We start from the raw sequence: 143,688 nt of genomic DNA, 5'->3' as shown, positions 1-143,688 counted from the left end.
ATCAAGTCAGCACCCTCCTATAGAGTAGTAATATACTCTGTAGTTGTCTTTTCTCTTCCACACTTCTTTGTTAACTGACTTTCATTACTTAAGTCTATCTTCCCAACTCTAAGTTCATTGTAGGCAGAAGCATTATTGTCTTTAGTATTTTATAGTGTTTGGCCCTGTATGTGCCGGGTGTTTAATGAATACTTACTTTGCTACTCTTTTGAAAACCTTTTCTTTTTATGCCTTTTCTTTTAGAAACTCTAAAGAATTCACATTGGATTTTTCTGTCAAGACTAGATGATTGAGCAGCTAATAAGCTACTGACATCCAGGTAAGCCCTGTCTTCTGTGAGGACTCCTTCATAATCTACTAGGAGCCAAACATTTCATTGGGCTTGAAATGCTGACTCAAAAGAACCATACGCTTAACCCTCAAGTACGCAGGAATATTATTAATTTCTTTTCAATATGTGTTAATCTTGTCTTCCCTACGAGAGTATCAAACACTCAGGGGAGTGATTATAGGGTTGGTTTTGTTGTGTTTTGGATCTTGGCACCCTTCCAGACAATTCATCTCAGGAGCTGCTTATTGCATCTTCCTTCCAAGCCTTGGCTCTCCCAGCAAAGGATGAAACTCCGTTTTACAGATTAATAAACCAAAGATCCCAGAGGTTAAAGTACTTATTTAGAGTCACATGACTAAGGAAAGGTAGAGTCAGGATTTGAACCAGGCTATCTGATTCAAGACATTTCAGACAAAAAAATATGGAGTTTACCACCAACAGAAAATATTCTCTGATACAAGAAGGAACAATGAGCAAAGAAATTGGTAAATAGGTGGTTAAAACTAAAAGTAATAAAGTACTAATACATAATTTGTTGGTTAATAAAATAATGCAAGAAAGAACTAATATCTTGGATTTTTAAAAAATCATAATTTGGAGTGGGAAGGATGGAGTGATGACTGGAGTTAAATTTTCCAACATTCTTATATTATTTGGAAGAGGGTAAAAATATAGATTAAGCTTTATTATTTTAAGTATCCGAGTTAAAATATCTCAAGTAACTACTAAGAGATCTTTAATTTCTAAGTTCATAGGAGAAAATAAAATAAAATTACAAAAAAATCAACATATGGAATAGAAAAAAGACAAGGCAATAGTGAAACAAATAGAAATTACAAATAATATGGTAGGGATCCCTGGGTGGCACAGCGGTTTGGCGCCTGCCTTTGGCCCAGGGCGTGATCCTGGAGACCCAGGATCAAATCCCACGTTGGGCTCCCGGTGCATGGAGCCTGCTTCTCCCTCTGCCTATGTCTCTGCCTCTCTCTCTCTGTGTGTGTGACTATCATAAAAAAAATAAATAAATAAAAATTTAAAAAAAACAAATAATATGGTAAAAAATAAATGCAAATATTTCAGTAACTATAGTAAGTGTAAATTAAAGTCTCCAGTTTTAAAAAAAAATGTAAGATAGACAAGGAAACAAAATCCAACCATATACTATTTTTGAGACATTCTTAAAACCAAGAACATAAAAAAATGTAAAAGGATAGAAAAACATGTCAGGCTAATATATCAGTAGAAAGCTGGTAACATCAGAAGGTTACTAAATAATGGTAAGTTCAGATCCCTAGGACTTCAGAATTCTAAACATGTATGCACATAATCACATGTCCTTAAAATACAGAAAACAAAATAAAATTTGACAGAACTATAAGAAAAATGTATAAATTTCCCACTATAGTGGAAATTTTAACACACCTCAAAATAACGGATAGATCTTATATACAAGAATCAGAAGATATGAACAACATAATTTAAAAGATTGAATTAATAGACATATATAGGGATGCCTGGGTGGCTCAGTGGTTGAGCGTCTACCTTCAGCCCAGGGCATGATCCTGGAGTCCTGGGATCGAGTCTCAAGTTGGGCTTCCTGCATGGAGCCTGCTTCTCTCTCTGCCTGTGTCTCTGCCTCTCTCTGTCTCTAATGAATAAATAAATAAAATCTTTTAAAAAAAATAGACATATATAAAGTGTTGCACTCAACACAGCACTCATAGCCTTCTAATGTGCATTTGTGGAATATTTATGAAAATGGACCATATGTATGTGCATGTGGTAATTTTCTTTCTTTTTTTTTTGCATGTAGTAATTTCAACAAATTTCAGATGATTTGATGATGCATAAGTCATGCTCTCTGACAAATATGCAAAACATTTATTTTTTTTACAAATATGCAATTAAGTTAGAAATTGCTAAGGGGGGAAACATTTTATTTATTTATTAAAGATTTTATTTATTCATGAGAAACACAGAGAGAGAGAGGCAGAGACACAGGCAGAGGGAGAAGCAGGCTCCATGCAGGGAGCCTGACATGGGACTCGATCCCAGGTCTCCAGGATCAGGCCCTGGACTGAATGCAGTGCTAAACTGCTGAGCCACCCAGGCTGCCAGGGGGTGGGGGGTGGGGGGGTGGGCAACATTTTAATATTCAAAAGCACGCTTCTAAATAACTCCTTGGTCAGAAAAAAAAATAATGTCAGTCTCAAAATAATTGGAACTAAAGAACAATGAAATGTAAATGCTAGATTCTCATGACTAGGAAAAAATTTTTTCCTTTTTTGTATCTATATGAGAAGATGAATGTTAGCAGAACCTACTGTGGTAATCACAATATATGTAAATGAAACCATCATGCTGTATGCCTTAAACTCGTACAGTGATTTATATCAATTATTTCTTAATAAAACTGGAGAAAAATAGTGAAATAACTACCAAAATTGTAGAATATAGCTAAAGCAGTAAGTAGAGGGAAGTTAGGAATTTTTTTTTTTAATTTTACCTATTTATTCATGAGAGACACAGAGAGAGAGAGGCAGAGACATAGGCAGAGTGAGAAACAGGCTCCCCCTGGGGAGCCTGTTGCAGGACTCTGATCCCAGGACCCTAGGATCACAACCTGAGCCAAAGGCATACACTCAACCACTGAGCCTAACCAGGTGCCCCAGAAATTAGGAATTTAAGCATGTATGCACATAATTATGTTACAGGGGGAAAAAAGACAAAATTAACAGATGATATGTCAAACTTAAAAACTAAAGTAGAGATAAATAAAAAGACCAGAATATAATATTAATGAAAGAGAAAGCATGCAATGGAGAAGATATACAAAGCCAACAATTATTTTATTTAAAAAAATCTATTGACCAACTTAAGACAAACTGGGGAAAAAATAGAAGATACAAATGAATAATGTAAAGAAAATACAAATAAGGAAAAGAGGGACAGAATTATGGATCATGGAAACTACAAAGATTATAAAATTAACCTAAAAAGAACAGTTTGATACCAACAAATTTGAAAATTTAGATCAACTTGGACAACTTTCTAAGACAATAAAAATTAGCAAAACTGACTCAATGAGAAATGGAAAACCTGTCTGGTCCTAAAACCATTAAAAAAATGAATCAGTAGTCAATTTTCCCTCAAAAAGAAAGGAAGGATGAACAGATGGACAGACAGACCCAGACAATCAAGGGTAAGCTAAGAAAGGAAAAGTTACAAGCTGTTCTCCTTCTTGAACAAAGATGGAATAATCCTCAACAAAAAAATCCAGCAATTTGCTAAAAAGATAAAAATCAGGGTCAAGTTGAATTTATTTCAGAAATGAAAGTTAAAGTTCAATATTGCAAACTTTTTAAAGTAACTCACTGTATTAAATTATGATGGTGTGGTAAGCAGAATAGCTCCCCAAAGATGTCCACTTCCTAATCCCTGGAACCTGCGAATGTTTCTTTTGGCAAAGACCTTGGGAGGGAGAGGTTATCTTGGATTATCTGGGCCCAGTCTAATCACAAATCCTTAAAAAAATGGAAGAGGAAGGCAAAAGACTTGGTCAGAGAGATGCTAAAGAAAAAAGACTCAGGGCACTTTGATGGCTCAGTGGTTAAGAGACTGCCTTTGGCTTGGGTCATGATCCCAGGGTTGTGGGATCCCAGGCTCCCTGTGGGAGCCTGCTTCTCCCTTTGCCTATGTCTCTGCCTCTCTCTGTGTGTCTCTCATGAATAAATTAATAAAATCTTAAAAAAAAAAAAAAAAGTCTCTAGCTGCCTGTTGCTGGCTTTGAAAATGGAGGAAAAGGGCCATGAGCCAAGGAACGTGGCTGCCTCTGCAAGATGAGAATGACCCTCTCTCATTTTACAGCCAGCAAGAAAACAGGGACTGTGGTCCTACAACTTCTAGGAACTGAATCCTGCTAGTAACCCAAATGACCAAGAAATAGATTTTCTCCCAGAGCCTCCAGAATGGAATGTGGCCTGCCAACACTGTTTTCAGTTTAATTAGACCCATACTGGACTTCTGATGTGCAGAACTGTAAAAAATAAATGTGCTGTGGGTACATTACTAAGGTTGTAGTAATTTGTTACAGTAGCAATTGAAAGCTAATACAGGGGATCCCTGGGTGGCCGGGTGGTTGTGCATCTGCATTTGGCTCAGGTTGTAATCCCAGGGTCCTGGGATCAAGTCCTGAATTGGGTTCCCCTCAGGGAGCCTGCTTCTGCCTATTCTCTGCCTGTGTCTCTCTCATGAATAAATAAATAAAATCTTAAAAAAATAAATAAATAAAATAAAATAGGGATCCCTGGGTGGCGCAGCGGTTTAGTGCCTGCCTTTGGCCCAGGGCACGATCCTGGAGACCTGGGATCGAATCCCACGTCAGGCTCCCGGTGCATGGAGCCTGCTTCTCCCTCTGCCTGTGTCTCTGCCTCTCCCTCTGCCTGTGTCTCTGCCCCTCTCTCTCTCTGTGTGACTATCATAAATAAATAAAAATTAAAAAAAATAAAAAATAAAATAAATAAAATAAAATAAAATTCAGTAACCAGGGGCACCTGGGTGACTCAGTCAGTTGAGTGTCTACCTTTAGGTCCTGGGATTGTGCCCTGCAGCAGGCTCCCTGCTCAGTGGGGAGTCTGCTTCTTTCTCTCCGTCTGCCCCTCATGCTGGCTCTCTCTCCTTCTCTCTCATAAATAAAAATCTTTTAAAAAATAAAATTCAGGGCAGCCCTGGTGGCTCAGTGCTTTAGCGCCGCCTTCAGTCCAGGGTGTGATCCCAGAGACCTGGGATCGAGTCCCACGTCGGGCTCCCTGCATGGAGCCTGCTTCTCCCGCTGCCTGTGTTTCTGCCTCTCTCTCTCTCTGTCTCTATGAATAAATAAATAAAATGTTTAAAAAAATAAAATAAAAAAAATTTAGTAACCATTCTTAATTTTAAAAAAAGAAAAGAAAGAAGAAAACCTTTAACAAATCAGGAATAGAAGAAAACTTCTTTAATCTGATAAAGACCTAGAGCAAACATTATATATAAGTGTGAAATAAAGCATTTCTTTTGAAATTATAAATAAAACAAAATATTTGCTATCACCATTTCTATTCAACATCGTATTTGAATCCTCGCCAGCAAAATAAAACAATGAAAGAAATAAAACATGTAATGGGCTACTGGGTGGCTCAATCAGTTAAGCCTCCAACTCTTGGTTTGCTCAGGTCATGACCTCAGGTCATAAGATTGAGCCCAGCTCTGTGCTCAGTGTGGAGTCTGCTGGAGATTATCTCCCTCTCCCTCCCCCTCTGCTCCTCCTCTCTTCCTTCTATCAAATAAGTAAATAATAAAATCTTACAAAAAAAAAAAAAAAAGGGCAGCCCTGGTGGCACAACAGTTTAGCGCTGCCTGCAGCCCGGGGTGTGATCCTGGGGACCTGGGATCGAGTCCCGCGTCAGGCTCCCTGCATGGAGCCTGCTTCTCCCTCTGCCTGTGTCTCTGCCTCTCTCTCTCTCTCTCTCTCTCTCTGAATAAATAAATAAGAAGAAGAAGAAGAAGAAGAAGAAGAAGAAGAAGAAGAAGAAGAAGAAGAAGAAGAAGAAGAAGAAGAAGAAGAAGAAGAAGAAGGAGAAGAAGAAATGTAAGGAATGAAAAGGACAGTTGTTATTTACAGGTAATGTGATTGTCTATTTAGAAAACCCAAAATAATTTACAGAATAATACAACTAATGACAATTCTTCAAGTTTTTCAGATAAAAAATCAACTGCATTTCTATAATACAGCAGTTAGAATGCACAAACAAAACATACCATTAGCAGAAACAACATCAACACCAAACTATTATAGGTGGGTTATCTTATCCATCTGGAGAGAAAGTAAAAATGGATCCTTATTTCATATTGAAAAGTCAATTCCAGATGGATTAACGACTTCAATATAAAAGGCAAATCATGAAAAGATTTAGAATAAAATATAGAGGGCAGCCCGGGTGGCTCGGCGGTTTAGCGCCACCTTCAGCCCAGGGCCTGATCCTGGAGATCCAGGATCGAGTCCCATGTCAGGCTCCCTGCATGGAGCCTGCTTCTCCCTCTGCCTGTGTCTCTCATGAATAAATAAATAAAATCTTAAAAAAAAAAAAAAAAAAAAAAAAGAATAAGGACAGCCGAGATGGCTCAGTGGTTTAGCACCGCCTTCAGCCCAGGTGTAATCCTGGAGACCCAGGATCGAGTCCCACGTCGGGCTCCTGCATGAAGCCTGCTTCTCCCTCTGCCTGTGTCTCTGCCTCTCTCTCTGTGAGTGTGTCTCTCATGAATAAATAAATAAAATCTTTTTTAAAGGCTTAAAAAAGAATAAAATATAGAATAATACAATATCTTTGGGACATGCCCATGTGATAGAAAAAAATGTTCTTAAATTCAAAGTGCAGGGCAGCCCTTGTGGCGCAGCAGTTTAGCACTGCCTGCAGCCCAGGTCGTGATCCTGGAGACCCTGAATCGAGTCCCGCATCAGGCTCTCTGCATGGAGCCTGCTTCTCCCTCTGCCTGTGTCTCTGCTACTCTCTCTCTCTCTGCATCTCTATGAATGAATAAATAAATAAAATCTTTAAAAAAATAAAAAAAGAATATTTAAAATAAATAAATTCAAAGTGCAAACCAAAGAAGTCAAAATTCAGCTTCCTTGAAACTTTGTAATCAAAAGACAAAAAGTGAAAGGAAGAATCATAAATTAGAAGGAAAGATGTGCAACACACATAACTAAAAACAATAACAAAAGTATCTAGAGCTATATACCCCAGTACAGTAGGTACTAAACACCTGTGTCTGTTGAGTACTTAAAATGTAACTAGGCCAGGGCAGCCCGGGTGGCTCAAAGGTTTAGCTCCACCTTCAGCCCAGGGCATGATCCTGGTGACCCGGAATCAAGTCCTGTGTCGGACTCCCTGCATGAAGCCTCCTTCTCTCTCTGCATATCAAAATGATTAACTCTTAGGAACATGATGATCGGGTGAAAAGGACATAAAAGAATATATAATTGTGGGGATCCCTGGGTGGTGCAGCGGTTTGGCGCCTGTCTTTGGCCTGGGGCGCGATCCTGGAGACCCGGGATCGAATCCCATGTTGGGCTCCCGGTGCATGGAGCCTGCTTCTCCCTCTGCCTGTGTCTCTGGCTCTGTCTCTCCTTCTCTCTCTCAAGAATAAATAAATAAAATCTTTTAAAAAAAAAAGAATATATAATTGTTTTCCATTTATGTGAAGTTTTATAAGTCTCTCTCAGTGAGTTTCCATTTATGTGAAGTTTTATAAGTCTCTCTCAGCAAATTAACAGATTATGCAGGGAATTAAGCATGACAAAACTCAAAGGGAAAAGTAAAAAAAGTCAGGATTTTTTTTCTAAAGGGGGAAAGGAATCATGTGGAAGCACCGAGGAGGCTTCAGAGGATCACTAAAGCTCTATTTCTTAAACTAGGTGGTAAATCCACAGGTATTTGTTTTATTGTTATTTTGTCTACCCTCTATTTGATTAATAATTATATCTATTTACTATTTAATAAAAACTTGTGTGTATCCTTTGACAAGCAAATTCTATTTCTCAAATTCTAGTTTATAGAAATAAAAGTACTTGTACAGGGACTCCTGCGTGGCTCAGCAATTGAATGTGTGTCTGCCTTTGGCTCGGGGAGTGATCCCAGAGTCCCAGGATAAAGTCCTGCATCGGGCTCCCTGCATGGAGCCTGCTTCTCCCTCTGCCTGTGTCTCTGCCTCTCTCTCTCTCTCTCTCTCCCTCTCCCTCTCCCTCTCCCTGTCTCATGAATAAATAAATAAAATCTTTAAAAAAAAATAAAAGTACATGTACATAGAATAAATATACAAAGATATTAATTGTATCATTACCTTTACCTGTGTGGGGGAAATAATGAGAATTCTGCTCATAAATGAATGGAGGAAGGCATTTTATAATATCCATAGGAATATTACACTGTCATTTAAAAGAATGAATTTTCACTATACTAAAAGTTCTGGAGGACTTCCCATGAAATTTTGGGGTTTGTTGAATGGGAAAAGCAAGACACTTAAACTTGTATGTACATGCATATATTTGTTTGACTTTAGGAATATGGGGCAAGATATGAGTGGGTATACACCATTTAGTTGAGTTATCAACTAAATGATTTGAGAGTGGGGAGAAATGAAGGAAGAAGTGACAGAAAAAAAGAAGGGGAGGGACACCTTGGTGGCTCAGTCCGTTAAGCATCCAACTTTGGCTCAAGTCATGATGTCAGGTCCTGGGATTGAGCCCCTTGTCAGGCTCCGCCCTCATTGGGGAGTCTGCCTCTCACCCTCTACCTCTCCCTCTGCCCTCCTCCCAACTCATGTGTACATATCCACGCTCTCTCTCAAATCTTTTTTTTTTTTTTTTTTTGATGATTCTGGGGACACCTTGGTGGCTCAGCGGTTGAGCATCTGCCTTCAGCTCAGGGCACGATCCTGGTTGGGGGATTGAGTCCCACATCGAGCTCTCTGTGAGGAGCCTGCTTTTCCCTCTGTCTATGTCTCTGCCTCTCTGTGTCTTTTTTTTTTTTTTTTCTCTGTGTCTTTCATGAATAAATAAATAAATCTGGTTTGAACATATTAAGTTAGAGTATGCTGTGGTGCCTGAGTGGCTCAGTTGGTTAAGTGTCTCCCTTTGACTCAGGTCATGCTCTCCAGGTCCTGGGATCAAGCCCCATGTCAGGCTCCCTGTTCCATGGGAAGTTGGCAGGATTAAGCATTTGGGAACATTAGTATTTACAGGTCATAAAGAATGATAAGCCAGCAAAGGGACAAAGGTGAAGTTGAAAACAAACAAGAGAGTGTGGTCTGTGGAAGGCATGAGAAGAAAGCTTTTAAATGAATGGAGAAATTCAGAAGCAGTATGCTTCCCACTCAACTACTTTTCAGATTTATCTTTGTATCAGTTAACAATTGCTGCATAACAAAACAGTGACTTAGAACAGAAATAGTCATTTATTGTGCTCACAAATTTTCAATCTGGTCAGGACTCAGGCAGGAAGGTTCATCTCTGTTCCACATGGAATCAGCTGGGACACCTCTACTGAGAGCCAGCAGATTTGTTTTCAAGGTGGCTCACACATGTTTCTGGCAAGTTGCTATAGACTGTTGGCTGGCAGCTCAGCCAGGGCTGAGGACTAAGGTCCTTAGTTCTTTCTGTTAGACCTCTTCATGTGGCCTGGGCTTTTTCATAGTATAGTGGTTATTTCTATTAGAAATAGCCAGTGAGCCTCCTAAGAAAGAGCCAAGTGAAAATTGCATTGACTTTTATGACCTAGCCTTTGAAGTCACATTGCATTTACTTCCACTGTACTCTATTATTTGAAGCAATCACAAGGCCCACCAAAGCTCAAGGGGAAGGAACATAACTCCACCTCTTAATGGGAGAGTGGCAAGATTTTGGAAGAGCACTTTGGATAGGAAAAACTGTTGTTACCATTTGGGGAAAATATCTACCTAAATTTGGTCAGACTTGATAGCTAAAAAGCAAAGCCTAGAGATGTCTGCACAGATGGGTACCAAATTTATGGACAGAGTATTTTAGAAAGAAATGTTGCAACCAAGTGTATAAGAATCACATTTAATGCAGTACCTCAGGGTTCTGGGCAATATATATTTCATAATTGAGGAAAAGCCTGGATATATGAGGAGACATAGATGGAACTTTGACCAACACCCAGCAATAATGAGCTACAATTACTATTATGTAATTGTCGTACCTAACAAGTCACCCCCACCTTCCCAACGAAGATACTGTCAAGCATAGTAGGAGCCAAGATATCCAACTTTCATACAAAGGAACAAGGCACCAATGTATTGCTTCCCTCTGAAGTGTCAAGAAGGTCAAATGGAAAGTCCAGAATTTCACCCTCATCTGGTAGAAAGGAGGTGAATATCCCATTCCTCTTTGGCATGGTGTCAGAAAGAATGTGCTAAAGTAGAAGACTTATATATAAGACCCAGAGTCTTGTGTCTCTTAAGTGTCTAGGATACAATTTTAACATTTTATTTATTTATTTATTTATTTATTTGTTTGTTTGTTTGTTTATTTAAGAGAGCGAGTGCAAGAGCAAGCAAGGGGAGGGAGAAAGACAAGCAGACTGCACTGAGCATATAGCTTAATGCAGAGCTTTGATCTCAGGACCCTGAAATCATGACCTGAGCTGAAATCAAGAGTCAGACACTAAACCAACTGAGCCACCCAGGCACCCTTGTCCGGGATACAATTAAAAAAGAAAAATCACTCATCATACCAAGAACCAGGAAAATTTCAACTTGAATGACAAAATGCATTTTTAATAATGCTGACGCTGAAATGAATTAGGTATCAGAATTATCTGAGAAGGATTTTAAAACAACCATCATAAAACTGCTTCACCAAGCATTTATGAGCACATTTGAAACATACATAAAGTATCAGCAAAGAAATAGAATATAAAGTAGAACTAAAAAGAAATGTTCTTTTCAGTGGGTGAGTTCAACAACTGAATGGAGAAGACAGAGGAAAGAACCAGTGAACATGAAGATAAGACAAAGTTACCCAATCTGAACCACAAAGAGAAAATAAACTGAAAAAAAGAATGAACTGGTCCTCAGGAACCAGTGGAACTATAACGAAAGATATCCATTTATGTAATCAGAGCCCCAAAAGAAGAGAAAGAGTGAGATGGAAAAAGTATTCAAAGAAATGATGGCTGAAATTTTTCAAATTTGTCAAAATACATAAACCTATAGAGTCAAGAAGCTGGACAAATCACAAATAGGAGAGACCCAAAGAAATCACTCCAAGGTACATCATACTTCTTAAAACTAAAAGAAAAAAATCTTGAAAGCAATGACAGAAATAACACCTATAGGGGAATTTTTTTTAATGACATCAGATTTCTCATGAAAAACCATGGATTTCAAAAGAAAGTGGCATGTTTTCCAAGTACTCAAGGGAAAGAACTATCAATCCCAAATTCTACATCTAGTGAAATTATCCTTCAAAAATGAAGGGAAACTACAGAAAACTTAGAAGAACTAAGAATTTGTCACCACTAGACCTACTCTAAAAATTGCTAAAGAATGTTCTTAAAATATAAAGAAGATGATAAAAGATGAAAACTTAGAATATCAGGAAGAATTAAAACATAACAAATAGTGAAAATGTTGGCAAATTCTTTCTAGTTTTTAAAATTATGTTTGACAGTTGAAGCTCAAAATACAACATTGTCTGATGTTCTCAGTGTATATAGGAGAAACATTTAAGACAATTATAAATAGGGGAGAGTAAAGGAGTTAAAGGGAGGTAAGGTTTTTATACTTGAACTAGCAAAATATTAAAACCAGTAGACTGTAGGGGCACTTGGGTGCCTCAGTGGTTGAGCATCTGCCTTTGGCTCAGGTCCTGGTCCCAAGGTCTGGGATCGAGTCCCATATCAGGCTCTTTTCAGGGAGCCTGGTTCTCCCTCTGCCTATGTTTTTGCCTCTCTCTCTCTCTGTGTCTCTCATGAATAAAAACATTGTTTTAAATGAGGGAATCCCACCACAACTACATATTATATGATCATATTCATGTGAAATCTGTGAATGGACAATCTATGGAGACTATCTAAAAATGTTTTTTATAGAAGAAGCCACAGGGAAAAATGTCAATTGTATTTTTATATGCTAGCAATGAATAATTGGATATTGAAATTTAAAATATAATTTCACTAATAACAAATATGAACTACTTAGGAATAAACTTACAAAGGATATGAAAGATCTGCTGAGAAAAAGAAAACCTTATAAATGGAAAGATATACCTTCTTTATGGTTAAAAGACTCATTATTGTTAAGGTGTCAATTTTTTCCAAACTTATCTATAGAGTCAGTGCAATACCAATCAAAATCCCAGCAAGCTTTTTGGAAAACGTTGACTTACCAATTCTAAAATTCACAGAAATAGAACCATCAAAACAACTCAGAAAAAGAAAAAACAATGTTGGAAGGCTAATAATATGTAAAATCACAACAGTTATTATAAAGGTACAATAAAACAGTTGGTTTTATCATAAAGCTAAGAACACATATATCAAAGGAATAGAGGAATCCTTGCTCTTCAAATGACATTGTTAAGAAAATGAAAAGATAAAGCATGAACTAGGAGAAAATCTTTGCAAGGCATTTGTCTGATAAAGGACTTGAATCCAGAATATGTCAACAACTCTCAAAAATCAACAATAAAAAACAACACAATTTTAATCATTAAAATATTTGAACAGGCACTTCATCAAAGAAGATATCTAGATGGCAAGTGAGAACATGAAAAGATGTTCAACGTCATGCAAATTAATTATTGCAAATTCAAAATGGAACAAAAAACCACCACACAACTATTACAATAACTGAAGTTAAAGAGACTGACCATACTAAATATTGGCAAGGATGTATTCTGCTTTCTTATTGGTGGTAGGAGGTGCAAGATGCAATAATTTGTCTTTCATTCTAGAGGTGATGGCCCAGACTACTAGACTCCTAAAAAAATTACTGAATGTGATGGACCCCTGAATCTTCATAGGATTTATCCCTCAGCCAGTGTAGCACATGAGTCTTACCAAGGACTTTACAATGCTATCCATTTATTGCTTATTTGGTTCAATTAGCATGATGTCATCAACATGGCACCAATGTGATATTCTAGCAGATATCTAGATTGTTTCATCTCTCCATTTTGTAATTCAGCAGAAGTCAGGAGAGTTAAGACAGCTTTGGGCCAAACTATAAATGTATACTGTTGTATACATTTATAGTCCGTTCCAAATCAATGTGAATTATTTTTGAGATTAGAGATTAGTTAATATTTATAAATGCTATCTTTTAACACTATTGTAATATGCACAGCTTTTGTCTGTTTAGTTCACATTATGTAACCCTAGCATATGACTGAACATAATTCAAGTCCCCCACATGGTAGGGACAATTTTGTGTCCTTTTATCCCTCTGATACTCTAATTTCTGCCTCCGTAGACAGAGGCAACTATTTGTATCTCAGAATGAAAAATGATATGTATACTCTAAGGAAGTACAGTAATGTCCCATACTTTTTTTTTAATTGAGAAATTGGTTTCTCTAGAGGAATGGTGCTCAGATCTTACTGAAAGTTTGAGGCTAATTTTCATTGTTACATAAATGTTATCTTTTTTTTTTTTTTTTTTTTTTTTTTACTCTTCTATCTGATGCAGGTTCTTTCATCCTTACCATGAAAACCCCAAGCAAATCCCAAGCTTGGAGCAGTAAATTAGTAGATTTCTGCTTCTCTCAGTGAACATCTTTTATTTTTATTTTTTGGTTTGCCTGTTATAGTACCTGCCAGTAGAACTTTTCCAAAAAATTGTTCTCTCACAGCAATTTATTGAACACTTTATACATGCCAACTCCTGTGGGTAGAAATAGAGGATATGGAGATAAATGAGATCATTTCTGCCTTTGGGAAGCTCTCAAACATTGGGGAAAACACTTTTAAACAGCTAACATTTCCAGGCAGTGAATGTCAGCTCCAGTGAGTTTGTTAGTAACTGGACCATACTTGAAGCCAAGAGGGCTGTTCTCTCCTTTTCTACAGACAACCAAAACAGTAGTCAGTTTTATGTGCTAAGTTACAAGCATCTGATTGTCTTAACATGGACTTTCAACAATGGAGCAGCAGGTAGCCCAGGCAGGGGCCGAGATGCAATATTGCCTAAAATCATTCTTAGACACATGCTTATGTGAGAATGTCTGGCTTACTGGCATGTCAGGTCCCCTAGGGTTTGTACTATGATATAATGTTACAGCCATCAGGAAAGAGCCTCCCATTCCCTTGGAATACAATTTTTTTTTCATATTTTCACTTAATCCTTTACAAACCCACAGAGAATGAGGACTCCAATGGCAATTTAGAGTTGAACTCATTGTTGCAGTGAGGGCTGATTTTTTTTTTCCTCAGAGGACACTTAACAACTCTTGGTCAGAGAGTCACCACAGTTGAATCCTGGCAAAGTATGATTTTCAAAAAATTGAAAATGTGACTTACACAAATATAAAGGAGCTAGTGAGATATTAAAGCTGGTTCAAAGAGCATGTTGAGGAACTGGGTATTCACAGACATTTATAAAGGAATATTGGGAGAAAAAAAAAGGAATGTTAGAATTAAAATGCTGGATAAGATGTAAAACTGGTTTGTGTCAAGCAGAGCAATCAAACTGTAAGTTTTAGGGCTATCTTTTCCACTGGATAATATTTAGCATATAACTTTAGAGTAATTGATAGTAAATAACAAAGGCATATTCCTTTAAGATAGGTAATTAAATAATTATTGGATGAAACCATCATCCTCCTTAATTCCCTAATTCCCAGTATAACACTGAAAGTAAATGCTAACTGCTTTTTGCCTTTTTTGCAAGTAATTTTTCTTTTTTTAAAGATTTTATTTATTTGAGAGAGGTTCTGAGCACAAGTAGGGGAGGGGCAGGGAGAGAGGGAGAAGCAGACTCCCCACTGAGCAGGGAGCCCAACTGGAGGCTCAATCCCAGGACCTCAGCCAGGATCATGACCTGAGTCAAAGGCAGATGCTTAACTAAGCCACCCAGATGCCCCCCCCCCCAAGTAATGTTTCTTAACATCTTCATATTTCTTCAGCCAAGTATCTGAGCCCTCTCTCAGCCATCTATCCATCCCAGCATGCCTTTATAAGTCCAATTTCCCTCTACACTTTTCCCACACTCGCCTATACTGCCCACCTTCCTATGTATCTGAGACCCCATGGTTCATTTCCAGAGGTCAGGCACCACTTAATCTTCAAAGGCAATGCAGCTGGCACACCCCTCCCCCTCAAGCTGAATCAGTGCTATAAGAAATTGAGTCCTCCTTGACACTATTCCAAATTACTTAGTACCGATCTTTCTTGGCTGATATAAAAAATAAAAAAAAAGAAAAGAAAAGAAAAAAGAAAGAAAGAAAGAAAAAAGGGTTCATGGGATTTTACTATCTTATTTGCTTGGAACCTCTCTAGAGCTAGCCTGATGAAAAACTAAGTCTTCAACTATTAGGCATTTGATCCTATTAAATTGGATTTGACAGCTTGGGCACACCTGCACAAAAGCTTTCAAATGAAATGTGCATTTTGTTGCATGAGCCTAATTTAGAACTAATCCAGGGGGATATTTTGTACAGTTGGTGGGAAATTTGTAATATCATGTTGAACTTAACGAGACTAAATTCAGCTTTAACAATTTTGATGAAAAAATAAATCACAATACCTTGGAAACTGGATCACAAAAAGAAGGATATAGACTGTTAACTCTGGCAGTCAGTAATAAGACAATCACATATCCACATGCAAAAGAATGAATCTGGACTACTACTTCACAAAATCAACTCAAAAGAATGAAAACTGGGATCCCTGGGTGGCGCAGCGGTTTGGCGCCTGCCTTTGGCCCAGGGCGCGATCCTGGAGACCCGGGATCGAATCCCACATCGGGCTCCCGATGCATGGAGCCTGCTTCTCCCTCGGCCTGTGTCTCTGCCTCTCTCTCTCTCTCTCTGTGACTATCATAAATAAATAAAAGTTGAAAAAAAATATTAAAAAAAAAAAAAAAAAAAAAAAAAGAATGAAAACTGTAAAACTCTTGGAAGAAAACATAGGGGTAGGGGATTCTTGGGTGGCTCAGTGGTTTAGCGCCTGCCTTTGGCCAGGGGCATGGTCCTGGAGTCCCAAGATCGAGTCCCAGGATCGAGTCCCACATCAAACTCCCTGCATGGAGCCTGCTTCTCCCTCTGCCTGTGTCTCTGCCTCTCTGTGCCTCATGAATAAATAAATAAAAATATTTAAGAAAAAAAAAACACGTAGGGGTAAATCTCCATGAGTATGGATATGGTAATGGTTTCTTAGATATAATACCAAAAGCTCAAGTAACAAAAGAAAAAACAAGTGAATTGGACTTCATCAAAATAAAAACTTTTTGTGGTTTAAAGGACAACATGAAGAAAGTGAGCCCACATATGGGAGAAAATATTTGCAAATTATGTATCTGACAAGGAACATAGAAAGAACTCTTAGGGGATGCCTGGGTGGTTCAGCAGTTGAGCATCTGCCTTTGACTCAGGGCATGATCCCAGGGTCCTGGGATTGAGTCCAGCATCCGGGTTCTGCGGGGAGCCTGCTTCTCCCTCTGCCAATGTCTCTGCCTCTCTCGGAGTCTCTCATGAATAAACAAAACATTAAAAAAAAAAAAACTCTTACAACTCAATAATAAAAAGTTAAATAACCCATTAAAAATGGACAAAGGATGAGATAGATATTTCTCCAAAGAAACATACAAATGGCCAATAAGCAATGAAAAGATGCTCAACATCATTTGTCATCGAGATGCAAATCAAAACCGCATTGAGATAGCACTTCACACACACTGGGATGGCTATAATAAAAAAGATAATAAGTGTTGTTTAACATGTAAAGAAATTGGAAACATTAAACACTGCTTGGGAAAAATAAAATGGTACAGCCACTTTAAAAAAAACTGGCAAATACTCAGAGAGCTACAATATGGGGATCCCTGGGTGGCTCAGCAGTTTAGCGCCTGCCTTCCGCCCAGGGCATGATCTTGGAGTCCCAGTATAGAGGCCCACATCAGGATCCCTGCATGGAGCCTGCTTCTCCCTCTGCCTGTGTCTCTACCTCTCTGTCTCTCATGAATAAATAAATAAATCTTAAAAACAAAACAGAACTACAACATGAACCAGCAGTTCCACTCCTAGGTATATAACCAAAGAAATGAAAACATACGTCCACACAAAAACTTGTACTTGATTCATAACAGCACAATTCATAATACCTCACAAATGTAAACAATCCAGATATCCATCACCTGATGAGTAGATAAGCAATTGTGGTATGTTCATACAATGGACTATAATTCAGTTATAAAAACGAATGAAATACTGACACACGCTATAACATAGATTAACCTTGAAAACATAATGCTAAGTGAAAGAAGCCATCATATATTATGTAATTCCATTTATTTGAAATGTCACAAACAGGCAAATCTATAGGCAGAACATAGATTGAGTGGTTGTCTATGGCTGCAAAGGTGACATGAGAAAATGAGAAGTGATTGTTAATAGATACAAGGTTTTTTAAGATGTGACAAAATGTTCTAAAATTAGATTGTGAGGATGATTGCACAACACTGAATATACTAAAAACGGAGTTGATAGTTGTGACAGTGTACAGTCCACAAAGCCTAACATACTTACTATCTAGCCCTTTACAGAAAAGTTTGCCAATCTCTTCATTTTAGTAAGTTTTGGATTAGGAAATGTGGGTCCTCCAACTTTTCGCAAATTGTTTTGGCTATCCTGGGTGCTTTGCATCTCCATATAAATTTTAGGACTGGCTTGCCAATTTTTGCAAAAAAAAAAAAAAAAAACAAAAAAGAAACAAAAAACAAATGCCACTGGATTTTGATAGTAATTGTGTTATATTTACAAATCAAATTAGGAAACCATTTTTAAAAATTACTCTCAAATTGTCTCAGATTTAACTAGTAAGAGCCTCTTCAACTGTCTTCTAAGTCCTTTTGATCAAACCATATCATTCTTTGAGCATTTCCTTGTTTTCTGGCATAAATTATTCCAACCTCATCTCATAATTTTTCTTGTCACGGCCAAGGAATTCTGGTTCTTTGAGAGGAAGGTGGTATTTAGAAGCCAAGATCTTGGTAATTGGTATTAGATCTGGTACATTGCTATTGAAGGTGTTACTGCTCCAAGGCCTCTCAGTGCCCAGAGCTAAGGAATATTTGCATGTGAATACATACATACATACTATATTAGTCTATATTATGTATATATATGGTAGGATTGGACTTTGCACCACCTCTATGACTAGCAGAGACAGCTTGTCTTCTTTCCTCATGTACTAATTAGGAACTCAAGAGGTCAAGGAGCACTCCCAAGATCACCCTAATAGTGATGGACACAGGCCTGGCTGAACACCAACCTCTCTACCCTCTGATGGGTTTGCTTGTTTCCTGTGACTTTACAACAAGCATAGTCCCAACTCCCAGTAGGTGGATATCTTACATTGGCTTCCCTTTAAACAGAGTCTAAGCTGCAGAGCATTTGTTCAGCAAACTTGTACAGCCAGTTTGTTAGAGAATGTAGTCAGTAGACAACTGTAAGGAGGTGAAGGAGGCAGAACTGGGCAAAGGGAGAAGCTGACCCCCAGTGAGGTTGCAAATAGGGCCTCAGATAATCCAACAAGCAGATAAGAAGCTGGAAAAGTCCCTCAGAGTTGACATTGTGAGATGAGGAGCAGGCTTTTAAATTTTCGACATCCTTGCCTAAGAGCCTGGAAGGGGGCATAGCCTGTACAGGCAGTTCCCTATAGCTGAGGGCAGTTTCTGGTGAGGAGTGTAACAATGAACCATCAGCAACTATTATTTCCAGCAGGGGAGGGGTGGGTGCATCAGTTCTGAAGAGGAAATGGAACAGACCCCCCCACCCCAATCCACTAGAGGGAAAGCGGTCCAGCCTGTAGGCAGAAATGTCAGACAAGCATCCAGCATTGTGGGTAGAGCTCAAAGAGCTGAATTAGAACGGGCCAGAGCTGCTGGCATTTTGGCTCTCAAGATGGACTGGGCATGAAGAGGCCACACAGTGTGAGGAAGCTCTAAGCTAGAACTTTTACCTTTGGCCTGTGTGTTCAGGGGCTGGATGGTCTAAGTTAAAAAAAAAAAAAAAAAAAAAAATCAGTGTAGCCCCGGTGGCTCAGTGGTTTAGCGCCGCCTTCAGCCCAGGCATGATCCTAGGGACCTGGGATCGAGTCCCACGTCGGGCTCCCTGTGTGGGGCCTGCTTCTCCCTCCACCTGTGTCTCTGCCTCTCTCTCTCTCTGTCTCTCATGAATAAATAAATAAAATCTTAAAAAAAAAATCACAGGATCTCTGAATTCCTTCCTTCTAATCCATCAACTTCAAGTGGCAATTGTGATTTAGTGTTCAGTGTTGCCTTCCTCCTTTTGTAATCAAACAGAAGACAATTGATAAATTGAGCTCATAAAACATAAGAATCATCAGAAAAATCCTGATTCTTACAATGGAGTCTTAGTCTGAGATGGGTTATGACCCTTGGATACTCCTACCAGCCACGTAATGATAGCCTAAAATTGTCCTGATGCTGCCCTGTAGTCGGCTCAGCCCACAGGGAAAGCCTGGAAGGAGGTACTTTTTGCTCCAGCCCAGAGACTGGGGTCTGGGACTATGGGATTTGTGCCTGTTCTCCCCCTCCTACTGTTAGCCCCCACCTACAAAGCCCAGTCACCACCACGCTTTCTGCATGCTTACTGAGTGCTGCTCAGGCTTTCTAAATGGCTGCTCCAGAGAACCCAGGATTAACTGCCCACTCTGGGATTTCTTACCCAACCCCAGAACTCTGGGTCCTTAAAACACATTGTCCTCTCAAGTTCAACCCTGAGAAAAGTGTAGAAGAAGAGTTTCACATTGGATTTCTTTTCTTCCTTTTCCTCTCTTCCAAAAACTCATAAGCAAGTAAAAGTCACCCATTACCCCACCCTACAGAAATAGCTACTGATGATATTTGCATTATTTTTATTTGTATATGCATGTGTATTTGAAATGGAACACATAATATCTGTTTTATGATATTTTAATTCAATAGCATATTTGTTTCTCTTATTTTTAATGGCTGCGTACTCTTCCAGAGTATAAATGTATAACTCATTTCATCCATTCCCTTCTTATTTTGGGTGCTCGAACAATTGTTCATTCTTAAACAATGGTACGTATCTTTGCAGATAAATTTCTGTTCATTGCCATGAGGTTTTCCTTAGTAAATTCCTAGAATTAGAATTTCTGAGTCAAGGGATGAACAAAAGGGATGCATCTTCATCATAAAAATCTAGACAACACAGTAGTTTATATTGCTAACAGGTGTGCATCCTTCCAGCCCTTTTTCTCTGCATGTTCATTCACATTTGTGCATATACAGACACAACTTTATAAAAGATAAAGTGGTTTCATACTATACATTTTGTTTAACAGCTTGCTCTTTTATAAAAACTACAGCACATGGGACACCTGGGTGACTCAGTGGTTGAGCATCTGCCTCTGGCTCAGGTTGTGATCCCGGGGTCCTGGGATTGAGTCCTGCATCAGGAGCCTGCTTCTCCCTCTGCCTGTGTCTCTGTCTCTGTCTCTCTCTCTGTGTGTCTCTCATGAATAAATAAATAAAATCTTTAAAAAAAAAAACTACAGCACACCATGAACATCCTCTTATCTTAGTCTGTAATTGTAATTTTACCTCATTTTATGTAAGTTGCAAAGTATTCCAGAATAAAGGTGTACTATATTTCATAAACTTTTCCCCAATGGACAATTATCTATAGCTTTTCTCTCAACCTAATCATGCCGCAGTAAGTATACTTATTTGTATAAATTTGCACAGTTGTATGAGTAATTTGGTAGGATAAGTTTCTAGAAGTGGATTGCTGGGTCAAAGGGTGTTAGGAATGTAATAAAGTTCAGTCTCAGCCTTGGTATCCTACCAAAATCTAATATTTGAGATTGGCTTTACTCAAATAGCAAAGTGCCTACCTCATAATTACTTCTGACTTCCTTGACCTTGTCATCAGTGATCACATGGTAGCCCTGGACATCAGCAAGTCCATCTAGTCAGCCAAGCTCCTTCTTCCCATGATAACTGTGGTAGGTAGAATAATGCCCCTCTCCCTAAAGACATCCATGTCCTAAGTCCTAATACGTGGAACCTGTGAAGATGTTAGATTAATGGCAAAGGTGAATTAAGGTTCCAGATAGAATCAAGTTTGCTAATCAGCTGGTTTTAAATTAAAGAAATTATCCTAGATTACCCAGATGGGGACAATGTAATAACAATGGTCCTTAAAAGTGGAAGGAGAGTCAGGATGAGGGCAGCCCTGGTGGTGCAGCGGTTTAGCACCGCCTGCAGCCCAGGGTGTGATCCTGGCAGACCTGGGATCGAGTCCCATGTCGGGCTCCCTGCATGGAGCCTGCTTCTCCCTCTGCCTGTGTCTCTGCCTCCCTCTCTCTCTCTGCATCTCTATGAATAAATAAATAAAATCTTTAAAAAGGAAAAAAAAAGGAGAGTCAGGGTGAGACATGACTATGAGGAACTGTCAGAGAGATGATTTTGAAGATGAAAGGAAGAGGGGCTGTAAAAATCAGTAAGTGTAAACTTCCTTTACAATGGAGTCAAGAGGCAGGCAGAGGAGCTTTTCATGCTGAGTCGCTCATTGGCCATTGCAGACCAACAGGAAGAGATGCATCTTGCAAGTACATACTACCATAGCTACTACTTTATTACCCCAGAAGAAAGGCTTTCCTCCTCACCTGACAACAGTCCAGCCAATGAGTGAGTGTCACAACTCAGCCAATGAAAAGCCACTTTACTTTGGACTCTTAGTTTAGTCCAGTGGACTTTCTGTTTAAAACATCTTTCCCAGGACACATGGGTGGCTCAGTGGTTGAGGGTCTACTTTCAGCTCAGGGAGGGATCCCTGGTCCAGGGATGGAGTCCTGCATCAGGCTTCCTGTGAGGAGCCTGCTTCTCCCTCTGCCTAGGACTCTGCCTCTCTCTGTCTCTCATGAATAAATAAAATCTTTAAAATAAAATAAGACAGCTTTCCCAAATTCCCTCTTTTCTCTATAAAAGAGAATTCCCCTCCTTTGTTCTGCAGGAATTGCCTAGGGTTTTGCCTACAGCCTGCCTGTGCCAGATTGAAATTCTCTTGTCATTTTTGCCAGCAAAATAACTGGCCATTTTATTTTTTTTAAAGATTTATTTATTTATTCATTCAGAGAGAGAGAGAGAGGCAGAGACACAGGCAGAGGGAGAAGCAGGCTCCACGCAGGAAGCCCGACATGGGACTCAATCCCAGGTCTCCAGGATCCCACCCCAGGCTGCAGGCAACACGAAACCGCTGCGCCACTGGGGCTGCCCTGGCCGTTTTATTTTTTTATTATTATTTTTTATTTTTATTTTTTAATTTATTTATGATAGTCACAGAGAGAGGGAGAGAAAGAGAGACAGGCAGAGGGAGAAGCAGGCTCCATGCACCGGGAGCCCGACGTGGGATTCGATCCCGGGTCTCCAGGATCGCGCCCTGGGCCAAAGGCAGGCGCCAAACCGCTGCGCCACCCAGGGATCCCTGGCCGTTTTATTTTTAAGGTTAATAGGGCCATGAGCCAAGGAAAGTAGGCACCCTGCAGAATCTGGAAAAGGCCCCTACAATCACTTTGGTTTCAGCCCCATGTCAGACTTCAGACTGTAAAATAGTAAATTTGTATTGTTTCAAGCTACTAATAATAGCAACAATAGAAAACTAATACAGTCACAAGGTATTTCCAGGTCTAACAACAGAGTGAATCTGGCTAAGTATTTAGGGGATAGAAAATCATGGTAAAGACCATGAGTGTTTTTGGAATCATACAAAGTTTTGTTCACACCTTTCACATGTTTGTTCAGACAGTCCCTTTGGTGCAGCAGGCTGTAACAGAATTACTGGTCAAAGGCAGAGAGTGGGCTGCTTTCACCATTTTTCTTCAGGCAAAGACATTACCGGACTTGTCAGAGATTTGGGAACTGCCTTGTCAAGTTTATACAAGTTCCTCAAGCAAGATGAAATGGTGGCCATTAGGTGTTAAGTATAAGACTTGTCACTATTTTTTAATAATAATACCAGCATAGGACTTACTAGCAACCAATGGTTGCTTACAACAAAAGTAGTTTGCAGGAACCTGATAAAGAGAACTAAAACCAACTTAGTTTCCTGTCTCTGGGTCAAAAAATACCAGGCATGCTTTCCTGTCTGTATATTAAATAATATTCGGAATAAGCAAAAATGGCTTAGCTATGTTTTCAAAGAAATACTTGATCCCAGAAGACTATGAACTAACAAAAAGAGCTTACTTATTGAAACTAGCATTTTACTCAAGATTTGCTTAAAGATTGTTGCCTCACCAGGTGTTGTATGGAAGTGTAGAATCACTGAACTCTGCACATAAAACTAATATACTGTATGTTAACTGGAATTTAAAAAAAATTGTTGCCTCTCTGTACCTACCAATCCAAAATTGTTGCTTTGCAAGACCCCCCTTAAAAATCACCCAGTTTAGGGATCCCTGGGTGGCGCAGCGGTTTGGCACCTGCCTTTGGCCCAGGGCGCGATCCTGGAGACCCGAAATCGAATCCCACGTCGGGCTTCCGGTACATGGAGCCTGCTTCTCCCTCTGCCTGTGTCTCTGCCTCTCTCTCTCTCTCTCTGTGACTATCATAAATAAATTTAAAAAAATTTTTAAAAATCACCCAGTTTAGGCCCTAAAACCCTATTAATATCCTCCCCTGAATTTCCCCTTCTGAGAAATTATTATGACTTTGTCCAGTTGGCATTCTTAATGCAGCAAGTTTAATAAATTTAGCTCTACTTGATAAATAGCTTTTCAGGCAGTCTTTTGGAGTCTATACTCAATAGAAATAACCTTGAAAGTGCTAGTATATCTCCTGTGAAACCTTCTGTAGAGATTCTCCTATATTCCCACTCCAGAGAAGATGCTAAAATTGGTGTGTATGCACTAGAAGCTGAGTACCACATGGATACTCAAGGACAATTTTCATACCGTGAAAACGTCTTACCCGGCTCCACAGCCACAGTTCGAGGTCCAAGGTCAAAGGATGGTATAATGGGAAACTATTAGAAATAAAAATACGTAAGCGGAAGTAGCAATGTTGCACCTGATATTCAGTATGTGACCTCTCCAAGTAAAGCAAAACTCTGCAGTTTGTGTGTTTGCTTCAAAGAAATTGTATCCTCACCCTAACCTCAAGTCCGGGAATTATAGAGGAAATAAATCTGCCCAAATACTATTAGAGAGGAAGGAAACTTTAGTGCTTTTTTTTTTTAATTTTTTTTATTTATTTATGATAGTCACACAGAGAGAGAGAGAAGAGGCAGAGACACAGGCAGAGGGAGAAGCAGGCTCCATGTACCGGGAGCCCGATGTGGGATTCGATCCCGGGTCTCCAGGATCGCGCCCTGGGCCAAAGGCAGGCGCCAAACCGCTGCGCCACCCAGGGATCCCGAAACTTTAGTACTTTGATGGCATCACTGTTAGCTGAACCCTTTACTGCAGAACGTATGGAAATAAATCTGGCTCCTCCACTCACCTTTGCTGAAAGCTGTGAAAAAACAATATTCGGCTGCATAAATTTGAATATCTCATTGGCTTTATTCATTGATTCATGAATCAGGCAGCAGTACATTTAGTAAGTAGAAAGGCACTCCAAGGAGCTGTGTAAAATGGAAGGCTTTTGTTGACAGAGGGACTGGAAAGGAAGTTTACTAACAAAGAGTGGCTTGTCTCAGACAAGGTTTCTTCAGGGGGTTTTCATGCAGATGACCTCACTGGTGCTGACCAGGTAATCCCAGATGGATTGGTTACAGGTCACATTCTGGCAGTGGCTGAAACTGCAATTCAGTCTTCGTTTGCTCTTGGAGGCAAGTGACTGGGTTTCTGTTGTTCCTTTTTGAACAACGTGAATGGGAGCCCCGGTGGCACAGCGGTTTAGCGCCGCCTGCAGCCCAGGGCATGATCCTGGAGACCCTGGATTGAGTCCCACATCAGGCTCTCTGTATGATGCCTGCTTCTCCCTCTGCCTGTGTCTCTGCCTCTCTCTCTGTCTCTATGAATAAATTTAAAAAAAGAAGATTTTAAAAAAATGAACAACGTGAATGTCTTTTTAGTATCTCGGAAGTACACAGAGGAGTTGAGCAGCCAAAGGTGCTTGGAAATTATAATGCTCATAAGTATTAAAATGTTAAATTTTTAAAACTTGGGAAGAAGTCTTGGTGGCTCAGCGGTTTAGTGCCACCTTCAGCCCAGGGCATGATCCTGGAGTTCCCAGGGTTGAGTCCCACGTTGGGCTCCCTGCATGGAGCCTGCTTCTCCCTCAGCCTGTGTCTCTGCCTCTCTGTTTCTCTCCTGAATAAATCAGGATTTTAAAATAAAATCATTTAAAAAGAATAAATCTTTAATACTTGGTTACTAAAATAAAATAATTATAATTATTATGTAGTATAATTAAACTATACAATTAAATTATATAATATTTAATCACATAATCTATATTATTATATAATATGCTATATGCAAGTATATATAATATACACTTATATATAAGTATATTAAGTTGTGGGCAGCCCGGGTGGCTCAGCGGTTTAGCACTGCCTTCAGCCCAGGGCCTGATCCTGGAGACCTGGGATCAAGTCCCACGTCGGGCTCCCTGCATGAAGCCTGCTTCTCCCTCTGCCTGTGTCTCTGCCTCTCTCTCTCTCTGTGTCTCTCATGAATAAATAAATATTTTTTAAAAAGCACTCTAGGTGATTATAACGTGCAGCCAGGGATAAGAACAGCTGTGTCAGAACTCAAAAAAAGGCACTCCTCTCTCTTTATTGGCTAATTTTTTTTTGTATGTACATAACATGTTTTTTTCTTTTGCAGTTTAGAGTCCAATCTTAAAATACTGTTTGAGGTAATAATTTGCATCTTTTTTTGCCCTTGGATTCTTGGTTTGCTTTATTTATTGTGTGTGTGTAGGACTGACCTAGAATCACAGGCCCCCAGGACCGCAGTATTGCCAACCATCAAGGGAAGGGCTCTTAATCTTAATCCATCTTCTGCCTCTAGAGCTTTTCAAGAAAGTGGCATTGGCAGAAGACCACAAGGCTTGATACAGGAGCTAATTATACATTTTGACTAATATTAGAATATTCAAACAGATGGTAACAAAATTTAGATGAAAAGAATGGAAACACCTAAATACCATTTAGATGTTCCTCTCACTAACATCCAGTCATCCATCCATGCTTCAGGAGATCCTGGTTTCTTGTCAGGCTTGAATAAACTCACAATTCGAGTCCAAAATCTTTCTTAGATTTGGACACCACTGCCACGACAGTGGCATTTTTATAAGATATTTATGGGGCACCTGGGTGGCTTAGTCAGTTGAGCTTCTGCCTCAGCAGCTCAGGTCGTGATCTCGGGGTCCTGGGATTGAGCCCTACATGGAGCTCCCTGCTCAGTGGGGAGTCTGCTTCTCCCTCTCCCTGTGACCCTCCCTGCTTGTGCTTTCTCTCTCTCTCAAATAAATAAAATCTTTAAAAAAAGATATTTATGTAAGGCTTTAGATATTGTGAGGTCTTCATTGACATTTTCTCCTGTGATCCTTTTAGCATCCCTGTGGTAGAGAAGGCAGTGATAGCTGCTGCCTCCACTTTACAGATGCAGAGATTGAGACTCAAAGAAGAGCAGCATCTGGACTTGGGAGTTCTCAGATCCTGTGTTCCTTTCTCATATATACCTGTCCACATATATGGCTGTGTTCTCTGTCCTCTTCCAGGTCCCTCCTTTAGCTTTCCCACCTTCTGCAGAAAGCCAGAGCACAGCCCCACAGCAAATCTCCAAATTTAAGAATAGCAGTTGTCTACTACACACACACACACACACACACACACACACAGCCTCATAATCCATTTTACAGCTTTTCTGGACAGAGTAGATTCTCCTTCAGGGGACTTATAACAGGAAAATCCCACCTGCATTCAGACATCCCTTCCTTTCTTCCTTCCTTCCTTCCTTCCTTCCTTCCTTCCTTCCTTCCTTCCTTCCTTCCTTCCTTCCTTCCTTCCTTCCTTCCTTCCCTCCCTCCTTTCTTTTTATATTTTTAAAGGTTTATTTATGATAGAGAGAGAGAGAGAGAGGCAGAGACACAGGAGGAGGAAGAAGCAGGAGCCCGACGTGGGACTTGATCCCGGGACTCCAGGATCACGCCTTGGGCCAAAGGCAGGGGCTAAACCGCTGAGCCACCCAGGGATCCCCTCTTCCTTTCTTTTTAAAAATGCATTTCTGGGCAGCCCTGGTGGCTCAGTGGTTTAGCGTCACCTTCAGCCCGGGGTGTGATCCTGGAGACCTGGAATTGAGTCCCATGTCAGGTTCCCTGCATGGAGCCTGCTTCTCCCTCTGCCTGTGTCTCTGCCTCTCTCTCTGTATCTCTCAGGAATAAATAAAATCTTTTTTAAAAAATGCATTTCTTAGCAAGGCACTTAGTCATCAGATCACACAATCATGGCCAGCCTCGAAGTAAATCCCTTCCCTACTTGTAAGACCCCTGTTTTCCTTCCAGCCTCTGTGGATACATTTATGCAAACATGAACTAGCAGAAGGATCTTTCACCTGCTCATAGAAAGACTGTTTTTTCTACATTAAAATACTTTCTAAATTTGATATTTTTGTTAATAAAAGCAATTAATATTTAATAAATTAAAAATTCAAAAGGGAAAAAAGTCACCTCTAGTTTTATCCAGAAACTACCGACCTTTTGACATTTTAGTCTTTATTATTCAAATATAAGTATATCTACATATATGGCATGATTTTTTTTTAAAGATCTTATTTATTTAGAGAGTGAGAGCATAAGAGCAGGGGGAGGGAGAGAGGGAGAAACAGCCTCCCCGCTAAGCACAGATTGATGCAGGGCTCAATCCTGGGATTCCAGGGTCATGACCCAAGCCACAGGCAGATGCCCAACTGACTGAGCCATCCAGGCACCCCTGTGGTGTGATTTTCAACTAATATATTAAATAACTTTCCACTGTTACTTTTCTAGAATCACTGAATTTAGATTTAGAAGGAACCTGGGGACTTCGAAGTCCTCACGTCCTAGCTTGAGGATTTCTTTCACAAGAACCTTGACTGGGGCTGCCCAGACACTGCTTGTCTCCTCCAGGGACTAGGGGCCCAGTTTGCACCAAGACCATCCATTCCAGGTTCGAAAAACTCATCTGCCCCCCGCTTGGACTTCACTTCTCACATTAAATGTCTCTAATTTCTGTGGCTATTCCTTGCTTGACAGTCTCTTCAGAGCCTCTCATGATGCTGGTCACTTCCCCCAGGGCAGTCTGTCCAGCTAGAACGCTGCCCCCAGCCCCCAGCATGAAGTTCCAACGGCAGCCTGGCCCTGTGGTATAGTGGGACTACTACTTCCCTGACCCAAGACACTTGACCTCCAGTAACCTGCCCAGGATGACACTGGGGATATTTTTAGCAGCTACTTCTCTGTACTTCAGCTTTTGGATCGGTCTTTAAAAGCCATTGCAGTCAGGATTAACTAGAGAAAGATAATGCCAGTCTGAATGCTGCCTTTTCAAATTCAAAATCCATTCTGGGGAATGGAAAGGGAGTCTAACATTGGGGTGGGTGTGTGTATGTTTACCATCTATCAGACATAATGCTGGGCACTTTATTATTGTTATAGTTATTAATATTGTGGCAGTTTCAGTTGGTTGAGACCCTGCTGTGCACCAGACATACACAGTCCCAGGGTTATTAATCATTGTCTTATACATGAAAAAAGGCTGAGGAAATGGAACAACTTGCCCAAAGTCCCACGCCAGTTAAGATATGGAGTCCGAATTTAAACTGTGTTGGGGCATCTGGGTGGCTCAGTGGTTGAGCGTCTGCCTTTGGCTGGTCGTGGTCCCAGGGTCCTAGGATGGAGTCCCACATCACGCACCCAGCAGGGAGCCTGATCCTCCCTCCGCCTATGTCTCTGCCTCTCTCAAATAAAAAAAGTCTTGGGCAGCCCAGGTGGCTCAGTGGTTTAGCGCCACCTTTAGCCCAGGGCGTGGTCCTGGAGACCCGGGATCGAGTCCCACGTCAGGCTCCCTGCATGGAGCCTGCTTCTCCCCCTGCTTCTCCTTCTGCCTGTCTCTGCCTCTCTCTCTCTCATAAATAAAATCTAAAAAAATAAAAAATAAAAATAAATAAATAAAATCTTAAAAATAAATAAACTCCTGTGTCTTGGCCCAAAGCCTGTGCTCTACCACTACCTCGTATTGCCTCAGGAAAATGTAGCCCACTATCAAGAGTCAAGTCCAGAGGAGACTCTTCGGCCCTAGCTGATAGCAGTGGGGGGGTGGGGAGGGTGGTGGCCCACAGGTGGATTGGAATCTCCATAGGATGCCAGAGGAAATAGTAACGGAGGTGTCTGAACCCTCCAGATTAAAGATCAGGACTACCCAGTTCTTTGTCTTATCTTGAATCTCTGAACTTTAGAAAGAAACCTTGGATGCTATATTGGTCCAATATTATCATTATATTGTTATTATATGATTAAAAATCAGGGATCCCTGGGTGGCGCAGCGGTTTAGCGCCTGCCTTTGGCCCAGGGCGCGATCCTGGAGACCCAGGATTGAATCCCACGTCGGGCTCCCAGTGCATGGAGCCTGCTTCTCCCTCTGCCTGTGTCTCTGCCTCTCTCTCTCTCTCACTGTGTGCCTATCATAAATAAATAAATAAATAAAAAATTATACCATTAACCACTTTAGATATTTTGTGATATTATTTTACTGATAATTTCACTAATTACACCAACCATCTTTTTTTATGTTGGTTCCATTTATCTATGTGTGCATTTGTATTCTTTCGGGGAAGCCCCAGGATACAGTGGACAACATGCCTCAGAGATGTCCCATCCAAGGGAAAGGAGGTTAGGGTACTCAACCACCAACTTATACATTGAGGGTTGCTCCTCAGTGTGTTAACTCCCTGGCATTTGGGCCCCCTTTGCAGCAAATAAGCACCTACCGTTGAGAAAGCCTTTATGTAAAATGTGGCAGATGCTTTTGGTAGGAACCCACTAGCAGGAATGGCAAGTGCAAGGTCTATGATCAAGGCATGACAGTATCTGCTCCAGAAGGTGACATTTAAGCAGACTTGAAGGAAGTCAGAGTGAGCCATGTGGACATCTGAGAGATTTCAGGAAGAAGTAGCCAATATGTCTGAGGAACAGTGAGGAGGCCCACATGGCTGGAGCAGAGTGAGCAAGGGGGCAGAAGAGAGAAAAGAGTAAAGTCACAGGAGGCAAGATCATGTAGGACCTTCCAGCTGTTTTAAAGAATTGGATGGGATTCACTCTTGAGAGAAACAGGAACCGTTTCAGGTTTGAAAAGACGAGTGATGTGGTCGAACTTTCAAAAGGATCGACCAGGCAGCTGTTTTGGAAATGGACTATAGAAGAGCAGAGGAAGGAGAGGACAAAGGAAGTTGCCACAATATCCAGGCAAGACAGGACGGTGTCTTAGATCAGAGTCAGGGTAATAGAAGTAGGGAGGAGTGGTCAGATTTTTAATGCAGTAGGAAGATAAGGTCTATTGAATTTCTTGACAGATCTGATGGGGACTGTGAGAGGAAAAGAGGAGTTTAGTATAAAACTAAGTATTTAGCCTGAGCAATTGAGCTGAGCTAAGGCAGGTTGTGAGTGGGGCATATTTGGGGGACAATTAGGCATTTAGCTTTAAACATGCTGCTTTGTAGACGTCTTAATAGACATTCAAATGGAGATGCCAAATTAGCTGTTGGCTGTAGAGGTTTGGAAGTTCCAGAGAGCAGTCTAGGCTAGATGTATAAGATTGAGAATTAGTATATGAACGATGCCTAAAGCCAGGAGACTGGATGTGCTCACCAAGACAGTAATCATCCTGGGATCTCCTCTGCATCTGTGATTTCATGTATACTGGAGCTTCTCATTCTGTCTACATCTCTTAGCCACACTTTCAGTTTTAATCTTGCCATCCCTCTGTTTCATTCCAAGCAAATTCTTCAGATCCAACATCCAGGTCACTCACTCACTCTTTTGCTGTTTCTAGTCCGCCATTTTAACTTTTAAAACATTTTTTCACTTCTAAAAGTTCTGCTTTTTATTTTTTATTTTAAAGTTCTGCTTTTAAAAAAAAAAAATCTGTGACCTATTTGGAGAGCCTTTATCATATTCCTACTTTTGTCTTTATTTAAAACATACATATATGTTGTATAATCTTTATTCAATAATTTGTTATCTGATCACACTCTCATTTTGCCTCCGCTATGACAGGTTGTTTCTGCATGTGCATGGGCACACATGTGCATGCACATATGTGTGTGTTTAGTCTTTGGAACTCGTGTTTACTAGGGAATGCTGTGTGGCTTGGTAAAGAGCAGGTGTAGATTTTTTTTATTTGATTCTACTAGGTGTTTCAGCCTTGGGCTAATTTTTATGCTAATTTCTCAGCCTAGTGGTTCCTGGACCACACTGTAAATCTGAATCTAAACCTATACATGGTTACAAATTCTCATAGGACCTGTTCCCCCTTATCTCTGGGAACATCTTCCCCAAAAGTGGGGAAACTTTCTAGCTTACCTCTTCATCAAGGATGAAGCCTTCAAGGTGTCAGCTTTATGCAGAGGGTCCCATTTCCAACTTCCTATGGGGCATGGGCCAAAGTCTTATTTCTCATGCTTTTGTGGACATTACATCATGGGCAACAATCCACTCACACATTTCTATCGCCAGCGGCCACATCCAGTTCACATGCTGACCACTCTGAGTTTTCATTTCTCCAGCTCCTAGCAGTTCCCTTTCTTTCCTTCAAATTTAGCTTTGCGTTTAAAAGAATTTCTACTTGAGCCAGAATTTCTGTAGCAGGAGTGTTCTCAGGTTATCTTATCTGTTATATGATGGAATTGGAAGTCCCCTCGGGTGATTTTGTGGTTAGATTAGGTCGGCAGGAACTATTTTCTAGAACAACAGGCCCATTTGAGTGGACATGATGCTCCCTAGCTCCCTATCATGTTGGAAGCATCTGCTCCTGCAAGGAGTTTGTGTGGAGTGATCTACCAAGCACCATCCTGGCTTATTCCTGTGGCCCTGCCCACGTTGATGATTACTTGTTTCACATTGTGCCAGAGAGGCCTCTGTGGTAATGAATTAGCTAAAGACAAATGTGCCCAACTGCCATGACAGAGGCCCAGCTTGCCCTGGCCAGCAGGCCCCAAGACTGGCTGTCCAGGAATCCTGTGGAGCAATGTCCCGCAAGGCCATGCCATTCCAGCCTGTGGCAGGGAATGAAGGGAAGGGGGATTGGTAATGCCACAGTTTCTTCCTGTAGCTCGAACATGATGATAACCTGTTTGCTATGCTCTATTTCCTGAGGTGTCCCAAAGACCTAGGAACCCCAAACAAGTCTTGGTAAGAGCAGGAGCAGCCAAGAAAGGAAAGAATCAGAACTCTCTGCCTAAGGTCTCCACTAACTGGGAGGGTAGACAGAGCTCAGGCAGGCTTGTCTATTTGGCCACAATCACAGGAAACACAAGGACTGACCAACAGGGCTATGTGCACATTGTTAGTGCTGATCAGTGACAGTCCCTGTGTGTGGCAGCCAGGGGGGTGAAGTTGGGGCACTTCAAATCTGCTCTGCAAAGCCTTGGCAAGGTAGGAGTCTCTGAAAGCTGTTTTAGAATCATTGTGTGTCAGTCAGTGAAAGAGAAAGCAGCTGAAAAGGAAGAAGACAGGGACCCCACAGATGCCTTTCTACTTCCTCTTTTCCACAAACCCCCATCCATTTGCTCACTGATGGGCTGAAGGTCAGAATCACTGAAGTCATCCAGTCCAACCTTCTATCCAGTGCATGTTCTGCAGCCTCCTTGCCAGAGAGCCTCCCACTATGGGGCTCTTCTGCTAATTTCATGGCAGGACTGCTCTCATTTTAAGCCTCTTATTTTGAAATAAAAATCTGCCTTTCAGGGGATCCCTGGGTGGCTCAGTGGTTTAGCGCCTGCCTTTGGCCCAGGGCACGATCCTGGAGTCCCGGGATCGAGTCCCACGTCGCGCTCCCGGCATGGAGCCTGCTTCTCCCTCCTCCTGTGTCTCTGCCTCTCTCTTTCTCTATCATAAATACATAAATAAATAAATCTTTAAAAAAAAATCTGCCTTTCAGCCATTTCCACCTAGACTCATTCCTCTTCTGGTTGCTGAGGAAGGAGGGCCTCCAGTGAACTGGCTTAGGAGCACAGGATGCCCTAACAGAACCTAAAGTGTGAAGGAGCTGCGAGAACCAGGGCTCCTCAGACCCAGTTCACCCCCAGGATGTCCATCTGGGGAAGGAAAGGGGCCGACCAGTGGGACAAAGCTGTTCTAGGAGTGTAGCTGAGCTTTCTCACTTTCTCATGGGAGACTCCATTCTGACCCCACCTGAACAAAGGGAAGACATCCTTCTGAACAGGAAATAAAAAGCAAGTTCTTGAGTGAGCATCAAAAGTCCAGACTAGGAAGTTATTTTATCCTGTCTCTGCATATAAGACAATGAGTTGAAACCCAAAGTGTTCTGTGAAGGTGAGCAAGGGTATCCTGTGAAGGATGTTCCTGTTGGGAGGCAGGTCACTGTGAGTTCCCCGGACTGGGCCCCAGCCTTGGAGCAGAGGGCCTGGAACTCTGGGCAGGTGGTGTAGCAGCTCCACTAAAGCAGGTGGGAGTTACTGGGGGTCTTGTCCTTCAAGGCACTGATGATGAAGCCTTATTTTCTGTGTGCCTGCTGGAAGCCCATCATGGTTTTCAAGTAATTGTGCTAGACACAGAAAAGGAGAGAAAACAGGAATTGATTAGGAGGTATGGACTTAAGACTCAGAAGTCTTGCCACTTATATCCACCCCATTAATTCTTCCTGCAAACATCACAGTTTGAGGATAAGAATGCCCTCTGACCAGCCCCAATTCTGTGAGAAATAATGTTCCAACCCCTTTCATTTTTTTGTCCTAAAGAAAGTGTGTAAAACTGTTTTAAAATGGTGTGGCAAGTATGTCTGTTTTTTTTTTTTTTTTAAGATTTTATTTATTAGAGACAGAGAGAGAATGAGGTGAGGGGAAGGACAGAGGGAGAGGGAGAAGTAGACTCCCTGCTGAGCAGAGAGCCCAATGTGGGGCTTGATCCCAGGACCCTGGGATCTGCCCAAAGGTAGATGCTTAACTAACTGACTGAGCCACCCAGAGGCCCCCAAAAATGGTGTTGAAGGCCTGTTTAAAAGGAAGCATGTATGTTTCAAGGGCCCAATTGAAAGTTTTTGGCAAGAATTAGATACAAAAAGTAAAGAGGTTTCTGTCTTCAGAGGGGTGGGCACACATGTACCCTGAAGGGCCCTCCCTCCACAAACCAACTCAGGGTTCATAAATTCTTCCCTTCTAAGGCACTGCTTGGCTCTCAGAAAGCAGGTCGGACTAGAAACACTGGGCAGTAGGCAAGTGAATGCAAAATTCAATCTGAAATGTGGGTATGAATTCAGATCCCCCACAGCATAGGGAACTGAAACTGAAGCTTCCATATTAAACTGGAATTCCTGGGATGCCTGGGTGGCTCAGTGGTTGAGCATCTGCCTTTGGCCCAGGATGTGATCCTGGCATCCAGGATCAAGTCCCACATCAGGCTCCTTGCAGGGAGCCTGCTTCTCCCTCTGCCTGTGTCTCTGCCTCTCTCTCTTGCTGTATCTCTCATGAATAAATAAATACAAATCTTTAAAAAAATAAAAATAAAAAATAAACTGGAATTCTTTTTCTCCCTCCAGTGTTTTTATTCTGGTAAAATAGATATTACATAAAACTTACAAAAAACAAACAACTTACCATCTTAGGGAGCCCCTAGGTGGCTCAGTTGGGTCAGGCTCCCTGCTCAGCAGGAGTCGGCTTTTCCCTCCCCCTGCTCTTATACTCTTGGTCACTTTGTCTCCCTCTCAAATAAACAAAATCTTAAAAACAAAACAAAACAAAACAAAACCCACAACCCTTACTATTTTAAGTGTTTTAAGTGTACAGCCCAGTGGTATTAGATACATTCCCTTTTTTTTTTTTTTAAGATTTTTTTATTCATGAGAGACACAGAGAGAGAGAGAGAGACAGGCAGAAGGAGAAGCAGGCTCCCTGCAGGGAGCTCAATGTAGGACTTGATCCTGGGACTCCAGGATCAAGCAGACGCTCAACCACTGAGCTACCTAGGGATCCCTATTAGATACATTCCTAATGTGCAACCATCACCACCATCCATCCCCCTCTTTTCATTTTGCAACACTGAAACTCTGTACCCATTAAGCACTAACTCCCTACTCCCTCCTTCCCCCAGGCTTGGCAACCACTATTCTCCTTCTGGTCTCTGATTTTGGCTACTCCAAGTACCTCATCTCATGTAAGTGGATCCTATAGTGTTTGCCATTAAGTGACTGGTGTGTTTCACTTAATGGCTGTACCATTTTACATTCCCACCCATAGCACACACATAAGGGCTCCAATGTCTCCACGTCCTCACCAACACTTTTATTCTCTGGTTTTTGGATAGTTGCCATCCTAATGGTATGAAGTGGTATCTTGTGGTTTTGATTTGCCTTTCCCTAATGATTCGTGATGGTGAGCATCTTTTCATGTGCATACCGTCCATCTATATATTTTCTTTTGAAAAATGTCTATTCTTTGCCCATTTTTGAGTTTTAAAAGTTCTCTATATATTCTGGATATTAATCACTTCTCAAGTTGTCATTTTTTTAAGTAAATTGTACACCACACATGGGGCTCAAACTCATGACCCATCTGGGGAAGGAAAGGGGCCTTTCCTTCCCCAGAGTTGCAAGAGTTGCATGCTCTACTGACTGATCCAGCTAGACACCCCTCAAGTTGGAATTTTTTTTTAAGGTTTTATTTATTTATTAATGAGAGACACAGAGAGAGAGATAGAGAGAGAGAGAGAGAGAGAGAGAGATAGGCAGAGACACAGCAGAGGGAGAAGCAGGCTCCATGCAGGGAGCCCGACTCGATCCCGGGTCTCCAGGATCACACCCTGGGCTAAAGGCGGCACTAAACTGCTGAGCCACCTGGGCTGTCCTCAAGTTGGAATTTTTGAAGGAGGATAAAATGGTCCTGTGTTGGCAATGTCCCATGGCTAACTGCAAAAGCAAGGGCAAACACTGTCAGGAGGAGAGAATGTACTTATGCACTCAGGACTCCTACAGCTTCAGTTCAATCAAATATGAGCTTATTATTTAAACACACACACAATGGATAAAAGCCACTGTGACAGAAATTCAGCAAAATGGAAAACATTTTGACCTTAAAAAAATCCAATCCTATGTATTTTAGGTATAAAAATATATGTGAAAGGTTTAAATAAATGTAAGATGGAATGGTTCAAGTGTGACACCTACATATAAAGCGTGTGCATGGGCATGTCGTAAACATGATATATCTAATGCAAAGAGTTCTCCTAGAGATTCCAGGGGAGTGGGAGAATATAACATTGACCTATAGAAATGCAAGATTCCTCTGTTGAATGATTTAGAATTTAAATGTTTATCTGAGACTTTGGAAGTAATTAAAGAAAATACAAGGTTTGTCTGGAATATCAAGAGAGAAATTCATGATGGCAACCATGCAAATCACTTTAGTTCACCTTTTCTATGATCTTGAAATAATTTATGCCAGTCAAAACAAGTTTACAACAATATACAATAATGAATAAAATTTTGTAAGTTCTTTCTCCAAAACCAAAGACCTTTTTTGATCCTCTTATTCAACATACAGGGTGACTTTAACCAACTGATCAAAATTAACTTCATCAGTAATGGAAAAAAGCAACATCTTATGCCTTCTGTTATAGACTGCATGTTTATATTCTCTCAAAATACAGTTGTTGAAGCCTTAATCCCCACTGTAATGGTATTAAGGGATGGGAAATTTGGGGAGGTAATTAAATTTAGGTGAAATCATAAGGGTAGAGGTCCTCATGATGGTTTAGTGTCCTTATAAAAAGAGGAAGAGAGAGGGGCACTTAGGTGGCTCAGTGGTTGAAAATCTGCCTTTGGCTTAGGTTGTGATCCTGGGGTTCTGGGATTGAGTCCCACATCAGGATCCCTGAGGGGGGCCTGCTTTTGTCTCTGCCTCTGTCTCTGCCTCTCTCATGAATAAATAAAATCTTAAAAAAAAAAAAAACTTATACTCTGAAAAGTACAAAATTCCACTGAAAGAAATGAAAGATCTAAATAAATAGAAAGACAGCCTATGTTCATAGATTTGAAAACTTAATATTGTGGGGTTTTTTTTTTTTTTTGAGATGTTATTCATTTATTCATGAGAGACACACAGAGAGAGAGAGAGAGAGAGAGAGGCAGAGACACAGGCAGAGGGAGAAGCAGACTCCATGCAGGGAGCCCGACATGGGACTCGATCCCAGGACTCCAAGATCACACCCTAGGCTGAAGGCAGGTGCTTAAACCGCTGAGCCATCCAGGGATCCCTATTGTGGGGCTTTTAAAAAAGATTTTATTTATTTATCCAGGAGAGACACACAGAGAGAGGCAAAGACACAGGCAGAGGGAGAAGCAGGTTCTTCGCAGGGAGCCCAATGTGGGACTTGATCTCAGGACTCCAGGACCACACCTTGAATCGAAGGCAGATGCTTAACCACTGAGCCACCCAGGTGTCCCGAAAACTTAATATTGTTAAGATGGCAATGTTCCCCAAAGCAATCTCTATATTCAACACAACCCCTGTCCCTGGTGGCTTTTTTGCATGGATATAACAAGGAGCCTAGAATAGTCAAAACAATCTTGAAAAAGAAGAACAAAGATGAGGAATTGTACTTTGTAATTTCAAAACTAACTACAAATCTACAGTAACCAAGACATTATAGGACTAGCATAAAGACAGACATAAAAATCAATGGAATAGAATTGAGAGTCCAAATATTAAACCCTCACATTTATGGCTAATTGAATTTCAATAAGGGTAACAAGATAATTCAATGAAGTATCTTTTTTTTTTTTTTTCAATAATTAGTACTGGGAAAACAGGATATCTATCTGCAAAAGAATAAAGTTGGACCACTACTTTATACCATGTGCTTCCTCCACTGAGCCCAGCAGGTGCAGGCCTCTGTAGGCAGAGAAGGAAGCCCTACATGGCAGTCACAGTCATGATTTCTGAGGCTGGGCTATCTAGTCCTACTTGCACCTACTCCATTCTTTCCCAAATGCTCTGAAAGAGCTCTGTCTTCCCACAGAGGGATTTTCACGTACAACTCTGAGCAAGCTCTTTGGAGTCAGCCAGTAGGGTCCATGGGAGCAGCTTGGCCAGGGTTGCCTTCTTCAGCCAAAGTGATTGGGGTCCAGCAAACCTTTCCAGAGAGACAGGCAGGGCCCTATCCACTGATCTGGTCTCCCTGCAGCCACTAGGTTTAATAAAGCTTGATGCTTGCAGCATAAGGCTAATGGCTGCCTGGTAAAGCCATCCTCTGTCCTGCTGAAGGGCCAGGTAGCTGGGGTGGGCAGGTGCTCTTGCTTTGTGCCACCACATATTGGACCAGGAATGTACACTTAATCCAAGAAGAGTTAACTAGGCTTTCCCTCTGGAGAGACACAAAATAGTCAGATGATAATAGGCATTGGGGCTGGGAAGTCTTGGAAAATAGGAACATGCCAGGGCCAAGACTAGGGCAAAAAATTGAGAAGTGAGGTGAGTAGAACAAATAGGGGAAGGAGCAGACCTCAGGGGGAAGCTAAGTCCATGTCTGGAAAGAAAAAAGCCTGAAGGGAAAAGAACTCTGTGGCCTGCTACTCAAAGTGTGGTCCCAGATGAGCACCATGAGCATCATCTAAGCCTAATTAAAAATGCAGAATTTTGGGGTGTCTGAGTGGCTCGGTAAGTAAAATCCGAATCTTGATTTCAACTCAGATCATGATCTTGGGGTCCTCAGGGCTTGCCCTGAGTCAGGCTCCCTGGTGAGTGTGGAGCCTGCCTAAGAGTCCCTCTCTCCGTTTCCTTCTGTCCCTCTCCTTCCACTCTCATGCAAGTGCGGCATGCACGCACACACCTTCTCTCAAATAAATACATAAATACACACATACGTAGGAAATGAAGAATCTCAGGCTCCCTAGACCTGCTAGACCTGAATCTGCAATCTAACAAGTCATTAAACATGTCAGCTTAACTATACATGTAAGGAAGAATGAATTCAGTCAGGGGAAGGTCTTTCTAATTATGACACACAATCCATAAGCCAAGAGAGAAAAGACTATTACACTTGATTTCAAAAAATCAAAATGGGGCACCAGGGTGGCTCAAGTCAGTAAAGCATCTGCCTTCCACTAGGTCGTGATCCCAGAGTCCTGGGATCTAGGTCCCAGTTGGAAATCCCTGCTCAGCAGGGAGCCTGCTTCTCCTTCTCCCTCTCCACTCATTCATGCAAGCTCTCTCTCTCTCTCTCTCTCAAATATAATCTTTAAAAAAAAATCAACAGAATAACTACAAAAACCAGAAGTGAATACAAAAAACAAATGACAAACAGGGAAAAATACCTGCAACTCATATCATAAAGAGCCAGTCCCCCCAGTATATCAAGACTTCCTACAAATTAATAAGAATAAAGACCAAAAAATAATAGAAAAATAGGCAAAAATACAAATAGGCAATTTACAGGAAAAGAAGTTAAAATGGCACTTAAACATATGAGAAGCTCAACTTCAATCCTAAGAGAAATGCAAATTAAAGCTCCCCTGAGAGACCATTTTTCACCTTTCAGATTGGGAAAAAACAAACAAACAAACAAACAAACAAACAGGTAATACATCTTGTGGTGAGGCTGTGGGGGTATAGATGGGTTCAGCTCTATGCAGGCAATTTAGTACCATCCATTAAAAATACACTATCCATTAGTCCTGGTGACCAAGAATTCAATTCTACAAAACTTAACTTTCACATATATTCATTCATGTGTGAATTCACATTTGTACAAGGTTAATTATCACAATATTTGTACTGTAAACAAATGGAACTGACCAAATGTTTCTCAGTATGAGATGGGTTAAGCACATTTTGATACACCTCACAATGGAGTGCTGATATACAGCTATAACAAAAAAGAAAATAGTAGCAACTATGGGTTGACATGGAATGACCTTCAGGATACACCGTTTAGTGGGAAAAGCAAGATACAGCCAATACGCAATGGGTTCCCCATCAGGGAGGTTGGGGCCTGGGTATTTGTAATTTATATTTATATTTTGTATTTATATTTTTAAATGATGTGCTCTCTTGGGCAGTCTCCCCATGTGCACCTACTAACTGCTGTATAAGAACAGCCTGTGGAGTATGCTTGGGTGGCTCAGTTGGTTAAGTGTCAGCCTTCAGCTCAGGTCATGATCTCAGGGTCCTGGGACTGAGTCCTACTGGGCTCCCTGCTCAGTGGGGAGTCTGCTTCTCCTTTTCCCTCCCACCCCGCCCCCATCCCCACTTGTGCTTGCTCATGCTCTCTCTCTCTAATAAATAAAATCGTTGAAAGAAAGAAAGAAAGAGAAGAAAGAAAGAAAGAAAGAAAGAAGAAGAAAGAAAGAAAGAAAGAAAGAAAGAGAAAGAAGAAAGAAAGAAAGAAAAAGAAAGAAAGAAAGAAAGAAAGAAAGAAAAGAAAAGAAAGAAAGAAAGAAAGAAAGAAAGAAAGAAAGAAAGAAAGAAAGAAAGAAAGAAAGAAAGAAAGAAAAGAAAGAAAAGAAAGAAAGAAAGGAAGGAAGGAAGGAAGGAAGGAAGGGCAGCCCCGGTGGCCCAGCAATTTAGCACCGCTTTCAGCCTGGGGTGTGATCCTGGAAGCCTGGGATCGAGTCCCACGTCGGGCTCCCTGCATGGAGCCGGCTTCTCCCTCTGCCTGTGTCTCTGCCTCTCTGCCTCTCTCTCTCTCTCTCTCTTTCTCTGTCATGAATAAATAAATAAAATCTTAAAAAAAAAAAAAAAAAGAAGAAGAATAGCCTATGGGTACAGAGAGGTTCACACCACAGGCCCTGTGTGTCTTGGCTCCAGATTGAGCCTCAGCAGAGTGAGCCCCTCTGCTCCAGCCCAACCCACTCAGGGAGAAGAGTACAGGCCCAGCCCATGGCCAACACCCTGTCTAGCTTTGCCTCAATTGCAAGTGGTACAAGTGGTCCTCTGTCCCCTGCCTCTTGGTCATGGTGGCCCCCATTGGAGAGGTTGTCCCCAACAGGCAGTGGTCTCAGAAGATTCCCAGACCCCGCCCTGGGCTGTGAACCACACATGGGCCAGCTTAGCTCCCAATAACTGTCTCCAGGCCTGGCCATGGCCTGTGGGACCCCTGCTGGGTTTCACCCAATCCAGGACTCTAGAGTTTACAGAAGATACCCACTGACTCTGGGTGCCTCTGTGTTTCCCTTGGCTCACATGTTCCTTCTTGGCTTGTCCAAAATGGGAAGTGTGATCTTGGGTGTCCTAATAATGTGGTCCCTGAAGCCCCCCTTTCCTGGAGACCTAAACCCGCCCACCACCGCCCCCCTCCCAAGCTACCTTCTGTTCTGTCTTGACTTTGGCATTGTAGAAGGAGAAGGAGTCAGGGCCCTCAGGCAGCTCCGTCTGTTGCAGCTGGCTGAACTTGTCCTGGTCATCTTCTCCCTAGGGGAGGCTCAACTCAGCACAGTCCCTTCAGTCTGTCATTGTTAGGTCTACCCTGACAAGGCTTGTGGGGGGCATCAGGGCAGCCCCCCGCAGGGTTTGCAAACCCCACGCAGGGTAGTTCAGAACCCCCGGCCCTGTATTTGCCAGACACCCTGTAGCTGCCACCTGGGCAGGATGAGCCACCCCAAAAGGTGGCAGCAGCAAGTGATGTTTTCTGTGTCCCCATCCTCCATAACAGGGGAGAGACCTGTACCTGTCCATTTGCCTCAGCCAACCGTGGGAGAGGCTGGGAGCAGCCTATACACTACCATGTTTGTGGAGAAGATAGAGAACAAGGGGTACTGCCCACCACCCTGTGTTCATCCGCTGTCCCCACTCCTGCCCTCATGCCACTCACCAGAGACATGATCCTGCTGATAGGCACCATGCCCGGTCGGATGCTACCACCTGGTTTCAGTGACACTTGTATATCCTCGGGGATGAAGAAGGACTCATTGTACCAGATATCAAATTCTGCAGGGAGGCAGGAAGACAGCACTGTGAAGTGTTGTTGGGGAGTCCATGGGGAAGCAGGTAAAGCCTGAGTGGGCCCGGCACAGGCTTACCCTCTGGTCACTTCCTGCTCTGGGGTCTCACCCTTTCCTGTCTCCCTCTTCTGCTCTGAGAGTCCTGGAAACACCCCTGAAGCCCCAGTCCAGACCCAGCCTCTGTCAGAGAAAAACTCTGAAGCCATTTTTAGAACCCAGATGGCAGCCTTGCCCTCTGCCTCTCGGGACCTCAGGGGGCCAGCCAACTTTCCCGAATGGCACACCCATGAGCAGACGGTGACGACACTGATCCACCAGGTGCTGGCAGTACTGGATCTCAGCCTTGAGGTCACGCAGGTCTTGATACTCAGTACGGTACTGCTTCTTGAGGTCTTTGAGCTTCAGGATCAGCAGGAATTCCTCCTCATCGATGATCATCAGCCCCTTGTTTTCGTACTCGCCTGCAGGGACAGAGGCGGCCAGAGAATGAGGTGCTCACTAGGGGCGCGGGGAGGAAGGCATTCTGGAAAGAGGGAACAAAGTGCTGGCAAAGCTCCAAGACGGGGGAATAGAGGAAGGGCAGGGGTGTGGGGCAGAGATGGGCAAAGCACAAGGAGGCCAAGCCACCAGAACACATCTCACCATAAGAGGGAGTTCAGCTCAGAGGGACCATGCTGGCCACCTTATGAACAGGACTGGGGGGAGGGAAGGTGTCAGGGGAGAGGGTAGAGATGGCACATACTTCACCCTTATTTTGTTTGTTTTGTTTTTTAAAGATTTTATTTATTCATGAGAGGCACAGAGAGAGAGAGAGGCAGAGACACACACAGAGGGCTCCAAGCAGGGAGCCCGATGTGGGACTCAATCTCAGGACCCCAGGATCATGTCCCGGACCGAAGGCAGGCGCTAAACTGCTGAGCCACCCAGGGATCCCCCTTCACACTTTTTTTTTTTTTTTGGGCTCTTCACACTTATTTTGATCTTAAACCTCACTAGCCAGAGATAGTTCAGCAGTCACCTCAATTAGACGGATGTTTACCTTTTTTGTAAGTTATATACACGAACTGCCACCACTGGCTCGTACCACAAGGTACTTCGGCAAAGTTCCTTATTCAGAACAGTGTGTGTAAATCTGTGTCATGTCAAGAGGATGTCAGAGGCTCCAGGAGGACAGGGGTCAGTTGTGCTATTTCTCATCTCACTTACGGTCTCTGCATGAGCTTTTAAGGTCTGTCAGTTGAGGGTTGCTGGATTAAGACAAAATAACATGGTCTGTGGAGCCATTTACTCAGCCGGCCACTGCCCACAGCACCTTAAAAGCTAAGCATAGGTATCATGTCAACCCAACCAGAGGTGTGGGGCTTCCACCCCCAGGAACCCTAGAGAGTGAGTCCTACAAGTGCCTGAGGTGTGTGGCAGGGGTGTGTGAGGCAGTCTCCAGGTGCCCTTCCACTGACATTTACTGGGGGAAAATTAAGGTGCATTGTCACTGACACCATTTATGGAGAGGCAATTAGGAATCTTGAATTGGTCCCAATTCAAGAAATCTGGAGTGTGTGTGTGTGTGTTGGGGGGGGCAGTGGAGTGGCCTTTATCAGGTCCCTCTCCTTCAGTGCTGTGCGAGCTGGTCTGTGTGCTATGGGCAATCTCCACTGTGATCACTGTGACAGACACAAGTCCTTCACAGGGTAGTCTTTCCAGTATTCTGTTGACACGGGAAGGGACTGTGAATACCTTGTATCCTACCTGGTGGGGTGTAGGGGGGGCAATAATTCTTTGATTATTGCCAAGGAAAAAACTTCAAACAGTTTAACCTAAAATGATTTTTCATTTTTCTTTCACAAAACACTAATTAACATGCTAAATTTGCTGACTTTACCGGGCTGGTAAGTGGCTATCAATTAAAATGAACCAAAAAAATGAATTTACTTGATCTATTTCCTCAAGAAAGAAGTATTTTTTGGTATTTTAACAACCAATTGGGAAACAACTGATTTTAAAGGGAAAGAGCAAAAAAAAATTTTTTTAAAGATTTTTATCTACCATTCATGAGAGACAGAGAGAGGCAGAGACAGAGGCAGAGGGAGAAGCAGGCTCCTCACAGGGAGCCCAATGTGGGACTCAATCCCAGGACCCCAGGATCATGCCCTGAATCAAAGGCAGATGCTTAACCACTGAGCCACCTGGGTGCCCTGAGCAAAAAAATGTTTTAGGGCACCTGAGTGGCTCAGTGAGTTAAATATCTGCCTTCGGCTCCGGTCATAATCCCAGGGTCCTGGGATCCAATCCAGCATCAGGTCCCTGCTCCATGCTTCTTTCTGTGCGTGCTCTCTCCCTCAAACATAAATAAAATATTTTTAAATGTTTTTTATATTGAGAGATAAAATTTTATATATTTTACTTTACGTTTTTATTTGAGTAATTTCTACACTGAACATGGGGCTTGAACTCATAGTCCTGAGTTCAAGAATCATGCTTTTCCAACTGAGCCAGCCAGGCATCCCCAAATGTTAACTATTTTATTTTTTATTTTTTAATTTTTTAAAAAAGATTTTATTTATTTATTCATAAGAGACACACACACAGAGGCAGAGACACAGGCAGAGAGAGAAGCAGGCTCCATGCAGAGAGCCCGATGTGGAACTCGATCCCAGGACTCCAGAATCACACTCTGGACCAAAGGCAGGCGCGCAACTGCTGAGCCACCTAGGCGTCCCAAATGTTAGTTATTTTAAAAACAGTATTTAATCTTCATCTCATCCTTTAAAATACCCATTTTCAGGTATATTTTGGCACAACTGATATGTCAGCATAGTATAAATATATATTGCTTAAGACATACAGATATGTAGGGGATCCCTGGGTGGCTCAGCGGTTTAGCGCCTGCCTTTGGCCTAGGGCGCAATCCTGGAGTCCCGGGATCGAGTGCCACGTTGGGCTCCCGGCATGGAGCCTGCTTCTCCCTCCTCCTGTGTCTCTGCCTCTCTCTCTCTCTCTCTCTCTGATAAATAAATAAATAAACCTTAAAAAAAAAGACATACAGATATGTAATAAGTTGCATATTCAAAGAAGGTATGGGTAGGAGAGACAAAGAAATCCTTGGTCCTGTAAGATCTTCACCCTAGAGGTTCTGGGTGGGGGCATGTTTGGAGCTACCATCACCAGCCCTCCTCCATGCTGAGACCCTGGAGGCTTAGCCGTCCGAATAGTGAGTCACGGTGGGTCTGTAAGGTATGAAGAGAGTGGCCTCAAGAATTTGGAGTTGCCCTATGAGAAGTAAATGAATAAAATGCACATCTCTGACATATCCACCTGGCCTGCAGAAATAAAACAAATGACATCCGGAGATTCCCCAACGGATCGCTGTCTGGAAAGCCTGCCTGAACAGGGCTGTGATTTAGCAGGGAAAAGCCTAGTAACCTCCAGTGTCCAGTCGGGAGGACAGTGGGACCAGGAATGTGAACAAGATTGTGGCCTCTGAACCTCTGGCCTCAGAGTTGGGATAGTTACTCATTAAAATGCAGGTTCTGGGCCTTGCTCCCAATCTCCTGAGTTAGAGCCAGTAGTCAGGGCCTGGAATCTCCCAGATGTGTTTGGCCAGCCCTCCCAGATGAGTCCTCTGCATACTCAAGCTTGAGGGTCCTTAGCCCACAGGGCAGGTGTGAGCACTGTCTGCTACTGGGACAAGGACACCAGGGTAACCAGATGAGTACCCTCCCCACACTGAGGTCCCCACTTTCTGAGCCTGAGGGCCCTCACACCACCTGCCTTAGAAGACAAGACTTTGCCAGGCCAGCAGTTGTTGAGGGTTTGGCATAAGGAACGGTCTCAGTGACGATGATTACTGAGGCCCTCTGGTACCCATATTCTCTTTCCCTCCTCCAGCAGCTAGGTCTGAGATAACAAAATAATGGGGGAATCCACAGCCAAAGGCTGACTTACAGGGAAGGACCCTGTGGCTCCCCAGGGCTGACTAGAGCCACATGATGACCCAGGTGTGAAGACCACACCCCAACAGGCCCTGCCAGCCTCTTCCATCTCAGTACTCCAAGGCCCAAGACTGCCCCCCTTTAGAGCAAGGTGACTCAGCTGGCACAGCCCCAGGCTGCCTTCCCAATGCATTCACCTTGCTTCTCACGGAGTGACTTCTGAAAATTTAGTGCCTCCTTGGTCACGTCCATCTCCCGCTTGATGGCATTGATGCGTTGTGTGGTCTCGCTGGCCCTCTTCCTCCGCTCATTCAAGATGGATTTGTTCTCTTTGAAGATGCGGTTGATCTCACTGCCCCGCTCGTTCTTAAAGTCCTCGAAGGCCACAGGTTTGGGGGGTGGGGTACTGGGCCTAAAGCCAGAGCGGGAGGGGAAAATAGGGCAGCACTTCACTGACCTTCCATCTCCCATGAGCAGAAGGCCAGAACTCCCAGGCACCACCCATCCTGCACTGGAGCCACCCTGTGCATGAACCACTCCCCCGTTTCTGTCTGTCTGTCTCTATTTCTCTCTCTCTCTCTCTCTCTCTCTCTCTCTCTCTCTCTCTCGGCATGCAGAGGGCATGTGACCATTGCAGAAAGAGAGGACAGCAAGGAAAAGTGTAAAAAAACAGAAAAAAAAGCAAAAAACCCCACTCGCTACCTACTGGCAACCATGCTTCAGCGAATCTCCTTCAGGTATTTCTTTGATAAATTTTTTAATGTTTGAGGTCATGCAGTAGGTATAATTTTACATCTTAGTTTTTCACAGAGGTATTCCTTCATGCTATAAGGAGCTCAGAACTCTGGTTAAGGAGATGTAAGATGAAGTGTAGGGCAGGGGAATGTGGCCTGTCTGCAACTTCCTTTGAAATGCATCAAAGGGTGCCCGGATGGCTCAGACTGTTGAGCGGCTGGTTCTTGGTTTTGGCCCAGGTCATGATCTCAGGGTCATGGGATCAAGCCCTCTGCTCAGTGGGGAGTCTGCCTCAGGATTCTTTCTCTCCATCTCCCACCTCCCACTCACTCATGAGCATGCTCTCTCTAAAATAAATGAATCTTAAAAAAAAAAAAAAAAAAAAGAAAAGAAATGCATCAAAAAAAAACTAAAAAAGAGGGATGGAGAGAAAGATGGATGTGTGATGAAGTAAGCATAGTAATGTGTTAAATGTAGAATCAGGAAGGTGTTTGCTGGGCAGCCCCGGTGGCTCAGCAGTTTAGCGCCGCCTGAAGCCCGGGGTGTGATCCTGGAGACCCAGGATCGAGTCCCACGTCGGGCTACCTGCATGGAGCTTGCTTCTCCCTCTGCCTGTGTCTCTGCCTCTCTCTCTGGGTGTGTCTCTCATGAATAAATAAAATTCTTTTTTTTTTTTTTAAAAAAAAGGAAGGTGTTTGCTGTACAGTACTTTCAACTTCTCTTGAGTGCTTGGAAATGTTCACTTGCTGGAGAAAAAAATTCTTCATGTACATCCTTGTACATCCCAAGGGCGGAGATGATAATTCACTTAGTGCCTTTTCCGTAATGTTAGCTACTGAAGGTGTTTCCAAAAAATCATTCTTGGCTTTTTAAATTAATGATGGAATGAACATCTGTTTGCATAAATCTCTGTCCACATCTCTAATTATTTCCTTGGGATACATTACTGAACACTCAGTTACTGGCTCATCAGGGAGAGGAAGGGAGTAGCTAGAGGAAGGGGTATCATACTTTGAGAATTTAGGGCCTTTTGAATCCGTTAGTTATTTTTAAAAATGTAAATGTATTTATTTAAATAATTGCTATTTGAAGGGTCTAAAAACAATTCCATGTATAGCTGCATATCTTGGAGGACTCCTGAGGTGGGACTATTTTACATGTGTATAAGCCATCCTGTTGCTTCTTTTTGGATTGTGTTCCTCATCTTTGCCTATTATCCCCTACTTTATTTATTTTTTTAAAAGACTTTATTTATTTACCCATGAGAGACACAGAAAGAGAGAGAGAAACAGAGACAGGCAGAGGGAGAAGCAGGCTCCACGCAGGGAGCCTGATGTGGGACTTGATCTTAGGTCTCCAGGATCATACCCTGGGCTGAAGGAGGCGCTAAACTGCTGAGCCACCTGAGCTGTCCCTATCCCTACTTTATTTCTCATCTCTCTGTAGGCACTCTTGACATGTTGAGGATCCTACTCTGGTTTTGAATGATCTGGTGAACTAGCATTAGCTGGTTACCTGGGTGGGCGTAGTTCCTCCTTTGGGGAGTCTAAGGGAAGCGGCTCAATGCTGGAGGTCTCCCGGTCCCGCATAAGCATGTCTTTGACATCCCCTTCCTTGGAGGATGGGGTCAGCTGGGTCTTAGAGGTGGAGAAATCCAAATCCTTGCCACCCACAGGGCTGCTGGCACCTTCCTTTCTTGCTGAGGTGCTGGGAGGAGAAGGCAGGGAGGCCCCAGGGCTCAGTTATGGGCAGTGAGGTGTCTCTGGTACTTAGGATAGTGACATTTCCAAACCATGGTACATCAGAAGCCCTACCCCACTCAGTCCGACCTGGCTCACACACCTAGGCCAAAGGCCAAAGAGTATGACCGTAAGCCATGCAGATTGGGAAGGAAGAGAAGAGCATTCTTCTCCCCTGCATCAGAATAAGGAGCTCTCCTTTTGCAGTCCCTGGCAGGAGACACCTGGGAAAACCCGGCAGTCTCCAGGTCTGAAAGCAGGTAGACCTGTGGGGTGGGCCACAGGCTCCGGGAGCATCCAGGCTGAGGGGGACCTTCATCACACAGGCATCCCCGGGAACAAGTGGCAGAGTCCCCACCCAGCAAGACATGTCTGCCCTGCTGCCTTGACCAGCTCGAGTGCCCACACCAGCTCCCAGGAAAGTAGCTGTCCTCTCTCTCCATGTGACGGCGTCCAGGTTCCTCCTTCTCAGAGAGGCAGATTGGACCAGGCCTGAACCATCAGGAGGAGGCCAGGGGCCTCGGCAACCCCTGCTACCTGACTCCTGTCCCTCATGGGATAGTTTTGGCCTGTGTCCTTTAACAAACGATAATAACAGCAACACCACATTCCTATTTCATACTTTCTAGGTAGAGGAATGGCATTCGCCTGTTTATTTTCCCAATACCCCCCCAACTTTGATGCTACTATTATGATTCCCAATTTAGGGAGGTGGAAATACAAGCACAGAGAGGCTGTCATGCCTCATACAAGGTGACCCCTTTGATGAAAGGAGCATCTTAGAGCCTGTGTTCTAGTCCACCGCTACCAGCACCTCCCAGGAAGGGTGTTGTATTAAGCGAGGCTTGACACTCCTCTCACCTGGCACACACAAATGATTCTTGCCTGAATGGTGAACTGGGGGTTTTAGGTGACATGAGTACCAGGCAGTTGGGTCACAGAAGGACTCTGGTTAGGGGTGGTTTCCACATGAAGTACCAGAGGGGGAGTGCTAGCCTGGTTTCTCTCTTCTACTCTACCATTCGTCAGTGGTGTGACCTTGGAAATAACTTCCCCTCTCTGAACCTTGGTTTCTATGTCAGTAAAATAGAGACCTCCTATCTCATGGGGTTTCTGTGTGGTTAAGAGGTAACCAGCACAGCCTGGACCCCACAAATGTTGCCAGTATTGACAGCAATATGATCAACTGGAACCACCCAGTAGCTAAGATGCTAGGTTGTGTCCTCTTTCACTAGCCAAGGAGGGCCAGGACTGAGCAGGTAAAGCAACAGGAAGGTCACTCACCTTAGCTGTTCTTTGAACATCTTCTTGGACTTGGCTTTCTTCCCAGGTTTGGCAGAGAAAGGGGTGACCCCAAGTCCAAAGCCTTGTCCATCAGGCTCACCCACTAGGTGGCCGTCAACATCCATAAGCCCTGCCTGGATAGAGGCCAGCCATAGGGTCAAGGGTTAGATTAAGGGTTTTAGCCTGTGGGGGACCCAAGTATACATGTACTCAGGTGGGCATGTTCACCCCATACACCAGGATGGCAGGCCCAGGCTGCTGGCTTCAGGCTGTCCCCAGCAGCATTATCTCTGACCACCCTACCAAATGCCCACTTTGCACATCAATTCCATCAATGGTCTGATGTCTTGTCTCATGACATACCCTGAGGATCTTAAGACCTGTTTCCAACCTAACTCCAGGAATCGGTCTTATTTATGGTCATGTTTATGGTCATGCCTCCAATTTTGGAGATCATTTTGAATTTATATACAGTTTACTCTTGCATGGGTCACACTCATCCTGATGTTACCTTTATCTGTTGCAATCCTGGATCTGCTTTAATGTGGAACACCTGCTGCTTCTGGAAAGGTCTGGGGATGGAAAAATCTGACATGAATGCTGTCAACAAGAAGCAACCATACATACCTTCTGGACTGCAGAAATGGCTGCAAAGTCATTCTTGTCTATAAGGGTGTACTTCCTGCGCAAAGTCAATTCCACTTCCTGTTCCTGTTGGCTTGAGAGAGAGAATGAGAGAACACCTCACACCTGATGCTACACTGAACCCTCCAGAGCAAGAACCAAGTATGGGAGTTAGAAGTCATTTGGGTGTGGCCCCGTGTGATGGAGCCACACCCTCATTATGAACCAAACCAGACAAAACAAGCCCATTGCACACCCCAATTCCTCAGTGTACACACCCACTGTCGAGCCATAAAATCTGCAGTGGCCTCCCTCAGGTGCCAGGCACTTCTGCTCTAAGATAACTTTAATGAGGATTATAAGCCTCATTATAAGCCTTAGGACCATGCTTTCCCACCTAGGTTCCATCATGTGACCCACTTTTGTGATATCACACAGCATGAGCCACTCAGTCTACAGGTATGTCTGTACCCAGCTAAACTACAAATGCCTCCTGAGGTTGGGGTGAGGAGTAGGGAGTAGTCAGGATGCACTGCTCTGACTGGGGTTGGCACTCCACAGGACTTCTTGTCTAATCAATGAACTCAGGAAACATCTACCAATGGACCACTTCCCGAGTTGTCCTTGAATGGAGGGCTATCCAGTTCCCCCAGGGGAGGGGAAGGGCTGGAGGATCTGAGAGCTCAGGGGCCTGGGAAGACCCCAAGGACTCTGATCTGGCTTCTCACCCATGAGAGACAAGGTGTGCGCTGAGAGATCACACCCTGACCATGAGAAATGAAAATGGCAGCCTGTTGTAGGAGTTAGATGGGCAGGGAGGGTCCCTCACCTCAGAACCACCCGGAACTGGTTGAACACCTCCTGAATCTGTCTGAGGTTGATGATCTGGAAAGAAGAGAATAAGGCAGAGGTAGGGCCTCAGGCAGCACAGGACTGACGGTGTGTCTATGTGAGTAGAGAAACCAGACTCCATGGCTAACCCTTTGATCATCTGTCTTAAGAATGGAACATCTGAAACCTCCTCAAGAACAGAAAAACAACTGATTCAGTTTTCAGACCAAGAATTTACTGAAGGCTCTAAAAATGGCCTTTCCTAGGGTGCCTGGATGGTCAGTTAAGTTGCCAACTCTTGGTTTTGGGTCAGATCTGATCTCGGTCATGAGATTGAGCCTTGAATCAGGCTCCGTGCTCAGTGGGGAGTCTGCTTGAGGATTCTCTCTCCTTCTCCCTCTGCCCCTCCCTCCACCATGCCTGCATGCTCATACACTCTCTCTCTCAAATAAATCTTTAAAAATTAACTTTTCTAAGTGAAAATCTCTATAAAATTAAAATGACTCTAGTTCTTGAAAACACTAAGAAAAATTTTTAATAAAATTTACTGTGTTCAGCTCTCCTATTTCTACAAAGTTCCGTTATGAACTTTCACATCTGTGGCTGTTGGTTTCCCTCTTGGCCCTACAGACACAGCATTACCCTTGATGGAGGGTCAGTCTGGGACTAACCCTACTACAAGGCCAGAAGAGCCCACCCCTCAGCTGTTGTAGGCCTGCCAGTTATAGCTGCCATAGTGACAGGCCCAGATGGGGTTCTGCAATCCGGATGAGGGGTTTGCTGGCCTACACTGTAAAAACAGAATGCATCCTCACCCTTCCCTGTATGGCTGCTGTCTTCCTCCTTGGCTTACTCCAACACAGGCCATGGGTATCTGCCTTGTAAAACAGCATGACTATTATCCTTGAATGGCCTTACTCCCCCTGGCACCACTGAGTCCCTGAGTTGCCACAGCTCAGTTAATTCCAGTCTGGTTGAACCTGGGTGGCTCAGTGGTTGAGCATCTGCCTTTGGCTCAAATCATGATTTGATTTGATTGAGGTTGAGTTCTGCATCAGGCACCTTGCAGGGAGCCTGCTTCTCCCTCTGCCTATGTCTCTGCCTCTTTGTGTCTCTCATGAACAAATAAAATCTTTTTTAAAAAATCCAGTTTGGTTTCCCTCCTCACTATACAGGTGTGGCCACCAAAGTACATGAGGTTGAGCATTTCGCTGAAGTAGCTCAGCAAGGAGACAAGTGAGCTAGGATATGATCTAGGGCAGCCTGGCTCCAGGGCCTGCACTTACACCTGCAGTGATGGACCACTCCCTGTGTGGCCAAGGCTGTTCAAGACTGCTGGCCACTCTCTGGGGGCATACTCATCCTTATAACCCTAAACATGGATGTTGAGGCCTCAATGGGCTGCAGGGCTTGAGGCCAGGGGCCCAGCACCACCCACCCCACACCCACTGCACCCACTCATTGTGAGGTTCCAAGGCCAGCACAGCACAAGTGAGAGTATGCTCAGGATAGGGAGGGGATGTTGGTCCCCAGGAGAGGCTCCTTACGTCAATCTCGTCCAGTGTCCCCTCCAGGTACCTCCGCACCTGGGAGTTGATCTCAGCAATCTGGATTTCATCCATGGGATCGTAGTTCACAAGGGTGCGGTTGGCCTTGGAGGAGGATGAGTAACAGGTCAATAAGCTCCAAACACCTGAGCCCAACAGGGGCAGCAGGGGTCATTCTGAGAGCCAAGGTGGGAAGGTTGGACACAGGCCCTGGCCACCTAAGCCAGCTCCATTCTCTTCACCACTGGAGCTTGGCCAGGTGCTCGAGTCAAAGAGGGACAACTGGGTCTTGAGAGCCACCTGACATGGGCTTGCCACTCTGAGCAAGGGGGCTCTGCTGGCTGAGTCTCAGCAGACCTGGTAGCATTAGGGCCATGGGAGAGAGGTGGTTGCCTCTGCCTTGAGACCTCACCCCAACCGCCAGACCATGAGCAGACCCAGGCAAGCCACCCTCTGGTGGCTCTGGTAGCCTCCTGTTCCCACCTTCTGCCCTCAAGGCCCTCTGCTGCTTCCCCTTCTTCACTATCCAATCTGCCCCACCTCCCCTGACCTTGACCATCCTCATGCCGTCTGCCCCTGCCCTAACTACCTGGCACCTGGCCCCTTGCCCCTCATTCTCCTATCAACTGCCTGCCTCCCCTCCCTGATATTGCACACCCCTGTTCACATCCTCCTACTCTTCCAGTATTCCTGCCCACCCAGTATCCCTGCTCCCCAGCCCCTCTGACCCCCAAGTCTCCCTGCCTACTTGGCCCTCCTATTCATCTGGCCCCTGTCCACCCAGTCCCTCTGCCCACCTGGTACCTTTACCCCAGTCCCTCTAGCAGTCTGGCCAGCCCCTCACCCAGACTCCTGCCTCTAGCCTCTTACCAAGCTGTCATGGATAGCCAGCTCCTGCTTGAGCAATGCCAGCTCCTTCTCCAGGTTCTTGACCATTCGCTGTCAGGACACAGAGTTTGGGGTAAGGCAGAGAGGCCACCCTGCCTCTTCCACATCAAGCCTACAATTCCCCAAACTATGGCTGGACATCTAGCCCCCACCCCCCAGGGGAAATCCAGGTGGTGTGATGCCAGCATCTGGACACAGTTCCCTCCCCACTAGTGACTTTGCTCCAACTGGGGTAAATTTAGGGTCACTGGGGGCCTCAATGGTCCCCTGGCCTCTGCTTCTTATAGCAGAAGAAATAGAACAAAGTAAGCACAGGCACCCAGAGGGCACACACCACCAATTCCCAGGAGCTTCAGGATATTTCCAGTCTACCAGGGTGATGGTCCCCTCTGCCTCCAGGATGTTTTCCATGCACAGGTGTACCTTTTACCCTCCTCCTTCCCAACTGCTGCACAAACACATTACTGTTCCCCGCTGATGATCATGTACATCACCTCCAATTTTTTTGATGCTACAAACAACACTGCACAGCACTTTTTTCCTTATACTTTGTTGTCTTTCTAGGTTTCTGTAGGATAACACAGCTCTTTGTGATCTGCTCCTACTCTTCCCCCTCAGCTCATTCTAGTCCTATCAAATTGGCACACGCCCACCTCTGCACAGCCTGTCCCCTCCGCCTGGGATACTCTTCCCCCAGGTATTGCCTTGGCTTATCTCCTGTACCTCCTTCAAGTCTTTGTTCAGAAGCTTCTAAATCAGGCACATTTCAGTCACCCCAGGTAAAACTGCAATCCCCTCCCCACCCCCACACCACTCTTTTCTCAAATCTTGCTCTAATTTTTTCATGGCACCTATCACCAACATTCCCTAGAGCAGTGCTATTTCATAGAACTTCCTGCAATGATGGAAATATTCTGTATCTGTGCCATGAGTTACATGTAGCTACTGAACGCTTGGAATGTCACTGGTGTGACCAAGGAAGTGAACTTTTAATTTCATTTAACTAATTTAAATAGCCCCAAGCAAGTAGCAGCTACTGTACTAGACAGTGGAGCTCTAGAACTTAACCCATTTCTTTATCTTTTTCTTTAATAAAAAATATTTTATGTATTTATTCATGAGAGGTACAGAGAGAGGCAGAGACACAGGCAGAGGGAGGAGAAGCAGGCTCCATGCAGGAGACCGATGCGGGACTCGATCCTGGAACTCTGGGACCAAGACCCGAGCCGAAGGTAGACGCTCAACTGCTGTGCCACCCAGGCGTCCCATTTTTCTTTAATGTTTAAAAAAAAATCTTTCAAGTGAAGTTATGCAGGCATGCCTCATTTCATTGCACTTTGCTTTACTGAACTTCCCAGATACTGCCTTTTTTTTTTTTTTTTTTTTTACAAGTTAAAGTTTTATGGCAACCCTGTGTCAGGCAAGTCTGTTGGTACCATTTTTCCAACAGCATTTGCTCACCTCATATCTCTGCATCATATCTGGGTCATTCTTGCAATATTTCAAACTTTTTCGTTATTATTATATTTGTTATGTAATCTGTGATCAGTGATTACGACTTGCTGAAAGCTCAGGTGACAGCATTTTTTTAGCGCTAAAGTATTATTTAAGCTTTTTATTCATTATTGTTATTTTTTGGCTCCCCAGTGTGGAGCACAACGTGGGGCTTGATCTCATGACCCTGAGACCAAGACTGGAGCTGAGATCAAGAATTGCTGGATGGTCAACCAACTGAGCCACCCAAGTGCTCCACTGATATTTTTTAAATTAAGGTATATACATGTTTTTTTTAGATACAATGCTACTGCACACTTCATAGACCACAGTATAGAGTAAATAGAACTTTTATAGGCACTGGGAAACCACAAAATTAATTTGACTCACATTGTGATAGTCACTATATTCTAGTGGTCTGGAACCGAATCCACAATATCTCTGGAGGTATGCCTGGATATTTAAAGTGTACAACACGATAATATGTATATATATATAGTGAAATGATTCAGTCAAGTTAATTAACATAGCTATTGCCTCACCTAGTAACCGTTTTTTTTTATGTATGGTAAGAGTCGCTGAGATCTACTCTTCTAGCTATGTTATTAACTATAGTCACCATGTTGTACATTAGATCCCCAGAATTTATCTATCCTATAAATGAGAATTTGTACCCTTTGATCAACATCTCCCTTTCCTCAGTCCCTGTCCCCTCTCCTGGTAACCATGGCTCTACTCCCTGCTTCTATGATCTTTTAGTTTCCATGTATAAGTGAGATCATGTGGTATTTTTCTTTCTCTATCTGGTTCATTTCACTTGGCATAATGTCCCCCAGGTTCATTCATGTTGTTGCAAATAGCAAGATCTAGACTCACTTTTTTTTTAAGTTTATTTATTTAAATAACCTCTACCCAAAGTGGGCCTTGAACTCACAACCCCAAGATCAAGAGTCACATGCTTTCCCGACTAAGCCAGTCAGGTGCCCTAGACTCACTTATTTCTCATATTCATTCTCTCTCTCTCTGTCTCTCTCTCTGTGTCTCTCTCTCTCCCCCCAGCAGACTGTCAGCTCTTTGAGGACAGAAATGTTTATTTGTGTACTAACACTCCAAGTGCTTCAAAAAGTGTCCAGCACATGATAAGTGCTCTATAGACATTAGGTGAATGGATAAATGATATATTTCTAGAAACAGAATTGCTGAGTCATTTTACAGTTGAGAGATACTGCCCTAGAGTCTTTAAGATGAGAGGCACAAGGGATTTTATGTCGAGAACCTCTGTGAACAGGGCTTCCTTCAGGTGTCCAAACATGGCCACTGGAGGGAGCCCCTGACAATTGGATCCTGGAACTGGTGACCAAAGCTGTGACCAGTCTGCAGCAAAGATTGACAGAGAACCCTGGCAAGCAGGTGACTCTGTGGCAATTCAGGGACTAGGCCTGAGACTCAGATAACCAGGGTCCAAATCCTGGTTCTACCACTCTGGAAGCCCCTATGGTCTCTTTCAGGTAGGCCTCCTATGAAGTCTAAGGGAGAGTCTTGGTGGCTGGCCCCTCCTCCTCTCAGCTGAAGTATTTCCACTTTGAAAAATACATCATGCCCCAGATAAAAAAAAGTCTGGTTGCACTGTTGAGGACCTCTAGCTAGATGACTGTCCAGTGTGGTGCGGGGAGCCAGACTGAGATTTCTGTGCCAGTCAAGTGATGTGGGGAAACGTGCCATCAGCTCCCAGGGTAACCAGCCTCCATATCAGTAGGAGCTGCTTCTCCTAATGCCTGGCAGACTTAGTGGCCTCCAACTTGCTCCCCTGTACTGACTGGAGAGAAGCTGCTCAGAAACAAAGGGCTGGAGCAGCAGAGCCCCCCCCCCCCCCCCCGGTCTTCCCCGCCACACACACAGAACAATCCTGCCTTACGGAGTCTTTTTCAGGGATAGGGGCACCTGGTGGCTCAGTGGTTGAGTGTCTGCCTTTGGCTCTGGTCATGATCCCAGGGTCCTGGGATTGAGACCCACATCACGCTCCCTGTGGGAAGCCTGCTTTTCCCTCTGCCTATGTCTCTGCTTCTCTGTCTCTCATGAATAAGTAAATCTAAAAAATAAAATAAAATAAAGATCAGAGACATTTTCTGGATGGAACCAATGCCTTGGAAACAGCACAGACTCAGGTCTAAGTTCCCTGATGGTCAGAGGTTTTCAGCATAAACAAAATGAGGATAATTCAGAAAGTTCTGTTTAAGAAGCCCACCAGGGGATCCCTGGGTGGCGCAGCGGTTTGGCGCCTGCCTTTGGCCCAGGGCGCGATCCTGGAGACCCAGGATCGGATCCCACGTCGGGCTCCCGGTGCATGGAGCCTGCTTCTCCCTCTGCCTGTGTCTCTGCCTCATTCTCTCTCTCTCTCTGTGACTATCACAAATAAATAAAAAAAATTAAAAAAAAAAAAAAAAAGAAGAAGCCCACCAGGCTAGAAGCAGCTCTCCATCCAGGAAGCTTCTCTAGTTGACACCCCCACCCCCCACCCTGTGGCCTGTAGGTGATACCTTCTCTCAGCAGAGAAGAATATCAAGTGTCTCTCTCTGCTGCCTCTTTGGGCACTAGGCTTGCAACTTTCACACCCCCTCACAGAATCGCAGACCACAGAGCAGGAGGGGCACTGGAGTTCATCAGTCCAACTTCCTAGTTCAAAGGTAAAAACTTCAAGAGTCTGAGGCTCAGAGTCTGAACAACTCACTACAGACAGCCGGTGGCAGAGGCGGATGGGAACCCAGTCTCCCCATCTTACAGTCAGCCCCACTGCCAAGGAAATTCCATGGAAGCTACCCCACTGCCTTGAACACAGGCATCTAGGCTGAAGATGACACTAGAAATAACAGAGGCGGCCTGGCTATAGTCTAGGGAAATTACCAAAGTAATTTCTCAGGTCTCTCTCAAGAACACACATTCATAAATGCTTATCATAAAGATAAACACAGTCACATCGGATGACATGGAGACTTGTTCGGCCAGGACTGACAATGCAGATTTCAGAACAAAAATTAAATGGAAGAGCATGGAAATCCTTGCTGTTTGGCACAATTCCTACCCAGCCTGGTTCACATGTGGCAATATGGTGGTCCCGAGCTCAGAGAACACCGAATAAGAAAATTATTTTTTTTAAAGATTTTATTTATTTATTCATAGAGATGCAGAGAGAGAGGCAGAGGGAGAAGCAGGCTCCATACAGAGAGCCTGAGGTGGGACTGGATCCAGGGTCCCCAGGATCAGGCCCTGGGCTGCAGGTGGCGCTAAACCGCTGCGCCACAGGGGCTGCCCCGAATAAGAAAATTAACAAAAATAAATAAAAGCTCCAAGCTACAGAAAAGCATAGCAAATAATGCCATGAAACCTGGGAAGACCACCCCCAAATCCAACTTTAAAAGCATGCTGCTGTATTGGCTTCAGGGTTTTTTTGTTTGTTTTCTGTTTTAAGAAATAAAACAAAACAAAAAAAAAAAGAAATAAAACACAGTAGATAAACATGAAGCCCCACTTTACTTCACTCCAAGTCCATTCCCCCTGACATCCCAGAGGGAACCCCCAGCTTTGGTTTGGTCTGTACTCCCATATATCCATTAATGATATTCAGCTTTGCTTTGCACTGTTTTAGACTCAGTGTAAATGACAGAGGCTATCATTTGGCCGGCTACAATCCCACTGGAGATCATCCATGCCCGCAGCTCGAGCCCTGGCTCCTGCCCTCCGTAACTCACTCAGCTACTCTCCTGTTAAAGGCTATTCATCACGGTTCCAACTTCTCACTACATACTAAGCAGTGTGAGCCCTGTTCTGCCCCAGGGGTGTTCACAACAAATATGAAGAATGCCTCCAAGCTGTCCACCCAGAAAGGGACACTGCTGACCTATACAAGTGAGTAGAGGACTAGCTAACAGCACCGTGTTAAGGGGTTTCTCTCCATTATCTTATTCTTCATGACATCTCTTTGAGAGTAGCTTCTGCTACTTCCCCAATTTATAGGCAAAGAAACAGGCTTAGAAAGAATAAGCATCTGGCTGAGGCTAGATAGCAGATGGAAGGAAAGAGCTCGTTTCCAGGTCAGCCTAATGTGGGGACCATAGCCCATAACTACTGTGCCAGTGGTTCTCAGTATGGCCCCAGCACAGCAGCAGCAGTAGCACTGGGGAACTTATTAGAAATGTCAATCCTTAAGCTTCACCACTCAACCAATGGAATCAGGAACTCTGCAAATGGGTCCAGTGACCTTTTCGAGAAGCCCACTTGTGGTTCTGATACCTGCTCATGTTTGAGAGCCACGGCTCTAACTTACTCCCCTCCTCAGGCTCCAAGCCATGGGTTAGCTCCATGGAGCCATAGGGACCATTAATTTTCCTCCAGGATTTAGAATCTGGAAAGTTTAACTGCTTTATCGTGAGCTTAAGACACACATATGCTCCTATCTCTGGTAACCGTGATTCTACAAGCATCCTAAAGGAAAGCCAAATTATTGGTAAATGAGTTTTGATTTTGTAAGATGTTGCCAAAATGCTCTCCAAACCAATTGTATCGATGGCACTCTGGCCAGAAACAGACAAGTGCTCCCGTCTCTGCACATTCTCACCGTCATTCTCCATTGTCGGAACAATTCTAATTTTTGCCAGTCTGAGGGTGGAATTTCACTAAGGGTTCAACTGCATTTCCCTGGTTGATGGTGATGCTAAGCATGCCTTCTGATTCAGCAGCTGTGCTTGCTTAGAGGGATCATACAGGCTGGGAGGAAAGAGGTTTTGTAGTGATAAAACCAGATGAATATGAGAGGTGGTCCTTACTTGCGTCTGGAACAGTTAGCTCTAAGGAACTCTCATATAGAAGCCCTGGGTAATCAGAAGCCCTGAAGCCTCACACATGAACTGGGTGGTAACCTGACCTAGCCCTCTCACCTGGGTGGCCCCCTAGGGGGTCTTCAGGGACCCTGGAGACTCTGGCCTGTCCAGGACTAAAACCACTGACAGAGGATTGCATGCGTATCTTTAGTTGAGGTGGCAAGGGAAGCCAGTCTTGTCTCCTCGGCAGCAAACCCACACACTTTCTCTACAGTGAGACTCTTGCCCACAAGCCCCTAAGTACCTCAGCATCATACTTCTCATTGATGGCAGGCTCAGTGGTGACCAGCTTCATCCTGCTGGCGAACCGCAGTGAAGACAGCTGAAAAACAGATCACAGACCTCTATGTCTTTGGCCAATTGCTGTGAATAGAGACATTTGCAAAGCAGGTCAAAGGAGTCTACCGGGAAAGATAAATCTCTGCATGTAGACATATTCCAAAGTGAAGTATGGGGTCTCCTTCTTGGGGGTTCCTCCCAAGTCCCTCTGGAGGGGCAGCCAGGCAGGGGTAATTATGGCTAGAAGCCCATGAGGCAGTCACATGAGTAGGCACTTGAGAAACAGCCCCAATGCTGTGCCCCTCTGCACTGTTGTTACATGAGAGGTGGAGGGCTGCTCCCTGGCAGCGGGGAACAGCCAGTGGTAGCACAAGGGGGCCCTGAGATCCCAGCCTCACATCATACTGGGCTGGCTTGGGGCCCTGAAAGGACTCTTCCTTCAAGCAGTCTGGTTTAGTGGTTAAGAACTCTGCTGTTGACCAACTTCTTCTAACTCCTCTGTAAGATTGGGGAAACCTGCCTCCCAGAGCCTGGGAGGCTAATGAAGAGGTCTGTGACATGTTTTTTTTTTTTTTTTTTCCTTAAAGATTGTATTTATTTGACAGAGAGAGAAAGAGAGCACAAGCAGGGGTTGCAGGAGAGGGGGAGGTAGGTACCCCGCTGAGCAGGGAGCACAATATAGGGCTCAATCCCAGGTCCCTGGCATCATGATATGAGCAGAAGGCAGACGATTAGCCGACTGAGCCACCCGGGCGCCCCAGTCTGTGACATGTTCTATACAGAAATGGCTCACAGCAAGCCCTCAGGAGGAGACAGCTGCTTCTGTATGAGACTGGAATCAAGCTGTCTTGCTCCACACTCACCAGAAGTGTGGCCAGGACTCCCTCACTGTGTTTACTCCCACATATACATGCACTGTCAAGGAGTAAAGCAATATGATCCTTTCACAGGAACAGTGTTAACGGTTTAAAGCATTTGAAAAAGAGAAGCATTAGCTTCCACACTCCATTATGCCTTTGTCTCAAACCCCTGCGGCAACTCTGGGCTCTGCGGGCTCCTTCCTGGGTCACAAACCCCCCAGGAAGGCAGGTACCAGGAGACCTGCTTCCTGTGTGGTGACGACCTCAGAGGTGGGGACAAGGAGAGAGAGAGAGGGGGGCCTTCCACTGTCTTGGAGGACATTTTTCAACAAGGCAGTCGGAGGCCCAATTTTCATATGGTTCCTCTTGGGGTTCACATGTGCTTTGTTATGCTATGAGACTGGGAGGTTCCTGGAGCCTCCCTCTGGGGATGTTGCCTGTGCGTCAGCAGGAGCTCCCTCCTTGGCCTTCCAAGTCCCAGGACACACTCTCTGGACACAGGGATGGTCCCTAATGCAAGAAACTGGGAGGCCCTGCAGGAACATCTTGCCTTGCAGTGTGCCTGGAAAGGACCTATTTCACCGAAGTGGATTCTCCTGATGACTGCAGCTTGCCCTGAACATCTGCACTTGACAAAACAAAATATCTATGGAGAGCTTTCCAAATCTGCTTTATATATGATGTGTGGCCCTTCTGAGGAAGAAGGGAACCACTGCCAGGGTGCCCAGCTGTGTGAGCTCATGTGTGTCACTGCCTTGGCCATTAGCGCCAATCTGACTACCTCTGATTCTCATAAGCTTGTACCCTCCCAGGTCACCTGGGTCCTGCAGCTTGGTTAATCGCCCTGAGTCATAACTCTGGCCATAGCCCTCCCCTATCCAAACCCCAGGACACCCCAGCAACCAGCCAGAGCCAACCAGAGCCAAGGCGTCAGCCTGGCCACCGGGGCCCACGCAGCCTCCACAGTTTTTCTCTCCCCTTTTTTCCCGTGGCCTCCCCTGTGGTGGCCAGAGATTCCTGGCATGGCTCACACCTTCAGGCCCACAGTCCCCTCTGCCAGGAGCATCTTTGCTTTCTGTACTGCCTTTAACCCCAGACGGTTCAGGGCCCACCCTCCTCACCCCAGTTTGAGGAAGAGTCCCTCTTCCTCTGAAGGACTCCTTCATCTGGGCCGCTCACGTTCCTTAGGGCCATGGCAAGGAACCCTGAAGCCTAGGGCCACAGATAACTCACCTCTACTGAGCTGCTCTTCCCACCACCCCTCACCACCCTATACACAGCACATGCTTAGCACCTGTCAGCTCCTACTGGCCTTATAACCACAGCCTGGAACTCTGGTGCTTCTAAGATTTTTAATTGTATAATTATGAAGGACAAGAAATCAGCTATCCTTGGTCCCAATTCACAGGAACAGCACCCCAGGAAGCCTGGCCCTTGCCCTCTGTGTAACTCCTCACACAGGCCCCCACACTGTGCCTGCTTCCTGCCTTGTCTTTTCCTCAACACAGCCTCTGCCCCTTAGTACTTGGTATTTGGATTCTGCCCAGGCCTCCAGCAGCAAGTTTGGCTGATTCATCCCCTGGATCCTTTTCCTCCTGACAATGTCTATGGCTGATATGCCGGCTTAGCCAGCCTGGAGCCAGCCTTACCCAGCCCTGGAACATATGAGAAGGGATTCCAACTAGGTTGCATGGGCAGTCTTGACGTACCGTCTCTTCTAATTGGGAGGCTTCTCCATAGATGTTCGTCAAGAGGACCATATTGCAATTTCCTCCTGTGGAAAGCAGGACACGGAAAGGCCATAAACCATGTGGGTTTTCTGCCAAGAGATTCCTTCGAGGCTGGTGGAGGTCTGTTATGGATTGAGTGTTTGTGTCCTGTCAAACTTCTTACGTTGAAGTTCTACCCTCCTAAGTGATGGCATCTGGAGATGAGGCTTGGGGGAGGTAATCATGTTTAGATGAGGTCCGGAGAGGGTGAAGCCCCCATAATGGGATTAGTGGCCCTAAAAAAGAGAGAGAGAGAGAGACCAGAACTCTCTTTCTGGTCCCTCTCTCTTTCTTTCTTTCTCTCTGCTGTGTGAAAGCACCGCAGGAAAGCAGCCATCTATGAGCCAGAATCTTCACCAGGAACCATCCATGCTGAACTCCAATCTGGGGTCTCCAGCCTCCAGGGCTATGAGAGATAAATGTCTCTTGTTCGAGCCCCCCCATCAATGGTGTTTTGTTCTGGCCACTTGAGCTGACTCAGATAGGGTCAGAGGAGACACACCCCAGCATGTATAAGGCTGGAGAAGGGAAGGGAAGGGGAAAAGCCACTGGACATACCTAAAAGAGAAGCGAGGGCAAGAACTTGGAGCAGGGAGGGGCAGGGAGAGGGCTGTGGGCCAGGGCTTTGCTACTGGCAGCACTCAATTAATAAGCAGACACCCAAGACTGTGCCATCAGTCCCAACATGAAAACCTGGAGATACAAGGATGAAAAGACACAGCCTGCTCCTCTGTCAGGGAGGCTACAGGAGAAGAGAAGGCGGCATGGGTGAGGCCCACCACCTGGTCGTAAGGGCCGTGAAGGGTTCTGCCAGGTTTAGGGATGGGGGAAATAAGAAGGTATTCCCAGCAGTGGCAAAAGTTTAGGCAAAGGTTCTGAAGGACCAGCACAGCAGGCCGTGGGTGATGGAAGAGGGTACCACACATGCTTCTGCCTCTCCAGCTGTGTCTGGCGTCACTGTGAAAAGGCCGCCGGGAAGTGCATGCAACCGGAAGGGAGCCATTCTGTGATCACCAGCAGCAGCTATGCCAGGCCTGTCCCTCCTCCCTGGGGAACCAACCGCACCCTCACCTAACGAGTCCTTTAGGGCGTGGGTGAGCTTGCACTGCCGGAAGGGGATGTGGTCCCGCTTCTGGTCCCCGAGGGCAATGATGGCCTGCTCCAGGAATGACAGCGACTTGTTGATGTAGGTGGCTTCCTTCAGGACTCGGCCCTCAGACTACAAACCAAAGGTCAGTTCCACTCATCACATGGGGAAGCTGCCCCACCGAGAACACTGCAGGTGGGTGGCCAGGCCAGAACCTCCTAGAGCCAGCTCTTCTTCTCAGTGTCATGGAAATGTATTCCATCTCCCGCTAATACTAATACTCCCAGGAATGCCCATGCAAATATTCATGGGAGCCTTCACGTGAACATGAATACTTATGTGATTATTCATATGAATGCTCACTTAAGAGTGAATATGCAGGGATCCCTGGGTGGGCGTAGCGGTTTGGCGCCTGCCTTTGGCCCAGGGCACGATCCTCGAGACCCAGGATCAAATCCCACATCGGGCTCCCAGTACATGGAGCCTGCTTCTCCCTCTGCCTATGTCTCTGCCTCTCTCTTTCTCTCTGTATAACTATCATAAATAAATAAGATTTAAAAAAAAAAGAGTGAATATGCATAGGAATATTTGTGCAGATACTTGATAAATCATTCTGTGACTATCATACAGTTAAAAACACTTATATAAATGTACATAGGAGGGATGCCTGGGTGGCTCAGACACTTAAGTGTCTGACTCTTGATTTCAGCTCAGGTCATGATCTCAGGGGGGTGGGATCAAGCCCCTTGTTGGGCTCTGTGCTCAGTAAGGAGTCTGTCCCTCTCCCTCTGTTCCTCCCCACCTTCCTTCTCCCTCTCTCTCTAAAATAAATAAAATCTTTTTAAAAAATGCACATAGGAATGCTCACTGCATACTCCTGTGACTATGTATGCTACTACTTACACTCATATGAATATCTGAGATGAAATACTCACCAAAAGACTCATGTGAACACTCACCTGCATACACAGAGAAAGGCTAATACTAGCACAAAGCATTTTCTGAGCACTTACTGAGGGTTGAGTACCTTGCTAAGAATTTAGGGGCCATCATCTCATTTAATGTTTACAAAACACCCATTAGGTAGGAACTGCAACTGTGTTGCTGCTGGTTCATCTCTACAAATTCCGTCCCTCCAGCTCCACAGAGTCAAGCCTGTGTGCTCTACTGTGCTGAGCTGAGGACTGGGCTCTCAAATGCCCCACGAGGTACAGCCCATGTACACAGGCGCTATGCCGGCAACAGGGTTATGACTTGTTAAGGAGAATCCTCCTGCTACCCACTTACCCCAGACTTCTTTAGCCTTTCCGAGCCTGCTAGATCCACCAGGTTAATTTTGGAAGTGATATACTTTTCATCTGATAAAGTCCGTGAATGGGCCTATGAAACATTCAAACAGAGGTCAGATGTCACAGGGAGAAACTTCTGACAGAGCAGGCCCCATGGAATTCGGCCGCCCCTCCCAGGCTATTCAAGGAGCTCACACTCACCTCCACATAGATGGTAAAAATGCAGTGTGACCTGGATGAGTTTTTGTTCATCGTGTGGGAGGCTATAATCCTGTTGGTCTCTCCCTGAAGAGGAGGGAAAACATAGACATTTTGAAAAATTAAAATAATGAGGTGTTTGGTTGATTTTCATTTTTTAAAAAAGATTTTATTTATTTATTTGAGACAGAGAAAAGCACAAACAGGGGGAGGGGCAGAAAGAGAGGGAGAAGCTGCTCCCCTCTGAGCAGGGAGCCTAATGTGAGGCTCAATCCCAGGACTCTGGAATCATGACCTGAACTAAAGGCAGACGTTTAACCAACTGAGCCACCCAGGCGCCCATGTTTGGGTCATTTTCAACTACACCCAAAAGCTACACAAGTGATCTCATGTTACTGCAATCAGACCTTCCAGAGAAATCTCATTTATAAATTAGTAGAGGGGATCCCTGGGTGGCTCAGCGGTTTGATGCTTGCCTTCGGCCCAGGGCACGATCCTGAAGACCCAGGATCAAGTCCCGCGTCGGGCTCCCTGCATGGAGCCTGCTTCTCCCTCTGCCTGTGTCTCTGCCTCTCTCTTTCTGTGTTTCTCATGAATAAATAAATAAAATCTTTTTTAAAAATTGTTTATAAATTAGTAGAATGGCAGACCAACTGGGGGTCCAGACCTAGACCATCACCCTCCGCTTCGGATATGAGAATTTATAGATCTTTCTGTAAAGCAAAGTAGCAGTAAGAATGAAGAGTTCTAGAAATGTTCATGAATACCAATTCACAATCAATCTACATATTCAGTGATTAGGGGATGGTCTATACAATGGAATGTTATACAGCCAGGAAAATGTTGACAAATATTTTTTAATAATAGAGAAACACAGAATCCAAAATCATAGCAAACTAACTTCGACAGCACATTAAAAGGATCATATACCAGGGTGATGTGGGACTAACCCCTGGGATGAAAAGACAGTGCACCATTTGCAAATCAATCGATGTGGTGGGTAAAATCATATGATAGGACCACCTAAGGAATGCAAAAGCATTCACATAAGAAAGCATTCATACACAAGATGCTCAGAATGGTCACTTCTAGGTTCGGGCTTAGAGGTCATTTCTTTATTTTTTTCATTTTTAAAAAACATTTTATTTTTAAGTAATTTCCACACCCAATGTGGGGCTGAACTCATAATCCAGAGATCAAGAGCCCTGTGCTCCACCAACTTAGCCTGCCAGGTGCCCCCATTTGTTCTTTTTATATAGGTGTATGTTTTCATATTTTTACAGTGAACATGTTATTACTTTTTAAAAAATATTTTATTTATTTGAGAGAGAATGCATGTGTATGCATAGTAGGGGGAGGGGCAGAGGGAGAAGGAGAAGCAGACTCCCCACTGAGCAGGGAGTCCAACGTGGGGCTTGATCCCAGGACTCCGAGATGGTGACCAGAGCCAAAGGCAGATGCTTAACTGACTGAGCCACCTAGACATTCCAGTGAACATGTTATTACTTTTAAAATTTATGAAAAATGAATAATTTGTAGTTTTTTTTTTTAAAGATTTTATTTATTTATTCATGAGAGACAGAAAGAGAGAGAGAGAGAGAGGCAGAGACACAGGCAGAGGCAGAAGCAGGCTCCATGCAGGGAGCCGAATATGGGACTCAATCTGGGTCTCCAGGATCAGGCCCTGGGCTGAAGGCTGCACTAAAACTGCTGAGTCACCCAGGCTGCCCAATTATTTGTAGTTTTAAAGGGACAGCAGGCCCTGGTCTCTAATTCACAGGATTGGGTGCTATGACCAAAATACACTTTAAAATGGTGGAAATGGCTGTTCTTAAGAGAAAAAGGTCCTTGTGGGAGGGACTCCAGTCTCCTTAAAGGCGCCAGAGAAATGCTCTGAACAAGTCCCAAAATGGTGACAACAGGGCCCCTTGGGGAGAGTGGAACACCTGAAGAGGAGGGAAAGCCCTAAGCTATGGAGCAGACCTGGCTGCCCCCCTTGCTCACCCCTGTGGCCATGTCTCCTACAGCTTCTCACTATCACTTGTCCTATAAATTCAGTGACATTGTGAAGGGTATATGGGTCCCCTCTTTGTGAACTGCCCTCTCCCCTTGTCTTTTTGGCTTCCACTAGGCAATCTCTGGTGGCCTGAGAAGTGCAATCCCCTCCACGAAGAGTTCTTTGCTAACTCGTCTTACGTGGCATAGCAGTCTAGGAGACATCTATGTGACCTTTCTTCCCTTTACCTGAGGTAGGACTTGCATGGTGGCTTGACAGCTATGCAGCTTACCCCAGATCCCTTCCTGGTTTGTTGACACAGGAACTTCCCTTCATAAAATCTTTGCACATTTAATCCCATCTCAGCAACTGCTTCTCAGACAATGCAGACTAACATACATTGAAAAGCCTGCTGAATAATAGACTGACGATTGACTTCTCACTACTAACAATGGAAACCGTAACTTTGCAGTAATATCTTTAATATGGTAGAAGCAAATGCCGAAATAGAATTTTACAGCCAGCAAAAATATCTCAATAAACAAGAAACTTGGTATCAACTTGCTCACTATAAAGAATGTATAACAGAAAAAAAGGAAAACATTCTCCAGAGGAAGGTTATGGAGAAAAAAAAGAAAACGCAATGAAAGTGGTAAATATGAGGGTACATATAAAAGAATATAGACTATATAAAACAATAATGATGCCTCTGTGGAGTCAAAAACCAAAAACATAACAGACAAGGCAACAATCCTAAGATTCCTATGGAATCCAGGAGGAGGGGAAAGGTTTTTATGAATTTTACATTTTGAGAAGTCTTATTTTTAAATATTTGACTTTATTTTATTCTTAAAAATATTTTATTTATTTATTCATGAGAGACACAGAGAGGGCCAGAGACACAGGCAGAGGGAGAAGCAGGCTCTATGCAGGAAGCTCAATGTGGGACTCGATCCCAGACCCCAGGATCACACCCTGAGCCAAAGGCAGACACTCAACCACTGAGCCACCCAGGTGCCCTGTGTTGTAATTATTTTAAAATTGAATATTTAGGGACACCTAAATAGTGGCGTCCCAAGTGGAAGGAAAGGTTTCAGGTAAAAAATAAATACTGTCAGATCACCAAGACGGAGTTATGATGAAATAGAAAATATGTACAGAACAATTATTAGTATGGAGATTGAATCAGTAATCAAAAATCTTTCAACAAAGTCCAGGATCGGATGACTTCGATGATGAATTCTATCCATGGATTTTTAAAAGAAAATTCTTTTATATACTCTTTACATGAAAAGGCAAAACAAGGGCACCTGGGTGGTTCAGTCCATTAAGTATCTGCCCTTGGCTCAGTTGTGATTCCAGGGTCCTGGGATGGAGCTCCGCATCAGGCTCCCTGCTCAGCCAGGAGTCTGCTTGCCCCTCTGCAACTTCCCCTCTTCCTCCCTGCTGCTTGTGCTCTCTCTCATTCTTACTCCCTCTCTTGCTCTCAAATAAATAAATTTATTTTTTTAAAAAAGTAAGCCAAAACAAAAAATTTACACAGTTAACCTAAAATCTAGAATTTTTGTTCATCATATAACACAGAGAGAAAAAAAAGCCACAAGAAATATAAGATATTTGCAATAGATATAATTGAAAAATAATTAGTTTTCAGAGTATATAAAGAATTCACGCAGACAGGTAAGAGAAAGAAAGAAAGGACATCTGTAAAGAAAACAAAAGACAGGAAAAGGGAAACCCAAATGGTCAATAAACACACGAAAAGGTCCTTAATTCGATTAGTAATCAAAGATGATAACAGAAGACCATAGTGGGAAACACCACACACCAGACCCAGACAGATTGGTCAAAATTTTAAGATCAATATACTCAGGATTCTGATAACCTGCTGTGGGAATGTACTGTTACGGAAAAGAGTTGGCATTACCTGAGAAAACTTAAGACACACATACTCAACCACCCAAAATTTCAGTCCTAGAAAAATTTGTGCTGTGTGCACCAAAAGATAAACAAGAATCTTCCCCGTGGCATTGTTTGAAATATCCCCCAAATTAGGAAAACCCAAATGTCCATCAGTAGTAGGGAGGATAACTAACTCGTGATATATTCACCCAATGTAATACAATGATGATGACAATTAAAAATATACAGCAAGAATGCAGATGAATTTCACATAAAAAGTAGATAAAAGGAAAAAGTAATAAGAATTCATCTTATGTGATTTCTTTCATATAACAAATTTCAAAAAAAATAAATAAAGCTGTTGGAGGAAACAAAGGTGGTAAAGCTAGAAAGAAAACCAATGAAATGATCACAAGAGAGTGGTTACTACTAAGGGTATGAATATTAATTCATGATAAAAATTCTTCCCGAACTTGGACCTTCTTTAACCTGAAGCCACCAAAAGTCTATAGCAAACATCATTAGTCATGGTGAAATGTTAGGAGCAACAATAAAACAAGAATACCCTACTGCTGCCTCCTGGGACACTCTCCTGCCTGCAGATGCAAGGGCTCTGGGTGTAAATCACTCCTGAGGACATTTATGTGACTTTTCTTTTTTTTTTTTTTCTTTTTTTTATTTATGATAGCCACACAGAGAGAGAGAGAGAGAGGCGGAGACATAGGCAGAAGGGAGAAGCAGGCTCCATGCACCGGGAGCCTGATGTGGGATTCGATCCCGGGTCTCGAGGATCGCGCCCTGGGCCAAAGGCAGGCGCTAAACCGCTGCGCCACCCAGGGATCCCGACTTTTCTTTTTTTAAGATCTTATTTATTTATTCAAGAGAGAGAGAGAAAGAGAGGCAGAGACATAGGCAGACGGAGAAGCAGGCTCCCTGTGGGGAGCTCAATGTGGGACTCAATCCTAGGACCCTGGGATCACACACTGAGCCAAAGGCAGATGTTCAACCACTGTGCCCCCCATGTGACTTTTAAAAAAAAAACTTTTATAGGGACGCCTGGGTGGCTCAGTGGTTGAGCATCTGCCTTTGGCTCAGGGTGTGATCCCGCAGTCTCAGGATCAGGTCTCACATCGGGCTCCCTGCATGGAGCCTGCTTCTCCCTCTACCTCTGTCTCTGCCTGCCTCTCTGTGTCTCTCATGAATAAATAAATAAATGCTTTAAAATTAAAATAAAAATAAAGAAGTTTTATTGACATATAATTTAAATAGCATAAAATTCTCTGCTTTAAGTATACAATTCAGTAAACAAAAAAGTATAATTCAGTGATTGTTTTTAGTAGATGTATAGATTTGTGCAACCATCACCACAATCCTTTTTTTTTTAAGATTGTATTCATTCATTCACGAGAGACACACAGAGAGAGAAGCAGAGACACAGGCAGAGGGAGAAGCAGGCTCCACGCAGGGAGCCCGATGCGGGACTTGATCCTGGGACTGTGGGATCACACCCTAAGCCAAAGTCAGCCGCTCAACTGCTGAGCCAGCCAGGTGTCCCCATCACCACAATCCTATTTTAGAAATGTGGAAACATCACTCCAAGAAGTTCCCTGGGCCCAACTACAACCATTTCCCATTCCTTCCCCTGGGCAACCACTAACCTGCTTTCTCTAAAGATGTGCCTACTGGGACATTTCAAATGAATGGAATCATACGTATGGATCTTTTGTGTTTCTTTTACTTACCCTTTTAAAGATTCATCCATATTGTAGCATATATCAGTACTCCATTTCTTTTTATTGCTGAATAGTTTCCCATTGTATGGATGTACATTTTGTTTATCCATTCACTAGGTGATTTTTTTTCACTAGGTGATTGATATTTTGATTATTTCCAGTCTGGCTATTATGAATAATGCTGCTATAATATTTGCCTAGAAGTCTTTGTGTCAACCTATGCTTTTGTTTCTCTTGGGTAAATAGGGATAGAATTGCTAGGTCCTATGATAAAATTAGTATTTAACTTATTAGGAAACTGCCAAAATGGCTGCACCATTGTACATTTCAACAACAATGTGTAAGAGTTCCAACCTATATGACTTTTAAAAGAATAGCATATGCTGGGGAATTTTTGGATTTGTAAGAGCTCTTATACACTAAGGATGTTAATCCTTATTTTTTCCTATACTACACATGTTTACAATTTCATGTTAACTGAAAAAAAGGACAATTTCAACTATGTTAAAAAATTGTGTAGATGGGGGTGGTGGTGGTAAGACAGGAAGGAAATAAGCCAAGATATACATTATTGTTGCTGTTTGTAGGAAACAGGCAAGTGAATTCTTTTTCTGTTTCAGTATTTTTTTCTTTACTATCTGAACTTGCTAAATGAGCAAATATTAATATTCATTCTGATTATCAAAGTAAGTAAAAAACTAAGAAAGAGGAAGGGAGGAAAAGAAAAAAAGAGAAGGAAGGAGGGAGCGTAGGAGAGAAAGAAGGAAGGAGCCCTTAGACTTGCTCATCTCACCTCAAAAAGGAGGCTGAAGGCATCTTCCTCCTGACTTGTAAGGTGGACTGATAAGCCCTTAATGAAGACCCCTTGAGGGTTTTCCACAATGGTCATTGGTGTGACTGATGGTCCAACACAGGGCAGAGTAGACAGGAGATCAAATAGACTTTCATTGTAGATTTCCAGGTAGGAAACACGCACAGTGATGGCATGTGTGGGGCGTTCTTCGATCATCCTAAAAACCTAGATGGGATATTGGATGGCAGTCACCAAGAGCAAAACTCCAATGACCAGCCAGTGTTAGGAGAGTTCTGACTTCAGCAGAGAACAAGATGTACAATGAAAAAAATCTTTGCCCTGAGACACCACCTGGGTGGCTCAGTCAGTTAACTGTCTGACTTTGGTTCAAGTCATGGTCTCAGGGCCCTGGGATGAGCTCCACATCAGGCTCCTTGCTCAGTGGGGCATCTGCTTCTCCCTCTCCCCCTGGCTCTCCCGGACCTTGCTCACGTTTTCTCTCTCTCTCTCTCTTTCTCTCTCAAATAAATAAATAAAATCTTAAAAAAGAAAAAAATCGGGACACCTGGGTGGCTCAGTGGTTGAGCGTCTGCCTTTGGCTCAGTGCATGATCCCGCAGTCCTGGGATCGAGTCCTGCATCAGGCTTCCTGCATGGAGCCTGCTTCTCCCTCTGCCTGTGTCTCTGTCTGCCTCTCTCTGTTTCTCATGAATAAATAAAATCTTTAAAAAATCTTTGTCATAAAAGAATTTGTAGTCTAGCTGGCATGATGGTCATCATCATCAACAATTACTAGTATTAAGTCCATTGAGTGATACTTACGGTCATGTAGTTTTTTAAGGCCTGACTTAACAGGTTGCACAGTCCCCTGACATGATGAATGGAAAGGACTCTGGGGTGCAGATCCCTTATTTTATGGGGTCTCACTATATATAAGCCTCTTTCACAACTATTATTTAATTCCATTCTCAAAATTCCTCTGTGATTGAAGCAGGGCAGGGGGCTATGCCCATCTGTTAGAAAGCTCCATGAAATGAAATTGTTTGCCTGTGGTCACTCAGCTAGTAAGAGAAGCCAAGACCAAACTCAGCCTTCCCAACTGTTAATACCCTCCCTGGTACTTATGGCCAGGTGACTTTGGACTGGTCTTTCCCCTTCTCTGGACCTTAACTTTCTTAACTGTCAAATGCAGGGGAAGGTTGGGCTGGATGATCCCCTGAGGCTCCCACCTGGCTCTAACAGTCCAGGTATGTGCTGTCCAACATGGTAGACACTAGCCACAGGTGGCTGCAGAGCACTTGAAATGTGGCTGATGCAACTGAGGAACTGAATTTTAAATTTTATTTAATTGTAATTAATTTGAATTTAAATTTCAAAGTGGCTCCAAAATTCAGTTACTGGTAAACTTTTCAGTATGTTTGGAATAACTTGGGTTTATACTTTTTCAATGGTAAATTTTATGAAATCTTTTTTTTTTTTTTAAAGATTTTATTTATTTATTCATAGACACAGAGAGAGAGGCAGAGACACAGGGAGAGGGAGAAGCAGGTTCTATGCAGGGAGCCCGATGCGGGACTTGATCCCGGGTCTCCAGGATCACACCCCAGGCTGCAGGCGGCGCCAAACCGCTGCGCCACTGGGGCTGCCCAATTTTATGAAATCTAAATACAGATCCAGTATGCCTGGTATGTATTTAGTGTCTAACTTGAAATGGGCCATAAGTGTAAAATACACACTGCAAAGACTTAGTATGAGAAAAATAATGTAAAATACCTCAAGGATTTTCATATCGACCACATGTGGAAATTATATTTTGCATATATGGAGTTACATAAAATACATTCTTAAAATCAACTTCACCTGTTTTTCTTCTTAAACTGTGGTCATGACAAAACTCAAAATTGCAAGTCTGACTTCCATTATATTTCTACTGGGCAGCACTGGGCTTGACTATTGAAGTCTAAGATGCTGAGATCCTGAAGCTCTAACAGTGGGGCACAAAGGATATTGCTTCACAAATTAGAGCATGAGTGGTTTATTCACTAGAGGGTCATCTCCATTTCTTATAAGACACAGCTCTAAAATCTCAAAACGCTTTTGGGGAAAAGCCCTTTGCCTCCTACATCCTAAAAGAGGGTCCTCCCAGAACTCCAAAGGAAGGCCCCTCTGTCCTGTCTTCAGAGTTCCCAGACCCCCAGGGCTGACAGCCCTGAAAGCTCACATTGTGCCCTTCTTCTTCCGTTTGCTCTTTCTGGGGCTGAGGTGGTAGAAGAAGCCAGAGCAGGCCAGTAGGGAAATTCTGCAGGAGTCTATATCCCCCTCATTAAAACAAGGAAGGAACACGATTAGGACCTCCAAATTTTCTGTGATCCAAACTATAGGATCACAGATCAGCGCAGCAGCAAGAGGTCAGTTGGCGTGTCCAAATCCCTCCTTCACAAATGAAGAAACTGGCTCCACATAAGCTTGGGTCAGACTTTGAAACTTCGGTTTCCTGAGGCCCCTGTACCCTCACCCCTGCAATGCTTATCCTGTCTTCAATAGCAGGCCTGAGGTCGGCAGCAGCTGTGGTAGAGAGGGGACCTTCTGTGGCACCCCACCTGTGGGCCCGCTCTACCTGCTGTAGGGCACGAGGAAGGATCCCCCGGTGCTTGTAATTCTCGGTTGTCCCTGTCATGGTGTATGTCTTGCCAGCTCCTGTCTGCCCGTAACACATGATGGTACCTGCAAATATTTGGAAGCACGTCTTGGTAATGTCCAGGAAAATAGCTCCAAGGATAGCTCTCTTATTCCCCAGTATGTCTGGTGCCAGCCTGACCCCTGGTGTGAAGGTGGCCATCAGAAGCAGCCATGGACCTGAGGAATTCCTGCCATTGGAGGTGGGTGGGCAGGGAAACAGATATAAGTGGTCAAAACAGAGACTGCTGCTCTGAATTTGTGCCCCATGTAATGCTCTACTGCTCCCTGTGCCAAGAGAAGATCTGACCCTAGAGCTTCCGAGCAGAGCAGGGAATCCCAGGGAGCAGAACTGGCCATTTTCCTAATCAGGTGAGGTGGGAGATAGGAACACTGAACTGCAGCTCTTCTTTAGCAAAGCCATGAACTGCCAGAGTCTCGGGTGGAAGCCTCACTGGAGCTGGCCAAGCAGGAGGCCAGAAGAGCTTTCAAAATCCCTGGAGGCGGGGGGGGGGGGGGGGGGGGGGGGGGGGATCCCTGGGGAAGAAATGGGCATGGGAAGGAAACTTCCTGTTAATGGGGAAAATCCTCTGTAGAATGCAAGCTCCCACAGGATTAAACAGGGCTGCTAGTTGGTCCCATGCCACTTTTGAAACATCATCATGATGGGTCCTGATCTGGTCCCACCACCCTCTTCAGGAAGACTTCCTCTTGCACCTCTAACATCTATGGGGTCTACTCTACCATCACCACTAGGCTCTGGGACATGAACTATGCTATCATCCTGGGCTCCCATTCCCCTCTGCCCTTCCTCCTGGTTTGGCCATCCTGAGCCAGACCCATCCCAAACGCTGCTTCGGGGCAATGCTGGACCGTGGAAATCAGCATTTGCCTTCACCACACCAATCCTCTAGTTCCTGGGGTTGGTTGGTAGGTTTTACACAAGGGGCTCTAACTCAGCATGTAAGCTGAGGTCAGAAACAGTGTCTACTGGGGTGCCTGGGTGGCTCAGTTGGTTAAGTGCCTGCCTTCAGCTCAGATCATGGATCTTAGATTTAGCCCTCTGCTCAGCAGGGAGTCTGCTTCTCCCTTTTCTGCTGCCCCTCCCCCAGCCCTTATTCGCAAGCATGCTCTCTCTCAAATAAATAAATAAAATCTTTTTTTCAAAAAGAAAGTGTCCACTAACACAAATGTGTAGGAAGAAGTCACTGCATTTGGGACTCAAAGCCCATTTATGATTCCACAGCACCCAGGGCCCAAGACTCTCAACCTTCTAGGCCTTCTCAGTTGCTCTGTCTTTACCTCCTCGGGGACATATGCCTTCAGGGTCAATGAAGACCACAGCTATGTATCTCAAGCGGGATACATTACAATGTGTGGGCATCAACCCTAAACAGATTTTTTTTTTTTTTTTTAAAGATTTCATTCATTTGAGAAAGAGCGCAAGTAGGGGGAGCAGCAGAGGGAGAGGGAGAAGCAGGCTCCCCATTGAGTAGGAAACCTGATGCGGGGCTCGATCCTGGGACTGCCTTCTGCCAACCTGACTGAGCCACCCAGGTGCCTCCCTACACAGACTTTTTAACAGAAGACCTAAAACTTGCAGATAGGGAGCATTCTAGTCACATTGGCAAAGTTTACAAATTGTGATATATCTTTTCTACAGACTTTCAAATTTTCAAGCAATCTTAGACTGAATTAGTTTGTAAAAATTTCCCAATAAAGCTGCTTGTAATTTGTTAAGGCAATCCAACTCTACTCCATTTTTCTGTGCTATATGTAAATAACCCCATACTGGAATAGGAAGAGTGACTGATTTCGCCAGTAGAATGAATGAAGTAGCTCCTACCAGGTAGCCAAGAGAAAACTATTTGAATTCAATCAAATTCATAAGGAAACTATCCTCAAAGCTAATATTTGAGAGATTTGGAACAGGATAATAGTTCAATCCCCATGACCTATGGAGAGCCACAGCCTTCCTATCTTCCTAAGAAGGCAGGATCCCAGAACTTTGGATCAAGTCATGGCCACAATATCACCAAGCAAATAATCAGTTTTCCACCATAAGAATATGGAGATAGACAAATAAGCAATCAGAAGTTAGCATGTGAGGTTATCTTTTATTCTAGTCACCATAAAACACTTGCATCTCTTCCTCCAGGAAGGGTTCTGCGGGTTCTTACGTAAAACAACTATCAATTAACTAGATTACCATTGTATCCATCGAGAGCCTGAGCAACCACGTCCTTTGCCACTGTCTCATACACCAAGTCCTGGGAGGCATTGTGGAGAACTCCATCCAGCTTGAATGACCAGTCTGTCTGCTTGTTATTGACAACTCCTTTCTGAAGATCTTTTTTTATATGAATATCAATGCTCTAAAAAGAGAGGAAAAGAGAGAGTGAGCTAGTTTTTAGGAAACCAGTATGAAAAACTCACTGCCAGCTGAGGCCTGACTTGGAAAAGAGAGAGGAAGTGAACTTTAGGAAGAATAGGTACTTCCACAAATGGGCCAATAGTCTAATGATTTCTTTGAGATGGGAGAGGGAAGATCCTGCAGGGAAGCCACACAACCCTCAAGGCGGAAGGATCAGGAGACCGAAGCACCTCCTAGTTTCAGGACTTGTCACCTTAGATTAGAGGGTACTATTTGTCTCTGTTCCCCCATGTATGAAATAGGGGGAGTGGGTGTCAAGAACATTCACCATGTTTCTACTAAACAAGCTTTAGACACATTCATTAAGCACAGTGAGGTCTTGAATTAGGCCAGAGAGAACAGTGGGGACACAGGTCTGGGATTGAGCCACATCTTTAACATACTATAGCCCACTGTGAATAATGATGAATTAATAGCCACAGAAGAGGCTCTTCTTGGCTTCTCAGACTTAGTTCCTCACTGGTACTACAGCAAATTAAGGGTGCCTACCCATTTGTAATTTAGATGAACAGATTAAAAAAAAAATTTAGGGATCCTTGGGTGGCTCAGCGGTTTGGCGCCTGCCTTTGGCCTAGGGCACGATCTTGGAGTCCAGGGATCGAGTCCCACGCCGTGCTCCCGGCATGGAGCCTGTTTCTCACTCCTCCTGTGTCTCTGCCTCTCTCTCTCTATGTCTATCACAAATAAATAAATAAATAAATCTTAAAAAATATATTTTTTTAGAACCCTCCAGAGCAAGCCATTATGGCAGTAGCTGGTTTAGGAACACATTATGTTAGGTCAGTGGTAGGTTTCAGTCTTCACAATGGGGACTTCTGATGTAAAGAGAGTCTTCTTGGAACTTTATACTAGATGCCCTAATTCAGGAGCCAAGACACAGCCATATGCAGAAAAAGTAAGATCAAGAAAAAGAGGCTTGGTCCATCCACACATTAAATGCTCTGTGCTTCTGTGTTCATTGAAAATGTGTCCAGCAAGATATACTTCACAGGGCTATACGTGAGTTTTTTTCTGACTGCCAGGACTTGGAAAGCCTGGGTAGTTTGCTATTGAATTCTTCCCTTAAAGAATGTCTCCATGTTGCCCGGAGGAGATTCACAGCTGTTTGCTGAATGAAAACATAGGGCTTTCTCAACCTGTCCCAAGCCTGTCATGGGCTTCAAAAAGTTTGTCAGGATAGTGATAAAGGCAAGGGGATGGATCAATCTTCCCAGTTTTTCAGATAAGAGTTTTTCCCACTGGTTTGGCAACTTTAACAGTTATCGACTTAGGACATTCTTACTGGATGCCCCCCTGCCCCCCCCCCAGGGGAGTGGTGGTTATATAAAAGCAGATCTGATCACCAGAAAGTTTTGTGTGGACAAATGTCAGTTTTTATGTATCAGATATGAGGATGAAGGTAAATCTATTAATCAAAAATACAATTAAAAATGGGAACTTCAGGAGTTTCCTCATCAGAAGCAATTCAGAGGGAGGGGTTTGGACTTGTTGGGACTCTGAAGTCCATCTCAACTTTTATCAATTCTGTCTCAGTTCTTTTTTTTTTTTTTTTTTTTTTAGATTTTACTTATTTATTCATGAGAGGCACACACACAGAGAGAGAGAGAGGCAGAGACACAGGCAGAGGGAGAAGCAGACTCCATGCAGGGAGCCCAATGTGGGACTCAATCCTGGGTCTCCAGAATCATGCCCTGGGCCGAAGGCAGGTGCTAAACCGCTGAGCCACCCAGGGATCCCCAACTTGGTTCTTTTTTTTTTTTTTTAAGATTTATTTATTTATTTACTTACTTACTTACTTATTCATGATAAATAGACATAGAGAGAGAGAGAGAGAAGAAGGCTCCATGCTGGGAGCCCGACGGGGGACTCAATCCCGGGACTCCAGGATCATGCCCTGGGCCAAAGGCAGGCGCTAAACAGCTGAGCCACCCAGGGATCTCCCCGTCTTGGTTCCTAAAGGATGTTTAGAGACAGGGTCAAGTTGTAGCAAGGTGGGACAGAGAGGGGCAGGCCAGTGAAGACAAGCATGTTCCACTTACTTTGTTGTCATCTCCGTATTTGATCATCTCATGAGCAAAGTCATCGGTGGGTTTGACACGGACGAATGCGTGAACTTTTTTCCTAGTACCCATTCTAGCTAAAAAGAAGAGAACAGTGCAACTTTCAGTGGTCATCATCAAGTGACAAGGGGAGATATCATACATTAAGATCAGAACAGAGTGAGATGCAGTCTGTGTTTTCCTATCCCACAGACAGCCAGTCTTCCTTTTTACCCCTTAGCATGTCAGTGCTCTATCCACAGGACACTGCTCTCAACATGTATAGGCACTTCCTACTTTACAGGCTGACTCATCAATTCCCACCAATGGCTCCCTAAGAGACAAATATACAAGACAAAAAGAATGCTCCCTTTAGTGGTCTATATAATCTTAGATGTATTATTCCCTAAAAATGTTCTGTAACTGAGTCCATTCATGCTTTGCCTCATTCGTTATATTTTTCTCAAAAATTTTAAAAATTGGAGGTGCCTGGGCAGCTCAGTCGGTTAAAGGTCTGACTCTTGGTTTTGGCTCAGGTCATGATTTCAGGGTCATGAGGAGCCCCATGACTGCCTACACAGCTCAGAGTCTGCTTGAAATTCTTTCCCTCTCCCTCTGCTTGCATGCTTGCTCACTCTCTCAAATAAATAAAATCAGGGCAGCCCGGGTGGCTCAGGGGTTTAGCACCACATTTGGTCCAGGGCGTGGTCCTAGGGACCTGGGATTGAGTCCCACATCGGGCTCCCTGCATGGAGCCTGCTTCTCCCTCTCTGTGTCTCTGCCTCTCTCTGTGTGTGTCTCTCATGAGTAAACAAGTAAAATATTTTTTTAAAAATCATTTAACAGGGGATCCCTGGGTGGCTCAGCGCTTTGGCGCCTGCCTTTGGTCCAGGGCGCAATCCTGGAGTCCCGGGATCGAGTCCTGCATGGGTCTCCCAGCGTGGAGCCTGCTTCTCCCTCCTCCTGTGTCTCTGCCTCTTTCTCTCTCTCTCTATGTCTATCATAAATAAGTAGATCTTTTAAAATAAAAAAAAATCATTTAACATTCTTTTTAAAAATTGAATTGCATAACCAAATGATAATAAATCTCATATTTTATTGGATATTAGTCTCATTGGTGAAATCATAAGAGGCCCTCTCCTAAGAGAGCCTGTGTAAAAATATTTAATACTAATTAGACAGAAAATTTTGGTTCCAGCACTGACATAGAGTGGAGAAGCAAAGAGGGTTATTAAACAGAAGGAATGACTATGCTATGTTTATTGCTTTGAGGGGAATTTAAAACTAAGCTCTTCAGGTGCCTTTTATACAATGAGAATAAAAAAATTAAGTATTGAGAGAGAATGTCAAGAGCTCTAAGGAAAGCTAAGGGAAAAAATCAATCTGTAATCATCATCAATTGTATTAAACCTATTTAAGTATACTAGAAAACAAGAAAAAGTCTATGAAAATATATTTAACCTCATTGTTTGAAACTATTGGGGAAATACAAAACGTATTTGTATTTAACAAAATACAATTTTAAATTGTTCAGAGAGGAAACATTTCTAATTTTACATATAAGTTTCCCTAATATCCTATATATTGGCAAATTGAATTTAAATAAAATATTTTTAAAAATAAGTTTCCCAAATATCAATCTAATATTTTTTCTTTCCTTTTCTTTTTTTAAGATTTTATTTATTTATTTATTCGTGAGAGACAGAGAGAGAGAGAGAGAGAGAGAGGCAGAGACACAAGGTAGACAGGGAAGCAGGCTCCATGCTCCAGGATCCCGCAAAATATTTTTAAAAAACTAATTGTTAAGACATTTACTGTAAAGAAAAAGTCATGCATGACAGGGATTTCTTCTCCAAATTACAGTTAATTATTTTACTTTTTAAAAAAGCACATTAAACAAAGAATATTAACATTTTACGTGTTATTATCTAACAACATTACATGAATGTTACCTCATAAAAATGACTGCAGATTTCAAAAATATTAATGTTCCTCTACGTCTAAATACAACTTGCAATGACCATTAGATTTCCTATTATAATCATATTGTCATCAATCGTATTAAGTATCTCTATAGAAACAAATTAAAGGGATCCCTGGGTGGCGCAGCGGTTTAGCGCCTGCCTTTGGCCCAGGGCGTGATCCTGGAGACCCGGGATCGAATCCCACATCAGGCTTCCAGTGCATGGAGCCTGCTTCTCCCTCTGCCTGTGTCTCTGCCTCTCTCTCTCTCTCTCTGTGACTATCATACATAAATAAATTAAAAAAAAATTAAAAAAAAAGAAACAAATTAAATAGACAGTTCCTGCCCTTTATTTACAGTTTCAATGACATTGACAAGTGAAACCCTAACCATTACAAGCCCTTCAGATGTCAAATCAAATAAGCAAACATGTCACTTTCATATTTGTCTACTGTAGAGCTGTGTCCACTTGTTACATTCCCTAAGTAATTATTTCACGAAGTCTTTTCACAGCCATTATGGGAACATTCAGACTTTTTGATTTTTAGAAAAATGAGTCTGAAAGGTATTCAGGTGATCAAGGATGATGGCTTATCCAATTTCAGTTCTAAAATTTTTGTCTGCAAAATTGAACTTAAATACAAAGCCACAGATAGCTCTAACATGGATCCCAAACTGAGGAAATTGAAGAGAAAATCTTAATTCCAAATTCACTTTGATCTAGGCTATTGGGAAGTTGCGAGTGGCGGAAGGTGTGTTTTGACTCAAGCAAATTTACCATCAATCTCTAAAGTTCTGGGAACCATTGCTCACACCAGTCTGAGGGCCCAACCTCCCACCCTAGATGCCCTCCAAAAGAAATCAGCCCAGATGGCAGGTGCCCAGGCCTCACTCCTGGAAGCCCCCATCCACTCAGCACAGGAATGGTACAGAAAAGCTCAAGCATTGCCCTCCCCTCCAGAGTGGGGCCTGCAATTTGCCAGCACACACATGCAGACCCCTATCTTCCCAAGGCCCACCCCATGCTCACATCCATGGCTCCAAGTATGCCAGGAGCTATACCCACTAAGGCAAGCCTTCTCTAATTTTTTTTAAGATTTTTTTAAAAGATTTTATGTATTTATTCATGATAGAGAGAGAGAGAGAGAGAGAGAGAGGCAGAGACACAGGCAGAGGGAGAAAGAAGCGGTTCCATGCAGGGAGCCCGATGAGGGCCTCGACCCTGGGACTCCAGGATCGCACCCTGGGCCAAAGGCAGGCGCCAAACCGCTGAGCCACCCAGGGATCCCCAAGATTTTATTTTTTTAAGTAATCTCTACACCCAACATGGGGCTTGAGCTCACAACCCTAATATCAAAAGTCACACGCTCTACCAACTGAGCAAGCCAGGCGCTCCCCCGCAAGCCTTCACTATTAAGTCCTCCTGTAAGGCTGCGATTCAGCAGGCACTAAACACCCAGACATTTAGAGACCCCATGCCATCTTGCACTTACTGAAATAACGCTTGTTATCATTCTTACGCCGCATCATTTGAGTGGGTTTCCGCTCCCAAATTAAATTACAAGTTGCTTGAGGGATACAACTGTGCTTTATCTCTTTTGAATCCCCGCTCAATGTCAAGAACAGTACCCAGCACAGAGCAGGAACTCTGGAAATGGTGGTTGGTAGTGATGGTCATGGCTGGAAGTCAGAGGGTGGCTGAATCTCCACATGAGGGTCCATCTTCGGTCACTACTGAGAGAGTCCCAAGGGGCATATGTCACTCCCTGTCACATCACCTCCAGTCCCTGAGTCCACAGCCCTTCCAAGAGGACACTAAGTTTCCAGGTACCACTTGCAAAAAAGCCATATTCAGTCCCTCACCATGCCCTCTCTTTTAGCACGGTTTTTCCCTGCCAGGACCTTGGGGGGAATGCTCTTCTCTCATGGCCGCCGCCCTTATATAGTTCTGCTGTAAGTAAGTGGACGTCTGAGTGGCCACCAGGAGACTTCTCTGAGAGGCTCGTGGTTTCCTTATTGTTTGAAGGGTGAGAATGAACAGAATTGCTACCAAGTACCTCTGAGGGCTGGATAAAAGGAGAAGGAGCATCTGCTGGGACAAGTCCCTCCCTACCTTGCAGCGCTCCTGCCCAGGCCAGGTGCTCTCATAGGGAATCCTCACAGCTATCAGAGCGGCGGCAGCGTCTGAACCCCAAACAGAGTTCAAACGCAGCCGGCCTCGATTCCAGGCAGAACTGGCCTTCTCCCCTTTCCTCACCCAACATACCGGACCCTTGCGTGGAGCGCGGGAGGCAATGGGCCTTGGGGCCATTCTTGTCCTTCTCTGGTGCGGTTTCTTCATCTGCAAAGCGAGTGGCTCGACCTGGCGATCCCCAAGCCCCCTCCAGTTCGAAAACTGACGAGTACGGAAGGGTCCAGAAGACCTCCGGTCCCCCACTTCGCGCCCTCTCAACCTCCGCACCGACGCAGAGCCCTCGTGGGACCGAAGAACGTTAGATTCGAAGACCCTACGCCCCAGGCAGCCCGCAAGCGCGCCCACGATGCCGCGCCCTCTCCTCCGCTCCAGTTTCCCGGGTCAGCGAGCCAAGCAGGGGGACTTGATGGAGCGGTGTTCGGATGGCAGCCGCTGCCCGCCGCCTCGGCGTAAACTCCCTCTCCAGCCTCGCTTCTCCCCACCCGGGCGGCGCGTGGCCCAGGATCCCCGGTGTGGAGGCAGTGGCCCGCCAGCTGCTGGACCGCTACCTGTGCAGCGACCGCAACCCCGCACTCGCGGCTGCAGAACTGTGTACAGAGGCGCCATGGCAACCGGACGTTTCCGCCGATGCCGGAAGTGTCAGGGTAGTGGCGGAAATGAAGTCCGCGGCCCTGAGTCGGGATACGAGTACGGTCAGGTCTGGATCGGGAAGACGGGAGATGGGACCGGCTAATCCAGAAAGACTGAGGCAGCTGCAGGCGCAAAAGCACGGTCGGGAAAGCGAGGGAACGAAGGCTGCGCTCGCACCAGGAAGCGGGGCAGCGGCACTTCCGGCGCAGAGCGGTAGGAGACTACGGCGGCCGCGCAGGGCCCCCCGCGTCCAGCCGGGCGTTCCTGGCGCGCTCCGCGCGGCCTCGTCCTGCCCCGTTTAGTATCGAGCCGGCCGGCCACGCCTGCGCAGTCGCGGCGGCCGGGGAAGATGGTGGAGGACGGCGCGGAGGAGCTGGAGGACCTGGTGCACTTCTCCGTGTCCGAGTTGCCTAGTCGGGGCTACGGCGTCATGGAGGAGATCCGGCGGCAAGGCAAGCTGTGCGACGTGACGCTCAAGGTACGGAGCGCTGGGCAGCGTGGGGCTGAGGGATAAGGAAAGAGGGGCGGGGGGAGAGGGGGGGGAGAGAGGTCTAGCGGGCAGAGCGATGGGGCGAGGAGGTTGGAGGGAGACCAAGTAGGGGAGAGACAGGTGCCAAGTGGGAGCGGGGGATTGGGGCTGAGTGGGGCGACGGGCGGGGACAGCCTCTCCGCCCTTAGAAGGACAGGCTGGGAGGTGCGCGGCTCAGGCCCTCGGGGTGGGAGACGTCGAGGTGCCCGCCTGCCTTTCCTATCACACAGACGGTAGAAAATGGACTTACAGCCCCTCTGGAGAGGAGGGGACGGTGGCCGCCTCTACATTCTGATGGGCACCCGTGAAGCACCTTCTCTTGTCACCGTAGACATTTCTTTGTGCCCCTCCAAGTTAGCTGTGCCGTTGTAAGGCGCAGGCTTCTCCTTAGGTCATTGCTTGCCCTTGCTAGTTAGATTACTACCTTGTCTCTTAAGAGCTTTTAAAATCAGACCTGGATGTCTCTGCAGGTGGGCATCCACTCTGCCCCGCAGTGGAAGGTGCACCATCCTCACTACCTCCGCAAAGGTCTTCTGCGTGGGGAGAGGCATCCCTTAACCACCTGTTCCCTACTGGCATCCTGGGCCCAGGAGCCAGCCTTGCTCCCCTGCTTTGCATCCATTCCTGCCGGAGAGACATACTGTGCTGCTCCTTGGCCCAACTCCTGAGCCCTCAGGGGCCCTCCAGGTGGAAAGGTGCTGCTGTGAACTGTGTGTTGCCTATTGGGCTTTGGCTGGAAGGCTCTCAGCATCTGTGGAGGACCACGTATAATATATGTGCACATGCAGAGATCTTTTTGCCCTGCTTATTTTCTACAGAATTAAGGAACGCCCCCCCCCCCCCCCCCCGCCTTGAGTCAGACCTCTGGATACAGGAGAGTAGAATGGCTAAGAGTGTGAAGATAGAAGGATTTGGATTAAAATCCTGGTTGTAACCTTGGGCAAGTTACTTAATCTCTCTAAGCATCAGTCCTCCAAAGGTAAAAACAGGGGTGATTTCTAACTCCTGGTATTAGTGTGAGAATTCAGTGAGGAAATTTGTGGTATTCTTTGCATGATGCCTGGCTTAGGTTTTTCATCCTCCGAAGGAGGTTGGGTTTTCCAAGAGAGGAGTGAAGTGGCCTGAGAGGAAAAAGGATGGAAAAAAGGATCTTTAGCGGGGGACCAAGGGGTTTGAGATAGATGAACTAAATAAAGGACGCAGAGGAGGTAAATGTAAATGAGAGATTTTCATCTGTGTTGATTACATGGTAGAAGATGTCGAGGCTGCTAGAGGTTTGTAAGAAGAATGATCTGCTTGTGGCAATAAGACTTGGGGTGAGTAGAGACTGGTGAAAAGCAGTAATAGGGGAGAATTTGGAGGTTAAGATTTAGGCTGTAAGGGTGAGCCGGGTAAAGCTCGTGAGACACAGAAGCAAGAGGGTATAATGGAGTGGGACAGGTACAGATATCGCTATATAAATTGAAGCAATGTGTTTTGTCTCTGCATTTAATGCAATACAGAATATAACAACTCTTCATCATAACAGTGCTTTTTTTTCATTCATAGGGACAAGAAAGTTATCAGAGGTAGTTCCATCGATAATGTCAGTCTAAATTGCTGTGTTAGTTTCAAGCATCTGGGACATAAGGACTAGCACGAAGGCACAGGGCAGAGCTGGAGAGGACCTAGAGTGTTTGTTTCATTGGTTTTCTAGCTCTTTCAAGGTACAGCCTGAGGAGTAGCTCTTGGCCGTGTGATGGTGAGGGCCGGGGAGAAGCCCAACAAACCAGGCTTTCCTTCATTTCACTCCCCTGCACTAGAGCTGCTCTGTGATATCTGTTTTGGTCTTTCTCAGGATGGAGTCTTTCCTGAAACTTCTGATGTTTCTGGACTGTCTTCCAAATACATACTGAAAAATCAGTTGGACGCTTTTTGTTGTGGGATGGATTTATTGACTAGTGGGCCTCCTTGCAGGGCAGGGCTTCTCAGTCTTAAGCAGCTATTAAAATTACCTGGTGGCCTGTTCGCACACCAGGTAATGGTGGACCTCACCCCAGAATTTTTTTATTTTTTTTTATTTTTTTTATTTTTTTTTTTTTCCAGAATTTTTTTATTCAGTGCGTCTGGCATGGGCCCGAGAATTTACATTTCTGACAAATTTTCCAGGGGTGCTACTACTCCTGGCCTGGCGTTACATTCTGAGAGCCAAAGCTGTAGGGTGATGGACCTGCCCTTTTCAATGCAATATGTGCAGAGTCCATGGACCTTCATTCAGGCTTCTGCGTGAGTAGAATGAGCTTGGCTGTTATTCTAGGAACCTCCTGATGGGAGGAGCCTGGGGGCTCTTGCTTCCACCTGCAGACTTTCACTTAATCCCCCAAAATGGTGCCACTTCTTTGTCTTCAGTGGTTGGTTCCCTTTATGCCCAAGTCTGGAGTCTCTAATTCATCCTGTCCAGATGATAAACCTCCAGTCTTCTGCTGGAGTGGTGACGGAAAAGTTGCCTACCTAGGGGAGGGGGCCAGTACTGCTTGATTTCAGCCTCCCTTATGCTCACATCTTCAGAGGAAACCTGAATCTCCAGCAGTTGAGATTTAGCAGAGACTCTGCAGTGGCTTGCCATGTGCAGCACTCAGTGTTCAGTTGAGCCAGTTTATTCATCTTCCAAAGTTTGCTGATATTTTTTATCTGCTCTCTCTCTCTTTCAGCTTTTTTTTTCCTTGGGAGCTTTGCTGTTCCTTGATTGTCAGTTTGAGAGATGATATAGCACAGATTCAAGCCAGACTGCCTGGGTTTGAATCCTGACTCTGCCACTTACTAGTTTTGGAAACTTGGGCAAGTTACTTAAACTACCTGGGGACTCAGTTCCTTCATCTGTAAAATGGACATCATCACCTACCTAATAAGAGTGTTAGGGATTCCATTAGTTAATGCGCTTAAAGTAATCATGTTGTAAATGCTCAGCTTACAGCAGAGATTTATGAACAGTGATGTCATTATGAATGATAACGATGGGGTTTCTAGAGAGGAGAAATAAATGAGTATGTTTAACCTGCCATTTTGAATTTGTTTTAGCTTCTAATGAATTCTGGATGATTTTATCTAAACATAATGTTCATTGTCTTAACAGAGTTTGCAGACCACTACTCTGTTTCAGTAGCCTGCATTTTACAGATGAGAACCCAAACCCAGAGGACGGGACTTGTTCAAAGTCACAGATTGAGTTAGGCAGAGCTAGAATTAGAGACTGAACTTCTGGTTTCTGTTTTCCTGGTTAAAATGTTCTTTCGTGCTCTCCTGGTGCCTCTTCTATCACTGACAGTGACGCACCCGATTCTATCTGCTACCATGTGATTTAATCTACCTCAAGTCACTTGTACTCATTCTTACCAACAGGTCATCTTTTCTATCTTCCCGAGCTTTAGGGAGTGTGTGATAGTGTTAGCAGGTATGATGCATTCTCAAAATTCACTTCCAACTCTCCAACCTTACTTAATTTTGTTTTTGGAAATAATTGAAATTTAAATTTCTTGGCACCTATTGGATTATTAAGAAGAGGTAGAACAGAAAGGGTAATGATATTGGATTTTTAAAATCCTATTCTATGTCTGTGTTGACTCGAACCTTTTTTTAAAAACTGAAAATGATGAACCCCCTCCCCAGAAAAATGCAACATATTTAACATACACGTAAAATTTTGCACTCAGGCAATTCCCCTGGGGCCCATCTCTGGCTCATAGGTTATGAATCCAGCTGGGTATTGTTCTTCTAACAGAAAAAGCCCAAAAAAGCCTTGGTCTGGGTAGAGAGGTTTGCATCTGTTGAGACTCTCATCCCCTTTTGCCAACAGCCAGTTTCCTCTCCTTTCCTGTGGGCTACCAGTTGCCCAGTGCTCAGGCCGCATCTGTCAGGTTCCCCTGGGTCCAGTGAGTTGAGCAGACTCCCCAGATTCAGTGAGTGTTCACCATAGTTTGTTATTCATAAGATCTAGACCCAGCGCTTAAACATTGTTCTGTTCTCTCCTTACCTACTCCTTTTTCTTTATTTGTGAGAGCAAAATGGGATCACCAGACTTGCATATTATTCACTGACCCATAAGCTTAGGAGAGGAGCTTCCTTCTCGCTCTGTTTTGCAACCACTAATGAATGGTTTTTCATTGATTTGCTGGCATCAATCTTCTACCATTTTCCTAAGGCCCCTGCTAAGGTTTGAACCCAGATCTGAGAATTTATCCTCCAGAAGGAAACGTCTTTTCCATGGGTAAAAGGCACAGTATTCGAATATTTCCTTTTGACCCACTAAATCCAGGTACACAGTTCTCATTGAAGCTGGCTTCAAGAGCCACACATTTGAGTCTGAAATATTGCCTCATTTGCTCCCACACTGATTTGGTGACGAAAGAGTGTGTGGAAAGGATATCAGGAAGTGAAGTAAGGACTTGTTGATGCATGCCTTTTTTATGTTATATGTGGCATAGTGAGTTACACAGGTTAATTATAGAGCTAGGAGAATCCTATGAAAAGGAGCCATAGAGGTTGTCTATCAGAGCGATTCATTTTAAATATTAAAAAAACCCTGAGGCTTAGGGATATTAAGGGATTGCCCAAGGCACAAAGCTATATTTTCTGGGATCCAGCATTGCTTTTTATTGGTGGTGGAAGGAATGCTTTTGCATCCTCTTTCAGATTACTCACCTGCTCTGCTGCTGTTATGAAGCAGAATAGGGAATGCCATATGCAGTCTCATTTTCTTTTTCTTTTTAAAGATTTTATTTATTTATATGATAGCAGCACGCAAGCCCAAGCAGGGGGAGCAGTAGAGAGGGGGGAGAAACAGAGTTCCTGCTGAGCAGGGAGCTAAGCGTGGGGCTCAATCCCAGGATCCTGGGATCATGACCTGAGCTGAAGGCAGATGCTTAGTGGACTGAGCCACCCAGGTGCCCCCGCAGTGTCATTTTCGAGTATGGAGGACAGCGATGTATATGTCCGGTTGCAACACCATTGCTCTATTTCAGGAGAGAAAAAAGATATGGGTTTAAAATAAAAAAAAAAAAAGATGCCAGTTTTATTTGCTAGCCTTTTGAATTCTGGACTCTTGATTTTGAAATGGCACTGCATTGAAAAACTTGTGCTTCTGAATATTGTTCATTCTCAGAGTTTTCTACTGACTTTTCTGAGGCATTTGTGTTTGTTTCCAGGCTTGCCTCTTTTGAGTGAACAATTAGACCCAAGAGGAAGAATGTGCTTCTTGAGAGCACGTGAGCACTTGCACTTGGGATATGAATTCATGTTCATCAAACAGTTAGTTTTGCTCTTTCTTCTTCAAGTTATGTTGTGGGTAATGCTGTTACATTTGAACACCAGTCAGAGGATGAAAGAGCTTGTGGCTGCCCGATGTGTGGGTAGGGAAAGGGAGTTGGGAGCATCCTGAAAAATCAGTTACCACCCAAGCAGCATTCATGGGGTTCGCCGTGATGCTTCTGCATGAGTTTAAGAAGCCTGTGTTCAGGGATGATTCCTATAGCAGGCAGTTCGATGGAAAATGGGATCACATTTGTCTAAAGGTGTGTTCCTCGCCTCTTCTAAATTATCAGTCTGGTACCTCCCGTCCTACTTTTGATTTGCTGAGTGTGGGCATTCCTATTGTCTCTTTGGTAGAGAGCCAGCCAGTTTCCCCACAGTTTAGGAAGGCCTCTTCCACATGAACAGCTGACCAAATCACCACTCATTTCCAGCTTGGGAGAAGAGAAGGAACCAAGATGTGTGAACCAGGAGTTGGCAAGCATTTTCTGTAAAGAGCCAGATAGTAAATATTTTAGGGTTTGTGGGTCATACAGTTTCAGTTGCAACTGCTCAACTCTGATGTTGTGGCACCAAAGCAGCCGTACATAACTCATACATGAATGAGTATGGCTTTGTCCCATTAAAACTTGATCTACAAAAATAAGTTTAGGCCAAACCCGTTGGCTGTGGCTGGCAGACCCCTGTTGTATAGTGATATGGCCTTTGTAAAGTTCAAGGCTTTTGTTGTAGGTTACACTTCTTTTACAGCCCCAGCATATACTTCTGTTGTTCCAATACAGTATCTAGCAGGTGGAAGCATCTCTTGTTAAAGAGTACAGATGGACCAGAAGTGAAGAACTTTCTTTTTCCAGCTCACTGCAGGTGATCATAGGACTATCCTGGTTGATGACTGAATAACTGACAAAGGAGAAGTTACTGTTAAATTTTGCATCTCATCTTTAAAGTCTTTTAGCTCTGCTGGAGCTTGAAGGAGACTATTTCCAAAACGTTAACTAAAGACACCATGCTCCCTTTCTGTCTCAGTTGAAGCTGAGGATGCTTAGCTGCTTGCAGAATGGCAGGCCAGAGGAGACCGTGTTGGCTCCTGTGTTCCAGTGGACCTGACTGGCTGTGTTCAGGGCCGTGAAGGTAAGGGCCAGAATTGGGGCTTATGGCAGGCACGGTAGATAGTTCACAAATGGCCCAATATCTCTGGGCAGAGTGTGCAGCAATTCTGATCAGAACACAAAAATGTTTTTCAAAAAATGAGCTCAAGGGTAGATATTTATATATATTCATAGGAGAATTACTCACAACAGCCAAAAGATGGAAGCAACCCAAGGTGTACCAATTTTGACTGGATGAACAAAATAGTACCCCATTTTGTTGAAATACATATAATAGAATATTATGCAGTCTTAAAAATGAAAGAAATTTGGGGTGCCTGGCTGGCTCAGTCAGTAGAGCATGTGACACTTGATCTCAGGGTCATGAGTTCAAGCCCCACATTGGGTGAGGAGCCTACTTAATTGAAAAAAAAAAAAAGAAAAAGGAAATTCTGACACCTGCTACAACATGGATAAACCTTAAAGACTTTATATATTGAGTGAAATAAGCCAGTCACAAAGGAACAGATGGTATGTGATTCCACTGAAATGAAGTAACCAGAGTACACAAAGAAAGTAGAATGGTGGTTACTCAGGGACTGGGAGGAGGAGGGAATGGGCAGTTAGTGTTTAGTGGGGATGGAGTTTTAGTTTGGGAAGATAAAAAAGTTCTGGAGATAGATAGTGGGGATAATGGTACAGCAATGTGTGGGATCCCTGGGTGGCGCAGCGGTTTGGCGCCTGCCTTTGGCCCAGGGCGCGATTCTGGAGACCCGGGATCGAATCCCACATCGGGCTCCCGGTGCATGGAGCCTGCTTCTCCCTCTGCCTGTGTCTCTGCCTCTCTCTCTCTCTGTAACTATCATAAATAAATAAAAATTAAAAAAAAATTTTTAAAAAAATGGTACAGCAATGTGAATATACTTAATGCCACTGAACTATACACTTAAAAATGGTTAAAATGGTAAATTTTATGTTACATATGTTACCACAATTTTTTTAAAAAGCTAATAAGCTCAAGATGGGCAAGCGAGATTGCTCATAGTGCTTTGATTGCAAAGACCCTAAAAACAGAAGCTGGCTCTGTGTCCAAACCCACTGATGAGAAACATGGGATACCAAGGAGTAATCTTCCCCTGTTCTTTCGCTTTTGTAGTGTGCTGCTTCAGCTGTTGAGAGCCAAATTTTGTCAGCTCAGCCCTGTAGCCGCACTTCTAATGATCACTTAAAAGGAATTGATTTCTAAGAGTCACATAATATTTAAACGATGGACACATGTCATGAGCTTATTTTTCCTGTGCTGATTTGTAAAATCTAAACGTCCTGTAACCTTGACAGAGCTGTCCTGAGGACCAGCAAAACACACTAATGCTAAAATGTCTTTCAAGTAAAAGTTTGTTGGTGTATTCTGTGAATTATAAATGGCTTTCAAAAATCTATTTGTTTTGCTTATTTTGCTCCTAAATACTAGAGCTGCATTTCATGTTGATCCTTACGCTAAATAGTGTCTCAAATGAAAGCTCTTTCCCTCCTAAACCATCACTGCTTTTGTTCATAGATGGCACACCATCCATGTATTCAGGATGGAAACTCTGGAATTGGCTTCAGTTCATCCTGTATTTTGTGACATTTATCACAATGACAATGATGTAATTATTTACACTATCATAACTCCATGAGAGCAGGAACTATGACTGATTTATTCACTGACATGTCTATATAACAGGCACTTACTTAGTAAGCCGCTGTTGTAATTTGGATCCTCTTAATCTTTTTCCTAACCCAGGATTTCTTGAATAGTATATTGAGAGAATTCTTATAGACACTTGAGGGGATGGTCCTTGTACAGCTATTGGACTGTTTTTCCCCAGGCTCAGGTCCAACCCTGTAGTTCTCTGGTTCTGAGTGGCTTCCCATTTCATGCTTATTCAACAATATCCTCAGCAGATAGGTCAGCACCTTCCTCATGCCAAGCACTATTCCATGTGCTGGACACACGGCCGTGAGCAGGGTAAGGCACCCCCTCTGAGTAGAGGGGTAGGGGGTACAGAGGCAGACAATAAACAAATATGTATAAAATGTCCAGTGATGATAAGTGCTAGGAAGGAAAATAAAGCAGGACAAGAAGACTGATAGAGTGTTGTTTTTGTTAGACCAGAACCAGCCTCTGTACATAGAGATCTGAATGAAATGAGAGAATGACCCATGAGCGTATCTGAGGGAAAGTATTGTAGGTAGAGGGAATAGTAAGCACAGAACCTTGAGGCAGGAGCATGCTTGGTATTTTGGGAAGCACCACAGAGCTGGTGTGATAAGAACAGAGTGACCTAGGAGAAAAATGGAAGGACATGAGGTTGGAGGGATCCACTCCCAGGCCCAGCACAGTTTGAGTGGCCCAGTGAATACTTGTTGAATGAGTGAATGAATGAATGAATGAAGGTAGACAGTTATTACTCGTGTATTTGTTTATGAGTGGACAATCAGGGCACAGTGTTCAGGACACACATGAGAAAGGTAGGGTGCGTTTTCCGGAGTTCGTGAAGAGAGCACAGGATTTCACCTGGACTTTTCACAGGAGACATGATGCTAATGCCCAGAGCAAGAGAGGCCAGTTCTGGCTTGTCCTTGAAACGACTTTTATTTTTCTGCACTACAGAGAGTAGAGACTTGCCGGGGAAGCAGGAAGTAGACCAGGGCTGTTCAGCTCTTGGTGGTTTAAGAGGTGCTCCTACTCGTGTTGGAAAAAAGCTTGGAAAAAAGCTTGTCTTTTTTCCCCTTTTGTAGGCTCTCCCTTTAAGTCAGCAAGACATCTGGGGAGAGCCACCTGAATGGTGGGAGTGCAGGAGCAGCAGCAGGTGGTGGCTGGTTTTCAGGAAGGATTAAAGGAAAGGCCTATGATTTAACTGCATCTCTGATTATTCTAAGCTGCTCACAGAAATCCGTCACTGCATCTGTGAGACGTGAGACAGCTTAAGCCTGTCCTGGTGGTGCTGACTACCAGTCCTGGTGGACTTTTCTAGGACCACCAGCAGTGTTCTTGATAATCAGGATCCTGCAGACGAGGCACCTCTCTGTTCTCCCCTAGTTGCCTCCAGGATCCTCCTGCTGGCTGTCTTCATGACCTGTGTTCTCTTTTGAGCCTTTGCTGTAGCATTCCTTTGGCTTGGAGTATTGCTCACATCTGCCAGCAATCTTACCCGTGCTCCAAGGCTCCTTTCATATATATTTGTTTTCTCAGAGGGAAAGAAGTGGCCAGACACTCCTTCCTCTGTTCTCCTAAGGCACTTTGCACTGTGTCTGTTCAGCATTGTCTTGTCACAAGCTGCACGCCTGTATGTTTCTACGAAGCGGACCCGAGCCATCTTTTGCTGCCCTGTTAACGAACGGTGTGGGGTGTGTGAAATCCATCTCTCTGAGTCTTCTCATATCCCTCCTGGTTTAGTCAATCTTTCCCTCTTCCTTTGTACCTTACCCCTCATTACTGAGAATTACTTAGAATATTTTAGAATATCCTTAAAAAAAAAAGGATATTGTCCTTGCTTCCATGTAGCCTGAGAGCCTGTTTGGAATACAGACTCTCTGGACCCACGTTAGACCCACTGAACCAGAATCTGTTGATTTTTACACTTTGTGCACATGAAGATTCCAGAAACATTGCCTTCACACTTTGCACCTACTCCCCTTACCATACTGAACACAGTATAGATAGCTTGCGTGTTCATTCTTCCCATCCAGATGTTAATCTCCTGTGACTTGTGAAGCATCCATTCATTATCCAGCACAGTTCTTGGCGTATTTCAGGTGTTCAAAAGTGCTTGCTGTATTGTCCAAAAGGGCCCCTGATATTGTGTGTGAGACGCTCTTTCAGTCAGCATAATAATGAGGTGTATAACTGTGCGTGGAGCATTGCTAGGTCATGAGGCACCCTGTTGTGCAGTGGGGATCAGCCCCTATCTTTGGCCTTTAAAGATCGGTGGAGGAGATGGATACCCATAATTAATTATGAGAGAAAGCAGGGTGTGATAAATTCTGTAACAGCACAGCTATGACCAGAGGTCTAAGGGAACACTAGAGGAATGGCAGTTATTTCCAGTTCACAGGATTTGTGATGGTTTCATGGAGAGGCTAGTGTCTGATTGGTGCCTTGAAGGATGAATAGGACTTTGACAGGCAGACACTGTGGGAGGAGGCATTCCAGGCTGAGGAGAGCCTGTTCAAGGGCCCAAGCATGAAAGTGCACAGACAGGATGTTTCTGGAACAAGTAAGAGATTGAGGTGGGAGGTATGACTGGAGAGGTGGGTAAATGTACCCTGAACTCTCTGAGTTCTCATGGTGTGGAGTCTGGACTGGTAAGGAACATCTGAAAGTCACATGTTGTTGGTACAGTTAGATGTTCAGTGGTTTCGGTGGAATCTGCCCTCCTGTCGTCTTCCTTTCTTCTCACATTCTACCTTGCTGGACATGGATGAGAGGTAGGGGGAGGCCTTAGTGTGGGCTGGGACAGGCCTTGAATGTTCTCGCTGGCTCTTCACTGGCTCTTTATGAGACCATGACCCACATCTTTTTTTAGTCCTGGCTGGTCAGCCACTTCCTCCCTCTCCCCCTTCCGGAGTCACTTACGCAGCAGGGCCCCCTAAAGCAGAGAGATCTAAAGCTCCATCAATAGAAGGTTTCACACAGCGTGCTTTAAAATGCCATCAAAACTCCAGACTGAACCCAGTATGTTTTATTATACTTGCTGTCTGCTTCTCAACCCCATGGGTTTGTGAGACTAATCATTTCTGCTTTTGGAGGGATGGACTAGCTTTCCTCAGCCCATGTTGTGGGCCGGGGGCAGGCCATCCAAAATTCAAGATGAAAGAACACTCCACTTTCCTTACACGCCATCTTGATGGAAATGCACCTGAACAAGGCAACCACAATGTGGCTTATTTCTTCTACTGTTGGGAATGCACAGTTAGCCTGGACACCAAGTCCTTCTCAAGACATCCCTAAGCCTTACCATCTTTTTCTTGAGTCTCTTACTTCAGCTAACTGAATTTCCAGAGAAGGTTAGATAGTAGCTCTCTTGATGCTTTCAGTGTCTTCCCCCTACCAGCTCTAGCAGTACTGAGCCAGAAGATCAAGCTTAAAAAAAAGAGATGGAACTCATCAGAAGTTGTTAATTTGTTTGTATCTCAGATGAAAGACTGAGAGCTATCTCTTAGATGAAATGGGCTCTAGGTTTCATTAAATAGACTTGGCAATGACGTACTGTGTTAAGTGCTAGGACATATCCTTTCCTTTCTGTAGGAAAAACATACATTCTGGTTGGGGAGGCATTCATTAGGGACAGTATAATATATGCTACAAAGTATGCTGGAGTCTTGTACCAGGTGCTACAGGATGGCAAGCAGACTGCCTGGAAGTCTGGGAAGCCCCTCAGAAGAGGAGCATTTGAGCTGGGTTTACATGGATAAGCAGTAAATCACCAGGCAGAAAAATAAGATATAAGGATCCAAGGAGAGGAAATAGGGTGATTTGGGGGAATTGACCAACAACCAAAAAGAAAGGCATGGTAGGGGATAAAGCTGATTGGGGTAGATAGAAGCCAGTTTAGGTTTTGGATCTGACTTGTAGGCAGTGGGGAAGCCCATCAAGGTGGGGACTGATGTGAGAGACTCAATTATATTTTGGGTTGATTCATTCAACAAATACTGTTTATTGCTCGACTACTGGGGATCCCTGGGTGGCTCAGCGGTTTAGCGCCTGCCTTCAGCCCAGGGCGTGATCCTGGAGTCCTGGGATCAAGACCCACATTAGGCTCCCTGCATGAAGCCTACTTCTCCCTCTGCCTGTGTTTCTGCCTCTCTCTGTGTGTGTCTCTCATGAATGAATAAATAAAATCTTAAAAAAAAAGAAAGTTATTGCTCGACTATTCCAGGAAACATACAAAGGTGGCTCCCTCTGCAGAACTCCTGTTTTAGTAAGATAGGTAAATTAGTTATGTCAGGCTGCCACCCTTTGCACTTTTCAAGGTTACCTGTGACCTCCACACCCAGAATGACCTCTGTAATATAGAACTATTCCATAACCGTGAAGATTTCTCTTATGCTGTCCCTTTATGGTCACACCCATCCCCCTCCCACCCTCCGTCCTTCCTCTCTGGCAGCCACTGATTTTTTCTCCATCTCTCATTTCAAGAATGCTATATAAATGGAATTGTAAAGTATGTGACCTTTTGAGATTAACTTTCTCTACTCAGCATAATGCCTTTGAGAGCCATCCAAGTTATTAAATGTTACTGATAATTTTTCCTTAATATTCCCGACTAGTATGCTGTGGTATGGATGTACCACATTTTGTTTAACCATTAAATCATTGAAAGACATTAAGGTTCTTGCCAGTCTGGGGCTACAAATAAGACTGCTATGAACATTCATTTACTGAATTTTGCATGAAGGTAGGTTTTCCTTTTTTGGGATAAATGCCCAAGAGTACAATTGCTAGGTCATCCAGTAAATTGATTTTCAGTTTTAGCAGACAGTGCCAAACTGGTTTCTAGAGTGGCAGTCCCATTTTATGTTCCTACCAACATGTATAAATACAATGGTTAATTTTAGGGATCAAATTGACTAAGCAGTGGTGCCCAGTTGTTTGGTCAAACACCAATCTAGAAGGTGATTGTGAAGGTATTTTTCAGATGTGGTTAACATTTAAATTAGTTTGGGCAGAGTAGATTACCTTTCATAATGTGGGTGGGCCTCCTATAATTATTGAAGGCCTCATCTGCAAAAATGGAGGTTTCTTGAAGAAGAAACAATTCTTCGAGATTGTAACACAGACACCCTGTCTGATTTTTCCACCTGGGGAGACTTGCTTGCAGATTTCAGACTGTAGAATGCAACATCAAATCTTACCTATATCTCCATCCTGTAAGTCCACTCTAGATATTGAACTTGCCAGCCCCCATGATTGTGTGAGCCTGTTCCTTAAAATCAGTCTCCCTTCTTCTCCCTCCTTTCCTCCTTTCTCTCACTCCCTCCCCATATATGCACACACATGCACACACAACACTTCTGTTTATCTGGAGAACCCTGATATAATGAGTGACTCAGTTCTGCATCCTCACCAGCAATTGCTATTACCATTGTTTTTTATTGTAGCCATTTTGTTGAATGTATAGTGATATCTAAGTGTGATTTTAATTTGCATTTTCCTAGTGGGTAGTGTTGTTGAACATCCTGTGTGTTTATTTACCATCTGTATATCCTTTATTTTTTTTAAAGAGATTTTATTTATTTATTCATGAGAGAGAGAGAGAGAGAGACATAGGCAGAGGGAGAAGCAGGCTACCTGCAAGGAGCCTGATGTGGGACTCGATCCCAGACCCCAGGATCATGCCCTGAGCCAAAGGCAGACGCTCAACCACTGCACCACCCAGGCATCCCTGTATATCCTTTGGAAGTCCTTTGTCAAATGGACTCATATTTAGCAAATAAGAATATAGTACTGATTAGTATCAAGTCCTGTTACTAAATAATATTATTTGCAAGAAATAGTACAAATATACAAGTGTAATTTGCAAATAATACTTTCATTTTTATTTCATCATACACCTCTCAGAGTGTGTAATGGAGGATTTCTACGCCAGCATGGTTTTCCATTGTGATGGATCTGGGAATCTGACACTTATTCAGTTCTGGAGAAGCCTGTTCCTACCATACAGAAAACATACTCTGCTGATCCCCTGTCCTTGGATTCCTGCAGAGAAGGGATAAGATCTAAGATCTGAGCTCTAGAGATCCTGCTGAGTGTCTCGTTAGTTTAAAAGAGCTTTTCATTTCTTTTGTATCATTTAATCTTGAAAAAAATATTTTCTTTTTATTCTTTTGAAAAAAAGATTTTCTTAAGGTCAATATAATTCTCCCCATTTCACAGCAAATATGATTGAAAGCCCAGGGAAATCGCACCTGTATTTAATTTGAAAATAAAATTTAATTATTTATATTGCAAGTTTGCAAATATTTCTCCCAGTCTGTGGATTGTCTTTTAATTCCCTTAACAGGGTTTTTTACCAAGCAAAAGTCTTAAATTGTGATTTAGTTGAATTGATCAAATCTTTTCCTTATAAACTGTAGTTTTGATCTCATATCTGAGAACTCTTTACCAAGCCCTGGGTCTTGAAGATTTTCTCCTGTGTTTTCTTGTAAAAGTTCTATTTTTTTTTTTAAGATTTATTTATTCATGAGAGAGAGTGCATGCATGTGTGTGGGAGGGGGGAGAGATGAAAGGAGAAAATCCCCCAGCAGACTCCACACTGAGTGTGGAATCCAAGGTGGGGCTGGATTCCACAGCCCTGAGATCATGACCTGAGCTGAAACAGAGTTGGACGATCAACCTACCGAGTCACCCAGGCACCCCTCAAAGTTCTATATTTTTAATATTTGCACTTAAAAATCTATGATCCCTGTTGAGTTAATTTTTATATAAACTGAAGTGTAAGTTGAACTTCTTTTGCCTGTGGATATGCAGTTTCTCCAGCCCCATTTGCTCAAAAGACTTCCCCTTTCCTCCATTTGAGGTACAGATGCTTTTATATCTTTGTCAAGAATCAGTTGGCCATGTGTAGGGTTACTTTTGGATCCTTGGTTCTATTCTTTTGGTCAAGGTCCCTATCCCTACACCAGTACCATGCAGTTTTGCTTATTCTGGCCATGTAGTAAATCTTGAAATGAGGAGAGTGATTCCTCCCACTTTATTCTTCCATTACACTGTTTTTTTTTTGTTTTTTTTTTTAAGATATTATTTATTTATTCATGAAAGACACACAGAGAAGCAGGCTCCATGCAGGGAGCCTGACGTGGGACTCGATCCCGGGTCCCTAGGATCACACCCCGGGCTAAAGGTGGCGCTAAACCGCTGGGCCACCAGTGTTGCCCCGCATTACACTATTTTTATTTTTATTTTTATTTTTTTTACTATTTTTATTATTACGATTTTTACTTTTTAAACCATTTTTTAAAAGATTTTATTTATTTATTTATTTATTTATTTATTTATTTATTTATTTATTTATTTATTATTTATGAGAGCGCACAAGCAGGGGGAACAGCAGAGGGAGAGGGAAAGCAGACTCCCTGCTGACCAGGGAGCCCAAAGCAGGGCTGGATCCCAGGACCCCAGGATCATGACCCAAACTGAAGGCAGATGCTTACCTGACTGAGCCACCCAGGCACCCCCCCTTTTAAACCATTTTAAGTGTATAATTCAGTTGTCATTATGATGCCATGGGGACCCAGAGGATGGATGGAAATCAAATGCAAGCTAGCAAGAGGTGAAAGCAGAGTTTATTGAAGATATAGAGAGAATACAGGTACAGATAGAGTATCTGGGAAACCGATATTTGTTTGGAGTCTAGGGGTTTTTATTGAAGAAGGTGGTTTCATGTATGTGTCCCCTCAGGCATCTAGAAACTGGTTGGAACAAGGATGAGGGTCCAGGTGTTGTTCCTTGGAGCCATAGCTGCCTGGGTCATTGGAGTATCTAGACCCATATCGTCTGAAATGTGTATATGATAGCTTCTGGTCATTCTCACCTGATCCCTTCCTTAAATGTTATCTGTTCTAAAGAAATCATTAACTCCTTTAATCCTAATCATTAATCTATTCTAAAGAATAGAATATTCTAAAGAATAGATTAATAGATTAATAATAGAATCTATTCTAAAGAAATCATTAACCCTAATCTTTAATCAATTAAATGTATTTACAATGTTGTGTAACTATGCACAACGTCTATTATTACAAAACTTTTCATCACCCAAAGCAGAACCCTATAACCACTGAGCAATAATTCTCTATCACCTCTTCCCCTGGCCCCTTGTAGCCTCTTTTGTTTTTTAGATTTTATTTATTTATTTATGAGAGACACAGAGAGAGAGGCAGAGACATAGGCAGAGGGAGAAGCAGGCTCCCTGTGGGGAGCCTGATATGGGACTCAATCCCAGAACCCCAGGATCACTCCCTGAACCAAAGGCAGAGATGCTCAACCACTGAGCCACCCAGGTGCCCTCTAGTCTCTTTTCTGTCTCTGATTTTGCCTATTCTAAACCCTTCCTATAAATAGAATCATACAATGTTTGTCTTTTGGGTCTGGTTGATTTCACTTAGTATAATGTTTTCAAGGTTCATCCACATTGTAGTATGTATTAGAAATTCATTCCTTTAAAAAAAACAAAAAGGGCTTAAAGCACCCGGCTGGCTCAGTTGGTAGAACACGCGACTCTTGGAATGCCTGGGTGGCTCAGCGGTTGAGTGTCTGCCTTTGGTTCAGGTCATGATCCCAGAGACCCGGGATTGAGTCCCCACCTCAGGCTCCCTGCATGGAGTCTGCTTCTCCCTCTGCCTATGTCTCTGTGTCTCTCATGAATAAATGAATAAAAATCTTTTTAAAAATTAAAAAAGAACACGCGACTCTTGATCTTGGGGTCGTGAGTTCGAGCCCCACTCCCGAGTTGGGAGTACAGTTTACCGAAAAAAAAAAAAAAAAAAGGTTTTATTTTTTAAAGTAGTTTTAGGGGCAGCCCCGGTAGCACAGCGGTTTAGCGCCACTTACAGCCTGGGGTGTGATCCTGGAGACCTGGGATCGAGTCCCATGTCAGGCTCCCTGCATGGAGCCTGCTTTCTGCCTGTGTCTCTGCCTCTCTTTCTCTCTCTGTGTGTGTGTCTCTCTTGAATAAATAAATAAAATCTTTAAAAAAAAAATTGTTTTAGGTTCACAGTAAAATTGAGCAGAAGATGCAGATTTCCCATATCCCCCTACCCCCGCAACATACAGAGGACCCCCCACTATCAATTCCTGAACCAGAGTGGTACATTTGTTATAATCAAACCCACATGAACACCTCATTATCACCCAAAGATTATAATTTACATTAGGGTTCACTCGTAGTGTCATATGTTCTGTAGTTCTTCACGTGTATAATGACATATATGCACCATTAAAGTATCATACAGAATAGTTTCCCTGCTTTAAAACTCATCTGTGCTCCACCTATTCATCCCTCCTTCCCCACAACCTCTGGCAACCACTGATCTTTTCATTGTCTTCATAGTTTGCCTTTTCTCGGATGTCAGGATCATTTTGTATGTAGCCTATTCATACTGGCTTCTTTCCCTTAGTAATATACATTTAAAGTTTCTCTATGTCTTCAAGGCTTAATAGCTCATTTCTTTCTGTGCTGAATAAGATTCCATTGTCTGATGGACCACAGCTTATTTTTCCGCTCAGCTCCTGAAGGACATCTTGGTTGCTTTTAACTTTTGGCAATTACAGATATAGCTGCTATAAACATTCATGTGCAGGTTTTTGTGTGGACATAGGTTTTTAAGTCCTTTGGGAAAATCTCAGGGAGTGTGATTGCTAGATTGTATGGTAAGAATATGTTTAGTTTGGGCAGCCGCCCCGGTGGCTCAGTGGTTTAGCGCCGCCTTCATCCCGGGGTGTGATCCTGGAGACCGGGGATCAAGTCCCATGTTGGGCTCCCTGCATGGAGCCTGCTTCTGTCTCTGCCTGTGACTCTGCGGGTCTCTCTCTCTCTCTCATAAATAAATAAATAAATAAATAAATAAATAAATAAATAAATAAATAAATAAATATTTTTTTTTAAAAAAAGAATATGTTTAGTTTTATTTTTTTTTAAATGCCAAACTGTCTTCCAAAGTGGCTGTATCATTTTGCATTCCAACTAGCAGTCAATGAGAGTTCCCGATGCTGCACATCTTTGTCAGCATTTGATGTTATTGGTGTTCTGGATTTTGGCCATTCTAATGGATACATGGAGATAACTTGTTTTAATTTGCATTTCCCAATGACACGGTGTGGAACACCTTTTCATATACTTATTTGCCATCTGTGTATCTTCTTTGCTGAAATGGCTGTTATTAGCCTTTTGCCCATTTTTAAAATTCACTTGTCTTCTTATTGTTAGGTTTCAAGAGTTATTTGTATGTTTTGAGTAGCCCTTTATCAGATATGTCTTTTGCAAACGTTTCCTCCCCCTGTCTGTGGCTTATTTTCTCATTCTCTTGATTTCATTCCTTTTTTTTTTTTATTTCATTCCTTTTTAAGACTACATTATATTCTGTTGTATGCATATATCACATTTTGTATATCCATTCATCTGTTGATGGGCATCTGGGTTGTTTCCACATTTTGGTGATTGTGAATAATGCAGCTGTGAACATGTGAACACATGAATCTCTTTGAGACTGTGCTTTCAGTTCTTTTGGATATATACCTAGGAGCAGAATTGCTGTGTCATGTTATTATTCTATGTTTAACTTTTTGAGGAGCCTCCAGACTTAGCTGCAGTGGCTGCGCCATTTTATATTCCTACCAGCAGTAGGAAGTACACAAGACTTCTAGTTTGTTTTTTTTTTTTAAGATTTTATTTATTTATTAATGAGAGACACAGAGAAGGAGAGAGAGAGAGAGAGAGGCAGAGACACAGGCAGAGGGAGAAGCAGGCTCCATGCAGGGAACCTGGCGTGGGACTCAATCCTGGGTCTCCAGAATCAGGCCCTGGGCTGAAGGCGGCGCTAAATCTTTGAGCCACCTGGCTGCCCAAGACTTCTAGTTTCTCCACATCTTCATCAACACTTATTATCTGGATTTTTTTGTTTTGTTTTTTTGTATTGGTTTGGTTTTTTCGGTAGCCAGCTATCATTTGTATATAAGTAGTATCTTATGGTAGTTTTGATTTGCATTTCCCTGATGACTAATGATGTTGAACATCTTTTCATGTGCTTATAGGCCATTTACACTTTATTACTCAAAATTGTTTCAGCTATTTTAGTTCCTTTGCCTGAAGAATCTTGTCTATATCTATAAAAATAATCTTGCTGTGGTTTTGATAGGAGTTGCATCAGATCTGCACATCAGTTTGGGAAGAAATTGCATCTTTATTGTATAAGTGTTATAATCCTTTAAGACCTGACTGGTGAGCAGAATGGGGGCCTTGAGGCACCACAGAGACCTATTCAGAGCTAAAGCCACCTTTAGGTATAACCATCTACTAAATCCAGGAAGGTCCCCCTTTTCCGCTTTCTCCCAGGGCTTTCTCTGAACTGCCTTGCTCAGAACTCTGGCTCTTAATAACAGAATTACCCTCAGCAAGACCAGCCATTTATTGGTTCATGTAATCAAGCTGGAAAAAAGGACAGTGTTGATGATGGGCCAGGGACTGAATGCTGCCAAGACACTTCCCTCAATGGTCAACACCCTCCTCCCACTGCACAGTGGTTTCTCATACATGGAGGTGTTGGACCATCTGATGACTCCTTGCCTATCCTGGGAGGATTGTCCCTCTTCTTTCTCATTTGAGAAGTCCCAAGGCAGGGTCTCATTCATTGATAGGGCTTAGATCATATGCTATGTAGTGTGATTGGAATGAAGATAGAAGATCCCAGAAGAAGGTAAGGAGCACTGGACAGAGCCGACATGTGATGGAGTCTATAGCTAATCATGTTTTTGGAAGGTTTCTAGTCGCATGTGTTGAACCACAAGTATTTTCTGCTAACTTTCAAGTAACCTAAAATAGTTCAGTAATAGACTATTTTAATCATCATTATATTATGGATAATTAATAGTTAACGTACTATATGTTATTAACATTATAGTTAATAGCTTTATCTATTATATAGCTATTTAGATATCTGTAGTTAATGGTAAATAATAGATAATAGATTGTCATGATAGTAGCCCTCAAGTGCTACAATTGCGTGCAGATTTACTGTATCTATTTATATAAGAACAATTTGAAGGACATGAGTGGAAAATCATAAGGGTCCCTGCCTCATCTCTGATATGCTTTTCTAAGTTTAACTGAGAGAACCTGCTGTCCACTTTGACTATAACCTTCAGTGAAAGTGCTACGTCTTCTGTGGGGTTAATTTATTTTCACAGGGAATTGTTGACTTTCTGGGCTGCTGTTGAAGATAGAGTCAGTATTTTAATTTTAGTGACTATTTACTAAGCTATAAAAGTGATGTACAAGACCCTCAGGGAGTCTGAAGTCTACTACTGGAATGGGTAAGAACAGAAAAATACAGTGCCTGTGACTGAGGCTTGACATCTCCAATATGGAATAGCCCTACTCATCTAACATCTGAATAAGACTTTGTTTGGTGGCAGAGTGCTGCCCTGAGCTGGCTTTGTGCTTTGCAGTTGCTGAATAAGGTGGGGACTTGGTTGACATCTGAGGTAGGAAAGCAGATGCTTCAAGGCATCTCCATGCAGGCTGCCTCCCTCTTATATTTCTGATGGATAAGGCTACATTATTACTGAGCCTAATTAGCATTTACACTCCATGGGGGCAAGGGGCAAAAAGAATAATTGTATAACTATGGTTAAAAAACTGAAGTTAAAAAAAAATGACATTGGTGGTAGGCAGGCCCATACAGGTCATTAATGGCTCCAGGGTGAATGCCTTTATTTCAGGCTTAGCTCATTTCCTTTAAAAAGGAGCATTTTGTATAAGACACTATTGGATTCCACAAAGTTCATACTAGTTCAGCAAGAGGAGTCGTGACTACTAGCAGATCAGGTGTGATGTGGGGTGAGGGGTCTTAAATAAGTGATCAGTATCTTCTTTCTAAAGAATGTATTCAATCCCTCTTCGTAATATATGTTCCCTATGACTCTAGAGCAGAGGGTAGGAAACTTTTTCTGTAAAGAGGCAGATAGTAAATATTTTTTACTTTGCAGGCCATTGAATCACTGTCACAGCTTTGCCAACTTTGCCATGGTATGGACATGTCTGTGTTCCAATAAAATTTTGTATGTGGACACCGAAATTTGGATTTCATATAATTTTGACATGTCATGAAATACTAGTCTTTTTTCAATATTTTTTCCCCCAAATAAATAAAAATGTGAAAACTAGACTCAGGTAATGGGCCACATAAAAACAAGGCAGGGCAGATTTGGGTCCATAGACTATAGTTTGCTGACCCCTTCTCTAAAGGTCTTAAAAATAATATCTATAACGTTTTAAATTTGAGGACATTTTATTCATTTAACAAGCTATTGTATCACACTTAATATATGCCATGCACTATTTTAAATGCCTTATAGATGTTAGCTAACTTAACCCTCACAGTAACCCCGTGAGGGAGGTACTTTTTAGCCTTATCTTGCAGTTGTGTGAATTGAGGCACAGAGAGATTGAATAAATAGCCCATAATCACGCAGCTAGCATACCTAGTTTTGAACCTAGGTGATTTAGCTCCAGATACTTGTTCTTATCTACCATGATATGCTGTCTTAAAGGATTTATAATTACTGATTTTCTAGGCTAAAGGAATTTTAGAGATTAATCCATCCTTAGTACATCTCTATTTCTTAAACACATTCTTACCAGCTTCATGGCCTTTATGATTCAAATTTGTGCCTCAATAAAATTATGGATTACCATTATGCACTTTCAGCATCTCATGTGACTGCCTGAAAGCTTAGTCTTAAATCCCACTTATCCCAAGTGTAATCTGTCTGCACAGGCTGGGCACTTAAGTGTTCACTTCGTGTTTTATTTATGTTCATTGTGAGATGCTTGAAGGTAGGAGCAATAACATCAAAATGTTTTCCATCAAAGAGAAATCTATTCTGGGCATATCTTTTGCTTCCTTTGTTTCAGATTACTCCCAACTCAGATTTTGCCGTGCTGCTTTTCCTGCTTGAATAAGCAGCTGGTTGAATCTTGAGCCCCACCTGCCTTTTGATAGGGAACAGAATTTGTGGTATCATGCTACACTATCCCTGTTGATCTAAAGATACCACCAAAGCAGGGCTGTGAATGGAAAATTTCCCAGTCTTTCCAAGGAAAAACATGGAAGCTAGGTGTGCATGCATGTGTGCACATACGAGTATGTGTTAAAGCAAGTCAAAACTTAAGTGGATGATGAGGTGCTCAGGATTTTTCATTCCTTTTGCTTATAGTCTCAGACTCTACTAACCAGGAGGGACCTTGGAGAACCTCTGGTACAGAGTTTTCTGTGCCCCAGGGCTTCTGCAGGGTTATCGCCAGGGGCCCTCATCCACACGTGCTCCAATCTGTTGGGCAGAGAAATGATGCCTTTAAGATGTGTGTATAATTACTTTTCAGATGTGTGTAGATGCCATCATGATCAAAAAGAAAAGCTTTACCGAATTCATGTTAGGCTAGTGTTTTGTTTTTTTTGTGTGTGTGTGTTTTTTTAAGATTTTATTTATTTATTCATGAGAGACACAGAGACAGGCAGAGACATAGGCAGAAGGAGGAGAAGCAGGCTCGGGACTCAATCCCGGAACTCCAGGATCACAACCCAAGTAGAAGGCATACACTCAACCACTGAGCCACATAGGCGTCCCAGGAGAGGCGTCACCAGTTGAGAAACCTGTTCTAGTTAGAGCCCCTTATTTGCAGATGAAGAAACTGAGACTCAGGGGTGGAGGGAAGAGATTTGCCTGTATCATTAGAGAAAGAATAGCTGCCCTGGAAACTGGCACGATTTGTATGTACCATATGGCTTGTGCTCTCTGTCTCCCCTGGGATGAGCAGATAAAGGAGATGGGCACATATTTTGACCTTTAATGCTGTGTTTTCTCATATTGTCTAATAGCGTGGTGGATCACAGTGACTTTACCAGTATTTATAGTGCTTTTCTTGAGAATCTTACTTTTTTTTTTTTTAAGCTATATTCCTTGCTATACTACCGTAAGTAATAATTCTACCTGGAAATCCAAGCCAACCTGGAACAAAGTATAGTAAAATTGGGTAGCTTGCTTATATATCTGTAGTAGAGCGTGGGCTCTGAAACTCAAGAGTTTTAATCTCTCTAAATCAGACTGGACTTGTGAGGATTTCAGTTATTTATATCTTAGTCTTCTATGACTGTGTCTCTCAGCTGGGTGCAAAACAATAACTTTTGTTAAATCTTTGCTAAATGCCTGACACTGTGCTAGGGTATTTTTCTGTGTATCATATATCACTTAATTTAATAAGCCCAACTTTGCAATTCTGAGGCCCTGCTCAGAAAAAGCTAACTAGCTTCAGTCTCTTCCAGAGCCCATCCATCCAGTTATTTATTCATCTTGTGGAGATTATATCCTTGTGGAGAACCTCTGACAGGTTTGTAAATGTGCCCTTGAGTCCCACCCCATTGGTGGCCAAGCTGGGACAAATTAGTGCAGATGCATCCGTCCAAATGACCCAGGATTGGCAGCAACATCAGCATGGTCTGCACAGGACAACACTTCTTTCCCCCTGGGAACTTAGGAATTTGGAGTGGCTGAGGTGATTTGGTCAAATGACGTATCAACTATTTTCTTGCACCTTTATATTTTTTTTTAATTTTTAAAAAAAAATTTATTTATGATAGTCACACACAGAGAGAGAGAGAGAGAGAAGCAGAGACATAGGCAGAGGGAGAAGCAGGCTCCATGCACCGGGAGCCTGACGTGGGATTCGATCCCGGGTCTCCAGGATCACGCCCTGGGCCAAAGGCAGGCGCTAGGAAACTGGCACGATTTGTATGTACCACCAGGGATCCCACACCTTTTTATTTGATCTTAAAAACTCTTGAGGGGCACCTGGATGGCTCAGTCAGTTGCTTTGGCTCAGGTCGTGATCTCAGGGTCCTGGGATCAAGCCCTGTGTCAGGCTCCCTGCTCAGCGTGGATTTTGCTTCTCTCTCTCCCTCTGCCCCTTCCTCCTGCTCATGGTGTCTGTCTGTCTGTCTGTCTCTCTCTCTCTCTCAAATAAATAAAATCTTAAAAAAAAAAAAAAAGCCTCTTGAGAAGTCAGAGGAATAGGAATGATCTATCTCATAAGTTGGGAAGCCAAGGGTGGAGGAAGCCTGCATGAGGTGACCTTGCTGGTGAGGGCCTTCTAGCTTCTGTGTTTACCATACAGCCTGTCTGGTGGCATTGATGCCACCGCTGATCTCACGCTCTTCTCTTCCTCTAGGCGTGTCCTTGCTTTTCTTCTCCTTTTCTCTTCCTTTCTGTACTTTCCTTCTATTGCCTTGTAGATGCATCCTCTACTAGGTGAGCTTTAAATGTTAGACTTCCTCCAGGCTGTCTTAAACCCTCTTTGTGCTCCAAGTTCTCTCCCTCAGTGACTGCTTCTCATCTCTACACTGACACATCCTGAAAGTGTCATTTGAGCCTAGACTCCATCTCTTTGTGTTCCAGACGTACCATCAACTTCCTACACAGTATCTCTGCTTGGATGCCTCCCAGGCACTCCGTGACAACTTGTCTAAAACTTGACTCAATCTTCTACCCCCCAACATAGCCCCTCTCTCTTGTTTCTGATTTAAGTGAATGGCAACTCCCAGCTCATGCTCTCCCTGCAGAGTGGCCCTGTTGCCTTAGAGACTCTTCCTGGTTTCCTAACGCTCTTAAAGCAAAATGTAGAATTCCTAAGTACCATATCTACTTTTCCAGCTTCATATCATATCGTTTTCCTATCTATACTTGCAGCATGGAGGCCACTTTGATTTTTAATATTTATCAAAGGAATAGTGTGTTCCATGATTTTTAAAACTGAGTAGAGGAGTTGCAGCACATGTGGATTTAAGTTACCCATTGACTTGTTTTTAAACTTTATCTTCCTCCCCTTATAGCTCTATTAGCTCTTAATTTTCCAAACAAAACTGTTAATGGGCATTAAAGCTACAGGGGCTTCATAATTTAAAAAATACATGGAGGAACGCTATAGGTGAGGAGAAATGTTTCAGTCTCCTCTTCAGATCATACTGCGCCAAGCCTCTGCTCAGACAGAGGTTATACATCCACTCTTTGTAGAAGCCAAGTGGCACAAGTGCTAAGTCTTTGCTGCAGTTTTAGTGGAAGTTGTTTGGGTTCTCAGTTGGAATTTCTTTCTTTTTTCTTCGAAGTAAGTTTGGAGATGTTTATGTACCCAGGAGGTCCTGTGATTGCCCCTAATTTGTTTTTTAGATGCTAGTCATTGTATATCATCCCACAGTGGTTACGTGGCTGGTGCTCATACACATGCTTATTAAGTGGTAGTGTGAGCGCAGGCATTAGGTGTGTGCTGTGTGCACAGAGACCTGATATCCTGAACCAGCCCAGGCAGCTTCCATATGTGATCATGAGTTTAATTCTTTCAGTTCAGAGTGTTTCATTATCCCACAGATTCACTTCTTTCTTCTGCCCTTGCCCTGACTCTTTCCAATACCTTAAATTAAGTCTGATTCCATTCTATTGGTATATTTTTATAACAAGTATTGCCTGAGAGTGGGCATTGCAAAATGTGATTAAAAGTAGGGATGTATACCAAATAGTATTGCCCTTTCTGACCAACCAATTATATGTTGCTCACTGATTATTTTTTTGTAAATTCTGTTCTACCATTTCACATTTCTTTGCCATCGTAGGAATGGATAGGTGGGAAAGATTTGAGGTAACAGTATAATTGCAGATCAGTGGAGAAAGTGGCCTTTGCATGGGCCTGAATAATTCAAGATGTTAAAATAGGAAACACACTTGTCCTCCCATGTAGGCCATAGCTTATCAATAATAAAAGAATATTTTTATTTCCCATTTGCTTTGTCCCTTTTTAATTGATTATGTTTTTTTAAATAAAAAGATGTATTTAGGGATCCCTGGGTGGTGCAGCGGTTTGGCGCCTGCCTTTGGCTCAGGGCGCGATCCTGGAGACCCGGGATCGAGTCCCACGTCGGGCTCCTGGTGCATGGAGCCTGCTTCTCTCTCTGCCTGTGTCTCTGCCTCTCTCTCTCTCTCTGAGTGTGACCATCGTAAATAAATAAATTAAAAAAAAAAAAGATGTATTTATTTATTTTAGAGAGAGAGCATGCACGAGTGGGAGGGGCAGAAGGGGAGAGAGAGACTCTCAAGCAGACTCTGTGCTGATTGCAGAGCCTGATGCAGGGCTCAATCTTAAGACCCTAAAATCACTATCTGAGCTTCAACCAAAAGGCTGGACACTTAACTAACTGCACCACCCAGGTGCCCTGTCCCCTTTTTTAAATGAACTTTTTATTTTGAGATAATTGTAGATTCACATGTAGTTATTTGAAATAATAGCAGTGAGATCCTATATACCCTTTGCCCAATTTCCCATATGGTCATAACTTACAAAACTGGTACAACATCACAACTAGGATATTGATAGTGATATAATCTACCACTCTTACTTAGATTTCCCCAGCTTTACTTTTATTCACTGGTGTGTATGTGTGTGTTTAATTTGATATAATTTTTATCACGTGTAGGCTTTTTATTATTTCAAAAATTTCCCAATTGGCTGAGAACTTGAGCTGGGAGGAGGTGTGTTATTTACTGGATCCCTCTCAAGCTCCACTAATAAACAGCTCGAGCATAATTCTTTCTCTTTTATATACATAGCTACTTAATTTTGGGGCAAGTTACGTGACTTCTAAATCTTGGTTTCCTCTTCTACAAAATGAAATTTGCAGCAGCTACTTAATGTAGAAGGTTGCCATGAGGACTAAAATGAGAAAAGAATGTATAGTGGGTACTCAGCAAAAAGGAACTCAATAAATGATCATCTCTTTTTTTGAGTGACTTTTTTCAACTGAGATTATAAATGAGAGTATTTGCATTTTTTAAAGCTTTTCACAAAAATGAAGTGTCCTAGGATTGTAGTATTGAAAGGTCCCTTAATAGTTCTGGAACTAGTGCAGGACTCCCCTAAACATTCTTAGGTGATAGGCTCTTATTCTTTATAATAAACTAAAGTCTGCCTCCCTGTCACTTTTAGATCTGCCTTCATCCATGTCATGGCCCTTCTAGGGCTTGAGGACAGCTACTGTATCCCACCTCTCTCCCCAAATTATCTTTTACAAATGAGCTATCCTTAACCATTTCTCTTAAGGTGCAACTTCCAGACCCTTTCCCATCTTGGTCTCCCTCTTGTAGATAAAGACAAATTTGTTCTTCCCTTTAATTAACAGACCACAGAATTCAGTTGTAATCTGGCTAGCATATCCCAAGATAGGCCTGCCTTCTCTTTAGTTGAGCTTTTGGGGGGAATCCAGGTCACCTTCTTTATGCACGTACAGTTTGTTCTTTTGTCTTCTATTTACTTTCCAGATGAAAAATAAATGCATGGCAATTTAACACAACTAATTGAACATATATTTTAACCCCTCTGCCCTGCTGTAATACCATTAATATAATAGAGAAGAGATATCAGCCAATGAGAGATCAATGGAATATTGAAGCCAGAAAGTATGAAGTGTGCTGAACTTGACCAGAGGAACTGAAAGTGCCTGCTGGAGGAGAAATTAGGAAGAAAGAGGATTTGTAATGCAGAACTCTGGAATAGTTCCAAAATTGGAGAAGCAAAATACTGAAAACAGGAAGATTAGTTGAAAATCTGTGTGAAAAACAATTAGTTGCCTACAGCTCCTCCTCTACTCTCCCAGGAGACAGGAGTTTTAGTCTTACATATTGAACCTGAGGCATACCAAGCATAGAAGAGGGGATGGAATATGGAGCAAAACTGAAAATAAGGGCTATAAGGCAAAGGTCTAAGCAGTGAATGATAGAACCATCCCCCTCTCTCACTCAGATTCAGAATACCTGCAGGCAGGCACTCTCATGCAAGAGATTGGAAGATCCATCTCTGATAAAGTGTGCCCCAGAGGAAAAAGTCGTAAAGGTACTTCTTTTAGGAGTCCCCAGTAAAATGGTAGGTTCTTGCTTGATCTCCCTGATAAGAAGTCCACAAGTTATTGAGCCTAGCCACCCCCACACAGAACTTTCAAACAGCTTCTAAAAGTATGAGCAGAGAGCCAAGTGTCAGGAGGCATTTAAAGCAAGCCTCTAGCATAAAAGACAGAGACCAAAACCCCTTTTCCCCAAATGAGGGGGAAAGAACTCAGAGGAAACAGTAAAAGCGGAGAGGAGGAAGAGAAAGAGAAGAAAAAATGTAACTATATTTTGAGAGAGTTTAGAGAAAATACTGCATTCATGAAAGATGAATAAGATTCTTTCAATAAGGGATGCCTGGGTGGCTTAGCGGTTGAGCATCTGCCTTCCGCCCAGGGTGTGATCCTGGAGTCCCGAGATCCAGTCCCACATCGGGCTCCCTGCATGGAGCCTGCTTCTCCCTCTGCCTGTGTCTCTGCCTCTCTCTCTCTCTCTCTCTCTCTCTCTCTCTCTCTCTCTCCCCCTCCCTCTCCCTCTCTCCCTGTCTCTCATGAATAAGTAAATAAAATATTTTTTTGGGCAGCCCAGGTGACTCAGCGGTTTAATGCCACCTTTGGCCCAGGGCGTGATCCTGGAGACCTGGGATCAAGTCCCATGTCGGGCTCCATGCATGGAGCCTGCTTCTGCCTCTCTCTCTCTGTGTCTCTCATGAATAAATAAATAAAATCTTTTTTTAAAAGAAGATTCTTTCAATAAAAAGTGGGACAGGGAACCTTCAGAAAACAAGAAAGACCTTTTGGAAATTAAAAATACCATAACCACAGAAATATTGAAAGATAAAATTGAAGAAGATTCCTAAGAGAAAGACCAAATGAAAGAGGTGCAAAATGAGGAACAGGTGAAAAAATGCAGGATCATTCCAAGAGACCTAACACCTGACTCATGGAAATCTCATGAGAGAAAAAAATAGGCAGTAAGAGGAGGAAATTATCAAAGAAATAGAATGGAAAGATATCTCCAGAACTAAAAGTCTGTAGATTGAGATAGCACTGTGAATGAAAGGACCCAACACCAAGGTGTAACCCTGTAAGAGTTCAGAACTCTGAGGATAAAGAGAAAGTACTAAAAGCTTCTAGAGAAAATAGTTATGTACTAAGGGTTAGTGTTGAGAAGGGCATTAAATTTCTCAAAAGCGACAAAAGTAGAAGACAATGGAGCAATACCTTCAGAATTCTAATAGGAAAAAAAATATTCCCAACTTAGAATTTTATAGCCAGCTGAACTATCACCCAGGTTGAAAGCTAATAAAGACATTTTCAGACATTTTGTGCATATGCCCTATGATATTGTGATATAATAAGAATATGAATTTGGGCGGGTACCTGGGTGGCTCCATCAGTTAAACCCTGCTGTTAGCTCAGGTCATGATCCCAGGGTTGTGGGATTGAGTCTCATATCTGGCTCCCTGCTCAGGGGGAGCCTGCTTCTCCCTCTGCCCCTCTCACCTGTCATATACTCACTCTCTCTCTCAAATGAATAAAATATTAAAAAAAAAAAAAAACAGTTCTTTAAAAAAAAAAAAAAAGAATGCATATTTGGTCTTTTTCCCTGGTTCCTGGCACAGAGCTCCTAAAACCCTTGGAATTTCCTGAGTGGTAGGGATGATAAGAGCATCCTTTATTATAATATTTGCTCTTCCATTCCCAGTTCCTGACACAAAAGCTTCTAAACCCTTGGAATTTCCTGAGTGAGAGGAGTGTCCATTGTTATTTATAACAAACCTCTTTCAACCACACCTGAGTTTATGCTAATAAGATGACTCTCTGTGGACCCCTGGATAGCTTCAGGATGAGGCTGGTTGCCAGAGAGGGCAACCATATGATTAGAGGGTTTGAACTTCCAGTCCCACCCTTTGACCATTGGGGAGCTTCCAGGTTGGTGAACATAGCCACGTGTGGGGAAGGTGGCACCCCTCAATTCCCCAGGGACAGAAGTTCCTGTGCTCAGGACCTTTCTAGACCTTGCCCTCTGTACCTCTTCAGCAGGCTGTTCTTTGCATCCTTTGTGATAAACCAGTAATAGTAAATTGTTTTCCCTGAGTTCAGTGAGCCATTTTAGCAAATTATCACACCTGAGGAGAAGGTTGTAGGGAACATTCCCACCCCCCACTCCCACCCCAACTTTATAGCCAGTTGCCCAGAAGTACAGTTGGCATCTGAAGCAGAGGTCGTCTTGTGGGACTCAGCCCTTAACCTGCACCAGCCCTAGGGAGTTCATGTCAGGTTTGAAGTATATTAGAGGATACCAGTTGGTGTCTGGAGAGTTGGAAAATTGGTTTGTGTGAGGGGAAAAAAAAAACCCACACATTTGGTGTCAGAGTGCTATGAGTAAAAAAAAACAAAAACAGTTTATAGAATACCCTTTCTCAAGCAACTCTGCTAGAAGATGCTTTTCATCAGAACAAGGGGATAAATCAGGAAGAGGACTCAACGGACTTCAGGAAATGGGTTCCAATGTAGGTGAAGTGAAAGGGATTCCTGTGAGGACAGAGTTCCAGTAGGGAATACCTCAAGAGTATGCAGGAGCAAGCTGCTAGGGTACCTGATTGAACATATTAAAAGGAGTTTTACACTTTATTGTTATCACGGGGGGGGGGGGGGTGTGATTCTGTAAGAAAGGAAATGTAATCATTGCATACATCATGGCTTGGCTGCAAGTAATATTCACATAGACCTAATAATGCAACTCTTAATTTAACTAAAAGTGGACATAATTATATTGGAAAGATGGGGAGACTAAGTGGGTTTGTATGTGAAGAGAATGTCAGAACAAAATCCTGCTCTTCCATCACAGGGCTTAAGTAGGTAATGTAATGGTTCTCTTTTGCTGCCTAACAAATTACCCCAAAACTTAGTGACTTAAAATAATAAATACCTATTATCACACAGCTTCTGTGGGTCAGGAATTCAAAAGCAGTTTAGAGATCTCTCATGAGGTTGCAGGCATCTGAAGGCTTGACTGGAGCTAGAGGCTCCTCTCCCAGGCTCATTCAGATAGCGGTAGAAAGAAGCCTTAGTTCTTTTTGTACAGCTCTCCCCAGGATATGTCGTTCCTTTACTCAGCTCCCAAGAGCAAGTGATCCGGGAGAGACGGTAAAAGGAATGTACAGTGCTTTTTATGACCCAGCCATGAATGTGGCATGCATTCAGATGACACCGTCACTTCTGTTGTACTGTGTCAGCCACACAGACCAGTCCTGAGACAGTGTGGGAGAGGGTTGCACAAGGGTATGAATGCCAGGAGGCAGGGATTGTGGGGGGCTGTTGGGAGACATGATATTACAAGTAATAACTAGAAATGAAAATTCAAGAATTATTACTAGAGGCACATTACTTAGGAGGGTGGAAAATAGGACGCCTGGGTAGCTCAATCGGTTAAGAATGCAATTCTTGATGTTGGCTCAGGTCCTGATCTCAGGATCATGGGATCAAGCCCTGCATCCTCAGGTGCCCCACTCAGCAGGGAGTCTGCTTGAGGATTCTCTCCCTCTGCCTTTCCTCTCATGCCCACTCACTCATCTTCACTGTCTCTCTCTAAAATAAACAAATGAATCTTAAAAAGAAGGAAAGATAGAGATAAGTACCAGAAGAAAGAGATGGCTCCTGAGAGCAGGAATAAGGGAACCAGAAACTGCCAGTTTAAAAACTTTATAGGCAGCCCCGGTGGCACAGGTTTGGCGCCGCATGCAGCCCAGGGTGTGATCCTGGGAGTCACAGGATCGAGTCCTACATCGGGCTCCCTGCATGGAGCCTGCTTCTCCCTCTGCCTGTGTCTCTACCTCTGCCTCTCTCTCTCTCTCTCTCTCCATGAATAAATAAAAAATGAAATCTTAAAAAAAAAAAACTTTATAGAACAACTTTAAGAAATACTTCCATGTTGGGATCCCTGGGTGGCTCAGCGGTTTAGCGCCTGCCTTTGGCCCAGGGTGTGATCCTGGAGTCCCGGGATCAAGTCCCGCATCAGGCTTCCAGCATGGAGCCTGCTTCTCCCTCTGCCTGTGTCTCTGCCTCTCTCTCTCTCTATGTCTATCATGAATAAATAAATAAATAAATAAATCTTTAAAAAAATAAAAAAGAAATACTTCCATGTTTTACTGATATATATGTTTTTTAAGTATGAAAACCCCCAAAGCACACAGCCACTTACCGTCTTCAACACCAATAGCAGAGCCACATGTGGATTAGGTGAGAAGCTCATAGCCTCTGAATCAATCCTCATCAATCCTTTGGTATTTGGAAGATTATATGATCTTTTTTTTTTTTTTAAAGCAGTTTTTTTTTTTTTAAGATTGTATGATCTTGAAGGACAACTTACAGATAATAAATCTAAAGTGGCAAAGAGGCTGAAGTGACAGAACCTGAACTAGAATATCTAAATAAATGTGAAAGAAAAGAGCATCAGGTAGTGAGATTGCTCTGGCATTTCACTAATATGGAATTTAGGGGGCGGGATGGGGAGACTATTTTGTTCTTTCCGAAGACTAGAAAGTTCTTAAGTGGAAATGTTTATGGCTAGAAGCTATAAATGGCAAGGCTTGTTAAAAAGACTATCCTTTTGGCAGATAGTTGGAAAGCACTTTATAGGACTCCCCAGGCTAAAGATGTGTCTGTCGGGAGGGTGCAATACAAGTTGGAGAGAGTTGGCCTCTGTCCCCATGTGGCCTGAGCCCTGTGCGCCCTGTGGGGCACCAGCCAGTACACAGTACCAGTTGTCTGATCTGGTTGCTGCCAGGGTCATTTTCCTGAGAGGAGCTCTGGGCTCCATGTGGCCTACCACAGCCCGGTTGTTGCCCCAAGACCCCCCCTCCCCACCATCTGTACCCCCCATCCCTGCTCTGTCCTTCCACCCTACATGAGCCCCTGTTCAAGTCTGGTCTTGTTTCTCCCTATCTCTTCCTGCCACTGTGTGTGTATTCTTCTTGAGGAGCCTACTATCAGGAGTTCCAGGGTTCTTGGACAGTTTGTCTCTTCTAATCTGCCTTTAATAAAACTGGGATTAGGAGAACATGTTAAAGAAATCAGGTCTCTGAGTTGGCGAGGAGTTAGGAGCAGTGCACTGAGACTGCCATATAAGTAAAAACTACTACTAGAAGCATTCGGGCTTTTTTTTTTTTTTTTTTTTTTAACCATTTTAATGCCTCATGAAAATGTATTGTTTACATTCTTCTACCGCAACTAAGTATGTGGAATTGAAAATCTCTGGGGCTCTGTGATAAGCTCAGCTGTCATGTACTGGGATGCCTTCAGTACCTCTGCAATGGGCAGAGGCTGAAACCAGGGAAGGGGCCAGTTGGCCAGCTGTGTTTTGTATTGGCATTCCTCAGAGTCTCTCTTTGTATTTCACTTTGTCTGCAGATTGGGGACCACAAATTCAGTGCCCACCGGATCGTCTTAGCAGCCTCAATCCCGTACTTCCACGCTATGTTTACAAATGACATGATGGAATGCAAGCAGGATGAGATTGTAATGCAAGGAATGGACCCCAGGTACTCAATTTCTCCCCTAGGTCTCTCAGTCCGTAGCTTCCCAGGCACAGCTTCAGCCCTTGTATGTGGCGCCATTGGGGAACCCACGGTGGGACACAGCATCTCGCACAGCTCCATGCACACAGTGGGTGATTAGGAAACCAGTTAGAACCTCAGTCGGTGGCCTGAGACAGGGTTAAATCAAGGAGCGATTTCTTTTCTTTTTTTTTTTTTTTTTTTTAATTTTTATTTATTTATGATAGTCACACACACACACAGAGAGAGAGAGAGAGAGAGAGAGGCAGAGACACAGGCAGAGGGAGAAGCAGGCTCCATGCACCGACGTGGGATTCGATCCTGGGTCTCCAGGATCGCGCCCTGGGCCAAAGGCAGGCGCCAAACCGCTGCGCCACCCAGGGATCCCCAAGGAGCAATTTCGATGTGTTTTTACTCTATTAGAGAACCACATTTAATAGGACACCTGTCATGTGTGCTACTGTAAGCACTGAGATATAGCATCCAAGATACTTGTTATAATTAGAATTGGGTATAAAGCTGGTTGAATGTTCTATGCACTTTCCTGTGCTAACCATTATAGCTGGCAAAATAGTTTATCAACTAAGTGTCTTCATTCAGTGCTCTTCCCATCAATCTAGAACAGTGTTGTCTGTTAGAACTTCCTGCACTGATGGAAACATTGTATTTGTACCCTCTAGAATGGTAGCCACTAGCCATATGTATATGTAGCTGCTGAGCACCAGAATTTTAACTAGTGGGACTAAGGAACTGAATTCTAAATTTTGCTTAATTTAAAAATAATTTTAAATAGCCATGTGTGGCTGGTGGCTACTATATGTATATGGGACAACACAGACTCAGAAGATGGCAAAATCGTGGTTATTTGATGGATGAGAAAAATAGAAGCCCAAAGAGGTCAAGCCCAAAAGTTATCCCACCTAAATGCCTTTCAGCGTCCAAGACAGCCCTCCCTAACAAATTGTTATTGGCCACAAATACTAGTCCTGCCAAGACTAAGAAATTCTGCTCTAGATGAATTTTAGGGGCAAGAGGCAGTACCATAACCACTGAAATCATGTCATTTAGGTATTTACTTAAAGTTGTCCTGACATGTAGAAGTCGCTTACTACTGAACCCTCTTCATGGGAATACTTTCCTGATTACTGTATGAAGACTTTATATAAACATATTTCATAGTATGCCTTTTTGGGCTTTGAAAAGGAGAAGGATGTTTATGTGACTGATTCTGTGTTTGATTTTGCTGCAAGTCTATGAACTGAGGCTGTATGTTTATAACATAGGCTATATCCAAGGCTCCACTGTGCACCTACTATGTGCGTGGCACTATTCTGAAGTCTGGGAATGTAGTAGCAAACGAGACACACAGGGTGATTCAGAGCAATGACATTCTTGTTAGAGGAGAAACAATAAACCAGTGACTCTAAAACATCAGCCAATAACCTGTCATCTGTTGCTTACCTTCTTAATGTCATAGTGGTGGAAACTAGGGGTAAAGGAGCCAAGAAACTGTAGTACCCTCTGGATGATTGAAAGTGATCTGCCCCAGCACATGGAGAGGATTTATATACCCACTCCAAGGCCAGCTACTTATAAGGAAAGACACAGAAGTGGGTCTGCAAGGGCAGTTGTACACACTCTTCTCTGAGGTCTGTATCTGAAGGAGCTATGCTCCTCACCATGCACAGTCCAAGTGCTTCATTTAGCAGAAGTAGACTGGACACCTGTCATGTGTGCTACTGTAAGCACTGAGATATAGCCCTGAGAAAACTGTGCCTCTAATTGTGCCAACTTTCTAGTTGGGGGGATCTGGCAATAACTGCACACATGCACAATAAGGGAGGCAAGTAAAAGTGATGCAAGAAAAGTAAAGTGAGTGATGGTGGGGGTCTTTGCTGTTCTAGGGTGATCAGGGAAGGTGTCTGTGATGAGGTGACGTTTGAGCCAAGACCATAATCAAAGTGAGAGTGAGCTGTCTGGTGACAGAGCCCTCCAAACAGAGGGAGTAGGCAGTGCAAAGGCCCTGCGGTGAGAATGTGTTTGGCATGTTGGGATAGAGCAGGGGCTAAAAATGGAAGATGACAAGGTCAGAGAGCTGGAGAGGGGCCAGACCACATACAGCCCTGCGATGGAACTTGGAGTTCTTTCCTGGTGGAGTGCCTTTCCCAGAATTTTAAGGCAGAAAAATTTGTCGGCATCTCATTCTAGAAATATATCCCCCCAAAATAATAAAAACATTACTTATGAAGGCAATAAGATATTATTAGTTATTAGGTCTACCAATAAAGGAAATAAATTATAGCATATTTATGTGTTAAAATACTTTATAGCAACCCCTAAAAATGATAAACATGACGACATTATAGCAACATAGGAAAGGACTTGATAAGTATTTTGTGATTATTTCCATACTATTTATGCATGCAGGAAAATAGGAAGAAAGTGAACCCTCAAAAGTAACCACTGTTTGGCTCATTCAGTAGTGAGATTGTGGGTACTTGCTTTCTCTTTTTAGAATTTTCTATAATAAAATTATTTGGGCAATGAAGACAGCTTAAGAAGTACAATGAGTCTTCGCCTCTGGTGAAGATTCTTGAAGGGTATGGGCTAAATGGGTTTTAGACCATTCCCCAGGTAAGTGTGTCAACTCAGTGAGGGCCAGTCTCTGAAGCAAATCTTTCCTCCTTTCTCTAGCGCCCTGGAGGCTCTTATCAACTTTGCCTACAACGGCCACCTTGCCATTGACCAGCAGAACGTGCAGTCACTGCTGATGGGGGCGAGCTTCCTGCAGCTGCAGAGCATCAAGGACGCCTGCTGCACGTTCCTCCGAGAACGGTGAGGCCATGAACCTGGCCCATGGTGGGGTGTGCGCCGCTGTCATTCATGGAACCCCCTGCCAGTTTGCTCAGTCTTTAGGGCACACAGAGTTTTATGAAGGGAGTGAGCCAGGGGGCTGACTCTGCAGAAATTACCTTTCTTCAAATTGTGGTCAAGCAGTGGCCAGGTTTTTGGGAGTGAACCTTTGAGGAACGTATTCATGGACCCATACCTGTGTTCTCTCCTGGCCTGACATGTACCTCTTCTTCTTGTCTTCTAGTTTGACCAGTTACTGATTTAGCTGACGGTTCTCACCAAACCAACAGATTCCATGCTGCCTCACTATTCCATAGCCTGTCTCCATCTTGTGTAGATCCTTTTCCTGCCTTGAGGTCTTGACTTCTTTTTCCTTTAGCTCTTTAGGGCCCTCCTCCCCAAATTTCAGCTCCTGGAATGCTCTTTCCCCTTTAGTCTCCTAGAAGCAATCACTGTATTCTGTCTTAGGGTAAGGACCATGAAGTATATCCCTCCCTAGGTCTGACATTCAGCAATGACTTATTGATGACTGAGCAGATAACAAGGCTCTTTCTCCCCCTCAAGAGGAAGAACTCTTAGCCATAATGTAAAAGCTGCCTGTTACCCACTAGGGACTTGGGGGTGCAGGTTATAATGTGCAGGGCTCCACACAGTCTTTGTCTGTGGTACTCTCCAAGGCCTGGCCTCCACCTGAGCTACTGTGATCACAAGGTCCGTGGCCTGAAGACCAGCATTCTTTCCCATCTCAAATCTGCTCTCCTGAACCTCATTGCCTTTTAGAGTGACCTCTCCCTCTCCCATTCCTGTCCCACCAATCCACTTCACTCAGCACCTCTCTGGACCCCACCTGCTCTCCCCATCCTGCCCCTGTGATGATCATGGACATCACTGATGACTGCTGTGAGTGCAGCTAGTCTTAATAACCATGATAATGATGTTCAGCACACAGGGCACTCTTTGCTGGGTGCAGGGTGAGTGGTTTCATTGTGAGGCAGGTGGTCCTGTTTCAGGTTTTATAGATGAAGGCCACATAATGACAGTGTGTAGTCGCAGAGCCTGGTTTGACCCTGCCCTGGGATGCCTTCTGGTCAGGCTGGAGGGATGTGTGTGGCGGGTATGAGGCGCACTGTCTTTCCTCCTCATTTGTGAGCCGCTTAAGGACACAGACCAGACTCGGTTTATCTCTCTCTCCCCACAGAGCCCAGAATGATTAAGTAGGCATTCTGGAAAGGATTAAGTTGGCCACTCTCACAAGGGGACAACAGCTCCACCTAGGGGCTTTTGAGGTCATCACTCTCAATACTGTACCCAGCCTCTGTTTCAAAGCAGTTATCATCCAAAAGATGCTTGGAAGAGTGATTTTTAGACCTGTGGAGTTTTTACATGCACCAATGACATTTTAGGAAGACATACTAACACAAAGCCTGATATTATGAGTCTTTCCTTAACATTTTTCCATGCATTCCTGCAAAATCCCTTCTAAAGCCTCACTTCACACCTGATATCTGTCTTTATACCTTCCCACAGGCCCCGGAGGCTTGACCTGCTTTCTGTTTTCATTCCAGTAGTTACCATCACTGCCTCTCTTCCTTGGAGTGGCTTCTCCTTGAGCCTGGCTGCAGGGTGTTAGGGTGTCCCACCTGCTCCCTGCCCACTTACCCATATTTGAAGACAAGCACATGGGCCCTTGATTTTCAAGGTGTGATCACTAATGACTTGAGAGAACCCATTCTGAGCGGTAGTGGAAAAGACATGATTTTCCAGAGCACAGAGAAGTTGTAAAGCTGTCAGTTTTCCATGAGGTAGGGGTTGATTTTTTTTTTCTTGTGGCCCCTTTCCAGCCTTCAGATGTATGGGCTTCCTTGTTTTTAGGTGAGCACTGGCACTGTGTATTTTCCAAAACCCTTCTCTCAGAATTGAATCAGAACATTGGATGCATCCATGAACCAAGTCAGTAACTTATTTAATTCAAGTCACTGCTTCCTGCCTCTGATAAAGCATTACATCTTCACTATGGCCTCCTTGCACAGAGTCCAGCTGTGCTGGCAAGAAAGGTGGTTGCCCACTGGGTAGTGGCTACAGCTGTGTGTCTGTCTCTGCTCTTTGGGTTCATTTTCCCTCTTCCTCCTGTTCCTAAATGGGGCCCTCTCCTGCATGGCAGCTCTCCCTTCTCCTTCCTCACCAGTTGCCTCACAAGCAGCCTTCCCATATCCCATCCTCTTCTATGCAAAAGCCCAGTTCGCTTGAAGGTATATTTTGCCCTCCTTGTTATGCAATGCCAGTGAAAGATGGCCAAAGCTGAGGTATAGGAGTCCTAACCTGAGAGGGAGCTGGTGGAAGTGTGTGCCAGGCACACACATATTGATCATCCTTTTCCATGTCTTTGGCTTCTAATTCCCAGTCCATGGCACTGACTCCTCTTGAGTTGATGTCACAGCAATCAGTATCAGTAAGGCACCAGGTGTAGAGGCTCAGGGAAGGTGTAGCCTCCTCACTGCCACATGTACATAGAGGCCTTTTAACAAATCTTATTCGGTCATTGTAAATGCTCCAGGAAGAAGGTGGTATTTGAGAACTGAGCTGGCATTCTGACCTTGAGCCTGGTGTTCCTCACTGGCCACGGTGCCTTGCCTCATTGTTGGTGCTCATGCTTCCCTGTCCTTAGTGGAAATGCACGTAGGTCTCCAAGGCAATGGACAAAGCCAGTTCAGGCTAGAAGGGAAGCAACAACTTGTGGAATTTAGATTATCCCAAAGCCAGGATCCTGAGAGAGACTCTGCCCTTCAGCTGTGCTGCTGGGGGACAATGGGTAGCGAGTATAACTCTACCTGTAACTTTAAGCAACACAGCGTGGGAAAGAAAGCAAGCATTCGGGATCCCTGGGTGGCGCAGCGGTTTAGCACCTGCCTTTGGCCCAGGGCGCGATCCTGGAGACCCGGGATCGAATCCCACGTCGGGCTCCCGGTGTATGGAGCCTGCTTCTCCCTCTGCCTATGTCTCTGCCTCTCTTGCTCTCTCTGTGTGTGACTATCATAAATAAATAAAAATTAAAAAAAAAAAAAAGAAAGGAAGCATTCTAGTAAAACCTAGGCAGTTTCCATCTGATAAATACCCTCTCCCTCCAAGGAGTATCAGTCAAAAATCAAAATAAGAAAAGCCCCATCCCCAGGATCTCCTGCTGTCGCAAGATTTCAGAACCACATTGGGCTCACCTGAGATTTTGTCAGATGCAGTAGTAGTAAAAAAAAAAAAAACCTGTGATAAAAATTAAGACAGCAACCAACTTCATGCCAGGCATCATGTTGAGTGCTTTTGCTACATTCTTGCTTACACATGGCCACAGCTGTAGGAGCTGGATAGCTGTTTTCCTCACCTTTTTCCAGGTGAGACTGTTACAGACACCTGAGGAACCCTCCTGCCTCACCTGGTGCAATGCAGGGCCTGATTTACTCAGAGGGCCCCAGCGAGGGCCAATCTGCCTCTGGGTAATGGGAACACACACAGGGTTCAGTCTTGGCACCACCACTTGCTTGTAGAGGGCTGTGAGCACATTGCTTCATTTCTCTGAGCCTCAGTTTTCCATCTAAAAATGGAAGTAGGGGATCCCTGGGTGGCTCAGCAGTTTGGTGCCTGCCTTTGGCCCAGGGTGCGATCCTGGAGTGTCGGGATCAAGTCCCGCATCGGGCTTCCGGCATGGAGCCTGCTTCTCCCTCTGCCTGTGTCTCTGCCTCTCTCTCTCTCTCTGTGTGTGTGTGTTTATCATAAATAAATAAATAAATCTTGAAAGAAAGAAAGAAAGAAAGAAAGAAAGAAAGAAAGAAAGAAAGAAAGAAAGAAAGAAAGAAAGAAGAAAGAAAAGAAGGAAAGAAAGAAGGAAAGAAAGAAAGAAAGAAAGAAAGAAAGAAAGGAAAAGAAAAGAAAGAAAGAAAGAAAGAAAGAAAGAAAGAAAGAAAGAAAGAAAAGAAAGAAAATAAAAATGGAAGTAATGACTGCTTTGCAGTGCTGTTGAAAAGATCCTGGCCTGGCAAAGTACTGGACACTGAGCAAGTGGTAGTTAGTTGCCGTCATTCCTGGGTGTCTGAACAATTAGACTCAGAGCTTTTTACTGTTTAAAAAAGAAGTGTAAGGGTCCTGATGTTAAGAAGTCATCTCTGCATGGTTTAAACTCTCATTCTACAACTTCAGTGCCCTCCTAAGGACCAGGTAGATGTCCCACCAGGAATGTCAATGGCTTAAGGCAAGCAAACAAGTTTTCTAGCACATGTTCTATGCTTCTGTCCTCAGAGCTGTTTCCTAGGACTTCCCAGAAAGCTCATTCCACCTAGATGCACTGAGCCATAGGCCCAAGAGGCAGGGACCTCTGAGGATAAACTGTCTTCATTTTAAACCTTTGTCGTTGAGTCCCTAAGCAACGCATCTGGGATCATGCAGTGAGTTTTCAGCCAAGCCAAGAGCAAAGCTGGGTTTTCTCCATTCCGTAGCTCTCCCCAGCACTAACCTGAGAATGACCAAAGATAACATACTTACTTCCTCTACATTTTCTTCTTTTCATCTTTTCTCATGCCAAAAGCCTTCACCCAAAAAATTGCCTGGGTGTCCGCCAGTTTGCTGAGACAATGATGTGTGCCGTGCTTTACGACGCAGCCAACAGCTTCATTCACCAGCACTTCGTGGATGTGTCCATGTCAGAAGAGTTCCTGGCCCTGCCCTTGGAAGATGTTCTGGAGCTGGTGTCTCGGGATGAGCTTAATGTGAAGTCAGAGGAGCAGGTTTGTAGAGTGTGGTAGCCATCTGCTGTTCTTTCTAATCTTCGTTTTCTATTAATATTTCTTTCACGAAGACCATGATACGTGTGCAGCTTTGTTTCATTATACTTCCTGCATTTTTCACAAGAACTTTGTATTCATTTTATTTTTTTTAAGATTTTATTTATTTATTAGAGAGACAGAGAGCACAAGCAGGGGGAGTGACAGAGGGTGAAGGAGAAGCAGGCTCCCCACTGAGCAGGGAGCCCAATGCGGTGCTTGATCCCAGGACTCTGGGATCATGACCTGAGCCAAAGGCAGACACTTAACCAACTGAGCCACCCAGGCACCTGCTTTGTATCCATTTTAGTGTCTAACATTCAATTGATTTTGTCAGCATCACACCCCTTATTCATAAATGTTCGGGTTATTTCTAGTATTGAATATGAAGTTGGGAGGGTTGGTTGGTTTGTTTTTGAAGGTGAAAGAAATGGCAGTACATTTGACTCCTAGTGGGAATTTTCCAGAAGAGAGGGAAGAGTTGGTGATGCAGGAGGAAAGGGAGAATGGCTGCTGGCACATGTCCCTGGAGTAAATGAGAAGAGACTGAGTCGAGGTCACAAGGGGTGTCCCTGCTGGGAGCACCAGCCATGCCCATCCACCCCCACAGGAGGAGTACAGGGAGGCCAGGGTGGGAAGGGAGATGCTGGCCAATTCTGTTGATGTTCTCTTCTGGCATGTTTCTATTTTCTTAGCTGAGAATGAGGATCAGGAGGAGGGTGAGAAATGTAAGGAGAGATGAAACGGCATGAGCCATCCCTCTGGGAGCAGGAGAGGAAATAGATATGCCAGGGAAAGGAAGAGGGCTTGGTGGGAAGCAGGCCCTGATGAGATCAGCAGTCAAAATTTTAGAATAGACCTGCCAGGGGGTGGTTGGCTGGCTCAGTCAGAGGAGCAGGTGAGTCTTGATCTCAGGGTTGTGAGTTTGAACCCCACATTAGTTGTAGAAATTACTAAAAAGAATAGATTAAAAAAAAAAAAAAAAAAAGATGGGACCAAAACCCCAGGCAGAGCACCTTGGGATGTTTGCAGTGTGGAATCCTGGCCTGTCACAAAACTCTGGTTAGGAGCCTGAGGCTTCAAGAGGCAAGCTGTTGGGAGGTTAGTCCCAACTCAGCTTGTTTCCCTTATGTCCAAAGAGCAGTAGAAAAGTGGGCCCTGAGTGTGGCAGTGTGGGTGCTGTGATGTGCAGGGAAGAACCCCATCCCAAGAGCAAGCCCTGTCCCAAGCTCTTCCACCAATGAGTTCAACCTGGTGCAGCTCAGTCATCACTGATACATTTGATCAGGGGTTTTAGAGGGACATACCTGTTAGGGAAAGCTCGGAAAACATTCATCTGGAACCCGGCCTTAAGGAAAGTCGGTGTGGGGTGGGGTGAGTTTAGACAAAGAGGAGGAGATGAGGGGCCTTCGAGGTAAAGGGGACAGTGTGAACAGAGAACCAGCCAGCCTGGGAAAACAGAGGGTGGAGGCGACTGAGGTGAGATGCAGAAAGGAGTAAGGAACCATTGGCAACTTTTCTTTAGGAAGACAGAATGAAATCCAGGAAGCTGTTACAATCACTGAGGCTTGCCTTTCAAAAGACTGGGCCAAATGGGGCAGCTTGGGGAAGTAGAAAGCAGTGACTTCAGGAGACAAGTAGGAGGAAAGATGGATGGGCCCAAAGAGACTGGGGGGCCTGGGGATGTGGCCCCTGGGAGAGAAGAGTGACTACACAGGTTGAACTTTGTACCATGGCAGGTCTTTGAAGCTGCGTTGGCCTGGGTCAGATATGACCGGGAGCAGAGGGGTCCCTGCCTGCCTGAGCTGCTGTCCAACATCCGCCTGCCCCTATGCCGGCCCCAGTTCCTATCAGACCGTGTGCAGCAGGATGACCTGGTGCGTTGCTGCCACAAGTGCAGGTGAGCAAGGGCCAGCCTGCACAGGATACTGCGGGGGTCTGGGCAGAGAAGAGAACTTGGCCACCTAAGCTGTTTGTGTCCAGCTCAGGGGAGGAAGGATTTGGAGTTGTCAGCCCTAATTCATAGCACCTGCTCTGCCTTCCTCATCTAGAGCCTGGAAAAGCCCAAGTCTGAACCCTCAGTCAAAGAAATGTGCCAGGAGGGGCTTCAAGGCAGAAGGGGCTTCCTTCTCTATGCTCCCTGAGGATTTCCTAGCATCTCCAGGAACTGACTCAGTGGTGACTCCCTGGGGCTCCTCATCCTCTCCAAGAAACATTAGTGCTCTGGTCTCAGATGGGCTCGGACCTGTCTACAGTGATGGGCAAGCAGGGGGCATGTTTACCAGCACGTGAAACTTTTACGCAGGGTAAATCGGTGATGACATGGTGCAGCAGAGCTCCCAAAACAGCTCAGAAGGCAGTAGCCATATAAGAGGATCATTATAAAAGTAGAGCAGCAAAGGAAAATGTTCACCTTCCTCCAAACGGCTTGTCATATTCACAGCGGGTTCAGAGGAAGCCAGTGGCTGTGTGCAATTGGTATGAAGGTGTGTGGCAGGAGGGAGTGGAGGTGTGGCTGCCAACAGGTGGGGCCCCGTGACAAGCACTCTCAAGTATGCTGTTGAATTTGAACTTTATTCTGTAGGCCATGGGTAGCTCTTGAAGGTTCTTAGCGTGGGCTATAGTGTGGAGGGTGGAATGGAGAGGCAGGACTGGAGGCAGAGAAATCCATCAGGAGCAGTTGGCTTCTGCTACCAGTGTAGGTGAGAAATGGCACATTGCAGGGTGCAAGCAATAGGGATAGGAAGGAAGAGCTGGGTCTCAGTAGTTCAGTGGTGACAGGATGCAGGCTGCTTATTGACCCTTTCCAACGCCAGCTCTTGTAGCCCCTACCCTGCTCTTCTTCTGCCAGCTGTGTGCCTGTTAGAAGATGCTTGTTCTGATTACATTAGCTGAGGTGGGTGCTGCTCATCCCGCCCCTCCGATTTTGAGCATGTTTCAGTAGCTGTGTGTGGTTCCCCCTGGACTCACTTGGGTTCAAGACCAAACCTTCCAGAAGGCTTCTTCTCCCAGGTTTCCCCTCCAGTTGGGGGTGGGGCAACTAGGCTTGGAAATACAAATATAGACCACATGGGGAAAATACCTCCTGTCATAACATCCTGCACCTTATTCCAGGGACCTGGTAGACGAAGCAAAGGACTATCATCTCATGCCAGAGCGCCGGCCCCACCTGCCGGCTTTCAGAACTCGGCCTCGCTGCTGCACGTCCATCACAGGCCTTATCTATGCCGTGGGGGGCCTCAATTCAGCAGGTATCTTGCAGCTCCCCCTTGCAGGGCCCTGTTTTGCACCAAAAAAGCTGGCTTGGCCCTCTGGTTCCCCTCCTTTGTGTGTCACCACACGGGTCCTTCTTGATTTTATGCAGCTTTTAGATTACGCAGTTATGTTAATGTTATGCAGTGAAAGCACAGCAGGTATGAATACCATCAAATCAGAATATCAGCTACATACCAGCCCTGGATAGAATGCAGAGACCCATCTCTTTTACCAGGCTAATCACATTTGGTCATATGGATCTCTGGGATTAGACTGTGAGTCAGTCACCATGAGAAAGAAAATTCTGCAAATACACAGGGTCTGCCACTATCTGTAATATGTAATAATGCTTTCTCTCTACCTGCTGCCTCCCATGCAGTGCACACATGCTTTAGAGCTGATGTGTTACTGGCAGCTCTCATCCAGCCAAGTTTTCAGGCAAACTCCTGAGGCCCCTGGCCCTCCGGCCCACCCAAGGCACCACTGCAGGGCAGTGGAGATTTCATAGGAAGGGGAGTGTGGGCTCCTAAATCTTTGCAGCACAGAGGCAAAGGGAGGTGGCATCTCCCATGTAAAGACCAGATCTCTTCTCAGTGACAGCCTAGGCTCATGGAGGGGTGCAGATGGTGCGCAGTCCTGGGGAGTTTTGTTTTTAATTGAAGGTTAATGACAGGTGGGTGTCAGTCTGTTTACCATATGTCTGTTAACCATGTGTTCTGGAAGAGAGAAGTCCTCAACTAGTAAATGCTGGAGTGTGGTAGGTGTGAGGTACCCCACAGTAGAATAAGACAGGGAGGGGGGATTATTTTATTTGATTAAAAAAAAAAAAAAAGACCCTGTTGTAAATGGTAGGGTTGGAATCATCATCCCTGGCTACTATAACTACTATGTATTCAGCACTTAGTGTGTTCTAGAACTATGTAAGCAAGGTGCTTTGCCTATTCTGTCCTTTAATCCTGACAACATCCCTGCCATAGAGATGATCTCCATTTCACACGTGAGAACAGAAGATGGGGATACAAAGCACCTTGCCCAGGGTCACATGCTAGTAAGTGAAAGTCAGCAGGGGAACCCATGCCCTTCTCTCTGGGCATCCCTCCTGCACTGGGAAAGTAGTATGTCCATCTCCCTTTCACTTTGGCCTCAAGCAGGTGGAATACCTCGTTGCAGTTTAAAACTGTCCTCTCTAAAAATAATAATAATAATAAAACTGTCCTCTCTAGAAAGTACGTGCTTCCTGGCTGATTCTGATTTTCCTTGAAGAATTAGGTTTTTGGTTAGCACGGCTGAGGTGTCTTAGTGGGCCCATCTGGCTTGAGTATTTCTGTGGGAAGAACCAATAGAGTCAAGTCAAACATTCCGTGTAATCAATGCCCAACAGCTGTGATCTAAACACATGGTCTCATTTGTTTTAATTTGAGTAGCAAATTTTTATGCAGGTGATTCCCTGAATGTGGTGGAAGTGTTTGACCCCATCGCCAATCGCTGGGAGAAGTGCCATCCCATGACAACGGCCCGCAGCCGCGTTGGTGTGGCTGTGGTAAATGGGCTTCTCTATGCCATCGGGGGGTATGATGGCCAGCTCCGGCTGAGCACCGTGGAAGTCTACAACCCAGAGATGGACACATGGACCAGAGTGAGGAGCATGAATAGCAAGAGAAGGTATTGTGCAAGAGAAGGTAGCGCTGTGCTAGACAAGCAGGGGCACATAATAATAATATAATATAATAATAAAATAAAACCCGAGCTGGCCTGGGAGTTTCCTGCCGCCAGGCCAGCCACTGCCAGCACATCCCGGAAGCTAGCCTTATTCTGCTCAAAGTAAAATCCCTGCCCTGTACTCTGAGGAGCTTGGGGAGATGAGGCAGAGATGTGTGAAAGTTGTATTGTTATTTTAAGTGTGTCAGATAAGGACCGAAAGTGTATGTTATGAAAGATTCAAGAAGGGAAAGAAACTTGATGGAAACATCTGAAAGATTTCAGGGAAGAGGTTGAAACTTGAATAATAAGGAGGATTTAACTTTATTAGTGATAAAAGGACAGGAGAGGTATCGTCCTTTATACTCTCTTCCCCCTGCTACTCCCTAGATCTCTGCCACACAGGTGCTTCTGCCACCCTGGGAGTATGTGAGCCATAGCAATGCATTTCACTTCAGGGCTACCCACTTGCCCCCCAGGTGTGAGCACCTAGGTAGACCAAGTTTATATCTTTTTTTTTTTTTTAAGATTTTATTTATTTATTCATGAGAGACACAGAGAGAGAGGCAGAGACACAAGCAAAAGCAGGCTCTATGCAGGGAGCCTGACGCAGGACCCGATCCCAGGACTCCAGGATCACGCCCTGGGCTGAAGGCAGGCGCTAAACTGCTGAGCCACCTAGGGATCCCCCAAGTTTGTATCTCTTAAGACACTCTGGATATTTGTCTCCTCCATCACTGGCTTGCTCCAATTTCCTGAAGAGTTAGAGAGTATCCGAGTAGCACCTCTATCCCACCACCTTGGTGCTCAAGGGGAGGGCGGCCTCTTCCCTTATACCAGGCATGTATGGAGCATATGCACGGCTGAGCTGTGGAGGAGGGATAACTAGACAGGTTCTTCTGTTCTTCTGCCCTCAGTGGGGCCACCCTGGATCAGTGGTTTCAAGAGGCACTCCGCTTTCTCTTCCGGGACTGACAGGAGAGGAAGTAGTCCCTACCCATATAACCAGAATACTTCTGCATTTCTTTCTCATGAATTGAGCTTCCCTGACAGATGCCCAACGTTAGGGAGAAAGTTACATGAATTATTTTCGAAACGGGTAGTTTGAAAGCCACCGGGGCAGATGTTCTCTAAGGGCTTCTCGGCTTTGTAAATTCTGTGGTTTATACATTTGCCCTACAGACCTCTTTATCTGGCCCCGCCCTGGGTTTTCTGTGTGTAAGATCAAGAGACTGCATGTGTGGTGAGGAAAAAGAATCAGAGTGACCTTTGCCACAAAGAAGTGTCAGGCCCAGAGACATATGTACCACGTTCTGTAGTGTTAGTGTGTGGCCTCAAGCCCGGAGAAATCTGCCTTTGTACCAACAAGACCAGGTTCACAAAGGGTCAAAATGGGTTCATTTGGGAAAAAGAAAATTTGTATAAGCCATCTGCTCCTCCGAAGGCCCTGAGCTAACACTCTTGTGGTTCCTTCCTCTCCCTTTCCCTACCTTGGGGCTTCCCTTTTCTACTTCTCGGGTACCTACCAGCCTTCTGGCCTTGAGTGATTCATTGCTCCATTTCCCCAGCCATGAGTGCCTTTTTTGCTTTCACTACAATCAGTTGCTCTTGCTTGTGTGTCTGCCCTGGGCAGCTTGCTTGCTTTGGTATCACAGAGTTTGGAGTGTTGTGTGGGAGGAAAGTCCTCTGGGCATCCCCTTCCCTGACTGTGGTTAATGCCCTGTTATTAGTAGCATGGACCCAGCTCCATTATATCCCTTTTAAATTATAGGCTGCCTAAAAATGTTCTGAGTCTCCTTTCTCCTGCCGTCCCACACGGCTTTCTTGTCTTGCCTGTTGGTGACAACCTCTTTTCTGCCATCATCCTTCCCCTCGCCTGCAGTGTTCCACAGTGTTTCCTCTGGTGGACCGTTCCAGTCCTCTTCCCTCTTCACACTGGCCTCTACCACTTGATTGATAGTTAATATTGCTCAGTTTATGAGACCTCTCATGTTGTTGTTGAATTCCTGTGTTGTTACTTCTGTCCTCTTCCGGAAGGATAGTGACACATCTAGTGAATTTGTGGTCTTCCCATAGTCCTTGCCTGAGGCAAAAGTCTTTTCCTGTTTTGGGCAGGTTTGGGGGATCTGTTACAATGTCCCTCAAAGGGACATTGCGTGGATCAGTTTGATTTGCTGTGTACTTTTGAAAGATGGCAGTAAACTTGATATATTTTATTTTCCTGTTTCTCAGCCACCCAGATTCATTCTTAATCTTCTCCAGCATCAGATTTGAAAACAGTGAATTGGCCAGCTTTGCACTCATGTTTAATTTCTCACAAGGCATTGTATAGAACAGAAGATTTTATGATTATGGCAGACCACTAGGTCTCTGATCTGAGGAGAGTGGGGCATGGTGGGCAGCATGGGAGTGGGCTTGTCTCATTTAAATCCGAGGCATGCCTTTCACTGGGCAGCCCGGAGAAGGCCCAACCTCCCCAGCTGTGGCTACTCATTTGTACAATGAAGATCATGCTACTTCCTTGTAGGTTGTGGTGAGGTGAGGGACAAATGGCAAAGCATAGAGTACATGCCACATGTCATCAGTGCACAATGGGAGCAGAGTATCACCCACTGAGACAAAAGTAGAGGCTGCCATGGCCATATCTGTCATGAAAAGACATCTGTCAAACTTCACAGGGAACTAAATAGGAAAATCAGGCTAACGCAACAAACACATATGGAAGGCCTTTCCTGTATAAAGCACTGCACTAAGCACTGTCAGAGTCACACAGAGGAAGACCCCTGTCTTCCAGGAGGTCCCCACTTATTAAGAGGTGACAGATGGCTTCCCATAACCCCAGGTGCCAGAATAAGCACCTTTGGGCAGGAGCTTTGACTTGGTCAGCACTGTGAATCTAGGGCCTGGAACAGCAAGCCTCCTGAGTGCCTCATGGAATCTGAGGGGTGAATGAGTGACCATACAGTGGTGTGGTAAAGGAGCTACTCCGGCAGCGTGGGGCCAGGAGGGCCAGATTCTTGCTGAGGGGTCCAGGATGGCTTTTTGAGCAGAAGAAAGAGGCCTGAGCCTTAAATGTAACTAGACCTTGATTGAACACAGCAGGGTAGAAGGTAAGCCTTTCAGACACATCCAGGGCTGAGAAGGGACCCCAGCAAGGGCCCCTGCAGGGCAGCTGCTTCCCCCTCAATTTTGTACTTAATCAAGCACATGGGGTTTGGGTCTGCTCTAGAAAGAGGCAGTTGGTGGTTAGGTGGATCTCCCAGGGAGTGTGAAAGGCTGGCCCAGGATGTCTGAGGCCCTTCTGCATGACAGCTCTGTCTTTTTCAGTGCCATGGGGACAGTCGTGCTGGATGGGCAGATCTATGTCTGTGGGGGCTATGATGGCAACTCTTCTCTCAACTCTGTGGAGACCTACTCACCCGAGACAGACAAGTAAGGACTCCAGCTCCCGTGGGAAAACTGGAACTGGTTAAACAGAGAGTTTGAAGAATTATGCAGTTTTTGATTTAAGCTTCTCAAGGATGGGAATATCTTACCATTTCAGCTTCTCTGGTACCTTGCATATAATAGGTATTTAATAACTTTTGGTTAAATGAATGAAGGATTGAATACATTTTAAAAACAAATGGTCTGCCTAGGTTGTTGGAGATGTTTATTTAATGATCTGCACCTCTTTGTTAAATCAGCCCATTTTAATGAAAATGCAGGTGAAAGGGGGTGAGAAAGAAGTGAATAACACTTTCCAAAGTAAGATAGGTATGATTTGGGTAGGACGTGATTCAGAGAAGCAAAAAATGTTACCTGGTCAGATAAGCTTGGAAGACATTGATGTCTGTATCACTAGAATGCTTAATCTTTTCATAAAACATAGTAACATTTTAAAGATTGAAAAATTCTGTAGTAAAGACATCTGTTTAATTTCATCTTACATAATGCCTGTCACCATCTTATTTTGTGGAATATACTCTTTGGAAAAGAGTTGGCAAGGTTAGCCTGAATTTTTCATTTCAGTATTTGAATCTTCTCATAAGCCAGTTAGTTGAATGGATTCATCAGAATGCTTTTCAGCCAATATTCCATTCACTTTACCAGCTTACTGTGTATTAAGCTGGGTGTCTAAGATCCTTAAGTAGCAGCCAGTCTGCTGGGGCAGACTGATTATCGTGATTATCCTATCCTGGAGACCTCTCTGGAGCTCTTGGGTGAAGGGTGGGGAGCACCTTCATCTTTACTATGGCTGGCAGGGAGAGGCAGGGTGGCAGGGATGACCTCTGAGAGCAGACCCATTGTGGATAGCAGTAGATGAGCATTATAGGCAGGGGGACAGCAAGAGGAGAGGTCCAGAGGAAGGAAAGTGCTCGATGTGGATGAGGACCCAGCATGGGTGGCACATGGCAGGATGTAAAAGTGAAGTGAGGCCTGAGAGATAAAGAACTGCATAGGGAACTCAGACTGCCTTGAGGAACCCGTGAGGAGCCACCCGAGGGGCGTGCTACATGGGGTCGGTATATAAGCCAGGCTGCCCATACGGAGCCTGCGATAGGTTGTCCCAGGAAGAGGCCAGAGCTGGGGCAGCAATAGTGGGGATAGGAAAAAGCAATGACTAGAATACAGATCACTGGGGACTTGGTGACCACAGGAATGTTGAGGATGAGGGGGGAGAGAAGCCATGTAAACAATCTGAGTAGGACTAGATGGTTAGTGGTCCCATTAACAAGACTGGGCAGTGCAGGGGAGGAGCACATCTGTAAGAGAGGGGCCTGGTGTGGGACATGTTAATTTTGAGTGCCTGCAGAAGTGGGGAGATAGTCCAGTGTGAGAGGAAATGCTATTCCCATTTGCCCCAACCCTAGTGAGCTGTCCTGGGAGGATAGCAACGCTAAATCTCATGGCTCCCCTCATCTGGCTGTCTCCTGAAGGTGGACGGTGGTGACCCCAATGAGCTCAAGTCGCAGCGCTGCTGGGGTGACGGTGTTTGAGGGCAGGATATATGTGTCGGGCGGCCACGACGGTCTGCAGATCTTCAACAGTGTGAGTCTGGGCTCCCCTGGGCTAAGGGCACTCACTCCTTCCATCTTTGAGAATAATTTATTTTTAAACATACATTTATTTTGGGGAGAGGGGCAGAGGGAAAGAGAAAAGGAGAGAAGCAGACTCCCTGCTGAGCATGGATCCTTGACGCAAGGCTCAATATCACAACCTTAAGATCATGCCCTGAGCCAAAATTAAAAGTTGGACTCAACCAACTGAGCCACCCAGGCGCCCCCCACCTTTGAGTATAATTTTGAAAGGCAGTTCTTTGGAAGAAACTTCAGCCTTGCTATAGCTGGGCAAAGCATCATCTAGTGAGGTTTCAGGCCATCTGCCACGTGCTCTGAGATTCTTCCAAGAATGGAGCCAGTGTGCACAAAGGAGGGGTAGAGGCTAGCCATGCCACCACCCCCACCCCCACCCCCGTTCAATTCTCCACTGGATCCTGCATGAGAGCTGGCTAAATCCCTATTCACAGTAAGCTCAATTACAGACAATGTGAATTTGCAAAGAGTTGTATTCTGGATACATTGTTTGAAATTGCATTTATTCTGTAAGGAAAAAACAAACAAAAAACCTTTAACTGCCATCTAGTGGTAGATCCGTGGAGTGAGTCAGTGCTGTGATGGAATGCACTCTGGACAAATTTCAGGAGACCCTGTTCTCCTCCTGGCTCTGTTCCTACACAGCAGTGCATCCTTGGCCACACCCTTTGTTTCCTGAGATGTAAAATAGGTGGGGTCAGAGCAGGAGATCTCTCTCTATAAGCCCAAGAGCAGGTGTACAGTTGAGGGGACTGGGCATTGCAGCCAGAGCACACGCTGGCCTTTCACTGGACTCTGCCACCACGTGGGTCACTATGCCCCAAGAGGCTCCCACCTCACCCTGCCCATGGACTGAGCTTTGGCTCTGACGCCTGGATCTGTGCCCCTCTCTCCCTGGTTCTCTCCCTGATGCAGGTGGAGCACTATAACCACCACACGGCCACCTGGCACCCAGCAGCCAGCATGCTCAACAAGCGCTGTCGGCATGGAGCCGCCTCCTTGGGAAGCAAGATGTTTGTTTGTGGGGGCTACGATGGCTCTGGCTTCCTCAGTATCGCTGAGGTGTACAGTTCTGTGGCGGACCAGTGGTGTCTGATCGTCCCCATGCTCACACGCCGGAGTCGCGTCTCCCTGGTGGCCAGCTGTGGGCGTCTCTATGCCGTGGGGGGCTACGATGGACAATCAAACCTCAGCTCAGTAGAGATGTATGACCCGGAGACGGACCGCTGGACATTCATGGCCCCCATGGCATGTCACGAGGGTGGGGTCGGTGTGGGCTGTATCCCGCTCCTCACCATTTAAGGCAGAGGGGGGAATGTGGTGGGGTAGGGATCTGGTACAAACATAGGCACTCCCTTCCGGGGACAGGCCCTCTTGGGAGAGGTGATAGACCAGAGGATGGGGTGAATGTGAGCTCACTGGAGGTGCAGCCTTTCCAGGTGCTTACATCCTCCCTCTCTGCGCTGCCCTTGGGACCTTCATGCCCAAGTCACCAAGGTGCACCACGTGGAACAGAGCCCCTCTTGGTTCCGCAACTGGTGACCACGGGACTGCTTTGCTGGTCCACACGTCCACAGGCTCCATCCAAGCCCAGCTCCCACCTGCCACTTGCAGAAGGCCTGCCATCAGACGCTCCTCCTCACCCGCTGTTCTCCAGCCATGCATGTTGTGGCCCGTCTGCAGTGGGGTGGCTGTAGTGCTGAGCCTGTTGGAAGCTAGGATACAGATGGGGGTGTCTTGGTTGGCTGTGGTGGTGCAGCCACAGCTATGTGCACATTGCACACAAGCACCTCCCTCTTCCATCTGGGAGCACAGAGGACTTAGTCCTCATTGCTAGGTAATCAGGGAGAACAGAAGCTTTTCCTCTGGAGTTTTGGGATTTCAGTGAGGTTTTTTCATCTTGTTGAGGAGTAACAGCAGAGGGGGAAAAAAAGATACTTGAAAGAAACCAGAAGAAATGGAAACAAACACTTGAAAGAAAACTGGAAAGAAAAGTACTTTTTTTTTTTTTTTAAGGGAACATTCTTTGGGAGAAGAAACCGTTAAAAGACATTAAAGGCGATGATGTGTTTCAGTGGAAAACTGCCCACCACGAAAATGGTGGCATCCGCTCCCATGTTCGGGTCCCAGGGTCCTGAGACCTCGCACAGCACTCGGGGTCGCCTCTGAGCCCTCTCATGTCCAGGATCAGTGTGCTCTCGACTGGTCCTCTGGCAAGGTGCTCACGGGGTTTGTATTCACACCCACCATCAGAGGACTTTTTTTAACCATAGGTTTAGCGAGTGGGCTGAATTACGGCCAGCCGCTCTTCTAGGTGGGAGTTCCCAGCCGGTTGCCAGAGGCTCGAGGTGCCCCTGGGTTACCTCCCATGGCCACCATGGCGTTCACTCAGATTTCCCGCCCCCACTTTCATTCCTCATTCGACCAGCAAGGAAGATAGCAGGTCTGGCCAGATTCTCGCCCATCTATCATTCTTGGATCGTTTTCCTTGTTGTGATGCTTCTAGGGCACATTGACCATTTGTACCTCTAGAACCTAACCAGGGACTTGGTCCTTCCACCAGCCATGGCTGGCTTGGTCCAGTAACCTCGTCTACCCTGCCAGTCTACTGCTTCTCCATCCACTCGCCAATTCCAGGGGCCTGGCCTCCCTCCAGCCCTTGGCAGACCGACCAGCAAGGTGGACCTTTACATTCAAGCAAAGCTGACTTTATGGCAAAGAGCTAAAGGCCTAAAGAATCTCTTGCTGCTGCAAAGAACCAATTTTATATTTCTTCCTCTGATCTCAGCAAATGACCTCTTGAAGAGACTCCATGCTCCTTCCTCCTCCTCCCTGGACGGGACCTCAATGTTGCACAGCAGGACCCGAACAGGAGGACACTTCTGTTACCAGTGCACTGGGCAGTGGGGCTGTCTGTCAACTGCTGCTGCCAAAATCTGGTTTTCTAAAATGCTTCCAGTACAGACTAAAAAAGGATGCAGTCCCTTTAATGCAAGACTGCGTCTGAGGGCCCCATTCTCCACCTGGCTGGTCTCCTATCCCTTGCTGCCTGCCTGGGGTGGCCTGGAAGCGTGTTCAGAAAGGCCCAGTGTGGAGCCTGAGACATCTTTCCCACCCCGGCACTACAAGGTTTATGAGTGTGTGCAATCGCCATGTATCCAGAGGGAAGTACCTTAGGCCACTTAGGAGCTGGGCCTCTGCTGCAAGCACTTGAAAATGATGTTTTTATTTTAAAAGCCCCAACAACCTGATATAGCTTAGCCCCAGCATTTCTCCCTCCCTCTTGGTTTGCCTACAGAGGTAGACTCAGAAGGCAGTGGGTGGGTCTGTGTTTCCTGCCAGAGAGGAGTGTGTCAGTACCCATCTTATTATAACCCCTTTTGTGAACTAGAAGCAGACCTCGCCAGCCCAGATTGTGAAGGGGTTAAGGATCAGTCAGTGGGCTAACAAGTGGGCTTTCCAGGTTCTCAGGACGGTGGCATACATTTTGCCATTGAGGCTGATAGGTCATTCCCCATGATCTTCTGCTCTTGTATTAACCTTCCTAAGTCCACTCCCACCTCCTGGCGCAGAAGTTACACTGCTGCACCTGAGGCCAGTGTTTTGATCTGGGTGGGCTCTGAGCACAAAGGAGCCAACACCAACATTTTCACACTCTTCAGCAGTCAGCTCCTCAGTCTGAGGGGATGTTTGCAAATGGCTGGGCTGGCTCTTTGGTGTTGGAGCCTTTCCAGGAGCCCATGAAGAGAAGTCATCCCCCCAGGATATTGTGAAAAGGGTGTAACCAGCAGGTGGGAGAGATGCTGTGCTCAGTGGACCTAGGAATCTAGCCCAGCTCTGAGCATGGGACTGTGGCATCACTGTCCTTGGGCATTTCCCCTTCCCAGATAACATACAGAGCCTTGTCTTCCACATTTCACCTGAGATCAAAGCCAGGATGGGAGCTGAAGACCAGCCTTTTGACTCAGCCACAGAGATAGGAGTGGGTAGAAATTCTGCTCCCCCCCCCCCATTGTCTCCCAGCAAATCTTATTCCTTTTATTTATAGAACGCATGTCTTTTGTGTTAAAAAAAAAAAAAAAAAAACCAAAGAGAAATAAAGAGTACACTCCTAATACCTTCTTGTTCTTTCTTGTCTTATTTTTTAAATATTAGAAGTAAATCATATTTTTATTGCATTTCAGTGAAAAACTACATTGGACAAAGTAAAAATATTCCTGTGAAAATAAGAGCCAGATATATAGCAAAAGCAGTCTTTGGAGAAGCGTGTGTGTATTTTATAAGCATGGGTTCGGGTGAAAAATAACGCATGTTACATACTTACTGCTGTTCAGATCAGCACTCGTAGATTTCCCCGTTTCTTCACTCAGTGCCATAAAACACAAGTCCCCTGATGGAATGCGGCTGGCCTGTTGACTGTCTAGAACCAAAATATCCAGCTCCTTTTTAAAACTCTTGGCCAGAGGTGCTTAACTTTGGTACACATAAAAGTCACTAGCAAACTCTTAAACCACACGTTCACTCATAGGTCCCTCCTCAGGGACCTATGGCTAGGGTGCAGTGCGGGCACTCCAGTGCAGGCAAATTTCCCTGGTGGTTTGCTTCTCAAAGTGTGAGAGAACTGGACTCCTGTGTTTAGTTTCTACTTCTCCAAATGCAGCTGCATTCCAGAGCTGCCTTCTTGAGATTACACCCTGGTTACTGTGGTTGTGGATGTCAGGAAACTCTTCATTCACACTTTTCCAAAAGTCAGCTACTGACTGTCCATCAGGTAAATGATTATTTGTGAATGGCAACATTATTTTTTCAAGTCTTTGGAAGAGTAGGTCTCTCCCACATACATCCCACCAGCGCATGTTTCACACATAAGTGCTATTGATTCTCACCAGGACTTCGCAGGTAGTGTGGCTCATTTTAGTATAAGGAAACAGCCTCAGAAGGGCTGAATAACTGACCTATTCATCAGCTAACTGGTGGTGGTGTCAAGAATTGAGACCAGATTTCCACACTCAGTCTAGCTCACTGGATGGGAGCAGTGTCTGACCTTTGGAAGCAGCTGTTCCATCCAGCCTCATGCCCAGTGTGAAGGGGGCTGCTGCCTGGTACTGTGCAGACCTTAGATTATAGAAGCAACATCTCTATGCTGAAGCAGAGGGAGCCAGGTTATCTGGGGGCTCAGTGCTGCAGGAGAAAGATCACTGGTGGGGCAGCCTGGGTGGCTCAGCAGTTTAGTGCCGCCTTCGGCCCAGGGCCTGATCCTGGAGACCTGGGATTGAGTCCCATGTCGGGCTCCCTGCATGGAGCCTGCTTCTCCCTCTGCCTGTGTCTCTGCCCCTCTCTCTCTCTTTCTCTCTCTCTCTCTCTCATGAATAAATAAATAAATCTTAAAAAAAAAAAAAAAAGAAAAAGAAAGATCACTGGCCCCTAAAGTAAGAGAAGTGCTTTCCATGGCATCTATACTCTCTTGCTCAGAACCAAAGAGCCTGTGGATGAAAAGTGGACTGTGAGCTTTATTCCTCTGCTTGACTTCCCAAGTCCTTTTGTTGTAGTTCCGTGGACTCTTCCCCTCACAACAAACAGCAGAAACCACTCCTCTGCCCCCAAAGGTGAGCACTGCTGTTTTCTGTTACTGCTCATGATCACATAACATTGTACAACCAGGAACTGACCAAGGGATCACACAGTTCTCGTGGCAATTAGCCCAGGCTTGCTGTTCCCAATTTCATCTTTTGTGGTACACAGATGTTTTTCTCTCTAATGGACCTGAGCCCCGTTCCGTATTCTCTTTTTCCAGCTTTGCAGTTAGGATAAAAACCCAAACTCCATAGCATGGCATAGAAGGCCACTGTGACCTGGCACTTTTCCCCACTCGGCCTCCCTGAAATAGTCCTTCAGGGTGTCCATTTGGATATCACCCCTGCAGGAAAGCAACTCTGGTCAGCCTGGTGCCCCTTCTCTATGCATGCTCCCTGTTCTTTATGCCATCAGGGCCATGACCTCTTTGCCTATCTTAACCTGGTAGATTGTGTCTTTTGTTGTGTACCCAGCAACCAGGCACATAGAGGAGGCCTAACAACTATGTTTCTTGAGCTTGAGGACACTTGGGTGTATCAGATCAGAAGGTTGCCTAATCATGCTTCTCTCCTCTTCCTCCATTTCACATCACTGGCTTTTTAATAGTTTTATTGAGGCATAGTTTGCAGACCTTAACATTCACCTGTTTGAAGTGCTCAAAATATTTTTGGTAAATAGAATTGCACAGCCACCGCTATCCCATCTTAGAATATTCTCACCATTTAAAAAAATTCCCTCATGCCTGTGGGCAGTGAAATCCCCGCTCTCACCCTCATCCTCAGGCCTTCTGTCTCTAGATTTGCCTGTTCTTGACATTTCATGTAAATGGAATCCTATAAAATGTGGTCTTTTGTGTCTGGCTTCTTAAGAATGTTTTTGAGGTTCATCTATGCTATGGCATGTTTTGTTCTTTCTGAATAGTATTCCACTGCATGGATATGCCACATTTTGTTTATCCAATTTTTTTCACTAACTGATGAATATTTAGATTGTTTCCAGTTTGTTTGTGGCTGTTACAAATAACACTGCTATGATGTACAAGCCTTTGTGGACATGTATCTTCATTCCTCTTGAGTAGATTCCTAGAAGGTTGCTATCACATGGTAAATGTTTGTTCAACTTTTTAAGGAACAGAAGAGCTTTCCCAAAGAAGCTGTACCATTCTACATTTCCATCAGAAGCAGGTGAGGGTGAGAGTTTCTCCACAGCCTTGACAAACCTTGCAATTGTCTCTATTTGAATATAGCCATTCTAGTGAATATGACGTGGCATCTCCGTGTAGTTTTTTGTTTGTTTGTTTGTTTGTTTGTTTGTTTTTTTATGATAGAGAGAGAGAGAGAGAAGCAGAGACACAGGCAGAGGGAGAAGCAGGCTCCATGCACCGGGAGCCCGACGTGGGACTTGATCCCGGGTCTCCAGGATCGCACCCTGGGCCAAAGGCAAGTGCCAAACTGCTGCGCCACCCAGGGTTCCCCTCCCTGTAGTTTTAATTTGTGTTTTCCTGACCACTAAAGATTTTGAGCATCTCTTCATGTCCTTGTTAGCTATATCTTTGATGAAATATCTTTTCAATTCTGGCCCATTTGGGGGGCCTGGTGGCTCAGTCTATTGAGTGTCTGCCTTCGGCTGAGGTCATGATCCTAGGGTCCTGGGATTGAGCCCTGTGTCAGGCTCTCTACTTGGCGGGGAGCCTGCTTATTCCTCTCCCTCTGCCTGCCACTCCTCCTGCTTTTGTTCTTTCTCTCTGTGTCAAATAAATAAGTAAAATCTTAAAAAAAATCTGGCCTTTTCTTTTTTTAAGATTTTTTTTGTTTATTCATGAGAGAGAGAGAAAGGCAGAGACACAGGCAGAGGGAGAAGCAGGTTCCATGCAAGGATCGCAATGTGGGACTCAATCCCGGGACTCTGGGATCACACCCTGAGCCAAAGGCAGATGCTCAACCGCTGAGCCACCAGGTGTCCCGAATCTGGCCATTTTTAATTTGGATTATATGTCTGATGAATAAACTGTAAGATTCTTTTACATTTCCTGGATACCAATCCTTTATCAGATACAGGATTTGTAAATATTATCTCCTAGTATATGGTGTTTCTTCATTTTGTCAGTGGTGTCTCTTGAATTGTACAAGTTTTTAATTTTGATGAAGTTTGGCTCATCAGTTATTTGTTTTATGGATTAGGCTTGGAGTCATGTCTTACGAACTTTTTGCATAAGCAAAAATCATGAAGAAATTCTAGAAGTTTTATAGTTTT

General features: G+C 44.2%; 2 protein-coding genes across 14 annotated transcripts; one reads left to right on the top strand and one right to left on the bottom strand.

The window, feature by feature from the left end:
- Window positions 1–31,171: 31,171 nt before the first annotated feature.
- Window positions 31,172–84,210, bottom strand: KIF9 (kinesin family member 9). Of its 9 annotated transcripts, XM_038566616.1 has the most exons (22): window positions 83,476–84,205; window positions 82,703–82,943; window positions 79,247–79,344; window positions 76,983–77,148; window positions 74,715–74,821; window positions 72,099–72,323; window positions 65,678–65,761; window positions 65,475–65,567; window positions 64,172–64,319; window positions 63,041–63,105; window positions 60,437–60,514; window positions 53,807–53,875; window positions 52,937–53,041; window positions 51,388–51,443; window positions 50,562–50,652; window positions 49,935–50,068; window positions 48,427–48,618; window positions 46,374–46,588; window positions 42,532–42,708; window positions 42,118–42,233; window positions 41,613–41,717; window positions 31,172–33,862 (listed from the first exon to the last, which is right to left on the bottom strand). In XM_038566616.1, exons 2-22 carry the CDS (start codon window positions 82,737–82,739, stop codon window positions 33,812–33,814), a joined length of 2,412 nt encoding a protein of 803 aa, XP_038422544.1. In that variant the 5' UTR covers window positions 82,740–82,943; window positions 83,476–84,205; the 3' UTR covers window positions 31,172–33,811. The 9 variants fall into 9 exon arrangements, with proteins under 9 accessions (XP_038422544.1, XP_038422547.1, XP_038422548.1 ...); XM_038566619.1 differs by lacking the exon at window positions 41,613–41,717 and having other exon boundaries at window positions 83,476–84,208; XM_038566620.1 differs by lacking the exon at window positions 48,427–48,618 and having other exon boundaries at window positions 83,476–84,207.
- Window positions 84,211–84,257: 47 nt separating this feature from the next.
- On the top strand, window positions 84,258–139,978 carry KLHL18 (kelch like family member 18). 5 transcript variants are annotated; one of them, XM_038566627.1, is made up of 11 exons: window positions 84,372–84,511; window positions 90,872–90,976; window positions 118,030–118,160; window positions 120,870–121,010; window positions 125,599–125,797; window positions 127,573–127,733; window positions 128,948–129,084; window positions 130,513–130,750; window positions 134,114–134,218; window positions 135,706–135,817; window positions 136,777–139,978. In XM_038566627.1, exons 3-11 carry the CDS (start codon window positions 118,096–118,098, stop codon window positions 137,161–137,163), a joined length of 1,545 nt encoding a protein of 514 aa, XP_038422555.1. In that variant the 5' UTR covers window positions 84,372–84,511; window positions 90,872–90,976; window positions 118,030–118,095; the 3' UTR covers window positions 137,164–139,978. The 5 variants fall into 5 exon arrangements, with proteins under 5 accessions (XP_038422553.1, XP_038422554.1, XP_038422555.1 ...); XM_038566625.1 differs by lacking the exon at window positions 90,872–90,976 and having other exon boundaries at window positions 84,258–84,511; XM_038566626.1 differs by lacking the exon at window positions 90,872–90,976 and having other exon boundaries at window positions 84,259–84,511; window positions 130,528–130,750.
- Window positions 139,979–143,688: the final 3,710 nt, after the last annotated feature.

Source organism: Canis lupus, chromosome 20, assembly GCF_011100685.1.
Source record: "Canis lupus familiaris isolate Mischka breed German Shepherd chromosome 20, alternate assembly UU_Cfam_GSD_1.0, whole genome shotgun sequence".
NCBI classification, from domain to species: domain Eukaryota; kingdom Metazoa; phylum Chordata; class Mammalia; order Carnivora; family Canidae; genus Canis; species Canis lupus.
Note: the sequence above shows the minus strand (reverse complement) of the source record. Positions and strands in the feature narration are given on the sequence as shown.

Bases quoted from the DNA above. Each gene is read 5' to 3' on its own strand.
- KIF9 (XM_038566616.1), bottom strand. From the start codon at position 82,739: ATGATGCGGCGTAAGAATGATAACAAGCGTTATTTCA. The intron at 60,515-63,040 runs GTACGTCAAGAC...TCTGTTTTTCAG, and splicing joins CCTCCCAATTAGAAGAGACG to CTGTCTTCACTGCGGTTCGC. The intron at 53,042-53,806 runs GTAAGAGGCTAG...TCCTCCTCCAAG, and splicing joins TGGCTATCCATGACAGCTTG to GCCAACCGCACCCTTGTGAA.
- KLHL18 (XM_038566625.1), top strand. From the start codon at position 84,383: ATGGTGGAGGACGGCGCGGAGGAGCTGGAGGACCTGGTGCACTTCTCC. The intron at 118,161-120,869 runs GTACTCAATTTC...TCCTTTCTCTAG, and splicing joins ATGCAAGGAATGGACCCCAG to CGCCCTGGAGGCTCTTATCA. The intron at 127,734-128,947 runs GTGAGCAAGGGC...ACCTTATTCCAG, and splicing joins CGTTGCTGCCACAAGTGCAG to GGACCTGGTAGACGAAGCAA.